Genomic DNA, 138,894 nt, shown 5'->3' with positions numbered 1-138,894 from the left:
CTTCAAGAGAGAAAATGCCACTTTTCATCGATACTTTTGAAAATGAGTATTGTATCCGGATACAACGTTTTAGTATCGATACTTTTTTGAGTATCGATACTTTTGACAACCCTACTAGAATAACCTTTGTTTGCTTACTCTTAGTAAACATATATTTAAATGTATTTACTTTAATTACCCACCTTATCTAAAACAGTATTTTGTGCAACTGACATCCAACTATCAAACCAGGCAATCTACTTATCCCTACTTTTCAGTGCCTCACAATAGGAAATCAATAGGTACAAAAGCATTTATGTTCAAAGGACCAAACAACTGGAACCATTTACCTGTTGGTATTAGATCATCACAATCACTAATCTGTTTGAATCAAGTCCTATCCTCCTATTTTGAATTATGCTTTCAATAAATATGTCACCATATTTCATCTAATATTTGTTTAAACTCTGGTTGCAATTTCGTCTAAGTGATTTTTGTATATGTCTGTCTTGTCTGTTTTTTATTTTATTTTATTTTATTGTCTGTATTGTATTGTCTTGTTTCCTTTCATTGTATTGTGCTGAGTTGTGTTATGTCTTGATGTTTTGTGTGTGGGACCCCCTCGCAAACGAGTTGTGACAACTCAAGGGGCTTATCCTACGAAAATAAACTTCAATATATACACTACTGGTCAAAAGTTTTAGAACACCCCAACTTTTCCAGAATTTTATTGAAAATGATGCAGTTTAATGTCTCAGTGTACTCTGAAATGAATGCATATAACAAATAAACAATTGAAGTTAAAAAATAAATCATAGAATCAATTTAGAAAGGAAAATGTATTCTAAACTTTTGACTCATGAAAGTAGAAGTTGCAGAAGTTCCCTTAAATGTGTAGCAACTTATAGGTTGAAAGTGATCAAGAAAAGTTGGGACACCTGTAGGAATTGGTAGCAACTTAGCAACTTTCAAGGCTTGATCAACTTCCATTGCTGCAGAACTGCTTTAAGTTTTTAACCCATTTCTTGTTCCCTGAAAAAGGCCTTTTTGTATAATTATGAAATGTACATTATTTTATAGTTTTGGTTAAGCTTACCTTTTTTTTTATTTACCTCTGGCAGTTCACCACTTACCCTTGTACCCTTTCAAGCTGTTCATTGGACTTGAACTGCTTGAATTTCAATTAAAAAATTGTGGTGTTCTAAAACTTTTGACCGGTAGTGTATATATAAAAACAAAAAATTTAATTTGACCCTTCTTTTCCTTTCCCCGTGTGCAGACAAGCCCATGCAGATGAATCAGGCTCTGTTCATGCTGAACGGACGGAGCGGCTACGTCCTGCAGCCGCCCATCATGAGGGACGACAGCTTCGATCCCTTCGACAGACACACGCTGAGAGGACTCGAACAAGTCACTCTACAGATAGAGGTATGATAAAGACAAGTCACTCTACAGATAGAGGTGTGATAGAGACAAGTCACTCTACAGATAGAGGTAGGATAAAGACAAGTCACTCTACAGATAGAGGTATGATAGAGACAAGTCACTCTACAGATAGAGGTATGATAGAGACAAGTCACTCTACAGATAGAGGTGTGATAGAGACAAGTCACTCTACAGATAGAGGTATGATAGAGACAAGTCACTCTACAGATAGAGGTGTGATAGAGACAAGTCACTCTACAGATAGAGGTACGATAAAGACAAGTCACTCTACAGATAGAGGTGTGATAGAGACAAGTCACTCTACAGATAGAGGTACGATAAAGACAAGTCACTCTACAGATAGAGGTAGGATAGAGACAAGTCACTCTACAGATAGAGGTATGATGAAGAGAGGACTGGGCTGTTTGTATGCACATGTGATGCCACTGTGCAGAGGTTTTCAGACGGTGAGGTGCTCCTCAGGAGCGTGGGTGAGTTGAAAAAAAAAGGGGACGTGAAGCAAAAATACTGCAGGAGGTGAAAGGGAAGGGTTCATACTGGTGTTCTAGAAACAACGCAAGGTAGTTATTGTAGCTTGGCTGCAACACTATCAGCTCCTGCAGCAGTGACACAAATCAGGGAGGTCCTTTAAAGCCCTAAGATCCTGATTGTCTCTATTAATGTCAAACTCTTCTTGATTATAACTCCGTTAAATGCGAATTTACCTGCGCCTTGCCTGAGAATCTTCACGTTTCTTCGGTATTTGTACCATTTTACCACAATGTAAATAACTGTAGGCTTAAAAAATGGGGCTCAACCGACTCCATGGCAAATTGATACCTTCTGACCTCCCCCAAAGCACGAAAAATATGGCAACCGTAGTTCCAAGTGTGAGTTTTGTTTCCCACAAATGAAAGTAAAAAAATATATAATTTAAGGAGCTGTTGGAGACGTGCATAGTTGTCTCAGTTGTGTTTGAAGGGTCACACTTCAACTGACTGTTGTATTCATGCGCTGAAACAGGTGAGAATATCTAAAGGACTAATCTTCATTTCCTCTCCTTCCTTCTGAAGGTTTTGGGCGCCCGGCACCTGCCCAAACATGGGCGTGGCATCGTTTGTCCTCTGATCGAGATCGAGGTGTGCGGAGCAGAATACGACAGTGCCAAGCAGAAAACTGACTCAGAAGGTGAGAACGCTGATATAACCAATGGGTGTGTCTGCCAGTAAAGTGATGCTCTGCCAGAACTGAAGGAATGACTAGTTACTGTTTACTGGATATGTTACCCCCAGTGTTATTTCCTGTCTGGTCCTAGAAAAACAGGAAGATGTACAAACAACTAAGTCATGTGTGGGAATAAAGGGAAAAACACTGGAAGTAGCTCTGACCCAGCTCTCATCAGGTTTTAGCCAATGAAGAAACATTACAATATAGTGATTTACTTTGCCACATAACTGTGATATTCCTGTATAAAATAATAATCACTGATTCATTTTACTTTCAAAATTTTTACTTAAGCTCTCCTTTGTTTCAAATGTACAGAAGCAATCAGAAATCTGAGAAAAAAGTCAGAATTCTGAGAATAAACTCAAAAAACTCTTAAGTTTAAAGTCAGAATTCTCCCTTTTTTTCTGAGTTTAAAGTCAGAATTCTGAGAATAATCTAATCGTCTTCTGTAGAAATGAGGTGATTTGTATCAATGTCTCTGTTTTAGCCTGAAATTGAAGCATTCTCACTATTATCCATAATGGGATGAGGTTCTTTCTGCTGCTATGGACGGCTGATTCTGAGCCTTTTCAAAGTGATATTTATATATGTTTAGCTTTTTTTAATAATAATAAATTGTATTTATAGAGCGCTTTTCAACGCTTTACAGTTAGAACAGTTAAAATGCAGTTAAAGATAAAACAAACAATTAAAATCAACAACAAAGTGTAGTTAAAAGCAGTACTAAACTGGTGAGTTTTTTTTTTTTAATAATTATTGTTTTTTCCGCTGCTGTTTATACTTTTATTTATGGTTATCTCTTCTGCACTCTGGTTCTTCCACCAGATGGAGAAATGAGCCAAGAATTTTTTTTTTTCCATAACAGACTATGGTTTTATTTCGTAGTGTAATCATGCTGACATTTCAGTTTGCTGAAACTTTTTTAACACTTCTTGAGGAATAGTGATGCAATTCCAATTACGATACTAGTGATGGATATGTATTTTATATTTTTCATCTCTCCTTTTCTCCTCTCCAGCTGACAACGGTCTGAACCCCACGTGGCCCCGGAAGCCGTTCGAGTTTGCAGTCGGTAACTCTGCCTTTGCCTTCCTGCGCTTTGTGGTTTATGAGATCGACATGTTCAATGACCAAAACTTCCTGGCTCAGGCCACATTCCCCATCCACAGCCTGAAGACAGGTACACACACCATCAATGTGCTCTCTGAGATCACCTTAAACCCTGTTCCTGTGACTCAGTGCTGTAATAAAAGTCTCTTGTGTGGCTGCAGGTTACCGGTCAGTCCCTCTGAAGAACAGCTACAACGAGGATCTGGAGCTCGCGTCTCTGTTGGTCCACATGGACATCATCAGTGGCAGGGTGAGCTACGCTTCTTTACTCTGCTTTATTAAACTTCCTCCATGATGTCTTTGCTCAACACAACAGGCAACAAAAGCATCAACTCAAGTTGACAACACTGCTGCATCTACCTGGAACATCTTACAACTTTCACTCAAATTCAACACAATTATAACCATTAAAACTATGATAACCAATAACTAAACTATGATAACCAATAACTCGACATCATTGTAAATGAGGGGTTGCCCTCAGTGATTCCTCTAGAAATAAATAAAGGATAAATATGTTACCATATTTCCTCAAATAGTAGCCGGGGCTTCTATTAATAAAAAATCATAATAATAGGGGCAGGCTATTATTTGAAGGAGGCTTTTATTAAAAAAAGAAAATCAGAGCAGCTCTGACCGGCACTTTTTAGAGTGTTTTACACAGCGCATTGTAGCCAGTTACCCGGATGTCGGCCATATTGGAAGTACTCGGATGTAAACAAACAATGAACAGCACGCTGAATGTTCATTTGAAGCAGGATTTTAAATGTCTAAACTACTAAAAAGCCCAGAAGAACGTGCGTAAACGGCTCGACTTTACAGAGAATGACTATGACAGCAGGAGAAACAACCATATTTACCTACAGTACTAACTCGTGTGGCCAAACTTCAAAATACAGGTGTTGTGTGGAAATCTGTTACCTGTCAAATGATGTTTCCTGAATGGTGTTCTCCGTAGCATCACCTCCACGGTTGGAGTTAGGATTTCAGTTTAATGTTAGGCCTTGTAGAGAGAACTGTTTGGGGTTAAGGTAAACTTGGGGTCATGTTAACAACTTAAAGGAGGACTGGTTGGGGTCAGGGGTCAGGTTGGTGCAGGTTAAGGTAAGGGGGACACATATCGACGGGGGAACAGACTTTGACATAACACCGGTAAGACACCCGGCTTATAAAAGAGGCCGGCTTTTATTTAATAAAAACTGTTTTTACACCAGGCTACAAAATGAGGCCGGTCATTAATAGGGACCCGGCTTTAAATTGAGGAAATACGGTAAATAAAAATGATCCCATGAACATTTTGAACAATAGAAGCCTGTGGAGTTGACACTTTGGTGACACATGAATCTTTTTTCTCCTGCTTGTTCCGTCAGGATGAAAACGGAGAGGTTCTGAGCCCGTTCCATGCCGTCGGGGCCACGCCGGTGTCAGCAGCGGCCCAAGCCGGGCGGGAGCGTTCGGGGGAGTCGGTGTCCTCGACGTCCTCCAACATGTCCCCCGTGCCCCAGTCCCCGGCCCAGGCCATGGCCTTCAGGATGAGGGAGGGCTCCTTTGAGTCCCGCTACCAGTCCCCTCTAGAAGACTTCAGGGTGTCCCAGGAGGCCCTGCTGGACCACATGGACCCCCAGAACAGACAGACAAGGTAAGTGTGTGGCGTTTTGGGGCTGTAGAACCTGATAATGTAATAACCCCGATAATGTAATAAAAATCTGCACTTGAGTCCATTGAAAATGTAATAAAACCTGATAATGTAATAACTTCCCGATAATGTAATAAAGTGCATTTCCCAATGATGTAATACACTTTTTGCCAATAATGTAATGAAGTATAACACCAAGCACCTTTAGATTTCAAGAAGCTGTTGAATGCATTCGTGTTGTCATGGATACCTCATTTGTGAAAAACGGATGAACGGGTCAAAAATTAATAAACATTCAACTTTGACCTGTTGGTGGCGCTAGAGCTCTTGAGCTAGAGTTTCCTACACAGTATCACCACTTGAACCCAAGTAATGGGTGGTCTGCTGTTAAATTAATACAATATTGGGGAATTATTACATTATCAGGACTTGCGAAATGAAGGCTAACCTGATAATGTAATAACCTTCCATTAATGTTATACTTTATTACATTATTGGTAAAAAAGTGTATTACATTATTGGGAAATGCACTTTATTACATTATCAGGAAGTTATTACATTATCAGGTTTAATTACATTTTCAATGGTTCAAGTGCAGATTTTTATTACATTATCGGCGTTATTACGTCATCGGGAAGTTATTACATTATCAGGTTTTATTACATTTTCAATGGACTCAAGGGCAGATTTTTATAACATTATCAGGGTTATTATTACATTATCGGGAATTTATTACATTATCAGGTTCTACAGAGGTTTTGAACATCTATGCGGTGTGTTTTGTTTTGTGTCGGTAGAAGATTCGAGACATCCTCCCGTCTTTTTTTTTCTCCTCAGGATGTTGCGGAGGACCAGAGTGGGCGGAGAGAACCGTGTCTAAGTCCAAGCCAATCAGGACGCATTTCTGTTGCACCCCCACCGCCCCCCCTCCCCCCCTCCGTACCCAGTCGCCTCTCCCCGTACTGATGATGTCACTGACTGCTGTGAACACTGTTTCCATGGAAACGCCCACCACCGCTTTGGCCTACATTTCAGGCAGCTCTCCCTCCCTCCATTCTCCAAACCTCCCTCCCCTCCAACCACCCTCCCTCTCTCCTTCTCTCCTTCTCTCCTCCTCCCTCCCTGACGAGAAGGAGGAAGGAGGGACTCGGGACACGAGAGGAGAGGGAGGGCCGCCGAGAGGAAGCCGACCGCCGCGGACAGGAAGAAGAAATGGACACTCACTCACAGGAGAACAAAACAAGGCTGGAAAAGTTTCAGCTCTGAACTGGTTGTTTGCGTGGGCGGGCTCGTTCCTCTCTTGTGTTTTTTAGGTGTGCACAACATCTGCTTAGTTCGGAGGGCAAGAGAGAGTCAGAAAAGGTATCAGTTTGAAACTGTTTCCCGGTTAAGTTTCTTCGCTCTTCTCTATTAGGCGTATATGAATATATGTATTTATTCCTGCTGTGCTGTTGGCCGGAGAACAGCAGCAGCTGACCTGCTCTCAAAGAGCTCCTGTCTCCATGTTTTTAATTATTATAATTATTTAAACCTTTAAACATTCATAATGTGACTTTTTTTTCTTTTTTTTTATGTATATGTGTAAAACACGAGGGCTCTCTACGGCTACTTTAATGTTCCTCTTCTCTGCTTTGTGGAGGAAATTCTGTGCATCCAGTCAAACTCGTACCCTAAAATCCTGGAGGTCATTTTTTTGTTTCTTTTTTTTTTTTTTTTTCGAAGGCGTCAGGAAGAAGTCATAGCCTGTCCGTTCGTGTTGGAAGCGGTGAGAGAGCAGCCAGCATTATATGTTATGTATGCATTAACAAACACACACAGGCTTTTTTTTATTTATTTCTAACTTACATTCCAAGTAACTGCATTCACATCATTCCATTTTCCTGCATTGCAGGCGCCTTTACAAGCCAGTCCGACACATTCAAACTCCTCTCTCCCTCGACCGTCTTTACTCCACATCCATCACGTCTGTAAAGTGTTTAACACCACTCTGTGTGCTAAAGCAGGACCAGGGATACATGTCGACCCAGGAGAGGTTGTCGTCTAAAGCGTGAATGATAATTGTGTCCATCATTTTCTGTCTGATTTGTTAATGGGCCGTTAAAATGCTGCTGAAATGGTGATTTTGATCGATAACTGCTGGATAATTTGAGAATAAGAAAGTGGTATGAGGAACACAACTATGTATGCCCATTTGAAACAAAATTATTCAAAGGGAACAATTTAAATGTTGAGAATGATGGGAATGGATCAGATGTTAACACCAACGCCATTATCAATTCTGCTTATCATTCAGATTCTTTTTCTTTTTTTTCCTGTATGGATTCCTGATCAGTTTTCCGTGTGGAAAAAAATGGACTCGAAGGCCATATTGAGTCAAAAGATGTTGTTTCCTAAAATATATGCCACTAGAAACAGAATTTGAATTATTTTATATTGGAATTTGAATTGCTTAACTTGAATAATTGCATTAAAAAACTGAATTTGAATCACATCATTTGAATTTGTATTGTTCAATTTGAATCATTGCATTGAAAATCTGAATTTTAATTTGAAATTGAATTTATTAGTTTGTAACTGAACATTCAGTTCTCACAATTCAAATTCAGTTTGCAAAATTCAATTTCAATTTTCTGTGATGAACATCCGGGTAGTTGAGGCAGAGCAATCGAGCGCAGATACACGGAGCGCCTCTTCGGCCAATCAGCACCTCCGTTTTTTGCGCTCGATTGCTCTGCCTTAAAAACCCAGATGTTCGTCGTAGAAAATTGAAATTGAATTTTGCAAACTGAATTTGAATTGTGAGAACTGAATGTTCAGTTCCAAACTAATGAATTCAATTTCAAATTACAATTCAGATTCAGTTTTTCGATGCAATTCAAGTTAAGCAATTCCAATTCAAATATAAATAATTAAAATTCAGTTTCTGGTGGCACATATTTCAGCCCATAGTTTCAACTCTTACTTGAAATGATTCTTTTCTAGACGTTATAAGCAGCACTGTTGTTATCTTCCTTTCTTCACTTCCTCTCTGTTATAACTCCTTGTTGCAAGTTTCCAGCAGCGTAATGCATAAAAACACGCCAGCGTTGACAGAAAAGCAATTTACTGAAAGCTCTAAGGTTTACGATTCTGACGGATCAAACCATTTTGAACCGGTTCCCAATTTGAACCTCTTCTCATCTCTGTGTTCCACATTTGTCCACATACCATACTTTCAATTCTTGCAAATTAAGATTGCAACACTATTACACATCTAACTTTGCAGCCTTTTGTTTCTGTGATTTATGATGCAGATGAGGTTATTTTAACTAAGTCTCGATATAAATTATTGCCGTTATTCTGTCTTTAATTAGTCCACTTAACTATTCCCATAAATTGTCACTGTTGTGTTTGAGGAAGTTCCAGCAGAAGTCTCTTAGAAGTGGTTTTGAGGTTCTAAGCAAAGGTGTTTTACTGCAACCAGCTTGTTTTCGATTTAAGTTGTCGACATTTGGGTACAAAGGGAGTTCCCCATGTTTGAGAGGAAATTCAGTATTGTTGACCAAGTGAGACGGCTTGCATTGCTGGAGTAAGGCTTAAAGAAAACACACCATTTACTCCTTGCTGGTACATTTTGCTGCACCACAAAAGACATTTTTGTGTTGGTGCTTCTGTGGGAGTTTAGTCACAGGTGGCACCAAGCTGCTTCCCAGAGACCTGTGAGGATTTTCAGTTACACTGCCATGATATACAGTTAAATTGCCCGTTCACTGCCGGTTAATTTATTCGTGATGAATGGTGTAGAATATGTGTAAAAAAAAAAAACTGGCTGAAAACGAATGTTTAAATGCTACACGTTGCAATTCCCAACTTCAGATTCTCATTCTGGCTTCTACTCATAAATGTTTGTCTAACTGGCTAATTAAGACTCCTCTTGAGGTGAATGTCGGTGCGCAGTAAAGCGCAGGGGGTTCTCATTTCCTGTGTTTGTGGTGTAGGAGGAGCAGAGTGAGCTGTAGCTGTGTTTCTGTGGCTGATGGAGGTGTTAGAGGCCCAGAATGAGCTCGTATATAACCGACGGTGTTACGTTTCCGGGATTGTATCAGAAGGACCAGGGATACATGTCGACCCAGGAGAGGTTGTCGTCTAAAGCGTGAATGATAATTGTGTCCATCATTTTCTGTCTGATTTGTTAATGGGCCGTTAAAATGCTGCTGAAATGGTGATTTTGATCGATAACTGCTGGATAATTTGAGAATAAGAAAGTGGTATGAGGAACACAACTATGTATGCCCATTTGAAACAAAATTATTCAAAGGGAACAATTTAAATGTTGAGAATGATGGGAATGGATCAGATGTTAACACCAACGCCATTATCAATTCTGCTTATCATTCAGATTCTTTTTCTTTTTTTTCCTGTATGGATTCCTGATCAGTTTTCCGTGTGGAAAAAAATGGACTCGAAGGCCATATTGAGTCAAAAGATGTTGTTTCCTAAAATATATGCCACTAGAAACAGAATTTGAATTATTTTATATTGGAATTTGAATTGCTTAACTTGAATAATTGCATTAAAAAACTGAATTTGAATCACATCATTTGAATTTGTATTGTTCAATTTGAATCATTGCATTGAAAATCTGAATTTTAATTTGAAATTGAATTTATTAGTTTGTAACTGAACATTCAGTTCTCACAATTCAAATTCAGTTTGCAAAATTCAATTTCAATTTTCTGTGATGAACATCCGGGTAGTTGAGGCAGAGCAATCGAGCGCAGATACACGGAGCGCCTCTTCGGCCAATCAGCACCTCCGTTTTTTGCGCTCGATTGCTCTGCCTTAAAAACCCAGATGTTCGTCGTAGAAAATTGAAATTGAATTTTGCAAACAGTGTTTTCTCTGCTTGTATGTGACGATTATATGATGTAAACTCAGTATTCTCACTCAGTGTTGGACCACTGAGACACACCTAAAGCCATATGGTATGAGTTAAGTTAAGGTAAAAGCAGGGACAGGAGTGAATACTTGAGGTCTCAACAGAATCTTTGTCTTTTGCACCCTAATATTAATCCCAAAGCTCTCCCATATTACACTTTTTTCCTCCTCCAGTGGTCGATGAATGGTCTTTGTGGAGAGCTCTCCCTCCAATGCTGCGTCGCTCTAACTGCTGACCGGTCCGCTAACGTCCGTGTGCCTCGTTCTGCGTCCACATCACATCAAAAGCCACATCATTCATCTCCCCGCTGGGCTTAAAGCACACGCACAGCCACGGTACACCCACACAGGTGCTGTGTGACTGACTGGGCCTCCTCTCAGCACTGTGTGAGCATGTATAGACTCTACTGTTGTGATAACTCCCATCGACGTGTACAGCGGTCTAGATCAACCAGGATAACTTAAGCATCTATGTGGGTGTGCAGGGCCCATTAGTGTCATTTGTTTTTTGTTTTTTTTCTCCAATCTTGTCTTTTTTTTGTTACCGACAGTCTCATTTACAATCGCCTTTCTGTAATGTGCCTAAACTATGGAGAGGAAAAGTATTCATTTTAATTTTGCCTTTCATATGAAACATATTCAAGCCTGAAAAGTAAATAAAATACTTACTACTTTATATGACTGTCTTGTTTTTATTGTGTTGAAATGTTAGCAGCTATACAGTCTTTTAACCAGTTAGGAAACAATCTCAATTTATTACTGATGGCTTATATGACCGACGTTAAATTGGCTTTTTTTATATATATACCGGTACACTACAGGCCAAAAGTTTGGAAGCAAGATCAGATTTGTACAAAAAAAGATCATCATTGCTATACTTTGCAACAAAATAACATGATTATTATATAAAGAGTCACATATTAGTAAGGTTATAATAGTTTGGGATTTTTCATTAGTTTTAGTTTTAATTTCGTTGTCAGTTTTTGTTTTCAAATTCCATTAGTTTTAATTTGTTTTTAGAGTGAGTTTGCTAGTTTTAATTAGTTTTTTGTTTGTTTTTTTGGAAAATGCTTAGCTTTAGTTGGGTTTTTATTAGTTTTAGTGTTTTTGTAATGGGGTATTTGTTGGGTGCCAGATTCAATAAGGTCCCAATAAATGTTTCCTTTATTTCCTTTGTCTGATCCATCTCAGCAACAATAAGTTTATTTAGTCATAAAACCAGATAGATGAAATAGATTTCATATCAACCAAAAAGGTTTACGTATGAAAAAAGTTGACAAAGACAAAATCTAAGGACATTTTCACTATAATTTTAGTTAGTTTTGTAACCACAGAATACAGTTTCAGCTATCGTTTTTTAAAATTTGTTTTTATTTTTATTTCAGTTAATGAAAATGTTTTTTCAATTCTAGTTTCCGTTATTTTGTTAGTTTTTGTTAACTATAATAACCCTGCTTATTAGAACACATTTCTACTATAATTATCAGGTCTTTGGGTCTTTATTGCTTAGACTTTGTGTATCCTTCTTTCCTTAATGTGTAAATCAGTACTCTTGTTTCTTTTGTCAGAGATATGAATACAGTTGAGATTTATTGTGATTTTTTTTATCCAAACTCTCAAAAGCCAAAGAGCTAAAGTGAATAATTCAAGCTGTGATTTGTTTTTTTACTTTTGCACTGAAGTTGTGAATTCTTCTCAACCCTAAAAACTAAGCGCTTCTTTTCTGTTAACATTTATTCACCAATGGTCTGGTTAACATGAATATGTACCTAAAGGTCAATTGAGGAAATTGGTTCAATTCAATAAAGGTAAAATCTGATCATGCAGTAAACACGTCCAAAAATCCAAAGAATCCATACTGGTTTTAAAGAAAAAGCCATTGTAAACAGAAAATGTAAGTTGCTTCCAAACTTTTGGCCTGAAGTATAGTTATTCTTGATGCCTGTCCCAGGGTGCAATTGTCTGGAAAATCAAATCAAATGATTAACAGCATGCAGACTGAAAGGTTTACATTTTTCCAGGCCAAGTTTGGCAGTCAGTAGTAAACCAATCAGTCATAACATTATAACCACTGACATGTAAAAGGGAATCACATTGATTATCTTGTTAAAATTGCACCCATCAGTGGGTGGGATAAATTAAACAGCAAGGGAATTTTTTTTTTTGTTGGAAGCAGGAAAAATGGGCAAGCTGTAAGGATCTGAGCAGCTTTGATGGGCCAAATTGTGATGGCAACTTGGTCAAAGCATCTCCAAAACTGCAGATCTTGTTGGGTGTCTGGCCTCTGCAGTGGTTAGTACCTCCCAAAAGTGTTTCCAGAAGGAACCATAGACTGTATATAACTAATGGACGTAGTCACCGTGACGTCACCCATATGTTTGTGGCCCGTTGGAAGCCTCGAGTTCAGCGTTATACTCCTCACCATCATGTGTCGCCATCTTGTTTCGGATAAGGGGAGCAGACCATATTTGGGCTGTGGAGGAGGAGAGGGATCTGATCACTGACTACAGCCTCTCTACACCTCAACCTGACTGAGAGAAGCTGCTGCTAATTCATGTTAGCATTAGCGTTAGCTTTAACTGGAATGTTAGTTTTGGCTAGCAAAAAAACAAAAACAAATGTACGTTACTGACCTCAGAAAACTGAGCAGCGACTCCTTGGAGTGTCTGTTAGTCCAACCAAACGCTGAACAAGACATTTTTACTGAACAAAACGTTCAAATAAACTGTCGTTAAGTGAAAATACAGTGAAAGGGTCAAAGTTTTGAGACCAAACCGCTAAACATCCTTTTTTCTATCTATATAATGTTATATATAACTTTATTGACACGTTGCCGTGGAGACGCATTGTTCTGCTTCTCTCCTGATGGCGGCTCGCCTTGTTAGTGACCTGTCAATCAAAGGTAGCCCCGCCCCAAATCATACGATTCTTTATCTTCTATTTTCTTCTACATGGGGAAATTGTCTTGAAGAAGATTTTTTACTAGAAAAAAATCTGAGGTAATAAATCAAGTGAGAAGTTTTCAAATTTTGCATTGAAATGAATGGACAGATTTTTTTGCAGCCAAACTTAGCGCCCCCTGCTGGAATTTTTGGTAGAATGCAGCTTAAGGCACTTCCTGGTTTGCCTCCCTGCTCAGACCCGGAGGTTGCCGCCTGGAAGGAACCAACAGGGTCATGAGCGCCCAAGACTCATTGATATGTGCGGTTTTGGCAGCAAAAGAGGGAACCACACAATATTAGGCTATCATAATGTTATGGCTGATCGTTGTATGTAAGCCACTTAAAAGGAAGCAGGAGATTTTATTTTTGTCACTAGAGCAGTGCCCGTAGGAAGTATGCTGCACTAAAACTACATTAACATGAACCTAATTAGCTGATATACTATATTGCATGTAAGTATCTCATATCAAATGATTATGGGCATTACGCTAAGCAACATGAATGTCATCCCTGAATACATAGTAATGCAATATAAGAAGAGAATAAAGCTAAATCTCCGCTTAGCTTTCTAATCGCTAATAACAGAATTTGCACATTACATGCAGACTACTACAACGTCTGCAACTCCATAAAACACTTACTTTTCATAAGGTACCACACCATCCAGCACATACACATTGAACATTGATATTAGCTGTATATTCGCTGGAAACTATTAGAATATTATTGGAAAATCAAACCTCGTAGCGCACTTTAAAACTCCTAAAGATAGGTAGGCTAAATAGACTTACAGATGAGATGAGTCAGGGTGGAAATCCAGAGTGAATTGTGTTACTGACCAGGTGTAAGTCTATCACACAATGGGGCGGAGCTCCACTAAAAGGGGGCGGAGCTCCCCTAAAAGGCATCCGATCGGAAACAGTACAATGCTGCAACACGTAAATACGTAAATAACGTAAATACGTAAATAATTATATTTTTAAAAAATGTAAAAAAAATTCAGAATCGAGGATGCACACCTTCGTGCCATGCGCAATCCACATACGAAATCTGAGGTCAGTCTGACTAATGGTCAGAGAGATATGAACTAGACACACACACACACTTCTTGCTTTTATAGATAGATAATTTGTGGTTATGGCTGATACTGGGGCAAAGAGAAGGATAAAAGAACCAAAAATAGCTAAAAGGGAATGTAACAGAGCATTTCAAAGGAGGCAAAGCGGATCCTTAATTGACACTCTTCCTCCTGGACAGGTATGTAATATGATTTTTTTTATATATGAAATATATGGGTATTAAAATAAGATGCATCTTTCTTTGAATCTAAAACAAATGCACACGATAGCCAGATCTAGATCTTTGGGACACAAAGCTCATGGAAACATTGTTGCTTTGCCGCCAAAATCGACACAAAATAAAGTTTCTTGTTGTTGCTTTAAAGTGATACTTTTTCTTTCTACTTTTAGTACATACTGCAACAAAGTCCATCCTGTTACATAGAGGACCACAATGGAAATAACCTTAAAAATGTGTTGTTTTTATCCACAGTGATTTCAAACATGCGTGATGACTGCAGTTCAATGTTGTTTAATTCTCATAAAAGTTTGCTACTTTGCATACTGCAAAATGCAACCTGATGTAGCAGGACATCCTGGTATTTTTGTCACTCTCACTGCATAAAAGGGATGTCTAAAAACAAGAAATTATTCTGCTGCATGGACAGATAATTTCACTTGACAAGATTTCTTAAATAAAGATTATTAAATCTAGAAATAAGCATGTTGAACACTTAAAATAAGAAATGAACTAAAGTTTTTTTAATCTTGGTAAGAAACAAATAACTTGCAGTGCACTCTGCTCGGGCCAGTTCATCGCTGCTTGCAGCTTTAATTTAACTCTTTTGTACATTTTTTGTCTTTTTTGGTCATTTTGTGACCAAAAGAAGATGTAAAAAGACACAAAATGACCAAAAAAAGACACAAAAACGTAAAATCACAAAAAATACATAAAAAGACAAAAAATTACCAAACAAAAAAGACAAAAAGTTTTTCTTATCCTGGTAAGAAACAAATAATCATCAGGTCACTCTGCTCGGGCCAGTTCATCGCTGCTTGCAGCTTTAATTTATCTTGTTTTAAGAGTTAATTTCTTATTTTAAGTGTTCAACATGCTTATTTCTAGATTGAAAAATCTTAATTTAAGAAATCTTGTCAAGTGAAATTATCTGTCCATGCAGCAAGATCATTTCCCTCAGATTTAGTGTTTTTATCTTGTTTTTAGACACACCTTTTTTGCAGTGCTGTATTGGGATGTACTAAATAATTTCCCAGCATGTTAAACAGGAAGGTCTTGTGTGGGAAAGCACCCTTGACTTCAGTTAAATGTTTACTGTAATTGAAACAAAGAATTGCTCTCATTGGTTTCAGATACCGCACCACAGGAAGAGAGGACTGAAAGTTTCGGTCTTAGATGTGTGAACGGCTGCCTGAGAGCAAGCTGACTACAATAATTCAGCACAGAGACCATTAGAAGAATAGCTGCAGTTGCATTTTAATAATTGGTGAAAAAATGCCAATTTAACTTACTTCAACCTTCTTAAGTATGAGGATTTCAGTATTTTCTGATGCTCTGGGGGTTATTGTCTAATGCATGGGTTTAACTGCCATAACTATTATTTATATCATTATTTGATATGTTTGGTTTATATATTAATTTAATCTATTATTCATGAATATTGAGTTGTGAATGTTAGAAGTAGGAACTAAAGTTCAGTTTGCGTTGCACTGGGACACTTTAATGTGCAACAGGTAATTAACAGGAGGCGACACATTTTTCCCTGATGTGATGAAAAGAAGTTTTCCCTGTGTCGAGAAGCAAATGTTTTTATTTTTTTTATATTTTGAACTGGATATTTTAAGTACTCATTTCCCTCTCGGTTATATGCGGCCAGCGAGGTATGTGTATTACTTTTTATTTCCTTAATATATTTGTCTTTACTTTGCACTGTTTATGTGAATGTATTTATGTTTAATACTGTCATACTATAGTTCGACGGTGGATTGTGATGACGACGAAGCAATAAAGCCATCAGTAATCAGAACCATGGTGTCGTTAATGTCCCGGAGGGAGTGATAGTCGAACTCGCACCTGCGGGAACGGCCCGAAGCTGCGCGTGCCCGGCCCGAAGCTGCGCGTGCCCGGACCGGACCGGACCTGCTCGTGCCCAACAACTCATCAAGATGGGATACAGATAAGCCCATGTTTGCCGTTAAGGATACTTGAGTTCATCAGTTTTCATGAAGATGTCAGTAAGCCAGACACTTAAGTTTGTGTTCTGAAAGGTGACAAGAAGCTTGAAGCTACAAGGGACTGTGTGTAACCTTAACAATAATAACTGGTTTAAATTGTATAAAGGGGCATTTATTGATATTGTCAATTGAAGAAAGTAAGTGATACCTGGAAAAAGGGAAAAATATTTGTGGAAAGTTAAGCAAGCCAATATTTTCAGTGTTTTGAAGCTCTTTTTGAAGTGTTTATTTTCCAAGCATGTTGATTTAAATGTGACCATAAGAATAAGTGTTATTGGCTATGTGATATCAAGCCTTTACAGTATTTGCTTTAATTGAGGGGTTGATCTAAAAGGACATTGACCTAATGTAGTTTGACTTTTCATTGCTGTATTGTGGAAATATCTGCTGGTAATTACACAGCTAATGTTAATTGTGTACAGGCAATCTGCAAATAATTTACAATGTCTCAAACAAGCGAAAAGGAACAAGCGTCAGAGAAGTCTGATATTGAACAACAAGCAGTACAACCGGCAGAGCTTCGTAGAAGTGAAAGAGCTCGAACATTAACAGAAAAGGGAAAGGAATTTCAGAAAGAAAAGGTGAAAGGATTACTACTTCGCTTTGAAAGTATTTATGAACGCTGGAAGGTTCTGACTAAGGTGGCTAAAAAATCTGTAATCAAACAAGATCCCAGTAGTATTCTACAAGAACATATTGAAAGTATTCAAAGGGAAGAATCTGAGCTGAACGGTGTTTATGATGAATACAGAGAGATTGACAGACCAGCTCATGACATGAGATGCAAGTTGGACAGATGTGCATCAGTCACCAGAAATGTAATAAGGAATGCACAGTCTCAAATTCAAGGAACGGAAGAGGAGCTTATTTGGCCTGATGCTAGCTCTGTTTTTGCATCTTCAGCCTCCAGTGTTTCATCTTGTGAACTCAAGGGTTCTAAGTCTCATTCTCTTCACTCTGCTGTATCCTCATCTAAAAGACAAGAAGCTGCCGCTGAGTATGCACATACACGAGCCGTATTGAAGATTATGGCTGAGCAAGAAGGTCACCAAGCAGAACTGCAGAGACTTGAAGCTGAGAACAAGTCGATAGTTGCAGACCAAGAAGCAGCAGCATCATCTCGCCGTCTTCAAAGAGAAAGGGAAGAAATTGAACGCAAGATAGAAAGAGAGAAACAAGAGGCTGCTCTGTTAAAGAGACAGCATGAAGAGAACGCTGCAAGAAACAGGTCAGTTGAATATCTGAAGAGAGAGCTTGAGCGTTTGGAAGAGCTAAAAAGGCTAAATGCAGCCAAAGCAAAGCTTCAAGTGTATGATGCAAATGAATTCTATTCAGCCCCAGACTTTGTACCACAGAACTGTGAGGCTGAGTTGCCTACAGTTGTGCACGCAATCGATCAGGGGAGTACTGATGATCAGCATCCACCACCACTCAGAGATGTGACTCCAAGAAGTGTGTCCCAAAATGACATGGGAGAGCTGGTAAAGATCTTAGCTGAAGCTATAACAGCAAACAGGCTACCCATTCCAGAGCCTTCAATCTTTAGTGGAGATCCACTCAAGTTTAATCATTGGAAATCATCCTTTCGGACACTTATTGAGAAAAAGAATATTCCAACCACAGAGAAAGTCTTCTTTCTTCAAAAATATGTCGGAGGAGCTGCTAAAGAAGCCCTAGAAGGTCATTTTTTGGTTGGTTCAGAAGACTCATACAACGCAGCATGGGACCTGCTAAATGAAAGATATGGCCAACCCTTTGTAATTGCCAAGGCGTTCCGAGACAAACTACATGCGTGGCCAAAAATTGCTTCAAAAGAGAGTACTGATTTGAGGAAATTTGTAGACTTTTTACGCAGTTGTGAAAGTGCTATGGCTAACAATGAGAGTCTTCACGTTCTTAATGATGGAATGGAGAATCAAAAACTTGCTGCCAAGCTACCTGACTGGTTAAGTACTGGATGGAATCGGAAAGCCACCCAGTATCAACTTGAATATGGTAGGTTCCCAAACTTCAGTTATTTTGTGACGTTTCTTTCAATGGAGGCTAGCATTGCTTGCAACCCCATTACGTCTTACCACGCATTACGGCAAGGTGAAACCGAACAAACAAAGAGCAAGAAACAGAACATGATGACCTTCAAGAACCAAACTGTTGGCGCCAAGATCTTCACAACAAGCACCTGTGAAAGGAAAATACTCACATGTGTGTTTTGTAAGAAACCAGGACACAGCTTAAACAAGTGCTACAAATTGAATGAGAAGCTAGTTGCTGACCGTGTCAGATTTATTCAAAGTGAAAAACTGTGCTTTGGCTGTTTGAGCCCTGGCCACCAATCTAAGAGCTGCAGTAATCGTATGGTCTGCGATGTGTGCTCAAAGAGGCACCCCACATGCCTGCACGAAGAACGTTCAAAAAGGGAACAAGAACTAAAGAAAGAACAATCTAAGGAAACAAGTCATGCTAAGGAACGAACCCAACCACAAGATTTCACAAAGGAAACAACATCAAACAGAGTTGTACATGATGGTAATAGTACACAGACGTCAGCAATAGTACCTGTCTATGTGTCAACGCCAAGTGATCCAGACAAGGAAGTTCTCGTCTACGCTCTGTTAGATTCACAGAGTGACTCGTCATTCATTCTTGATGAAGTTGCAGATGTTCTTGACACAAACACAGAACAAGTGAAGTTAAAACTATCTACGATGTCATCAAAGGGAACAATTGTACACTGTAAAAGACTCAATAGCCTACAAATAAGGGGCCTGTCCTCCACCAAGAAGATTACAGTGCCAACAGTTTACACACGTGAATTCATCCCTGCTAATCGCACACACATTCCAGTGCCTGAGACAGCAAGGGCGTGGCCTCATTTGGAGCATCTTGCAGAACACATTGCACCTCAAAAGGAATGTGAGATAGGACTGTTGATTGGGTACAATTGCCCACAAGCTCTAATGCCACGAGAAGTCATTTGTGGAGAGGAAAACCAGCCATTTGCTCAGAAGACCGATTTAGGTTGGAGCATAGTGAGTTATGGTGACCCAGGTGAATACTACGGCGATGCTATTGGAGTAAGTCACCGCATCATCGTCAGACAAGTCATGCCTGAAGTGAAAGCAATGGTGAAGCTGAAAGGAGAAGTTCACTATGTTTGCAATACCAAGATTGGTGAAATGGTCACTCCAGATGATGTAATTAAGGTGCTGGAATCTGATTTCAGTGAGAGAGTTGGAGAAGAGACAACCTTCTCTCAGGAAGATCTTCATTTTCTGGCTAAGCTGAAAAATGGAATCAGACAGAAGCAGGATGGTCATTTGGAAATGCCCTTACCTTTCAAACAAGACAGACCAAATCTACCAAATAATAAATCATGTGCTGTTCAACGCTTAATGTCCTTGGAACGAAAGCTCAAGAGAGACCAGCAATACTGCACTGATTACGTAAGCTTTATGAAGGACATCATTGCTCGTGGTGATGCAGAAAAGGTCCCTGAAGAAGAGCTTGACAAGCAACCAGTCTGGTATATTCCCCACCACGGCATATACCACCCTCAAAAGCCTGGGAAGATAAGAGTGGTCTTTGATTGCTCAGCAAGGTTCCAAGATACGTCGCTGAATGACCATCTTCTTACTGGTCCAGAGCTTACAAACACCTTGGTGGGAGTCCTTTGTAGGTTTCGCAAGGGCCCAATTGCAATCATGTGTGATGTGGAACGCATGTTCCACCAGTTCCACGTAAGGCCTGAACATCAAGATTACCTCAGGTTCCTATGGTGGGAGAACGGTGATCCAGCATCGCCGCCCTCAATTTTTCGGATGAAGGTCCACCTATTTGGAGCAGCCTCGTCACCTGGCTGTGCCAATTTTGGACTTAAACATCTAGCTGCTCAAGGTCAGGATAAGTTTAACCCTAGCACTGTTAAGTTCATCCAAAGGAATTTTTATGTTGACGATGGACTGGTTTGTGCGACGTCTGACGCTGAAGCAATTCAGCTAATCAAGGAAGCAACAGAGCTTTGCAGCACAGGCAAGCTTAGACTACACAAGTTCATCTCCAACAGCAAGGAGGTATTGAAATCGATACCGAAGGAGGAGTGTGCTGAAAGTGTCAAAGACATGGATATGGCTTTGGGAGAGCCACTCATTGAAAGAGCTCTTGGCATTCAATGGTGCGTATCCTCTGATGACTTCCAGTTCAGAGTGACCGTCAAGGAACACCCAACTACTCGAAGAGGAGTACTTTCCACGGTGGCTTCCATCTACGACCCATTAGGGTTCGTATCGCCTTTTATCCTCCGTGGAAAGCAGATCTTGCAACAACTGTGTCGAGACAAGCTTGCTTGGGATGAGCCACTCCCAGAAGAGCTAAGAGCACAGTGGGAATTTTGGCTACAAGATCTTCGAAACTTGTCTAACGTCAAGATAAGAAGGTGCTATATACCAGCTACCTTCACAGATGTCAAGCAGTATGAACTTCACCACTTCTCAGACGCCAGTGTCATTGGTTATGGGGAGTGTACTTACCTCAGAGCGGTCGACGTCAACGGAGGTGTTCATTGCTCGCTTGTCATGGGAAAGGCACGTGTTGCTCCTACAAAGGTAACAACAGTGCCACGGCTTGAACTATCGGCTGCAGTGGTAGCAGCAAGAACAAGTGTTATGCTCAGAAAGGAGCTTGAAATTGAGGGTCTTCAAGAACATTTTTGGACAGACTCAAAGGTCGTCATCGGCTATATAAACAATGATGCCAGACGGTTTCATGTGTTTGTAGCGAACAGAGTCCAAAGAATCAAGTCTACTACAGATCCCAAACAATGGCACTTTGTACAGTCTGAAGACAATCCCGCAGATCATGCTTCGAGAGGCCTGTCGGCAGATCAGCTTCTTACTTCAAATTGGTTCACTGGCCCAGATTTTCTATGGAAAAGAGAGCTACCCAGAGGAGATGTTATGGTGGGAGAAGTCACTGATGATGATCCAGAACTTCGAAAGGCCCAGGTGCTCAACACCAAGGTGAAGGAAGATAGGTCATTGTTAGACCGCCTAACAAAGTTCTCTGACTGGAAAAGAGCTGTCAAGGCTATTGCTCGTCTAAAGCACCATGCTAAGCAGATCAAGGGCATCAAGGCTAGAGTAAGTGACACCACAAGTATTGAGGAAAGACAGGAAGCAGAGCTGTTTATAATCAAATTGATTCAAGGGGAAGCATTCAGCAGTGAAATTAACGCTATAAGGCAAGGCAAGGGAGTGAAATCCAAAGACAAGGTCAACAAACTACACAAGCTAAGCCCATTTGTCGATGAGAATGGTGTGCTTAGGGTTGGAGGACGTTTGACAAGATCTGTTCTTCATCCACATGTCAAGCATCCTGCTATTGTGCCAAGGAAGAGTCATGTGTCATGGTTGCTTATTAAGCACTACCACGAAAAAGTGCATCATCAAGGAAGAGGTATAACTGCCAATGAATTGCGTTCCAATGGAATATGGGTCATGGGATCCAGCAGCGCAGTTGCCTCACAGATTTACAAGTGTACAACATGCAGAAAGTACAGAAGAAACACACAAGATCCAAAAATGGCAGATTTGCCAGAAGAAAGAATGGAAATGACAGCCCCTTTCACATATTGTGGCATAGATTGCTTCGGACCATTCTATGTGAAGGAAGCAAGAAAGGAACTGAAGAAGTATGGTCTTCTTTTCACCTGTATGTGTTCTAGAGCCATACATGTTGAAATGCTTGATGACCTTTCTACAGATGCATTTATCAACGCCTTGCGTGCATTCATTGCAATACGTGGACATGTAAGACAGTTGAGATGTGATCAAGGCACTAACTTTGTGGGCGCAAGAAGAGAGTTCATCAATGCAATGAAGGATTTGGATCACGAACAGTTGAAGGAACATGGATGTGAGTTCATAATGAACTTCCCATCATCGAGCCACATGGGAGGTGTATGGGAGAGACAGATAAGGACGATCAGAAGTGTTTTAACTGCAATCCTTGACCAGTCTGCTAAACGCCTCGACAGTTCCTCGCTCAGAACCTTTCTGTATGAAGTGATGGCTATTATAAATAGCAGACCTCTGACAACAGAGCATTTAAATGACCCAACAAGCCTTGAACCTCTTACGCCCAATCACATTCTCATGATGAAGTCTAACATAATATTCCCACCTCCTGGTGAGTTTGTGAGTCAGGATCTATATTTGCGCAAGAGATGGCGTCAAGTGCAGTTTTTGGCAAACGAATTTTGGACAAGGTGGAAGAAAGAGTATCTCCTTAATCTGCAACAAAGACAAATATGGCAAAAGGACAAGAGAGATACACAGGTGAACGACATTGTCATTCTACAGGAGGACAGTTCTCCACGTAACCAATGGAGACTGGCAAGAGTAACAGAGGTGTATCCGAGCACTGACGGAAAGGTTCGAAAGGTGAAACTGTTAATTAGTGACTCGACCTTAGACAGCCAGGGAAGACGCACTTCCAAGCCAGTCTACCTTGACAGGCCTGTGCAAAAGACGGTGTTACTGCTTGAAGCAGAATGAAGGTTGTGGTTGCAATTTCATGTACAGTATTTGGGTAACAGTAGGGTTCATAGTATACTGTGGGCTTGAAATTGAAATGTGAAAATGTTTAATTGTGAAGTGAAATGACGAATTGTCATTTGGTGGGAGTTTAACTGCCATAACTATTATTTATATCATTATTTGATATGTTTGGTTTATATATTAATTTAATCTATTATTCATGAATATTGAGTTGTGAATGTTAGAAGTAGGAACTAAAGTTCAGTTTGCGTTGCACTGGGACACTTTAATGTGCAACAGGTAATTAACAGGAGGCGACACATTTTTCCCTGATGTGATGAAAAGAAGTTTTCCCTGTGTCGAGAAGCAAATGTTTTTATTTTTTTTATATTTTGAACTGGATATTTTAAGTACTCATTTCCCTCTCGGTTATATGCGGCCAGCGAGGTATGTGTATTACTTTTTATTTCCTTAATATATTTGTCTTTACTTTGCACTGTTTATGTGAATGTATTTATGTTTAATACTGTCATACTATAGTTCGACGGTGGATTGTGATGACGACGAAGCAATAAAGCCATCAGTAATCAGAACCATGGTGTCGTTAATGTCCCGGAGGGAGTGATAATGGGTCTTAAACTCACGGCCCGCGGGCCAATTGCGTCCCTCGTGACGATATTTTGTGGCCCCCACCTTGATATGAAAGTTTGTGAGTTTTATATGAATGGCTGTGTGGAAGGTCCCTTTAATAACAATTTTTTTTTGCAATTTTTTGTCCTTTTTAATAATTTTGTGTCTTTTTTGGGTCATTTTGTGTCTTTTTTAAAATAATTTTGTGTCTTTTTTGGGTCATTTTGTGTCTTTTTTAAAATAATTTTGTGTCATTTTTGGTAATTATGTGTCTTTTTTTTTGTCATTTTGTGTCTTTTTTTGGTTATTTTGATACTGCCTCCAGTGGCCCCCAAGTAATTTGAGTTTGAGACCCCCGGTCTAATGTCATGGGGTCCTTTTTGACCCCGGAGGACCATGGGTGTATAGTCGACTTAATAAAAAGAGGCATTATCTTTGCTCCTGCATGACCGAAGCCATATATTTTTTTAATTTTTTTTTTTTTATATAATCGAGGTCAAGGCTAGTCAGAAGTATAATAATAATCATAATCCCATTATCATACACCATGAGTAAGACTCTTGAAGCCATACATTTATTACATTCTGTTTATTCTGCAAATACCATCTGTAAAAATTATACATCAAGCTAAGTATGGAACTTAATGGTAAAGTTCACAGTTCTTCTACAGTCAAATTTATCTCATAAGAAAGTTCCATAAAACTCAGACGTCAGTGACGTAAAGAAGCACTTGATGCTACAACACAAACCAGATGTCATATAGTCTACTATATTGTGTCGCTTTTGTGTTTAAAAACAGCAGGGTGCTTGCCCTCTTTGGATGACAGAATTCCAGATGTTTTCCCCCCCGAACTGGACTATTTAATGTCCTATTGAACCAAATATGTACAGATAAGAAAGGAGTACGAAGAGATGTCCAAAAACCAAACCGTGACGTGATCAAATGAACATCAGTGCTGTTTTTCACATAAGACACCATGAACCGCCGAGCTAGCACGTTTAAAGGAAGCTGCAAGCATGAATTCAAAGTGTATGAGTGCAAGTTGGTGGAAAAAATGGAGTTATGAAGATGACACGATGGAAAAAAGAAGGGTCATTCGATTTACTTTAAGGCCTTTAAGGCAAGCACCCTGGAGCAAAGAGCTGTGCAGTTTTTTCGTACCTCAAAACAACAGAAAACAGAGCTGTCAACACTCCGTTGAGCCTCATCGGAGGGTCGATTTAGTTGATAACTGTCCGATAAACAACTTCCCCCACCTTGTTCAACATCTGCTGAGGTCCCAACACACTTTAACCTCACCCCCCTCTTCTCTTCTCCCTCCAAATCTACCCTTCTTTCCTTCCTTTCTCCCATCACAGCAGGCAGGCGGAACAAACACGGCAGAAAAACGCTGTCGGCCCGGCCCCTCCCTCCTGCATTTCAGCCTCTACTGGAACTTCCTTCTGAAGGGAAAATGGCGGACGGGAGGATCCTGGAGAAGGTCTGTGTGGCGGAGGAGTACACACAGCACAGGGGCAGGGTGGATGGGTAAAGGAAAGGAGGGAGGGGGGGGGTTAGTAGCTTCAGCGTCCGTCTCACATAGTGGGGGAGGTCATGTCTACCTCTCAGGGTAACAGAGAGACGTGAGGATGGTTTCAAGGTCCGTTTCCATCCAGTGATCCTGTTACAGTCGCATCTGCCGTCTGCTCCTCAGACCACCGACACAAAGACCACCTGCGTTGTGACTCCACCCTCAGACAAAAGGCCTCTTCAATCAGTTCCTGTAGATATTTACAGAAAAAAAAGAACTTAAAATGACATCACCCTGATATCAAGTATGCATTTTCTTCATGAATATAACACAGAATACTGGCAGCAGACACCACATGTGACCAGCGCTGTGATAGCTGCAGGACCGGATGGCTGCTTCACTAAGCTGTCATAAGCCTGTTCATGTTCATGTTGTGAAGTGTATTGAGTATGTGCTTATAGGGCTGTTTCCACTACCGCCCAATACCCGGAATGAGGCGGGTCTCACTCGCCGAAACGCCCCTAATTTGAATACGAGCGGTCCAGAGCAGACTTTTGCCGTCCCTGTAGAAGAGCAGGGTCTTTTTTCTCCCCTGAAAAAAGCCTGGTTGCTGATTAGATAGAACGCTCAGCAGGATGCGATGTAGTACTCTACACGACAACAACACGCGTCATTTTTAAAAGCCGGCGAAGCAGTGTTGCAAACTTAGTGACTTTGTTGCTATATTTAGCGACTTTTCAGAACCCCTTAGCGACTATTTTTTTTTAAAAGCGACTGGAGACAAATCCAGCAACTTCTGGTGTTATTGGAGACTTTTGGAGACTCAAGAGTTAAAGCGGCACAGTCCTCCTGCAGCAGTCTCTCCCAGCTGCAGAGCCAGAGGGGATGTTAACCCCTTAGCGTCCAGTCTGCAAATTGCTAATAGGCTAACAGTTAGCTCTGTAGCAGTACAGTGTGTATGTGCTGCTGCTGCAGGAGGCGTTCACTTAGTGATCTCTGTTTGTTTACAACAAGCACCGGACACTCTGTGCACAGTTAGCGATGAAGTTAATTCACAATCACTATGTTTATGATCAGCGGAGACTCTGTGCATAATTAGCCATGCTGCTTTGTTTATGATCAGCTGCTGACGTTGTGCACAGTTAGCGACAGCGGCCACAGTTGCGTCTCTCGTGTTTAATCCGTCGCGACAATGGAAAACCATACGTCACCTCCGGAGTCATTAAATCCCTCTGGGGGGCTTTTTGTTGTCATGGAGACACACAGAGTGAGCGGACTTTTGAGAGGGCATGGCCTGAGACTTTCCCGATGGCCATTACCTTTTTAATATGTAATAGAATAATCAAGAATATTACTGGCAGATTATTCAAAAATAATTATTGGTCACAGTGTGTTATACCCTGTTTGCTCAATCTTAAAGCTACAGTTGCTAACAGCTGCCCTGATTTGTTAGTTCATATTTTTTATTGTTCCAAACCCCTTTAAAGACACCAATCTGTGTTTTATTAACATGAAGATTTTTTAAATATCACGGTTATTGTCAGTACCGTTAATCGCAACACCGCCTGGTTTGTTTAACTCTGAGGACGACTCCAGACTAGAACACTACCTTTAGTAGGATTCACAGTCTTGTCAGCGTTGGCTTCCTCCTCCTCTTCTGTTGCGACACCACACACCGACTGCTCCATGTTCTCCTCCGTCCCTCCTCCTGGCTGCGGCTCCGAAGGGGAGGATCCTGCCGTTTGTGGCTCAGCTGCTGCGTCTGGTGCAACTGGTCCTGGTCCCGTCTCCTGAGCAGCAGCAGCAGTTTGTTCCAGTCGGGGCAAAGACGCCTTGGTGGAGAACCAGTATCGCACCAAGTCTGCTGTTAAACCAGTCGCTTCTGCCAGTTCCTGCAACTGTACATAAAGAATAAACTCTGTTAGCACGCAGCTCAGGGTTAAAATTTCATGTTTCAAACTGTGGTATCTGTTGAATTTAGGGTTTATAGGATGTCAAGTCTATACTTAAACCTTGAAATTCCACATTAAATTAAAAAAAAACTCATTAAAGTGAGTCTTAGTAGCTTTTTCTAAAGTGCGGCCACAATCACCACATTATTACAGGATGAGGGTAAATGCTAAAAACCATAGTGTTACAATAGCAAAATTAGAGTGTGAAAAAACTACAAATGTTTGCTTCATAATCAAAAGGTGTGAGTGCTTCAAAAAAAATTCACACTCTACATTGAACGGATCTGGTTTACTATAAAAATTTAACTTACTACCAGTGTCTAGTTCTCCCCTTCTCTATTTCATATTTTCTCTATTTTTGCTTTGATTGTATTTGTCTATTTAATTTAATAGCTTTTTTGCATACAAATTACTGCAGTATATATATATATATATATATATACTGCAGTAATTTGTATGCAAAAAAGCCTTAAGCAATCTTTAATATGCTGTAAAGGGCTAAGATGGTTTGAATGAGCATATTTCTGCTGATGGTGTGTGCAAGACGTAATATGTTCTATTGTACGTGTGTTCAAATCCTTACTGAAGAATTGTTTATTGTAAAATTAGTGTGTCACATCAACTGACAATGCACACTAGATGATCACAAGCTAACTGATGGAGAGACAAAGTTGCACGATGTAGCAGAAATGTTTCTACTAACAGCGGGTGAAATCAGATGTGTTCATTTTCTGTTACATATTGTTTTTACAAAAAATGATTCAGATCACTGATTCAGATGTTCTACTTGTTTTATGTATTTTATATATATATATATATATATATATATATATATATATATATATATATATATATATATATATATGTACTGATAGTTTCATTTAATTTATTTAGGTATATGAAATTTAATTTTACTCTTTTTCATTTAATCAATTCATAATTAATTCTTATTAACGTCATCCACCCTGTTATTGTCTTGTGTATTTGTATAATTTCTAATTTTACTTCGATATGACAGCTGGGGGTGACTGTGACTGAGATCCCTTTTTCTTCTTCTCCCTTCTCTTTTATTGCTGCCTTTCTTACTTTTTTATTTATTCATTTATTTTTATTTTTTTTGGAGTGAGGTCAGTCGTGAGGTCCTTGAAGTCATTTTGGTCTGGATGGTGGTTTATTTTTCGATCTGTTGTGATATCTTTGTGAATATAGACAGCACTTATATGTTGTTTATTTTTTTGTTTTGATAAAAATCAATAAAATCTATTAAAAATGAAAATTAAAGGCAGCAAAACATAACATCCAAAACTGGTAAATTATAAAGTTGGAAAACAAATCCTCTATTAAAAATCAGTCACAAAAAGGATGCAAATGTATTCCCTGAGCTGAGTTATATAACACGCTGCAGCTACTGACACACACTTATATGCAATTAGGAAGTGAAAGTCTGTATCTGTCATTTATTTGCATGTGAGCCTAAAATAACTCCGCTGGTTTTGAAGCAGTTAATGTGCATCTCTCAAAATCTAAAAAAAATACAGTGTCAAAAAGAGAGACTTTCTGGGGCGACTTGGATAGGAGAATGTTTTCTCCTACAGAAAAAGATTCAAAATCATTTTTACAGCAGCAAAGATTTATCATCTGTTTCTCAGATGTAAGCTGCTCTGACCCTTTGATCTGCTCTAACAAACAAGTGTAAACACTACAAAAAATGATTAGACCATTGTTTTCTTCTAATTCTTGTTCATTTTAAGGCCTGGTACAACTAAAGGTTTTCTTGATAATAACCAAAATCATTCTGAAGAAAACCATGTTAAATGTCTAGATATCAGCTCTTAAATTAAACTCTTATCAGCTATTTTTGTTGTTATCATTATATTTGTCCAAACAAATGTACCTTTAGTTGGACTATAATGTTTCTTTAGAAATCAGACCTGAAATACAGCCTGAATTAATGTGTTTTGTTTTTTTATCCGGTTCAAAATCTTCAAAATCAGACTGGAATTTTTTCTATTGAATCTGATCTGATCTTTGAATATCCTTTCAAGAAAAGCCCCACGGTTTTAAACTATTCCAATATCATTTTTTTGTGTGCTAGATGATAAGAGTTTAATTTAACTCTATGAAGTCTAGGGCTATTTTGTCCATTTTTGAATCCTTTTCGTGTCTTTTTTAGTCATTTTGTGTCTTTCTTTTAGTCATTCTGTGTCTAAGTAGTTAGCTTAGCAAGCTACTTAGCTAAATACTTAGCCAAGAAGTTAGCTAAGAAGTTAGCTAAGTAGTTAGTTAAGTAGTTAGCTTAACAAGCTACTTAGCTAAAAAAAAAAATGGATATGGGTAATTTTTGACCCATGTTGTGTATTAGAAGAGTAGTGACACAAAAAGGGATTTTATAAAAAAAAAATGAATAAAGGAAAACATAAAATTAGGATGTATGATGATCAAAAACAAACTAATTGATGAAAACCTGGAATACTGAATGATGAAAATAATTTATTGCAACGATATAGAACATAAAAACTCTATTGGGTCACTTTAGACCCATGTTGTGCATCAAAGGGTTAACTTGAATAAGAAATTGAAGAAAACAAGCTTGGTCTAGTCATTGTCTCCATGCCTGTATATATTAGTGGTTACCTGTGACTCCTCCAGGCTGCTGTGGGCGTCGTGGTGGGCTTGCAGGATCTGAGCGCCCCCCTCCTGGAGGTCTTCCTCCAGAGCCATGTCCTGGAACGACTCCAGCCACTTCAGCTGGCCGCTCTTCTGCACGTAGCGGCAGTCCCCGAACCAGCGCACCACCTCGGGGCGGGACAGCCCGGTGGCTGAGATCAGCTCGTCGTACTGCTTGGCGCTGGGCCACTGGGTGCGGGAGTAGACCTGTTTGAGCATCTGCAGCTGCTCTGCTGTCTTTTTGCCCCGGATGGCGGTGGGTTTGGGGGACTGGGAGGGTTTGGGTGTCGGGGTGGAAGACTGGGGGGGTTTGGGGGTGGAGGACGGGGAGGAGGCAGGTGTGCTGTCCAGTCCTTCTCCTTCTGCTTTCCCGTTGGCCTCCGTCACCTTCAGCATCTTCAGGTTGATTTTAATGGGGTTGACTTTCAGTTCTCCCGAAGCGTCCTCCTTCTGTCTCTCCTCCCCGTCACCTTCCATCTCCTCCTCCTCCTCCCTCATCGCCCGCTCCACCTCCTCTTTCTTTTTCTCAGCTGCCACTCTCTTCCTCCTCTCGGCGAACCAGGCGTGGATCTCCCTTCTGGTCATCTTGGTCTCAGATCGCAGTCTGTCCACTTCCTCTCCTGCTGGTTCCGGGTCCTGGCAGAAACTGGCCTCGAGAGCCTTTACCTAAAAATAACAATAATAATAATAATAATAATAAGGATTAGACAAGGACAAAACATTACTTGATTATTGATTGGTTAATCAACAAGAAAATTTACCAGCAATAACTATCAAATATACAGATGCTAGTACAAGAGTGAGAACTGAATTAGGTAAGAAAGCTTTTAGTTACGCCCCTTCTTCATGGAACAATCTGCAAAAATAATCGATTCTAAAGGATGAAGAAATAATTTCCCTTGGTCTGTGTGACTGCTCCGTCTACTTGAGGCTATATATATATATTTAAACATTTTTGAGTTAAATCTTTCAATCAACTTCAGTCCTGATCAAAACCATCAGCCAAAAATTATTCATTATATGGAAAACCATGCAATCAAACTGGCATTTAAAGGGTTAAAATGCCAAAATGTTTAAACATTTGTTAGTTTTGAGCAGGGTGGAAGCTGTTTAAGAGGTTTATGCAGAAAAAAGTAGAAAAATATTAATCTTAATTTTCAGGCCTATAAAGAATAAACAGTTAATTGATTAAAGAGTACTGCATTCCCATGATGCTGGACTCACAATCACCACATTATTACAGGATGAGGGTAAATGCTTAAAACCATAGTGTTACAATAGCAAAATTAGAGTGTGAAAAAACTGAAGTGCAAATGTTTGCTTTCGTCAAAAGGTGTGAGTGCTTTTTTTTTTTTTTTTTTTTTTTTAAAGTCACACTCTACAATTAAAAAGGCAGCAAAACATAACTTCCAAACCTGATTTTTAATAAAGGATTTGTTTTCTAACTTTATCATTTTCCAGTCGCATAAAAAGGATGTAAATGTATTTCCTGAGCTGAATTATATAACCTGCTGCAGCTACTGACACACACTTATATGCAATTAGGAAGTGAAAGTCAGATATTATTTGATCTTTTTTTAAAAAGGTATCACTATACAAAACTTTAAAAAAAGAAGAAGAACCAAAACAAATCAATGTATAGACTCATATAAAAGTAACGCGTCTCAATCATCACTTATGACCCAAGACTAGGAAAAGACTGATGTGAAACAGAGCAGATTACTACCTTAAACTTAACCATGGAGATGACGGAGCGCCGTGACTCCAGTAAAACTCCTAGATTTACTAAAGACTTTCACTTTTTAGTCGGACTGGGGAAATCTTTTGGTGTAAGCCCAGCATAAGCAGAATCAGATTTTCAGCAGCTCCCTCTGGAGTTAAGACGGCTTTATATAGGTTTCTGTGCATATTGCATTAGAACACAGGCTTTGATGTGGAAAAAAGGGTGGAATTCAATTTTAAATGAGAAAAAAAAAACACAATATTTTCAGGTTTCATATAGCTTTTTAAGAGCAATTTTCAAGCACTGTAAAGGTAACTAAACAAAATATTTCCAGATTCAAAGTCTCACATCCAAGTTGTTATTGTGAATAAAATTGAGAAAAATAAAATTAACATAACTCCTTCAAGCCCACTGCATCAATTTATAATTGTCATTTTTAGTATTTTACCAGCTGTTCATGTTCACTTTGATTGTGTTTTGATAATTTAATGCTTGATATTCAACAGAGGACTAGTCTATGAATAATAATTTCATTTCAAATTAAAAAAAGTATGATTATGTAGATCAGTGGTCTCAAACTCGCGGCCCGCGGGCCAATTGCGGCCCTCAGGCCAATTGCGGCCCTCGTGACGATATTTTGTGGCCCCCACCTTGATATGAAAGTTTAATGTGAGTTTTATATGAATGGCACTTTACCGTGTTGTGTGTGGAAGGTCCCTTTAATTACTCTTTTTGGTAATTGTGTCTTTTTGAATAATTTTGTGTCTTTTTTGGTAATTTGGTGTCTTTTTTGGTAATTTGGTGTCTTTTTTAAATAATTTTGTGTCTTTAATAATTTTGTGTCTTTTTTGGTAATTTTGTGTCTTTTTTGGTCACTGTTTCTTTTTTAAGTAATTCATTTTTTTCTTATTTTTTTTTACATCTTCCCAAGATTGAAAAGAGCCATTAAAATTACTCAGTCACTTGAACGGAGTGATGACATAGAAAACATTTTGTCGACCTCAACAGCCTACTCAGCATTTACGCTCATAACTTCTTACTCTCACCTGATGAGGTTCTCTCTCCTTGTAGCGGATGGCTGTGAAATCCGGAGAGGGAGGTCTGGGGAGGCGTCGGGAGGGCGTGGTGGGGGAGGTGGGGGTCTGTGATGGAGTCGGGCTCAGCGGTGCCGAGCTGTGCTGTGGCGTTTTTACGCCCGAGTTGCTGCCGCTGCTGCTGTCAGACAGGTCCACGGGGTTGCCGCCGCTCCCCGGCGTGCTGGACCCGCTCCCCGCTCCGGACGCCGTGCCAGACTTACCCGGTCCACCCGTGCTGGAACGCGAGCCTTTCAGGTTGCGGAAGTGGTAGCGGCGGTCGCTGAACCACTTGCGGACTTCTCGTACCGTCAGCCCGGTCAGAGCGATGAGGCGGTCCACCTCCTCCTGGTCGGGGAACTGGCTGACCTGAAAACTGTCCTTCAGAGCGCTGAGCTGCTCCTGAGACTTCTTGCCCTTGTAGAAGCTCGGGTCCAGGAAGGCGTTGACGGGCGTCCGAGAGCCGGGCGCTGCAGCAGGAGACGGGGAAGACGAGGCGGGGGAGGATGCGTCCTCCATCTTGATGGGTGGAGAGTCACTGGGGGCGGGGTCGACATCGTCTGTGCTTGTTGTGCTGGTCGACTGATCTTTGCTGCTGCTACTGTTGGACTCTTTGCTCTTCTGTGCGTCTCTCTTGCTGCTGCTGCTGTTATTGGACACGCTGTCGGGGCTGTTTCTGCTCTCTGTGGTTACTTTGCTGTCGCTCTGCACCACTCTGCTGAAATCATTGTTCTTAGCAGCGTTCTTAGCGTTTGCATGGCTGGTGAGGTTACTATTGCTCTTGTTGTTGCAGTCTGCGTTAGCGCTGCTGTGTTTACTGTTAACACTGCTAGCCTTAGCATTGCTAAGACTGAGGTTGATCACACTAGCTTGACTGCTAGTAGTAATACTGCTAGTGCCTCCTCTCCCGCTCCTACTGCTGTTACTGCTGCTGATGATGGTGCTCCCCGTGCTGCTGCTGCCCACCGTGCCCACCACCATGCTGACCCCTTTGTCTGCCACCAGGGCGGCAGCAGGTCGGGCCTGCATCATGGGGCGGGCTGCAGCTTGGGGCTTCGGCGTGACGGCGAGGGCCACGGGGGCGCTGCTAACCTGGATACCGTTGGCCATGACGGGCTGCGTGACGATGACCCCGCCCTGGCTGACCAGGGAGCCCTGCAGGATGTGGGGGATCCCAGCGGCCCCCAGCGAGGCGGGCAGGACTGTGATGGTGTGCTGGGCCGGGCTGTGGTGGCTGTGGGTCTGGTTGTGCGAGCTGGAAGGAGCCGTCTGGATGATGGTGTTGAACATCTTCCTCCGGGCCTCCTCGATCTCCTCGGGGGACCAGCTGATGCCCTGTTTGAGTCTCTGAGCCGTGAACCAGATCTTGATCTGCTCTTCAGGGAACTTTGTGACCACCGTCAGGTAGCAGAGCTCCGCCTTGGTCGGGTACGGGAACTTACTGAAGGAGGTCTTCAAGAAGGAGGAGGAGTCCATGGAGGCACTGTAGGTAGGGATGCTGCTCAGAGGAATCATCACCTGGGAGGGAAAAACAGCAGCCGATTATTACTTATTACTAGATAAAGAAAGGAAGGAAGGAAGGAAGGAAGGAAATGTATGAATGCTTTATTTCGGTTAATAAAAAAAACAAATCAATAAAATAATGTTTCTACAAAAAAATCCATCAGACAGCAACCAAAAGACCCAAAGACAGAAAGCAAGCAAGCAAGCTTTATTTCGGTTAATAAAATTAAAAAAAATAATAATATCATGTTCTCCAAAAAAATCCATCAGACAGCAACCGAAAAAGGAATAGGCTGAAGCCCCAAGACTTATTTTTGCCTCTCCTGTACCATCTTACATTAACTGAATAATTCACATTGTTAAAAAACACATGATAGCTTAAACTGAAAAATCAAAACTTCAATCAAATTTCATTGTAACCCTTGATAATTGTAGACTTTAAAGTCTTCTTGAAAAGATAAATCCAAACAGTTACCTTGGGGAGATTTTTGGAGGTGGAATACGAAGTGGAAGAAATATTTGAGGAGACTGTGATTGGTGCAGACTGATGAAGGCTTCTGTTCTGAACCACCGAGACCACCTGTAGGAGAAAGAAATCTTAAGTTATTCATCTTAAACACAAACTAAAACTAAATGCAAACAGACTTTTCCTTTTTGGTCATTTTGTGTCTTTTTTAGTCATTTGTCTTTTTTTAGTCATTTTGTGTCTTTTTTGGTCATTTTGTGTCCTTTTTTATCATTGTCTGTCCTTTTTTAGTCATTTTGTGTCTTTTTTGGTCAATTTGTGTCTTTTTGTGGTTAATTTGAGTCCTTTTTTGCTTAATTTTATGTAATTTTTTGGTCATTTTGTGTCTTTTTTTGATCATTTTGTGTCATTTTGTGGTCAGTTTCATTCTTTTTTGGGTAATTTTGTGTCTTTTCTGACAAATCCAAAAGTAGCATGTTATTACTTTCCAAGCAGTCTCCACGCTTCCCAAAACAATATATTCTTGGCAGTGTTGCAGCAGGTTTGGAGAAATAGTGCGTCATGTTGCCCGCTCCTCATTTGGTTGAGGTTAATTCACAGCTACTTTATTTAAATAAGGAGGATCCAACACCAAACGCCTGATGATTCAGCAACTGTAGGACTTTCCAACCAAGCTGCCATGTTAATCCCTTTTAGTTCAGTTCAGCTTTTTTTTTTATTTCCAACATGTGCGAGTAACACAACAAAGTAAACTCAAAAACAAACAAATCCAATGAGAATAATCAAAACAAACATGGCAATTGTCCAAACAAAAGCTAGAATGTGAACGCAACATGTCCGAAAAGCAGGACGAAGCATCTGCTTATTTAACCTTCTGGGGTCTGAGCCTATTTGCCCTTTATATACCACTTACAAAATGTTTGATATCCATTTTTTCAGCACAACTTCACCAAGATCTGACTTTTTTCACTTTAACCTACCTAAAAAAATACAATAAATCTGAAATAAAGTTATTATTATTCATTACAATAAAAACCACAAATATGCTCAATGAACTGTTGTGGACCTATAAATGTAAACGTAGGTTGCAATTATGAACATATAAAGATGAAATTCAAATATAATATAACTATATACAATACATTTCCATAAAAAAACGTGTATTTGTAGGAATAGTGTTAGCTGATTTTGTAAAAACGCACTGCCTGCCTCGTCCCATCCTACTTTTACCCTTGAATAAATATTTTTGTACAATCAGATTTAAACTATCATATCTTTGGTTTTACACGACCGAGGAGCATCAAACAAAAAACTGGAGAAAGTTTAAAGTCTGTAATTTGGAGTGAGGTGACAACAGCGCTCCACGTGACCTCGTTTTTTTTTTTAAACGGCGCTTTGAAAACAATGCATGATCTGATCACGCCAGTGAATCACAGACCCCAGAGGGTTAAACCTACCCCTTATGTATGTATGTCTCCACTACTCATTTAACAATGAGTAGTGGGGACATACATACATATTTACATAATACATATTTACAAAAAGATAGAAAATAAATAGATTAAATAAACAAATACATGAATAATTTATCATTTATGACAACACCCGATTGTTAAAGCCCTTCTTCCTCCCTGTACCTTGTGAAAACCATGTGTTTGTACTACTTTTTAAACTGGATCATGCTTGGACATTACTTCAGTCTGTTCCACAGCTTCACTCCACAAACTGAAGGACAAAAACTTTAATGTTGTACGTAAAATCCTTTTAAAATCCTGGAGCACCCCAGAACTGAATGTTATTGACAAATATTTAATGGGTGCTTTACTGGCAGCTGGAAAAAAGGCCCCAACTAAAAGATGGATGTTGCAGACTGGACCTGTCGTAGAAAATCTTTAAAGAAAAACACTTGACGACCAGATGAATTCGAATCACAGCCTTGTGCGGGATTTAATTGGCAGATAGTAAAAACAGCTGGTACAACTCATCCAACGATCAGAACAACTCTGGCAGACAACGCCTCTGACCAGCTAATTTCACTTCAGTTCGTGCGTCATTGTTTCTTTGTAACTAAGGTTTTAATGTCCTGTACTTTCCTGTTATGACAAGTAATAATTGGATAGATGTGACAATAGATATTTATACATTTTCCCAAAAAATTTCGTTATTTAGTTAGTTTCCGTTAACTATAATAAACCTGCTGTGTGGACAGGTACTATGAGATACAGGATTAACTGCCTCCTACCTGTGTGATGGGGGTCTTGAGCATGGGCAGAGCTCCAGAACCGTTGACGATCTGGATCGCTGACGGCAAAGTGACTTTTGTCGTCCCATTGTGGACGATGGTGGGAACGTGTGTGACCGTCACTGCTGCAGCTTCTTTCCTCTCCGTCTCTCTGGAGGCAGAGCTGGAGTGCGGGTCCGAGGACGCCTCGTCAGAGACCGGGTGAGACACCACTATCCGTTTAGACTCCGATTTACCCTTCAGCATCCTCATAATGGGGGTTTTGGTGATGGAGATCTCGCTGTCCTTCCCCGTCTCCGCCCCCGTCACCAGATTCTGCTCCACCACGACTCTCCGGTCCCTCTTCCTCAGCGTCAGCGTGGTGTTCAGCGTGCTGGGGTGCACCCTGGCGTTGTGCAGGGCAAGACCTTCGAACTTGGGTGCTGAAATCCCGCAGCTCACGCAAAAGAAGCTGGGGTCCGCACGGAAGTCCGGGTGCCCGGAGTAGACGTGATCCAGGAACAAGTTAAGGTCGTGGGTTTCAAAGTTACAAGGCTTACAGGTGTAGGTGCCAGCACCGTCTCTGACAGCGTCCCCCGCCTCCGGTTTGGAAGACTCTCCAGGGTCCAGTGGACTGTGTCGGCCCCCTCCAGAAACCCTGGGCTGCCGGAGAGGAAGCGGAGAATCCGGGTCGACCTCGTCTGCCGGGCGTATGATCTTGCTCGGGATCATACACGGAGTGGTGGACTTCCTCTTGCTCGCCATGGTGTGAATGGTCAAATGGCTTCAAACAGGGTGTGAGTGGGACTACGGGTGGTTTCTGGTGGACTATAGACCAGGCATGGGGGGAGGAGGACAGCGGGACATGGCCATAGGTCCCCTCGGAGTTCTCACCACAGTGTTAAACCTGAAAATGAGAGAAGGAAACATGTTTTAGTTCATCGTGGTTTAGTTCAGCTGTTCTCAACTTTGGGGTCCCGACCCCGAGGTGATTTCTGGGGGTCGCCAAATCATTTTGGAAGTCAGCTCTGTCTCCACTGTGTTAAAGTGTTCATGTGTTAATGTGTTAGTCTTTTTGGTAAATTCATGGGGTTTTTTTGTGGTCATTTTGTGTCTTTTTTGGTCATTGTGTTTCCTCTTTTGGTCATTTTGTGTCTTTTTTTGGGTCATTTTGTGTCTTTTTTGGTCAATTTGTGTCTTTTTTTGGTCATTTTGTGTCATTTTGCATCACTATCTGTTTAGTTGATGGAATACATTGTAAAAATTTCAAGTACAAATTGTTTATTGTTTATTGAATGGATCCCCATTAGCTGACGCCTTGGCGACTGCTAGTCTTCCTGGGGTCCCTAAAAAGACATAGAACATGACATACAAACAACATAAACAAAAACAGTAAATACAAGAAAAACAATAACATACACGATTACTTATTACTAAAAAAAGTATCGATACTAAAACGTTGTATCCGGATACGATGCTCATTTTCAAAAGTATCGAGTACCTGAAGCTTGTTATCATAGTTGCAGTTTCTTTTTGCACAACTGTTTTTTTATTATAAATATTTAACCTGTGGTTCTGTTAATTTTTACATGTTGCATTTTTCTTAAGAGAAAAATCGAATATCGAATATTTTCCCGAGTATCGGTATCGAGTTGAAAATTTTAGTACAACAACGCTACGATTAATACATACATGCAATACTGTTAAAATTGTACATTCATATTTACCCGACAAATGTTATACTGTAAAATTCAGATGTCTATGGTGTCAATATCAGCTGTATACACTTATAATTTATCATTTCATTAGAGAACATTTAAAAAGGAAGGATCATCAGGCTACAGATGTAGCAGAGGAAAAGAAATAAAGTAAGAAAACTACTAGAAAAAATAAATCGCAACATATTAGTAATCAGTCATATGGTGGGCGGCATCAAGCGTGTCTTTAAGGGGAAGAGATGGAAGAGGAAAGACAGATTTTGCGAGGAGAGGAAATAAGATCTTACGCTACTCAGTGCAAGCCAGTTTCCTCTCAGCTGGAAGAGAATCATGCACGGCTGGATGTTTCCAGGTAAAATATGCAACAGCAGCACAGGTGATAATAAGATCTTCTGAAAAGATTCAGCTGAAGCCTTTAAAATCTGCTCTTGCTCTTCAATCTTACACTTTAAAAAAAGTCTTCTCCTCAACTTCCCTGTCACATGAAACTCAAGGGTATCTCTTTTATGAGGGCATTCAAACAAGCCCAGTCTGCCTCTTCACTGAAGGCTTTTTGGGAGAGCTCCTGTCCTACCCCCTTCTTTCCCCTCCCCCACACAACTCTGTCTCACTTCCCCTTGCTCAGACACACCCCCACAGAGAGAGAGCACATTCTGTATTTCTTTTTAATCCAGAGCCTCCGTAGCTTCACTGAACACCTTTATAAAGATTGACACAGAAATATTCGCTTATGAATGTGTTGCTTAAAACAGGGTCTACTACACTATTTTGCAGGTGGGGGCGTTTCAACAGATGTTCCTTAGAAAAAAGCCGTTCTCGCCACCAACACTTGCACAGACAGTAAAGAAAAGACAAAAACACACACATAACTGCATCAGAATGTCAATGTTCAGATGCTCACATCACCTCTGGGTCCTTTGTCTCCATACAAAATGGCGAAGCTTCCTGTGGAGGAGTTTTCCCCTCCCTCTGACCGACAAGTAGTGATGCAGCATTGGAGGACAGCTCTAGGGCAATTACTCTCCCAATCACTCTGCACCGACATGACAACTCACGCTCAGAGCGGCAAAAGCTCAAAAAAGTTCAAACAGCTAAAAGAAGTTCAACAGGAAAACCCTAAAACCTTTTAATGTCCAGCCCCTCCCTATGCAAAGATAATTCATGAACAAATCCAAACCAAATGCAGCTTTTCTGGTAGGCGGCCCACATCTAAAGTAACTTTGCCTTTCCTATGCAACAAAGCAGCACTCCCATGCAAATGTTAAACTTTTCTGCAACTAGTTTTAGATTAATCATAGCGGCTTTGTAGACTAATGGTGCTGCAGCAGCACATCCCGGCCCTCAGGTGAGCAGCATGAGCCAAGTCTGTGATACCATGCAATCAACCAAAGACCAATTAAATATAACTTGTTATTGAAAATTGGCATACATATGTACAAATGTTTTTGCAGGTGTTTTGTCTGTACTGCTTCGTGTTTTCTCTGTACTCTCGACATCATTGTAAATGAGGGGTTGCCCTCAGTGATTCCTCGAGAAAATAAATAAAGGATAGATGAAAAAAAATGAAACATGTCTCTACCATAAAACCGGATTTCAGTCATCTCAGATTGGACTATCAGAATACTTTCATTTCTTTGTACCTTTCCCTTTTTTGGGGGGGTGTTTTCCAATCCCCTTTTTGTACACTTTTACTTTTCCCATGATATTTTCTGTATTTGTCTATAGGTCTTCATGCTGATTGTTTGTTCATTTACATGTAAAATCAAAAACCAATAAAAGTAAATGACAAAAAAAAAAAAAAACTTCAATGCAAATGCATGCTTTCTCTTGTACACATACACACACACACAGCTTGCACACAGCCTTGCTTTGCAACATAAAGGTCATGGTACATTAGCTGAGTTAACCCTCACAGGAGCGGGATGTGACAGATGCCCTTTCACACACAAACTGAGCGAAGGTATAGAATTCACTTTCCTGCATTGAAAAGTCTGCAACCTCAGCTCCAGTTTGTGACAGACTTTTAGTAACTTAATGTGCAGTTAATCTCCAGTCTGCATCAACTTTTCCAATGTTTATGAAATTAATAATGGAATAATCTTCCTTTAAACATACGATCATTGACATCTTTTCATAGTTTTAAATATGCCCTTCTTCTTATTTTGAGTTAAACTGCACATGTTTCAGATAATGTTATGCCAATTGTTTTTTTTGGGGGGGGTTTCTGTAACACTGCAATTTCAATTTACAATAATATTATGTTACTTCTTTCAGTTTTACTAGGCTAATGTTATGGCCAACTTGTGGCCATTGAGAGGTTGTGTTCAGTCTTGTGTTCATTTTTTCTATGTTTGTGTTGATGCCTGTTGTCTTTGTTGTTGTTGTATGTCTGTAAATTGTTGAGTGTTTTGTTTTGTAATGTACTTTAGGACCCCCTCGAAAACGAGGGGATTCCTCTAAAGGGGTTTATCCTACTCAATAAAATTTCTGAAAAAATAATCAACCAATAATGACATAGTTAATCAAACCTGGGATGAAAACTTAATCAGAGTCACATCAAATCGGTAAAATCTTTGTGTGTTTTGTCACTGTGAGAGGATCCGAGTGAGGAGTTAACAGGCAGATGAAGTTTGCTACATTTTGACTTACTGGATCAACATTTTGAACGAAAAAAGCACACAAAAAATGACAAAAAAAAACACGTAAAAAAACAAAAACACACAAGAAACACATAAAAACACACAAAAAATGACACACAAAAAAAACTGAGGGAACGTGATGCCCCTCGTTCCCTAAGCTTTTTTTGTCATTTTTGGTGTGTTTTCTCATGCACCCCTTTGAGAGTGACTGGCCTTAGCTCAGGCTGTGGTGCACCCCTCCTACTCCCCTGCCATTCAGTTCTGCATCAGGGGGCACCGCTCTGCCAAGGCAGGCTGGTCACATGACCAACACAAAGGCTTATGGGTGGGCAGCCTCAGCCATCCATCACGTGGTTCTGTTGGGTGTGGGTGGGCAAGCGAGGAGAGGAGAAGAGAGGAGAGGAGAGGAGGAGAGGGAGAGCGAACGGGAGAGGAGGGTGGGGGATGGGCAGCCGGTTCGGGGTGAGGAGGTGAGGGAAGGAGGGGTGTTAACTGTCGTGGAGGAAGCACTGAGGTGTTTCAGTGAGGAATTTTCCTCCCTGATACCCCCCTCCGACCAGCCGACACCACCCCACCCTGCTCACCCCCGCTCCTCAACGCCCCCTTCTTGCTCCAAACTACAATCACACAGTCCTTCCCTCCTCCCTCCTCCTCCCTCCCTCCCTCCCTCTCTCCTCGCTGCACTGCAAAGCCTGGAATGTTCCAACCCGAGCTCTTCAGCCAGTGGACGCAACCTGAAGTTCAGCCTCACTGTCTGTACGTGCACACACAGTATGCAAAATAATTACTCAAACTAAAACCAATAGTGCAATAATGCAACCAAAGCATTAAATCCCATTTGCACATCCGGTGAGACAGTGCTGCAATGGCGACAAAGTTCCCATCAGACACTGATGGCATGTGAGAACAATCAAAAAACCACAACGATGCGAGCAGCACATCTGCAGACAAAAGTTGAGCCTCAGCGAGGCCAGTAACCAGCAGAGAGCCCACAGGCCTCACACACAGGTGAGGACGGAAACAATGCACAATGAGAGCCGAGCTATTATGGGCGAGTGGGAATGGGCAGCTCATGTCTCAGAAATGCCAGGCTCAGACGGGTCCGGTTGACTCACTGCTGTGAGCGCATCGGCCAGCAACTTTAATTTGAATGCTGCACATACGTCGAGTGACCATGTGGTGATGGTGGGTTTCTGTGTCTGTTATATGTGTGTCAGCATTTGCATGTGTGGGTTTCCTGTGAGATTGAGAGTAGAGAGAAGAGAGGTGGGGTGGGGTGGGCGGGGGAGCATGTGTGCTCGCGTTTGTGTGTGTGTATGTGGCGTGCGGGGGTGGCTGCTTGCATGCCTGTGTGTGTGTGTGTGTGTGTGTATGTGTGTGTGAGGCTTGTTTACTGAGGTAGAGAGGCTGCCATTTTTTCTGTGTGTAAGAGTCAAGAGATCTCCCGGTGACACAAATGTTTTGGTCCTCCTGGTTCATAACCTATATTATCAAACCGCCTCGTCAGTCAGTGACTCGGCGCTGCGTGATTTCCTTTCATCCCCGTGGCCTGACTCTTGTCTAGGCCCGGGCTGCTATATCCTCTGAGCACAGGCCAATAATAGCTCTCACACACTTTAGAAATCCTCCAGCTTGGCCGCATAGCGTAGCGGCATGCTAACTGAACTACTCCTCTTCACACCTAGCTGAGAATACAGGTGTAATGCTGATATCTGCACGAGTAACAAATGCTCTCTAGGTGTACAACACAGGCTGCTTTCCTTGTTTGCTCCATTTCTTGCTTCCACACTCTTTTTTTTCCCCTCCTTCTTCACCCTCATTCCCCCCCTCCTCCCTCCCTCCCTCTCAAACCGTCTCAGCACCCTCTGCCTCCCTCCCTCCCTTCTTCTCCTCCCTCTCAGAGCAAGTTTGGCCCAGGGAGACAGGTCGGCAGCGCCACTGGTGTGTTACTGTCCCCATGGCAACCACCTCCTACCCCCTCTCTCTCTCCCACCAGCTCATTTCTCTAAAGCACATGCGTGTGGGTAAACACACACACACATGGTTACTCACACGCACATCTCCTATGCCATCCAGTCCCTGGCTCTTGCTTGTTTGTTCCACACACCCCTGTGAGTGGTATTTGGAGAGTCCCTGCCCTGCTCCTATTTCAGTGCCTCCCTCAGGCGGTGTTGATGTCTCCCAGATAGGTGTGGTCGCCGTCACCAAGGCACGCTATCTGTCGGGGCTGATGGCGTCTCTTCCTGTTACTTTGGTCTTGTCTGGACACGGCTTGAGAACCAGAGGGTCGGCGGTTCAAGTCCAAGTAGTGCTGTAGCTTGTGGATTCCTGGGCACTGCCGGGGGTACTCTTAAGTAGAGATAGACGGATATATATAGGCCGATATTTGCGTTTTTTACTTGTATCGGCATCAGCCGATACGTGCGTGCGTTCTCCGATCAATGAGCCCAATTTCACTGAGCCAACAGCAGGCAAGGCTCGGTGCAACACCTCCATTCTCTGGTGAGCTGCTGCTGATACCGGAAAAAGAAAAACATCAAATATGTGGATCATCTGAGGCGCCACCACCTCCAGGCCTAGAACAACATACACATTGTTTGCTATCCAACTGTTAATATATTTTGTTTGTTTTGTTAATAAATTGTTTCTTTTTTTGTTTACATTGAGACTTGTGTAACATTTGTTATCATTGTGTCAATCTAATCATGTAAATGGAGGGAGAAAAAGCAATATCGGCTTCAAGAATCGGCCCCAAAAAAATCGGCAGCACATATCGGGGATCGGTTAAGACTGATGTCAAAATAATCGGTATCTGCATTAAAAAACCCAAATCGGTCGACCACTACTCTTAAGCAAGGCGCTGTCCTATGAGCAGCCCGTCATGCACAATGCACGTGCAAAAAGTCCTGTTATTTATGTGTGTATTTGGGGCTTTTTATGTGTGAATAAACAGTATATAATAGAGTGAAAACATTTAATCTCAGTGCCCGAGTCTCCGTCCAGACATCTGCCTGGGCTCCGGCCCCTCACTCTCTGTGGCTCTTGTGTTCGGCCTGCAGCGTCCTGAGGCATGCAGGGCTCCTGCATTCACTGTAGGCATGGATACATAAACAGGGCTGGAAAATCTGGCAGATGCTATCACTTTCAGAGAAGCACTGAGGAACCACCTCTATCCCAAAGAGTGTTCAAGCTAATTACCAAGTCTGCACCAAAACCCTTCGCCATCTCTCCGCCTCGGCTCCAAAACACAAACCCTTTGCTTTTTTCCTCCTCTGTACCAAAACAGAAACACTCCGCCATGTTTTCTTCTGTTCCAAAACACAAACGTCTTGCCAGTGACTGAATTTACTCCCACCTTAAAACAGACACGGCTCCAACTAACCCAATCCTGTCGATCAACTCCGAGGTTTCACTCACTCACGCGTCTGCTGACAAACACGGCTCACGGCTCCAAATGCTTGCATGTTTTTGTGCGTCTGAACTTCTTTCCACTATCATTTCTGCCTTTATGCAACACTGGCAGCAACAAGGAAACCTCAATGACCGTGTTCCTACAGTGTCAGTCCATCTGCTCCGGAGTCCCACTTGGGCTGCTCTCAGGTCAGGGAGCGGATGGCTGCGTGGGTTGCAAACGGCTGCATTGCTGTGGCCGCTGCCAGTGCATGCGTTAAAACTGGGTTGCTGAGAGGGGAGGGAGAGAAAAATGGCGGAGCACCATGCTGTCTGTGTGCTGTCCAACCTAAAATGGCTGACATCACAAGCTGTTAACCAGCCAAGCAGAGCAAGAGGCTGCTACTGCTGCTGACCCAAACCTGCTCGCTGTTGCTGGACGTGTGAGTGGATCGCCCCCCCAAAGATTATAATAAGGGCTCTGGAGCATCATCAGCTGACTTTTTTTGTGGTCATACTTGGGAGATAAATTGTCATTACATGGGTCAACACAGAGAGGGAATAAAAACTCACTGATGAAAAGTCAGTAGGGAAGGATTCACAAACAATTACCAGGTTCTGTAAGTTTTCATTGGATAAAGGGAAAATAAAAAATCACAAAAAGGAAATGAAAAAAGTGCAAGGCTCAGTAAGCGTTGCACTGATAAATCCTTTCATAGAGAGCAGCTCAACCTGTATCAGCTGCAAACCTAAAAACTGATGGAAAGGAAAGGAGAAGGAGAAATAATAGAATAGAATAGAATAGAATAGCCTTTATTGTCATTGTACATAGCACAACTAAATTAGAGTGCAACTCCCATAGTGCAGCAATCAAATTAAGAACAACAACACACAAACACTTAAGGACAATAAGGTATAGAGGTATAAAAAAAATATAAAATATCACAGCAAGAAAAAATACTGAATATAGAATGATTAGCTATGTATGTAAAGGAGACAAATGAGGATGAGTGGTAGCATGTTTTAGATAATATGAATATAAATATATTGCACTATAATATTATTGCACCTATACAGTAAGAACAGGACGCAGCAGATATAGAAGACAGGTGAAGGTTGTGTGTGGATCTAATTTTTCTGAGTATTTATGGTGGTATAATACAAATAATAATACTAACAACAAACTTTTGCACTAAAAGACAAGTCCTACTTCCAAGAAAAACTCCCACACGGGCCTAGCAAAATGGACTCGTTTTTTAAAGTGAATATCATCAACAACAGTATATTGCAACAGTAGAAGGTTGCACCGCTGTGGTGTTAAACAGACAGGTGGGTTAAGCTGCTTGTCTATGCTTGGGACTCACGTGGACATCTGACACAAACTAGCTGTCTGGGAAAGCTTCGCTCTAATCTCTGGTGTCACACACTCATGACAACACTGACATGATAAATAACCGAGGCAACAGTTTGCAGACTCACCGGCTGTGAGGCAACATGGAATAAACCATGAACTTATAGTTGTTGTAGTTTATGAAAAGTGATTTATTGGCTGATTTTAAAAACACAAACATTTTATCCTCCTTCTGTGTTGTTGTGATGGCTGTTATGATAACTGTTTAAATGTTGTCTCTTTTTATGCTGCTTTCTTGGCCAGGACTATCTTGGAAAGAGAGTTTTTTAATCTCAACGAGAGAGTTTTACCTGGTTAAATAAAGGATATATATTTATCTGAATAAAAAAATTGTCCTTATAACATTATCTCACGGGTAAACATTGCATAATTTTCATGGAGTAACTCTGAAAAACATCATTAGCCATAACTGATATAGGTCTCTCTTGGAAAAGAGATTTTTTTATCTCAACGAGACATTTACCTGGTTAAAAGGTACAAAAGATAAAGGATATATATTTATATGAATAACAAATAGTCCTTATAACATTATAATCTCACGGGCAAAGCACAATTTTCATGAACTAACTCTGAAAAAACATCATTAGTCATAACTAATATAGGTCAAAGTGATTTCTAACTTCTTCATTCATAGCACAGATTGAAGAAATGAGGAAATTCTGATGAAAATCTTACAGATCTGACTTCATTATAAGGAGCCACTATCTAATTACTTTTAATCTAAATAAAGAAATGCTTCTAATATTCGGGCAAATAGCTGCATTTGTGTGAAATAGCGCAAAAACACAGTGTGGCAGGACTGGAACGTTTTAGTCCCCAGAGCGCAGCAGCGTCAAACATTTCAGAAAATGATGCGTGTTCATCTTCCGCTCAAGTTAGGCGGAGTGAGCCCCAACTTAATGGGCTCGTCTGCATTATAGCTTTAGAAACATTGTTACCAATTCAGAGTGAAGGGGGGAAAAAGGCAAAGCCCCCAGCCCTTAAAAAACTACTCTCTCTCTCTCTCTGTCGCCATTTTAAAGCAGGCGACATGCAGCTGGCCAGCATTGCTGAGCCAAAGCGCAGCCCGCAAAGGTAAGACATTCACAATAAGCTCGCAATAAGTTTGGGAAACACTTGCGTAAATGTATCATAAATACACACTCACCTCGCTTTGTCGGAGCTCAGTGTATGCAGCGCAGGGGTTGAAAAGTTTACAATGATTTGGGCTCAGTGGAGGCAGAAACTGACGGGAGGTTTGGGCTCCACTGATGGCAACTTATAGGTGTATAAGCCCCCCGTCTGTCTGTCTGCCTGTCTGTCTGTCTGTGGGTCCGCAGGCTGCTGGTAGACGGGACACTGGAGCCGGACCTGTCCCCACAACGGCAGCCCTTTTTTTTTGCGCTTGTTTATTTCGAGTGTCTCAGTGTTAAAGCAGCAGTGGAGGGAGGAAAATACGACGGACGTACCGAGGGAAGAGACAGCCACGTGACGCAGACGTCACTGACGGTGGAGTTGGCGTGAAGCTCGAGCTCCGCCGCGCGCGGTGCAGACATCCCGTCCTGACTTTGACCCACACATACATGATGGGGGGCAAGTTTTTTTCCCACTAGATTTGGATGCCGGTAAAAACGTGGTGTTACAGCACGCGCACACCTGTCCCTCTCCCAGGTGACCTCTCTTAAAGAGACAGCAGCACTGTGGCAGAAGTTGTCCTGCATTCACCCCTCAAACCTCAGCTAAAAACTACTGAAGAAGTGTTCAGATCTTTTATGATAATTCACAGAATTTACCCATCTTTTTTTTTTTTTACAACGATTTAAGAAAGACATAGACTTAAACTGCTCTTTCTGTGAAGGACACCCTGAAGATGTTTTTCATTTATTTTGGTCTTGCCCTTTCTCAACTAAATTATGGGAAGATATTTGTAACCTGGTTTCTTTTTTGATTAATCCTCATTTGTCCCTGTGCTTTGAACATATACTGTTTGGTTTCACTGACTTTCCTTTTGCAAAAGAAAAACAATACTATATCATCAATCTCATGATACAGTTAGCCAAATGACATATCCATAAATGTTGTTGCGTTAATCAAAAACCTCTCTTTCTTGTCTTTGTAAATGAAACCAAACAGTATATTAAGTCTATTAAGAAATCTTCCAACTTGAAAGCTGTAAAAACTTTGAATTTATGTAAACTTTACGGGTTTTTTGTATGAGGACTTGCCTATGTATTGTTGAGACCCCCTGACAGCGTTTTGTATTGTTGGTGTATTGTCTTGCATTGTGTTGCTTTAATAAAGTTTTTTTTAAAAAGAAGTGTTCAGATCCTTCACTACTGTTAAAATGCTGTTGTTTGTTCGTTGTTGTCTCATTGTGACTACATGGGTGTATGTGTACAATGTGTGTGTAAGTTAATAACAAGTTATGTATGTTAATAATGGTAATAATAAGTTTATATACTACATTACTATTTGCAGGGCCGGCTCTAGCCCATTTGGTGCTCTAGGCAAGATCCATTTGTGTTGAACAGCTCCGCTTGCTGTTTCATGGAGGGTGGAACCCCCGTTTTTGTTTGCCCATGCTGCCAACCAGGCTATATAATCAATTTCAACCTAGCTAGCAAGCTAAAACAAATGAAATGTCTTCACACAAAACAGAATTTAAAAAAAGATTGGGACTTCTTCTCCTCCTCCTCTTTTCTTCTCTTTCGATACTGCGCACCGGAGAGCTTTGACGGTCGTTTCATCTTGTGAGATTTATAAAAACATAACGTGTCTGTCACTTGACGTGACCTGACCTCTGTGATAGCGGTCTGACCGTCTAAAGGGGGGCAAGGCAACGACCACACGTCACGTGACTCAGCACCACAAGTGAGAAAAATGTCATTGTTTATCTGTTTCTTTATTTTGTTAATATTTATTATTTTCGAGACAAAACACGAAGAGAGGGCGACAATGGGCATCAATATATATATATATATATATATATATATATTTTTCTTCCTTGAGGGTGACTGGCGGCGCCCCTCCAGCAGATGGCGCTCTAGGCGAGTATGTGTTATACATACATATATATAAATATTATTGTTGTTATATAACTGAATATAATAAATTAACATAGGGAGACGAGGTGGGATTTAATAAGCTTTGGCTTCTTCCCACAAATAAGAACACAAATAAGTGTTGAGTCTTGTTTCATTTTGTGTTGTTGTCTTGTATTTATTGTTGTTCATTTGTTTTTAATTGTTCATCTTTTACTTTGTGTTCAAATAAATTCTCAATCAATCAAAACATATTTGTATTTATTTATTTATTTATTTATTTTCACCATAAGAAAAGACAATAACAAAAAACAGAAATGAAAAAAGAATAGTAGCCTATATGGGCTTATAAAAAGCACCTCTCCAAGAAATATAAACAAATTCAAAAATAAATCAACAACAACAATGAGAGAAAGTAACAACAAATTACAACAAAAAAGAAAATAATACAAGTGCCATTTTATAGCACACACACAAAAAAAGTCAGAAATAAAAACATGGATGTGTATAAACGTAAAATAATTGTGTATGAGTGTATGAGATATGAAAAATTTGGTAGAGGAAACCTGGTTAATATTGTTATCCCCAATAGTGATCTTAGCACTGGATTTAAAATATATATTTTTTTATTTTTTTCTGTTAATATATAAAATTATTATTATTATTTTTTTTACATTTAATGTTAACTTATTTATCTGGAACCATTCAGCCAATTTAATAATGCCAGAATTTGCTGGTATGCAAGTGACTGTGAGTCAAAATCAAATTAGTATCATCAGCAAAAAGTGTAGCATAATGGAAGAAACAGTTGCAAAGATCATTAATGTGTCACTGAGGGACACCATATGTTAAATAAAAGTCCTATGAAATATTCTATTTAATTAAAAGTGATCAAAATGGACTTAAAGCTTCAAAAGTAAAATTCCTCATAATGCACTGCAAAAACCAACTGACAAGAAATTAGGAATAAATAACTAGAATTAAGCAAATAAATGCTCGAAACAAGTAAAAATTAGCGAGAAATACTTGAAACGAGCATGTTTAGGTGGTAGAAAATGCTTTTGAAATAACATTCAAACTACATGCAACTAAAACTCTCAATTGGAACCAATATTTTAGGTAAAAACTCAACATATTCAGTTGAACAGCTTGAAAAGCATGAAAAAGCTCACAATGTCAATTGAGTTTGTTTTGTCCAAGCAACAGTCCAAACCACAACATTGTTACAATTATTACTTAACTATTAAAAGGGGAAGCAGCTAATCTTCCCATTTGTGAAGCTTGAAAATGACTTAAACCTTCAAAATAGTTTATAGTTATTATCTGTCAATCAATTGTTTTTATTGTTAGATGCAGTAGTTTATGTGTTTTTTTTCTCAAAAATCTTAATTTGTAATCTATCTATACAACCCAAATCAATGAGGCCTGCATAGTGAAATGATGATTTCGAGAGAAAAAAAACCCTCAATAAAAGTAATGTTAACATTTTAGAATCAACTATGGACCTCCTACAAAAAGATTTTATGGATGAAAACTCAAGAGCACGTGTGTTTACATTCCACTGCTTCTCATAGGAATTTTAATATCCCAGCAGATAAAGCTTTCCACTTAGGCACAGCATTGTCACTGTAACTCTAGCATCATGTAAGACTGTCATTGATTTCCCATTAAGTCGTGTTTAATATGCACGCATACAATTAGACTCAAATTAAAGATGATGACACATCCCCCACATCTTCCTGAATGACTCACTCAGGAAGAGGTTTACTGGGTCAATTTTAAGCCTCAAACTAGAACTAAAAGGGACTAAATGTGTCTCATATTTAGGGGGTTAATAATATATGTATATCCACACATAGCAGAATACATTCAGATACAAATGTAGAAATGTATTAAATATGATTTAATATGATTTCACTTCAGAATACATTCTGAAGTGAAAGAACACAGATGTTTTTTTTTCTGTTGCATAATAAGAATGTTTGTTTTAGTTTAATTTTTTCACATATGAGATTACATAAACCTGCTGTCGTGTATCAAAGCAGGTTCCTTTTCCCTTTTCTCTGTTATATTATATTTGTTTATTTTAGATAGATAGATAGATAGATAGATAGATAGATAGATAGATAGATAGACTTTCGGGTAATTTTGTGTCTTTTTAATAATTTTGTGTCTTTTTTTGGTCATTTTGTGTCTTTTCTGGTTCATTTTGATACTGCCTCCAGCGGCCCCCAGGTAATTTGAGTTTGAGACCCCTGCTGTAAATAATCACTGTGAAATCTACAGTTATTTACTGTATTATTCACTGTTCATCACTGTGTTTAATTTTTACAGTATAGTAAAGAAACCAGTACTGTAAATAAAAATACAGTAGTTCTACTGTAAATAATAATTGCAGTAAGTTAATTGTTAATTGCTGCCAATAAGTTACTGTAAAAATCACAATAAATTATTAACAGTGTAGATCGATAGACTTTATTAATCTCAGAGGGGAAATTGGCAATTTAGGACTGGGGCTGTGTGAGAATCAGCCATTATTTGTTTATTATTGGTCAAATTACTTAATTTACGCAGTTAGGTTAGGTCATATATTAGGTCATATAGCACTATGTTAAATCAGAGTGTCTCAGGGTCTTAGACAAAACCTAAACTAACTCGAGCAGGGGTCTCAAACTCGCGGCCCGCGGGTCAATTATGGCCCTCGTGACGATATTTTGTGGCCCCCACCTTGATATGAAAGTTTAATGTGAGTTTAATATGAATGGCACTTTACCGTGTTGTGTGTGGAAGGTCCCTTTAATTACTTTTTTTTGGTAATTTTGTATCTTTTTTTGGTAATTTTGTATCTTTTTTTGGTAATTTTGTGTCTTTTTTAATATTTTTGTGTCTTTTTAATAATGTTGTGTCTTTTATAGTCATTTTGTGTCTTTTTTGGTCATTTTGTGTCTTTTTTAAAGTAATTTAGTGTTTTTTCAGTCATTTTGTGTCTTTTTTTGTAATTTTGTGTTGTTTTTTTAAAAGTAATTTTGTGTCTTTTTCTGGTCATTTTGATACTGCCTCCAGCGGCCCCCAGGTAATTTGAGTTTGAGACCCCTGAACTAGAGTAAAGCTCACCTTTATAAAGGAAGCCCTCTGCTGGACAGAAAAGAGAATGACAGTAAATAAACACAGGCATCCATTTAGGGTCCATCATAAAAATGGCCATATCATTTAATATCATTGATTTATATATTTGTTCAGTCTTTTTTGTTGAAATAAAAACCTGTAGCTTTAATAGTTTATACCATAAAAAAATCAATGAACATTTTTTTTATCAACCTACTTATTGAAAGTGGTTTTACTTGAGGAAAACTGGATGTCATATGGCCTATATTTGTGATTTTCAGACATTTTTCAGACATAAATGCTCAATTTATGTGGTCCCAGCTTCTCAAATGTAAGTACTTTCTGTTTTTCTTTCTGTTTTTAAACTTGAACTTCTTTTAAAGTTACACACACACTTTAATTAGCTGGAAAATGCATCATCACATAACTTAAAACATGGCTGACATGATGAAAAGTTGACATTTTAGAGGTAACTGGTTCTCACAGGACAACAAAGCTACAAAGATCCAAACACTGCAGTAACTACATTTTTGGTCAAAATTGAATTATAACTAAATATGAACCCCTTGATGTCTGTTTTATCTTGTAACAAAGTTTAGATTTCAATTTTGCTTTATTTCAGAGGAATCATTTTTATAAAAAACACAAAATCCAACTCAAAACCAAAGCAGTAATTGCACTAACCACCGTTTGCTTTGGATATATATACTAATTTAAACATAAAAATAATAGATATTACAAGTTTATTTGAAAGGGAAATGATTATCTAGATAGTGATGAAGTAAAAAAGTGAGATAATATTATATTAAGACTAAAATATAACATAACTTTATGATATTAAGTCTAAAATACACAAATCTTTGAATAGAGCTGATAAACAGTTTTGAATACACTGATAACAAAATCAATTTGAAAATGTTAATTCACTGAAAACAAAATATAAAATCTGAAAGAAGACAACAACATTGTTGTTACTGCACTCTGTTTTTGCATTACTATTAGAACCTTTTACAGCAAAACCAGAGTGCAGTTACTACGTTTTTGGGGTCAAAGGTCAAATAAATCATCATGATTTTTGAGCGTTAATATTACATCATCAATACATGTAAAAATAAGTGTTATGTCACTTACCTACATATAACCCATTTGGCTGGACAGTTAAAAAACCTTAAACTATTTTAAAGCAGTTTTTCTCAGTTTTTGCCTAGTTACTGCAGTTACAGTATACAACTCATTTACATACCCTGTATATAAAGGAGTTACAATTAACACATTAAACATTTACAGCATAAAAACACAGCATAAACATTAAGACAGCAGTAAAAATTAATACAAAAACATCATATATTAATAAAAAACTGACATGGAATTTTTTACTGCAAACTTACTAATTTCATATTGTAGATTTTGCTGATAATTCTTGCATGTTTTTACTTTAGTTTTGAATGCAGGAATGACAGACTTTTGCTCGGCTTATTTCACAATGTTGTATTGACACTGTTAAGTCTTAATACTTCATTCACCATGGGATTCTACTATTTCTTAGGCAATACATGTATTTAAAGTAATAAATAAATAAATAAATAAATAAATAAAACATACAAAAAACATTTAATTTATTTTTCTCTAATTATCGAATCATTTCATGTTTGCTTGTACATAAAATATTTCATATTGTTTGTTTCGCTTTTTGCAGTGAGATTTCAGATTGTGTGTGTGTGCGCGCTTTTGTGCGAAACATTGTTTTGGTTTGATGAAGAGGTTTTCAATTTCTTGCAAATATAATAAAATAAATAATTAAATAAATAGGTGCTTTCATATTTACTTATTTTGTGCATTATTAAACCTATCATAGACTTTATATTTAGACCCTGCTTTCACAGTACTACACCAAATATCCTGTTTTTAAAAAAAGGGTAAAATAAATGCTACATTCACTCATTCATTCATTAAAAAAATGCTTTATTTTCTATCTTGTATAATGAGTTATTTATTGTACTTATTCTAAACTTTATATTTAGACCCTGCTCTGACAGTACAACACTAAATATCCTGTTTTTAAAAAAGATGAAATAAAATGCATAATGAATTACAGTTTTTCTCAGTCGCTTTGGAGCATTTCTCACATCACTATTAACATTTGCACAACCTAGTTGATAACCTGCAAAAGCGTGTAACTTGTTCAAAATGCTGACACCAGTGTTTCTGAACAAGATAGTTAAATGCCTCTGTCATGTTTTCATTATGACAGTTTACTCTGTAAATGTTTTCCAATGCAAAAAGTCAGATCTTGGTGACATTACCTGAAAATGCTCCAGACAGCACTATATACTGTTTGCAGCCATTTGAAAACTACAGTAAAGTTACATTTTATTGTATTTAGTGAGGTAACTGAGTACAACACACTGAACATGTATGTTTCATATATTTACTGCATATGCTCTTTGCAAATCTAATTTGTTAACAGCATTGTGCAAAAGGAAGAAAACACCCTTATTCACAACAAACATAAAGTCCCTTTGGGTAGAGCTGTAACAGTGTGACAGTGTTGTAGAAATGGTCCACTCTATGTCCTGCTGGGGTCATATATGTTGTAAAGTGTTTATGGGTTTATGGATTCAGCTCTGAGTGATTGTAGAGAAGTGGCTTATCATTGGTTCAACTAATGCTTCACACAGCCCTTCTCATCAGTGAAAGCTGAGGTTCACCTGAGAGAAATTGTTCAATTTCAGACACATTTTCAGTAAAAAAAAAAAAAAAAAGATAAAAAAAAGCATAAAATTTGCTTGGCAGAATTTGACAACTAGTTCAACATTTTTTGTATGTAATGACTCAAGCAATGAAATGAGGATTATTAGTTTTATGTGGAATGACTATTCAGCATTCACAAGTATGAGCAATAAGACAGTAATAAGCACATAATGACGTTATAAAACAGCAGAGAGTTGTATGAAAGCACTTGATGCATGTCCAAAAGTATTTGTAAGGAATGAGAAACTGCTACTATGATGAGCACAAATGACTAAATGTTGTGGAGGTTGAACTAACTGTTGTGCAATGTGTTAATAGTGATGTGAGAAATGCACCAAAGCGACTGAGAAAAACTGTAAATAAAGGAAATATATGCTTTCAGTTGTACTTAGTGCTTTATTGTGCTTATTATAGAGCCTGCTCTGACAGTACTACACTAAATATCCTGTTTTTAAAAAAGGTTAAATACAATGCATAATGAATTAAATAAAGGAAATATTTGCTTTCAGTTGTACTTAGTGCTTTATTGTGCTTATTATAGAGCCTGCTCTGACAGCCTGACAACCTGGTTGAAACCCTATTACAGCTGTTGACCGCTGGGTGTCGCTGTGGAATTTAAACACGTTTTTCTCACTAGCGGCGCAGAAACGTCGCACTCTCTGATTGGCTGCTGGTCGCCGGGGTCAAACACTATTGCGCATGCGCTGATGGCCTTTTTTCGGTTGGAGACTGAAATCTGTCTGATCAGCGGAGCGCACATTCCCTTAATACCATCTAATATCTCACAGGACTTTCTTCCCCTAGTCTGTGCTCGGAGCCTACATCTAGCTTCAAGTGTCGTCGGGTTTGGACTCTAACTTTTCGACGTCTGTGGCAGAAGGAAACGGCAAAGAATGACGAGCAATTCAAAGCGGAAAGAAGAAAGTCAGCAGCTGAATGGAGGAGTAAAGCAGCCCACATGGAGCAAAGCCTTCAACAGCACCGCAGTCTGGGAGGAGAAGGTCAGTCTAGTTGCCCTTTTAAAATGTATCCCTGTCGGTTTATTGTCCATGTTGGCTGCCTTAAAGTTCTCAATGCACCTAATTAGTTGTCAGGTGTTCATAGAGACGGCTACCCGGAGTAGCTGCCATGCTAAGGATTAATGTGCTTTAGCTGGTTAGCTGTCATATCCAAATAAATACCTTTTAATTGACTTGGTTCAAAAACAAACTTGGAAGTCGACGACATTAAATGATACAGAGAGCAAGTCAATAAAATGCCTTTTTAAATAGTCAATTATATTTTCTCACACCTAAACAGTTTGCTTTTAAGTTACCTACAACTGTTTTTACGGGAAAAAAAAAACAGCAACTGTGGTTGCCAGAACTTTACCGTAATAAATACAGTAGAACTTTTTTTTTTTTTTTTTTTTAAATATTACGGTAAAAAAAGATATTAGCACTGATTTCACGTTTTTTCCATCAAAAGAAACGCTGTTCTGCCATATAATTGACAAGAAAATACTAAAATACTTTATAAATGAAAACGCACAAATTAAAGATTATACCATTAAATATTATAGTTTATTTTTGTTAGAGATATGGTGTTAAGTACATTTAACAGTTAAAAAAGTATTTTTTTAAAAAGATAAATGCAAAAATTACAGCGATGGCTTGTGTTTGTGTATATATACACAATAGACACATAGATATATATACACAGTATATTTTTGTTACAAACACGATGCCAGTGTATTGTACAATGGAGTAATGTATTTAAAAAAAATAACTGTAAAAAAATGAGTTTTGGCTGATGTATACATTTACAGTGTTTCATTGTTACTGAAACTGAATTAACCCATTTATCATTTTACGGTCTTTTACTGTCATGGTTTAGCAGTTTTTCACCATAAAATCTACAGACTTTTTTTTTTTTTTACAGTGTAGGGCTGCAACTATTTTTAAAAAATTTAATTTAAGTTATTGTTTTTGAAGTTGACTGGAAACAAAGATTGGAAGGAGGATGTGTTTGTGCAAATCAAAAATATATAAAAAAGTATTTTTTGCTGCCAAGATGTATCAACCTACAAATTGTATTCTACAGACTTAATAAATAAATCTTAATTTGGTACAGATAACAATAATGATGAAAAAAAGATCATATCATAATGGCACTATCAATCAAAAGAATCACATTGGATTTTCTTTTTTCAAAGTGTGCAACCCTAATCTAAACAAAGCTATAACCAACACTGCGTTGGTCACTACCATATGTAAAACCTGATAAACAGACGTTGATACAAGACTGGTGATACTCAGTCAAAACATTATACTATGTATTTCTGTTATGAACAGTTGCTGTTATGACCTGCATCAGGGCAAGATGTAGACATACTAGGGCTGGGCGATATGGACCAAAAGTCATATCCCGATATATTTAGGCTGAATATTGATATATATCCTGATATTTTTATCACAAAGTGAGAGCAAATGTTCAGTCAAAGTCAAATATGACATGTCACAAGCATTTTTATTGAAACCTTTTATTTAAGTGAACATAAATTCTGTATAACAACACGAGTACCTTTTATAAAAAAAAAAAAATAAAAAAAAATCAAAGCTCCATAAAGTGCACATTTAATTAAAAAATATCTTAAATAAAAATAGCCTATGAAATAAAATAGGCCAATCTTTTTTCTGAAATAAATATGTTTACAGTTGCAAGAAAAAGCATGTGAACCCTCTGGAATTACATGGTTTTCTGCATTAATTTGTCATAAAATGTGATCTGATCTGCATCACTTTGAATGTTTAATGGATGTGTTCAATAAAGACATGAAATATGATAATTGTTTGTGTGATATTAGGCAAGGCAAGTTTATTTGTATAGCACAACAACACAAGGTAATTCAAAGTGCTTTACATACACATTAAAAACAGCAAGGCACAATTGAAAACAGTAACAGTCAATTAAAACAGGGAAATAGAAATAAAAATAAAAATACATTAGGTTAAGCACGTTGTGTTTGTCTATACTTGCGACTTAGATGCAAATAAGATCACGTTTTATGACAAATGAATGCAGAAAACTAGGTAATATCAAAGGGTTCAAATACTTTTTTCTTGCAACTGTATATGAGAAAAGAATAACGAACATTACAAAATAACTAAATATGACAAACCCTAGTAAGGGCAGCATTTATGTAAAAAGAAAGAAAAAAATTTAACTATATAGATATATGCGCAATATGGTCTAATTCCATATCACATTAAAAAATATATTGATATGTCGCCCAGCCGTAAGACATACCATTTTACATCACACACACACAAACATGCACAGACTGTATAATACATTTCTTACTTAGGAAACTTCAGAAAAATAATATGAAATGATCAGGATGTTAAAGCCCCATACAGGCTTTACCTCCTTTCACTGAAAATATCTTTTCTTTAAGTCAAACTTCTGTATTTTCTTTTCCAGGACGAGTTTTTAGATGTGATTTACTGGCTTCGGCAAATAATTGCAGTAATCCTCGGTGTGATTTGGGGCGTTGCACCGTTGAAAGGATTCCTGGGAATAGCCATGTAAGTATTCTTTAGTCTGTCTCAACCTGACATCTTTTAACTGACCCTCTCTTCATTTACAACTTTGCCAAAGAAAAGACTGAAAAGTTACCATGTTGGTGTGTTTCCCTTCTTTAGATTCTGCATCATCAACGCTGGCGTCCTGTACGTGTACTTCAGCAGCTTTCAGCAGATCGATGAGGAAGAGTACGGTGGCACGTGGGAACTCACCAAAGAAGGCTTCATGACGTCTTTTGCTCTGTTTCTGGTAGGGATAATAATATTTATTGAATTAAATACTTTTAATAAAAATACTACTTTTGCCCAGTATGACATATTCAGTTATTTAAAAATAGAGGTTCACAATTGTTTCTCTGTGCTCTGAGTGGATGTTACAAATGAGTAATAGTTAATTCATCAGAATTTATCAGATACCGCTATGAAATTACTCCATCTACTAGTATGTATGTATTCGTATAGTGCAAGATTGTATTTTGCAGGTAATGCTAATGCCTCTTGCTAGTGTAACCTTAAATAACACAGAAACACTATCTTTCCGTCCGTATTATACTTAGCTGTCAGTTAATAAAGTTTTGTTTTTACTGTTTTTAATGGATCAAACTGATGCAGAAGAAAGGGCTTAAATCTCTGCTTAGCATGCTAATCGTGAGCTAGCACATTACGCAGTATGCTCCACTAAAAGTACATTAACGTCAACCTAATTAGCTGATATACTATACTGCATGTAAGTATCTCATATCACATGATTATGGGCATTACGCTAAGCAACATGAATGTCCTCCCTGAATTACATAGTAATGCAACATAAGAAGTGAATAAAGCTAAATCTCCGCTTAGCATGCTAATCGCGCTACAACAACGTCTGCAACTGCATAAAACACTTACTTTTCATAAGGTACCACACCATCCAGCACATACACATTGAACATTGATATTTGCTGGAAATTATTCGAATATTGTTGGAAAATCGAACCTTGTAGCGCACTTTAAAACTCCTAAAGATAGGTAGGCTAAATAGACTTCCAGATGAGATGAGTCAGGGTGTAAATCCAGAGTGAATTGTGTTACTGACCAGGTGTAGGCCTATCACACAATGGGGCGGAGCTCCACTAAAAGGCGTCCGATCTGAAACAGTACAATGCCGCAACACGTCCTACATAAATAATGATATAAAGCTTGATAAAATGGTGATTTAGTGTCTAATCTGTTGGTTTCTTTCCTCCTCACCAGGTGGTGTGGATAATCTTTTACACAGCTCTACATTTTGACTGAGAGGAATCCACAGGACACTAAATACGAACATTTCTGTTGAAGTAAATTGTCAAGACGGAGGGAGGAACTCCACGGCTCGAGGGGTGTCAACGCTCCTACATACAGTATGACTTTTCAGTGTGCAGTGCATCATGGGAGTTGTAGTTCGATTAACAAGATCCTGCAAGACCACCATGATGATCAAATAATGTACATCTGTCTGATTTGGGGGGAGGGGTTTCCTTTTTAAGGCACACTCCATTACACTTCCCACCTGTTTATAATACCTTCCTCACTTCATCATCATCATCATCATCATCATCATCATCATCTCTGATAAAACACTAACCAAAATGTTCAGCTGAGATTGGCTGCAGTTCTATTCGCGATTGGAAAAGTAGCTCGATGTAAAACTGAATAGGGATTCATTTAGTAGTTGTTGGTTTTCTCCAGGGCCTTTCTTCTGTTTTAGAAGAGTGACATCAATGCAGATTTTAGACTGTTAAGATAACAACCAGTTGTGTTTTCATCCTAGTTTACTGCTCACTTAAGTAACAGTGTTGTCATCTAGTTATTAGGGTTCAATCAGTCCGTATGTGTGAAGTGTAAAGTGTCCTTTTTTATTTAGGGACAAAACGCACCATATTGGATGTACAACACTACCAGTAAAGGATTGTTCATGTGGCTTCACTGTTAACTCACACCTTTTAAATTTCACTCCAAAATGATATGTTCACATATAACACTTTTTAGGAAAACAACTTGGTCTGACAAATTGTTATAATTAGCAAAAGAGTTGGTTAGAAAGCGGCATCACAGTAAATAGGTTGTCATTAACCCTTTGATGCACAACATATGGACACAACATGGGTCAAAAATGAATTCCCTATGTTATTTCAGTCTGGTTGTGTGTTTCTTTGCTCTATCTTTTGAAATCAATTTATTTTATGATTGAATAGTCCTTTGAATACCTTGTTTTTGATTACAGCAGATGATTATGTGAAAAAATGTTGATTTGTGCTAAACAAAAACAAGATATGTACTGAATACTTGGACTAATAAATGATAAAATACATTTATTCCAAAGATGTATAATAGAAACACTCAGCCACACATGAAATAACATTGAAAATGGATAAAAAGTGTAATTTTTGACCCATGTTGTGCATTAGAAGAGTAGTTTTATTCGAAAAAGTAAGAAATGAAAACAAAAAAATAGGATGTATGATGATCAAAAACAAGTTGATTGAGGAAAACCTGGAATACTGAATGATGAAATTAATTTATTGTGGAGATATAGAACATAAAAACTCAGTCGGGTCACTTTAGACCCATGTTGTGCATCAAAGGGTTAAAGATATGTGTCAGTGGTTTTAAGGGTGATGTCATCTGTTTTTGAGAAATATTGAGAGAGGACTTGGAGCTTCCATGTTTTTTTTTCGTGTGTGTGTTTTTTTTGCTCACTGGATACAAACATTGCAATTTGAATAAAGTTTGTCATTTGTTGTTTCTTCTAAAAAAGGATCTGGTGCCCAACAAATGTTAAAGGTTGCAGCCAACACAGCTGAAATCTCACTTGTGCTAATTTTAACATCAAAAACAAAATGCTGGCTGGCTGGTTGGTAAGATACACATATCAGCTGATATCCAATCCCGATGACAGTATCTGCCAGTAGTATCAATGCGCTGTTACTTCAGTCAGGAACTAATCACCATCTAATTTATCTGTCCATCCAAATGTCCTCAGAGCAAAGGGAGGAAACGTGCATGCCGTTTTCAGATGCAAATGTTCACAGATTTAACCTAAAAACGTGTCTGTGCACTGCCATGACTCGCTGTTCGTATATTTAGATGTCATTTATTAATGGCATTAGTTTTTGGAGGATAGAACTAATTTAAATTTATTATTTTCTTCTCACATGTAGCTTCCAGATCAAAGTCTTACCTGTTTTTGTTTTGAAATTAATTTAAACTTGTGTGTAAATTCTGTAAAATGTCCCTTTTTTTGTCAAATCCGCATTGTATTACACAGATTTATTTGTACTTATGTTATGTCTTGTTTGATGTAACATATTTCTCAGTATTTTATAGTGAAGAACTTTTGAAAACAGTTCTTACAAAGTTATTGTAATGATACTGTTATATTAGATACACAGCTGGTGTTTGAAAGGATTGTATTTTCTGATCAAATCTTTTGGGAATCATTAAACATGGGCTTTATTTGGCCTCCATTTTCAAAGAGATGGTATCTGTTTTTTATTGAAGTGTAGAAGTTTTGTGCATTTAATTATGCAGAAATTCAAAAGCATGTACTTCAAGTATCAAAAGTATTTGTACTGATTGGCCAGTTGGTCTTGAGTCGGTACTCTGTAAAAAATATTGGTAGAAATTACAGTAAAACACTGTCAAATTGCATCAGAAATAGGGCGTTAAATAAAGAATTGAATCTCACCATAGTAGACGCTTTTAATTACCGCAAAACAAGGAATAGTACAAAACTTAAAAACTGTAGGAAATTTTTTTTTCACCCTAAAAATAAAGGGACTAATTTAAACCGATCTTTTTTTGCAGTGTAGTTTCTGTTGTGTTGACATGAATATAATCCCTATTAACTAGCTCAACTTGAGATCACGTGCTGGCTTCTTTTTGTTGTTGAACTGGACAAAAGGGGCCAATGTTCAATATATTGGGGGTAGATATGAGTTCAGCGTGTGCAGGATGGTGATGCGTACACCAGAACAGACTGGGCAGAAATAAATTAGAAGAGCAGTCAGTTTTGTTGAATTGGCAATAAAAAAAAACATTACTAAAGAAATTTTGAGTGTGCTTGCCTCTGGACAGTGATTCTCACCCATAAATTATTAGGTTACAATTTGATCTGTTTTCAAAATGGAAAAGAGGAGGAAGTTATGAAAGATAATAAAGGAGTTGTTGGTGTGTGTGTTTGTCTGTGTGTGTGTGTGAGATAACAAGGAAAAAGTTGAAGCCACAAAAAAGAAGTCAAAATGAGAAAAAACTGCCGAAGTCACGAGAAAAAAGTCAAATTAACGAGAAAATAGTAGTCACGAGAATGAAAAGAGGAGGAAGTCATGTAAGATAATAAAGCAAGTGTTAGTGTGTCTGTGTGTGTGTTTGTGAGATAACGAGAAAAAAGTCAAAATCTAAAAAAAAAGCCGAAGCCACGAAAAAAGTCAAAATAATGAGAAAATAGTCAAAATAATGAAAAAAAGTCGAAGTCACGAGAATGAAATGAGGAAGTCAAGTAAGATAATAAAGCAAGTGTGTGTGTGTGTGTGTGTGTGTGTGTGTGTGTGTGTGTGTGAATGAGAGGCAAGAAGCCCCCTAAACTAAAACAATCTAAAACCCCAACTCATTCATGTGACTAGATTAACACGCTGTGCAGTGTTTGATTCACTTTTAGTTCCTTACAGATGGCGTGTTGGTGCAGGGGATGATGGCTGATCCTCTTTTGAAAAAATACAGGTATGTGATTATAATTAAGGTACTATATTGGAAGTTTTCACAGCAAATATTTTGACATTTCAAGAAAAATAGTGTTACTAATGAAAGTCCAAATATGGATCAGTTCAGCAGCAGATACCATTATTGGGTGTATATATATATTACTTAGTATTATCACTGTATTTAGACTTTAATGACATTCACATCAGCTGGTTGAGGTGCTACTTGAACTTGCAGCTGACGCACTGACATCATTCACAAATTTCACCAAAGGAAGCTCTGGTCGTGACGTCATCCTCGCGGAGAGGGAAAAAAAAGAAGCATGTGACGTAAAAACCAAGATGGCGGCTCCCCTTCCCACGATGAAATTTTGGAAGCCGGGTAAGTACGGAAAAGGGCATAAATGAGGCATTAAATGTTATTTTTCCGGGTTAATATTAATGGCGGTACATTGCCAGTAAAGTTGAGAGAGTCTCGGTTTAGCTTTAGCTTCGTTCACTGCAGCTGCGTGATCTCTGCAGCCCGGTACCGACAGCTCTGCGGAATCAAAGTAAGCTGCCAAAATAAAAGGCACAGCTCTGAGGCAGAAAGTACCACAGCTACTTGGATACATGCGGTGAAAATGACACGAGTAATAAAGGGGTTTTATCGCGCAATAAGTCCTTTAATTTGAAGTCGTAAGCATTGCACTAAACCCTGGCTGCCATCCTCGCAAATCCTCCTTCTGCTGACATGTAAATAAAACATCTTATCTTCACCTTCACCATCTGCTCCGCCTCAGGGTCGGAGGCTCCGGGGATCTCCGAGGAGCGGGAGCTCAACACGGAGACCACCGGCTCCCCCATCATCTTCAACCCGCACACAGCCCTCTCCATAGAGAAACAGCGGCAGAAACTGCCCGTCTTCAAGGTTTCACATCATGCGTGGATGTGTTATTACTGTGTGGAGTGGGTTAGACGTGTTGCAAGTGTGCCTGATTAGTAATGAACTGTTTTATTTGTGTCCCATTCAGCACAGAAACAACATTTTATACTTGGTGGAGAGCTTCCAGACTGTCATCATAGTTGGAGAGACGGGATGTGGGAAAACAACGCAGATACCTCAGGTTATTATTATTTATTTATTTATGTATTGGCTCAAATGGAAGTACACAAAACAGACGTGGTGACATGGGAGTGGGTGGAAACAGGAATAGGGACGAAATAAGAAAGAAAAACCAAAGAAAAACGGATATAACAATATTGTGTGTATCAATCAATCAATCAATCAATCAATCAATCAATCAATCAATCAATCAGGGGATCAGACGTAGTAATGTGCTGCCCACTGCTCCTTGCATGGTGTGTTCACTTGTGTTAAAAAAGGATAGGTTAAATGCAGAGGTTGAATTTCCCCATTGTGGGATTGATAAAGTAATTAATCTTAATCTTATTTTAAAGCATAGAAACAAGCAAAAACCCTCCATCCATCATCCCATTAAAAACAATAACAGACTGAGGAAGCTCCATCTCAACGTGGAGCAGTGAGGAAACACTGGAGGCAGGTTAGAAATTAATTAGATAAGATAAATAAAAATAAATCGAGGTAAAATAAAATAAGAAACAAAAGTACATAATGGGGCCGCCGTGGCTCAGTTGGTTGAGCGGTCACATACCTATTGGAAGGTCGGAGGTTCGATCCCTGACCATGGCAGCCTACATGTTGAAGTATCCTTGACAAAGCTACTGAACCCCAAATTGCTCCTGATGCTGCGTTCATCAGTGTGTGAATGAATTCCCGATGGTGGCAGGTGGCACCAGTGTGCCCTGGTAGCCTCTAACATCAGTATGAATGTGTGTGTGAACGGGTGAATGAGCGTAGTGTGTAGTGTAAAGCGCTTTGGATAAAAGCGCTATATAAGTGCACTCCATTTACCATTTACCATATAATAATAACAATACAAAGTTAAAAAGCTAGATGAAAAACATGAAACAATAAATAGATAATTAAAAAGTAGAGCATGATAATATATATATATATATATATATATATATATATATATATATATATATATATATATATATATATATATATATATATATATATAAGAGAGAGAGAGAGAGATGGGTAAAGAAAGAAGAGACTGAGCAAATAAGAAAATACTCACATAAATACATATAATAGTAAATATTGTATTAATTAGGAAAAAAACCTACAACAAACAAAAGGTTAGGAAAGTAATCCATTTAACATTTTGGTGCTACTTTAAAAAACTGTAAAATAAGTGTGAACTGCTTACAGAACCCACACAGTCTCTAACTCAGAGGTCTCAAACTTTTTTTCTTCACCAAAAAAAGACACAAAATTACTAAAAAAAAGGCACAAAATCACAGAAAAAAACTAAATTACTTAAAAAAAGACACTAAATTACTAAAAAAAGACGCAAAATTACAAAAAAAGACACAGAATTACCAAAAAAGACAAAAAACTACATTACATAACATTTTCACTTCTTCCAGTAACAACAACACGGCAGATAATAAACGCTTCGGTAGCAGCTGTAAATAAAGTGCCATTCATATAAAACTCACATTAAACTTTCATATCAAGGTGGGGGCCACAAGATATCGTCACCAGGGCCGAAATTGGCCCGCGGGCCGCGTGTTTGAGAACCCATGCTATAACTGTAACAGCCGGAGGCTCATTATTGCCGCAGTGGGCCGATCCCCTTCATGTGGCTGAAATCCCACAATGCTTCTCTATGACCTTGTCTAAATGCTTAGTAGCCTCTTTATTTTTTCCAGCGAGGTTTGACCACAGCTTATTTATGCAAAGTCTGCTTTTCTGCGACATCAGTGTCTCTGTCTCATGCTCCTTTGTTTGATCTGCCTCCTCTTCTCTTTGACTCCTCCAGTACCTGCTGGAGGCGGGCTGGGCGACGGAGGGGAAGGTGATCGGAGTGACACAGCCTCGACGCGTGGCTGCTATCTCTGTAAGACCTCTACTCACTGTCCTCCGCAATGTCATTTCCCTGCAAGGAATGTAGTTCACACTGAAGGACACGTGCCAGATTCTTCATTTTCCCTCCTTTTTCCCTCTTCGTAGGTAGCGAACCGTTTAGCAGAGGAGCGGGGAGCTTTGGTGGGGCACGAGGTGGGCTACACCATCCGGTTTGATGACTGCTCTGATCCCCACGCCACGAGGATTAAGGTACTTTCTGGCAGATCTTTTAACCCATTTAGACCTAAAACGCCTGGAAAAAATGCCTATGTGCGATTTTTAAAAATAAGCCCCTAAAACCTGAAGTTTTTAGTCGCCTTCCACCATGATTTCAATTCTGGAAAAGTCCCATGTTGCATTGCAACACTCCCACGTGTATTCTCATTTTGTGTCTATTCATGTCTGTTTTGGTCATTTTGTGTCTTTTTTTTTTTGTCATTTTGTGTCTTTTTTTGTCTTTTTTTTTAGTCATTTTGTGTCTTTTTTTTTGGTAATTTTGTGTCTTTGTATCTTTTTTTTAGTAATTTTGTGTCTTTTTTTAGTAATTTTGTGTCTTTTTTTTGTAATTTTGTGTCTTTTTTGGTCATTTTTTGTCTTTTTTTGGTCATTTTGTGTCTTTTTTTTGTAATTTTGTGTCTTTTTTTGGGTGATGATTTCAAAGTTCTGGAAAAGTCCCATGTTGCATTGCGACACTCCCACATGTATTCTGATGCATTTCATTGGGCAATAGACCGAAAATAGGAATACAAATTCAAATACTACAAAACGACGTATCAGCTTTCCCGGCTTGAATGGGTTAAAGTCTTCATCTCAAGCTGTGCTCTGTTTGGTTCCTTTCAGTTATTAATTTTTGCCTTCACGCTTCAGTTCCTTACAGATGGCATGCTGGTGCGGGAGATGATGGCTGATCCTCTTTTGAAAAAATACAGGTATGTGATTATAATTAATGTACTGGTAACACTTTATATTAGGGACATATTCAACATTGAGCTACACGGTGGTGTAGTGATTAGCGCTCTTGCGTCACAGCAAGAGGGTTGCCGGTTAACCTCCCGCCTGCAGCTCTTCTGTGTGGAGTTTGCATGTTCTCCCCGTGTCAGGGTGGGTTCTCTCTGGGTTCTCCGGCTTCCTCCTACAGTCCAAAAACATGCACTTAGGTTTAAATGGTGACTCTAAATTGACAATAGTTACAAATGTAGTGATATGAAACATAACTTCATTCAAGGTTATAAACTAGATCAAATGTTTCTGAAAAAAACATTTATTTACTTTAACATCAGCGTAAAGCGATGACCACAATTAATTGTGTTTTAGCATCTTGTCAATTAAATAAGAAACAACCATCTGATGCTCACAGTCTGCTCTGGTTCCTGATATTTGCACCTGTTCTTTTCTGTGACATTTCAAAATGTCATCTGTGAAAAAGGCCAACTGTTATTTGGACATGGAAACGTGTTTGTGTTGTCTAAACTGGATTGGATTTTCTCTTTGTAACTCTTTTTTTCTCTCCATTGTGCTGATCTCCTCAGTGTGTTGATACTAGATGAAGCACATGAGAGAACCCTGTATACAGACATAGCCATCGGTCTACTGAAGAAGGTAATTCTGCCAGTAGAACAAATTAAACTATTTCTATTCAACTTGAGTTTATGCTTTGCCATGAAAGTAGGGGTGCGCCAATTTCCTTAATTTTGCGGGATCGGCGGATTCCTTTATGTCAAACCGATCTTATGTACCTTGATTATACCAATTTTGTTGCTAAATTTTGCAACTTTTCAGACCCCCTTATCAACTATTTTTCAAGAAAGCGACTGGCGACAAATCCAGAGACTTTTTCTGGTGTTATTGGAGACTCCTTCTGGGTCGAATCTGCAGGAGGCCGGCTCGTTACGAAGAGCCGCCGCTAGCAGCAGTTAGCTCTTCCAGATATGATGAACTAATCGATTTTTTTATGATTTAATGACTATTCGAATATTCTAAAATCGATGCCCTCCCTAGTTGTATGTATGTTGTACTATAACAAAACCAAAAACTCAGGACACTTAATTTATGGTTGCAGTTCTTTTGTTAGTTTGTCCTGTAAATTGTTGCTATTTATTTTAAGTTCAATATTTTATTAACTACCTCAGACATTGTGATTTCCTTTATTTGTTAAAGAAAAATACTGCTGTGTTATTGTTTTTCAATAAAATAAGATTCAAACATTGAAGGTGTATGCTGTGAGTTATAAAAAAAATCGGTATCAGTCAAAATCGGAATCGGCAGGTCAGGCTTTTTAAAAATCGGTGATCGGCCAGAAAATTGCAATCGGTGCACCCCTACATGAAAGTAATCCTAGAAGGTGGTGACTTCTTTCCCATTTCCACCCTGACTCTGCTGCTTTTCTGTTGCTGTTTTCTGTCCTCCTGATTCTTCTCCAGATTCAGAAAAAGCGGCGAGACCTCAGGCTGATTGTGGCCTCTGCCACCCTGGATGCCAAGGTGACTGCATCATTAAGATGAACAGATATGCTTGATTAGCGAGAACAAAGGAGGAGTTGATGTCGGGTCAGATCACATCGTACTGACATCTGCGATGCACTGATGAAAGAAAGACACAATCAGGCCAACACTGAGCTCAGCATTAAACAACTCGGCTAAAAATGCCATATCAGACATCTACTTTACTTTCTGTTTAAAAGAGTTTTTATCTAACACATGCAAATTGTTTGGTTATACTGCAGTGGTAAGTTGCATACTTTTTTTAAGATGTCAGATTGAGGGCAGTGAAAGTACTTCACTGCTTTGTTGCTGCAAAACCTTGTGCAAATACCAAGTAATAAAAAGATATGTGCCACCAGAAACTGAATTTGATACATTTATATTTGAATTTGCATTTCTTGACTTGAATAATTGCATTAAAAAACTTAAATTGAATCACATAATTTGAATTTGTATTGTTCTATTTGAATCATTGCATTGAAAAACTGAATCTGAATCAGTTCTCACAATTCAAATTCAGTTTGCAAAATTCAATTTAAATTTTCTGCAACGAACATCCGGGTAGTTGAGGCAGAGCAATCGAGCACAGAAAACTGATGGCAACCAGGTGGCAACAAATGTTCCAAAAAAAAAAGGGAGGTGCTGATTGGCCGAAGAGGCGCTATGGCAACCGGGTGGCAATAAATGTTACAAAAGAAAAACGGAGGTGCTGATTGGCCGAAGAGGCGCTCTGTGTATCTGTGCTCGATTGCTCTGCCTCAACTACCTGGATGTTTGTCACAGAAAATTGAAATTGAAATTTGCAAACTGAATTTGAATTGTGAGAACTGAATGTTCAGTTCCAAACTAATAAATTCAATCTCAAAATTACAATTCAGATTTAGTTTTTCAATGCAATGATTCAAATTGAACAATACAAATTAAAATTATGTGATTCAAATTCAGTTTTTTAATGCAATTATTCAAATTAAGCAATTCAAATTCAAGTATAAATAATTCAAATTCAGTTTCTGGTGGCACATATCTCAGCCCATAAAAAGAAAATTAAATTCCACTTTAAATTTAATGATGCTTTCTGTATCTAGAAATGCTTCATTAATGCATCCTTTGCTAAATGTAACGTCTCCTTCTAAAGAAATTCCACGACTTCTTCAACCTGAACGAGTCCGGCGATCCGGGCAAGGACACGTGTGGAATTCTGACAGTGGAGGGACGCACCTTTCCAGTGGACGTCTTCTACACTGTCAGGTAGAGAAGAGGCAGAAAGGAAATTGTGTATTATTTGCATAATTTGTGAAACACTGAAGTGTCTTTTGTTTGTCCTCAGTCCTGTCCCAGACTATGTGAAGGCCACAGTGGAGACGGTGCTAAAGATCCACGAGACGGAGGACGACGGAGATGTCCTGGCTTTTCTAACTGGGCAGGTCAGTGGCCATTAGGGCTAAAATATGAAACCACAATTAACAGAGGATTGTTAAAGTTATTTCAACTTCATGGGTGCAACTGTGTAATATTATTAGCATCCTGTTTGTTATATTGCAGCATGTTGAGCCTTTTTTTCTGATTCTTAGTTGTTTCATCACTGTCCCTTGTTTTGTCCCCTCAGGAAGAGGTGGAGAAAGTGGTGTCCCTCCTGCAGGAGCAGGCCAGGTCTCTGTCCCGATACGGCATGAAGAAACACCTGAGAATTCTGCCCATGTACTCTGGCCTTCCTTACGCTGAGCAGATGAAGGTCTTTGAGAGGGCGCCCTCCTCTGTTCGCAAGGTAAATGTGCTGCTTTAGTTTTTGTGCCTCTTATAAGACGTGTTTCCTTTAGGGGGAAAAGTGGCCACCGGGAAAGTCTCAGGCCACATCCTCTCAAATCTCACTCTGCGTGTCTCCGTTACAAAAAGGCCCCCAGAGGGATTTAGAGACTCTGGAGGTGACGTATGGTTTTCGATCGTTGCGTAATCGCTTAGCAACAGTTTCGACCATGATCACATACGTGATGGATTAAACACGGGAGACTCAACTGTGGCCGCCGTCGCTAACTGTGCACAACGTCAGCAGCCGATCATAAAGAAAGCAGCTTGGCTAATTATGCGCAGCATCTCTGCTGATCATAAACATAGTGATCGTGAATTAACCGGCATCGCTAACTGTGCACAGAGTGTCCGGTGCTTGTTGTAAACAAACAGAGATCGTTAAGTGAACACCTCCTGCAGCAGCAGCACATACACACTGTACTGCTACAGAGCTAACTGTTAGCCTATTAGCAATTTGCAGACTGGACGCTAAGGGGTTAACATCCCCTCCGGCTCTGCAGCTGGGAGAGACTGCTGCAGGAGGACTGTGCCGCTTCAACTCGTTGTTACTCTTCTTAACGAGCCGCCGGGGCCAGAGGCTCGTTAAGAAGAGTAAGAACGAGTCTCCAATAACACCAGAAAAAGTCGATGGATTTGTCTTCAGTCACTTTCTTTAAAAATAGTCGCTAAGGGGGTCTGAAAAGTCATTAAAAATAGCAACAAAGTCGCTAAGACATACTAAATGTTTAATGTTCTTCAATTTAATTCTTGGGATTATATTTAATGCATGGAAGAAAATGAGTTGTCATGTTTAGTAATTTATCACAGCCTGCATTTGTTGCATTTTACAATATTTTTACATTATTCTAAACTTTATATATTTGGCTGCAATGCTTTTTAACACATTAAGGCCTAAAACGCCTAGAAAAAAATGGCTGTAAAACCTCTGGGCGATTTTAAAATAACCCCCTAAAACCTGAAGTTTTTCTGGAAATTCAACAGAAGCGTCAACGCTTCCTACTAAATAATAGATTTTTCAGCCTCTGTCTTCCACCATGATTTCAGTTCTGGAAAAGTCCCATGTTGCATTGCGACACTCCCACATTCTGATGCATTTCATTGGCCAAGAGACCGAAAATAGGTGGAAAAAACTACAAATACTACAAAACCACGTATCCGCTTTCCCGGCTTTAATAGCAGAATAACACAACAGCGCCCCCTGGTTTTAATGGTAGAAATGTAGTAATGCTTTCCCGGCTTAAATGGGTTAATAGCACACTAAATTATGTAAAATCATGGCTTAAAAATGTAGCCGCTATGGCAGGTAAGTCAACCATATGTGAAGTGAAGACACCGTTCTTTTTGTCTGACAGTGCAGGTATCAACATAAGAGACAACATCTGGTAATATTTAGTAATTTCCAAAACTTTTAACTGGTTCCTGTCGTGTGTTTTCTGCAGGTTGTGGTGGCCACTAACATCGCTGAGACCTCCATCACTATAAATGGAGTCGTATTCGTCATCGACTGTGCTTTTGTGAAGCTGCGGGCGTATAACCCTCGCACCGCCATCGAGTCGCTGGTGGTTACTCCCATCTCCAAGGCTTCAGCCAGCCAGAGGGCCGGGAGAGCCGGACGGAACCGCCCCGGGAAATGCTTTAGACTTTACACAGGTACGTGTGAGTCTGCAGTAGGGTTGTCAAAAGTATCGATACTCAAAAAAGTATTGATACTAAAACGTTGTATCCGGATACGATACTCATTTATATCTCATAAGTATCGAGTGTCTGAAGCTTGTTATCATAGTTGCAGTTTCTTTTTGCACAACTGTTTTTTATTATAAATATTTAACCTGTGGTTCTGTTGATTTTTTTTAATTTTTTTTAATTATTAATAAAAAAAAAAAACACAACATAAGTCACCAAAGGACAAACACAGTAAAAAAGAAAAAAAGAAAGAAAAATAACTTCAACAACAAAATCACAAAACCAACCTAAATAAATAAATAAATAAAACAATAATAAATAAGAACTTTAACACATTAAATAACATTAAAACTAAAACTAGACACAAACAAACATCAAACATAAATACCATATAAAACATACAGTATATCAGTAAACTTAATAACCTAAGATAAAATATTCTGTTCTGTTAATTTTTACATGTTGCATTTTTCTTGTTAATAAAAATAGTTCAGTTAAATTTTGGGGTCTTTGTTTTTATCCTTGTGGTATCGAAAATGTTATCAAGTATCGAATATTTTCCTGAGTATCGGTATCGAGTTGAAAATTTTAGTATGGTGACAACCCTAGTTTGCAGCAATAAAATAATAATAAGTGTTGTAGTGCATTGTCTGTGAGAGGTTTTGTGCATTATTAGAGGCAAAGTGTTGTGGTTTTATCCTCTTCTCTCCACCCTCTCTGCTTGTTTTTCTGTCACTTTCCCTCGCTGTGTTTCTTATTACCTCTGTTCCTTCCTTCAGAGGAGGACTTTGAGAAACTGCCTGCCTCCACTGTGCCAGAGATGCAGCGCACCAATTTAGCCCCTGTCATCCTGCAGCTCAAAGCATTAGGCATTGACAACGTGCTGCGGTTCAGCTTCCTGTCTGTGAGTAGCTCCTCTGCCATGTGTTCACCCACTGTGAAAGGAATTGTACTTTACATTTTAATTAGCCAGAATGGCCCCTGGCCTGCGGGGGAGAAAATGCACAGAAACCATAAAATGAAGTCATTGTGTGTTTGTGCTTTAAAAGATGTAACGACAAGGCTTCATTTAATTCAGTCATTCAGGGTAAATATTTATATTCTTAAAACAATAGGTTTATTGACATTTTCTTACATTACAAAACCACATTACAAATGGACTAGACACATCATAAACATACACTTCTCAGCCACATAACACTTGTAAATAATCATTAATGACTTCATACAATTGCGGGTATTAAACTATTGATTAATTCTGTTATAAGGTTTATGTAGCAGACTACTTATTCCTCTTCATTGTCAGTTGTCAGATCAATACCATTAACCCTTTATCGGGCGAAGAACTATATATTTAGTAACTTCAGTGGATATCAAACTGGGTCCCCATGTCTCTCTGTTTGGTCGTAGAACCACATGGATTTCTTCCAGCTAATCAGCAAAGATCAGGCTACGTCACAGACAGTGACACCATGACATCTGACCAATCAGTATGATAATAATATGATAATATTAACTTTATTGACCTTCACCTCCAATGTAAAAATAAAAAATTGAGAAAAAAAATCTGCAAGAAACAGTCGTACAAACAGAGTTATTCTTCAGTGACTTTGGCAAATCTGCGCGAAAAAAGTTGCAGATTTATGAGAAAAAAGTGGAGAAAAAACAACTTTTTCCTCGCAGATTCACCATTTTAAATCTAATAAATCTGCATTTTTTTCTCCTAGATTTGCCAGTTTAATCCCGTAAACTTTTTTCTCAAAATATTACCCCCCTCCCCCAGGTCTGTATGTTTTTTTACACATTCTGGCTGTATGTAATATCCTCCAATATTCTCTAGGGTTGAAATTTGGAATTTGCAAGTATTTCAATGAGTGTCCTATTAAGGGTTATCAAACACATTAAACTGTTCCCATATCTGTTCAAACACATCCTGCCGTCCTTTCTGTATATATGTCACTTTCTCCAAAGGAAAAGTTGTGAGCACTTGCCTCAAACAATACGTAAATTATTACGTAATTATTACTATTAATATTCGTCCATTTTTGTTAAATTTGTGACCTTTTGGGTAAAGTCCTAAGACAAAAAATGCAGAATCCATTGGAATGCTTTTTGAAATGAGCTTTCTTCAGCTTTAAGATCTGTTACTTCAACATGTAATCTGAATAAAAATGACCCTGTGAAAAGTATAGAAATGGTATTAACATTTATTTGTTTACATTTTTATTTGTTTAAGTTCATTTCTATGAAACACGCCTTAAGTATTTAGGTTGAAAAGTTTAGAATATAAATAATTCCTACGGCATCTAGGAGTACAAATGTCAGTAAACATGTTTAATCGGCATGAGAATTATAAGGGGGTCCTTGGAAAATGTTCTCCCCTGTAAGGGGTCCTTGGCCCCAAAAAGTTTACTCTAAAGATATATCTGTGCCTAGATCTTCCTTCCACACTTATTGTTTATGATGTAAATATTTTTATAATTGGAATTAACATGCATCTTCATTTTTTAAAATCATTTTCCAGCCTCCTCCAGCTCAGACGATGGTTCAGGCTCTAGAGCTGCTGTACGCTCTGGGAGGTAAGAAACAAGGCTGTCAGCAGGGCGCTGGAGTACAAAAGGAGACTTTCATCTTTCTACTGCAAGACGAGTGTTCAAAATTCTGTGTCTGCAAGCATCTACAAGCTCCGGTGTCCTTGCACATGATGCAGAAACTCAAAGCAGCTGTGTGTCTTTTGGCAGGTCTGGACCATTACGGACGTTTGACTGATCCCATGGGTGTCCGCATGGCCGAGTTTCCTCTCAGCCCCATGTTTGCCAAGATGCTCCTGGAGTCAGGAAACTTTGGCTGCTCCAAAGAAATCGTCACCATTGCGGCAATGATGCAGATTCAGAATATATTTGTCGTCCCGCCCAATCAGAAGAAAGCTGCTGTAAGTGGGAAACGGCTTTCAGAAGGAGCATGTTGTATATTTGGCAGAAAATGCTTTGTCAGCATAACAATTATCCCATTTTTGCTATCTCACCCTGCAGGCCCGAGAGCACAGAAAATTTGCAGTTGCTGAGGGAGACCATCTCACCATGCTGAATGTGTACGAAGCATTCATTAAGGTATAAAGTGTGTGATTATATGTTCAGTGTGGAGCTCAGTCGATGACGGTGATCACGACACTTGCAGACTCAGCAAAAGTCGGGGGGAAAAAGTTGTCTCTGATCAAGACTGAAACCTTTTTTTCCTCTTTCCTGCAGCACCAGAAGAGCTCCCAGTGGTGTCAGGAGCACTTCCTCAACTATAAGGGTCTGCTGCGAGCTGTGACGGTACGAGAGCAGCTCCGGCGCCTCATGAACAAGTTTAAGGTGCCGCGGACTTCAAGTGAAGGTTCGTAGCTGTCATGTTTATTTTATGTGACGTGGGATTGTATCAGCAGAGTAGAAAGAGGCTTATTCTGATGAGTTAGAGACAGTAGATGGTGTTTTTTAACCTCTTAACCCCAACCCTTTTTGTTTTGTTTTCTTCGAGGGTTGGATGACAGGAAGTTCAGGGGGAGATAAATGTCTAACAGTAGATGCCACATAATAATGGTATACAAAGGGAAATTACCTGGGGGCCGCTGGAGGCAGTTTCAAAATGACTAAAAAAAAGACACAAAATTACTTTAAAAAAAAGACAAAAAATGACAGAAAGAAAAACTAAATTGCTTATAAGACACAAAATGACCAAAAAAAGACAAAATTACCAAAAAAGACACAATTTTACTAAAAGACACAAAATTATTTTAAAAAGACACAGAATTACAAAAAAGAGACAAGTATAAAAAAGACACACAATTATAAAAAAAGACGCAAAATTACCAAAAAAAAGACACAAAATTACAAAAAAAGACACAGAATTACAAAAAAAGACACAGAATTACCAAAAAAGACTGCAGACTACCACTACAGACTGATAAAACATCCGCAGCATCTTACTACACATATCCAGAGATCTGAGCTTCAAGAAGAAAAAGAGGAGACTCCACCCCTTTTTGTCCCTGTGTTTAGGGACCAGTCCAACTTATTATCCAGGTATACACCTAGATACTTAGAACTTGGCACCACCTTGATGTCCACCCAGCAGGTATTCACTGGCTGAAGAGGGGCTTGAACCTGTAGAAATCTATGATCATTTCCTTAGTCTTTGAGGTGATCAGTAGGAGATAGTCCCTGTGACCAGTCACTGAAGGCTTTTATCAGATCCCTCTATTCCGACTCCTGTCCATTTTCTGATACACGCCACAATAGCAGTGTCGTCCGAGTACTTCTTCCTGAATGCTCCTTTTGCATCACTCTCCTAACTAGTAAAACTGTAACTTGACACATATATTTCTAATTTCTTTTGCACAGGTGACCCTGATGTGATCTTGAAGTGTATTGTATATGGGTTTTTCGCTAATGCAGCCCGCATTCACCATTCTGGTTCCTACCGGTGAGAGTCCTCCAGCTCTTTATCACTTCTCTATTAGATGTCTAACTTTTCCCCAGGAAAGGAATTATTTCTGTTTTCATCCACATTTAAGACGCATGTGACTCACTCTTGTATTCATTCTGTCTCCCAGGACTTTACGAGACGACCGTGAGCTTCACATCCACCCAAACTCTGTGCTGTTTGGAGAGAAACCTCCAAAATGGTCAGTGCCTTTTCCTCTGCAGCAGGGCTGCTGTATTGTGAAGCTGTTACAGGAAACTCATTTGTCACTGAGGTTACAGCAATTGTTGCTCAGTTGTAATCATTATTGACTGATTTCTTTATTAAAACAAGGTGACTTTGTTGGGTTGCACTATAAACAGATTCACTAGCAGCTAGTACACCAGTGGTTCTTTTTATTTAGTCCCTGTTCTCTTCATTCTCCGTGTGGAGGCAGGCAAAGCGATCCTAAAATTCTTAAAAACCTTTGCTCTTTTAGCATTTAGATGGAAATGAAGGCCTGATGTTCCCTCAAAACAAGCTAAAATCTTAACTATCTGGTCAGAAATGTCTTGAATGATTATTATTCTTAAAAACAGCTTGACTTATGGCACAAAAGCTGAGTTGTAGTAAAATAAGTTGGAGTAAAATTGCTATATTGGTAGAGATCTGAGATAAACGTGTATTGCCATACAGCAGGTCCCATCCCAGCTCCCTTATGTACGTATGCTCTCTGACCTGAAAGTGTTTTCACTAACCTTAAACTATGTGACATTGTTTCCACTCCAGGGTTGTTTTCAATGAAGTGGTGCAGACGGCAAAATACTACATGCGTGATGTGACGGCTGTGGAGTCGTCCTGGCTGGTCGAGCTAGCTCCTCACTTTTACAAGCAGGCCAAGGTAGGTCACAGATGATACTCCATGCTCCAGCTGCTTATTAGTTGTGATTCAATGTTTTGTAAAGGTCAGCTCACTGCGGCTGGCGTCCCAGATAGATTGTTCAGGGTTGGTACGGGTGCTTGAAATCCTTAAAATGCTTGAATTTAAATGTTGTATTTTCAAGGTTTAAAAAGTGCTTTGATTTTGGATAAAGTGCTTGTAAATGCTTGAAATTCTTACTGTATTTCTCTTGCAAGCTGAATATATCCATCTATAGCAGGGGTCTCAAACTCAAATTACCTTGGGGCCGCTGGAGGCAGTATCAAAATGACCAAAAAAAGACACAAAATTACAAAAAAAAAGACACAAAATGACCAAAAAATGACAAAATTACAAAAAAGTCTGAAAAAACACTAAATTACTTAAAAAAGACACAAAATGATTTAAAAAAGACAAAATGATTTAAAAGACACAAAATTACCAAAAAAAAGACACAGAATTACCAAAAAACACACAAAATAATTAAAAAATACACACAATTATTTAAAAAGACACAAAATTATTAAGAAAGACACAAAATTACCCCAAAAAATTTTTTAAAGGGACCTTCCACACACAACACGGTAAAGTGCCATTCATATAAAACTCACATTAAACTTTCATATCAAGGTGGGGGCCACAAAATATCGTCACAAGGGCCACAATTGGCCTGCGGGCCACGAGTTTGAGACCCATGAATTATAGACTATAGATATACCCATGTTCAATGTAAAAAATAATGAGTAGCCTATCTGAAATGAAGACCGTTCCTCCTAAAAGTGTAACACCATCACTGTTGGTATGGTTCAGTGAAATCTCCCCTTTTAGTATGTAAGTACTCATCTAAAACATGCAACTTACAGCAGGTGTAAGATACTGGAAAAGCTTGAAAATTTACCGTGAAAAATGCTTGAATTTGACCACTGAAAAGGTGTACAAACCCTGATTGTTGTTGTTGTTATTGTGAAATAAACTGTTGTCTGTCCCCTTTGTCTTCCAGCATGGTTCCCTGGCCAGCAAGAGGTCCCGGGTCCTCTGAACCTCACCGTCCCTTCATCATTTTAAGACCAGAAGACTCATTGAATTAAAAGGAGAAACGCCCTCTCTAATTGCCACTGTGCCCCTTTTCATTCCACTGTATATAAAGATGTAAAATATATATTTATTGTCCACCTGCACAACCCCTCCACACTATGTGGCCATGCTAGAATGGGACTGAGTGGATACTTTTTTTAGCGTCGACATTAAAAACAAGTGACTTCATTTATAAAAGCATTTCTCCTGCTTCGGGCAGTGTTAGTTTCTATGTGATCCGTGAGAGTAAATGTGATGAATGAGAGATGAGGCACTGTGTCCATTCAAGTGTGGTCATGTGGTTCACTTCCATTCATACTTGTACATAGTCAGAGCAGGCTCAGGTCCAGGTAACGGCTTGTGTCCACACCTGGTTCTCGGCTTCATTATTTTTTTAATTGCTGTATTTTCCTGCTGCATGGTAAATAATTGAAAAGACAATGGTATGTGAGGAGGATTCCCTTTTGAGAGACTTAAGTTTTTTGGGTTCATTTGCTCACCTCCATAGCCTGGGTGCCTTTATGTTTTTAACTGGTTCACTTTTATCTCCAATTTATTTTTGATTTCTTAACTTTCTCTACTTTCATACAGAATGTAGTCGTATATAAATATATTTTCAGGAATTTGCTGTAGAAGGAAATTTATTTATTTATCTTTTTCATCTAACAATGATACTGTGAAAAGACCACTTTGCTTTTTTTTTTTTGATTTTCCACTCTGCATCGCCACTTAACTAAAGCCTAGCGCCGACATAGTGGCCTTGTCACCACTCTGTGCCAATTTTTTCTTTATCAGCCTATTTCACATTTCATTTTTTTTAATTGGAATGTGTCCAATGAGCATTGTAAATGAAAAGCTGTGAAATCAAAACTAAAAATGAAGTGCCATTTGTTCCTGTGATGACATAAAGTGCATTCAGACATGCGTCCAGAACCTCAAAAAAAAAAAAAAAAAGTAGCATTTATCTGGTTTCAGCCTTCATAATTGCCTTTCGTGTTATGGTTTGTCTCATTTTTGAGCAAGACCTTATTGTACTTTTACTCCCCCTGTTACTGTCAAAATCATCTTCCAGGTGTTCAGTAAAATGGCCATTAATTTGTGATTTCAATACCACATTAACTGAGTTTTTATCTGTACTTTATGGTTTTTCCTTCAGAGGTATTTGACCCTGAAAGTGTCAGCGAGCAGGATATTAAGGGTTTGCCATTTGCTTTCAAACCAGTAAGGTCACTGTCACTAAAATGTTCACTTCTGCCTGCATGGTTTTTCTTAAATCTCGTCCTTGAAGGTTAATATTGTAGGTAGATTCAGTGAAACTGTAATCAAACCACAGAACAACACAACACGCCATACCGTAGATAGGTAAACCACCACAAATTAGATGGATATACACATGAAGTACCTTTGCATGTTAAATGGTACTCTGATGTAGACTATACACTTAAGATCACCTCGTAGGACTTTAATGCAAATGAAAACGTATTGACTTGTTTATCCTCGTTTGTGCTGATACCTATGAGTATGTACACAGCCGAAGCACTAATCTGTAGACCTGTGTAATTGCTCAACACTGAGATAAAAACTGTCACCTGATATTTCTTCCTCACATCCTCAAATAAAGCCTTATTCTCATGCACTGAGTGGTAGCTTTTCATTTATTTGTCTTCACTGAAAAACTATTAACCCTCTGGAGTCTCCAAAAGCTCCAAATCCAGACTTCTTCATCACATCCAGACTAGAAAACAAAGCAGCGTGGAGCCCTACTGTAAATTTACCTCTAAAGTTCTGGCTGTAAACTCCATGAGGCCAGTTTCAGTTTGATGATGATATACCAAGTAAAACTGGAGACAAGGTTAAATATATTTTTTGTATAAAATGATAGAACTGGGTGTAACACTCTTATATGTTAGATTTGGAACCTTTGTTCACATTTGCAACATTTAAAATTCTTTATTTTTTTCCCCCACATGAAGCACTCACATGACAAACCTCAGAAAAGGGGAAAAAATACAAATCACAGCACGCAGACAAGGAATACACCAAAAGAAATAAAAAAATAGGAAAATAAAATAAAATGAAAAACAGTAAGTTACCACTGTGTTACCTATACATCTTTCATTTACTGTCAGTCATTCAGTCATTTGTACAGATATATAAGGTCGTACAGTTTATATGGTGAAAAAGAAATAGGAAAAAATAAAAAAAATAAAAATTCTTTATTGAGCATAATATTGTTTTGAAAGTGAAAAAAAGATTCAAAATCACATTTTATGTTGGACTAAAGGACTAAAAAAGACACAAAATGACCAAAAAAAAAATACACAAAATAACTAAAAAAGACACAACAGACACAAAATGACCAAAAAAGACACAAATGACCAAAAAAAAAGACACAAAATAACCAAAAAAGACAGAAAATAACTAAAAAAAGACACAACAGACACAAAATGACTTACAAAGACACTAAAAGACATAAAAAGGATTAAAAAATGGACAAAATAGCCCTCTATGACTCCATACAGTTAAGTATACTTTATATGCAGTGTACAAGTTTACCAGGAGGTGTCACTGTTGTATCAATAACTGACACACACTTGAACTGAGTCGAGATCATCAGTAAGTCTATATTACTATGAATTGTGTAAGCTTGTCCTTGTGATACGTGTGTAACTGCAAAAATATTTTTTTGCTGTAGGTTTATGAGCCATTAATCTACTTAGAGATGCAGTATGGTGAACATGTATCTAACTGCACTAATGTTATTATAAGAATATTAATATTAAGAATAGTTTTGTACAACTAAAAGTTAATCAAGATCCACAGTTTTCCCTCCTTGTATTAGTGATGTGTTCCTGTCAGATGCAGGCTCCAGGTATATGCTTTGTGTGACTTTTCTTTGGGAATATGGAATACCCAAGCACAATATTAACCAACATTATGAGTGTTAGTCTTTATTACCGTAGACCAGGGGTCGTCAACCTTTACTACCAAAAGAGCCCTTGTTGGCCAGAAAAACCGAAAAAATGTCAGAATGGAGCCACAGACCTTCTTTTGGGCTTTACAATGAAGATAAAACAGCCTACTAAGTCTAAATTAGCCTATCAATAGGTCATAATGAGCATTTACTAACATGATTTTGTCAGTTGCCTATATGACCTGATTATTATTTTCATTTTGACTAACTGGATCAACATTTTGAACACACAAAAAACACATAAAAACACTCAAAAAACACACAAAAAAATAACAAAACAAATATAAAAAACACAAAAAATGAAAAAACACAAATAAAAACATATAAAAACACAACAAAATTACAAAAAACGAAATAATTACAAAAACACATAAAAACACACAAATAACACAAAAAACACATAAAAACACACAAATAACACAAAGAAATATATAATATAATAATATATATATAATATAAAAAAACACAAAAAACACAATTTTTTTTACAAAAACACACATAAAAACACAAAAAACCACACACCAAAAACACATACCAAAAACACACAAAGAAATTACAAAAAACACACAAAAAACAGTAAACACAAAAGATTGCATTGAAAATGCTGAATGCACACAGCAAACTTCTTTTATTAATTTAATTAATTTATGTAGATGTAACATCTCTGCAACATGTTACATGCTACACTTGAATGTGTGTGTTTTTTTTTTAAACTTTGCTGAAAAATGGTTGATGCATTAAATGGGAAATGGAAACTTTAGAGAGAAGCTGACAGCCGGGCCCCATGCTGCTTCGTTTTCGAATCGAAAGGGAAACACAAAACAAGACATGAAGTTGGGAAAATTTAGAGGTTAAGGGAGCAGGCTGTAGACTTTTGGACACTATGATGCACATTTTAGTTGTTGAAACTGTTTTTTAATGCTGTATATAAGCTACACATTTTTACAATTGAAAAATACAAAATGCTTTGGGTCTACACCAAATGTAGGGAATCAATTAGTTTCATTTTTTAATTACTTTCATTTCATATAATTTCTTTGTCACAGCCAAAGGGACACTTGTTTTATGACTCTCAATGATTCTGTTTCATGCTCTAAAGTTGCATCTTTCTAAATAAATATGTTTATCAAAGAACAAATCTGGTGCCAGGGAGGATTCTAGCGTTAAAGACTACGTTACAGTTAATTGTTATGATCCATTTTGATAGTCTTGAGTCTAACAAAGGGGCCCTGTATAAAAATATCTAGTTTTGATACTTTTAATACGTGTTAATGTATAAATGGTTTTATGCTTTATGGATGCATATGCCCACCAGAGGGCAGGCGAAGCTCTCAACAGCAGATCTGGATAATACAGCCTCTCTGGCCTCAGTTGCTGCTGAATCTCACTTATCCAACACTGCCAACTAAACATTTAACTACTCACTGAAATGTACACACTCTCACATAGCCGTACATTTATACTGCAGCTCATACTGTACATACTCATCTACAGAGTACTCATGTTTAAGCTTTACCTGCCTTTTTTAGGGGACTTTACCTCTCCATGTGTTCATATTTAAAACGTGCTTCAGCTAGTAACAACATGTGTAAAGTGTGTGTTTCACCAAAGTTAATGACTTACGAATAAAAATGTGCTGTTGGAAGTTCGTCAGGTGTGTATACTAACATACTGCGTTTATTTAGCAGTTAGCTTTTGAGAGCGCACGCCAACCATGGCAAATAATTGTAAAGTTGTTGGTGTCCCTGTTGGTGGTAGAGTTAAAAACAATTAGAAAATTTCCTCTGGAGAAATTCTGAAAGGGCCACGGGGGCTACTGCCGGTGTGTGTACACTATGATGAGATTCTTCAGAGATTTCAAACAATTAATACTAGTAATGTTATAATACTATATAATATACAAGGATCACACCTACGACAAGCATTCCTGTTCAAGTATTTATTTATACAGCAACCTATGCCCTTTAACCTCAAAATGTGTGTGTGTGTGTGTGTGTGTGGGTGTGTGAAACATATGTATCTGGAGGAGTGTGTGCGCTTACGTGTGTATATGTGTGTGTATCTGTAACTGTAATCACATGAAGTTACCTGTGTGTGTGTGTGTCTGTCTGTCTGTCTGTCTGTCTGTGTGTGTGTGTGTGTGTGTGTGTGTGTGTGTGTGTGAAACATGTGTATCTGGAGGAGTGTGTGCGCTTATGTGCGCATGTGTGTGTGTGTGTTTGTATCTGTAACTGTAATCACATGAAGTTACCTGTGTGTGTGTGAGTGTGGGTCTCTCTTTCTGTGAGAGATGGATGAAAGGATGAAAGACTTTGGGGTCGACCAATCAACGGAATTAACTGCCGCTGTAGAATGTTCCAACACAGTGACAGCAGCCAGAGGTGGACAGACTGGAATTTCTGGCCTCGAACAAAAAGCATTTTTGGCAAAACCATAATACCTATCATTAATCCGACTTCATTTTGAGCGTCCTGAGTTCTTCATGAACATCTACATATGTTTTTTATGAAGAAAAATTAAGAAATAGCTTTGTATGAGCGATCTGAAAAACTGTTAAATATGCTTTTCTACAGAAATCTTACTGCATTTTTAATATGGGAGTCAATGGGGCTGTTGGTGCATATTGGTGGATCATCTGTGCGTCCTACGCCCAAACTATAGGCCTAACTCTGACAGCTTTACCAGAGGATTGTGAGTGAGAAGACAAATTTTCCTACGTTTCTATGTCTAAATTATTTCTGTAGAGTGGAATCTGTGGCCTGAAGATAGACAGTAAACATTCCCAGCTACATGTCACGTGTACACATCTACACATATCCTTCCCCCCCACCAGTCCAAAGCAAACGCTTTTATAGTTCCCTTAATCAGCAGGAGTCACCCTGCAGCCGGCTGAACTATTTTCACAGGGGTAATTCACAGAAAATGCATCAAACACAAAAAATTTACAATGAGGATCATACCTTGAATTCTGACTACCCCACCCAAACACATGCCTTCATCCCATATCAACAATATAGCTACAATTATCATGGTAGCACTTTGTAAAATTACTTCTTTTAAATCGGCCTCCCCTCATTCCTTAGTCTGCTCCAGTGACATCACCGATGATGTCACCCAGGGTACAACAGGCGCCTCCTTCCTTTATCCTGAGCACCAGTTGAGTATGGTGAATGTGAGGGGAATAAATTGAATCAAACTTTAAACAAGTAAGTGTGTCAATTCAACAACAAAAAATCCTCCCTGCTAACAGAAACAAACCCAGGATAAAATATGGTTAAATAATAACAAAACAAGCAATTAAATTAATATGAAATGCTGCCATGACAAAATAGTGACAAATGGTGTATACTCACCCACTTTGTCACATGGACCTGCCATTTCTTTAGACTTACTTGTAGCTTGTACTTTTTTATTAGGGCCACAGGGCAATTGCACCGAGTGGGTAAGTCGTGAAAAACTGCGCAAAATTTTGCATTGAAGTGAATGGGATAGCCGAAAAAAATGAGTGAAAAAGAACAATAATTGGAGATTTTTAAACGTCTACTTCTCCGTCATAATTTAATCTAGAGACTCCATTTAAGCTTTAAACAGTAGACACAAGTCTTGTGTATCAGTGTATTAATCCACGTTTTGATAGGTCATATAGTTTTTTATCAATCCCTGTTCAATGACCATGATTTTTGGAGAAATTCTGAGATTATAATGGGTGTGTATTGCATGGAATGTTCATGTCACAGTGTGTGACATCATCGCCAGAGTGTAGAGGGAGGGAAAAAATTGTCAAAAAATGTATTTGAAAACTGTGCTCCACGCCGCAAATTCCACTCTACAAAAATAATTTATACATAGAAACGTAGGAAAATTAGTCTTCTCACTCACAATCCTCTGGTAAAGCTGTCAGAGTTATAGTTTGGGCGTAGGACGCACAGATGATCCACCAACACGCACCAACAGCCTCATTGGCTCCCATATTAAAAACGCAGGGAGATTTCTGTAGAAAAGCATATTTAACAGTTTTTCAGATTGCTCTTACAAAGCTATTTCTTCATTTTTCTTCACAAAAAACATATGTAGCTGTTCAGGAAGAACTCAGGATGCTCAAAGTAAAGTCGGATCAATGACAGGTATTATGGTTTTGCCAAAAATGCTTTCTGTCAGACAGAGAGATGGACGGATGCCCCTGTGGCCCTTTCAGAATTTCCCCAGAGGAAATTTTTATTGTGATTATTTTTGTGTATTTTTTAGGTTTAGGCTGCTTCATTTCAGATACCTGAATGCATTAGTAAGCTTTTTAAGAAAGCAGTCAAGTTGAATGATCTAGTAAAGGATAGAAAAGCAGGGCATCAGAAGCAATACAATATAATCAATACATTGTTGTTTATTTTCATATACTGTGTTGGCTATATATGGTAGCTCACTGTCATTGGTGTGTGTGAATGGTGGATGCGAGACCATTTCCAAAGAGCTTTGGATAAAAGTGCTCTATAAATGCAGCCATTTACCATTTGAGATAAGTGGGCATTTCAGGAGATGTGTATCTCTGCTCTCCGGCTTACGGTAACTCGCATCTATCCCCCGGCTTTGGTGTCAGTGGTACGGCTTCTTACCCCACTGACCTACACATTTAACATAAACAGACTTAAAAAAGAAGGTATGGGGATGACTGCTCCCACAGAGAGAAAATTACAGAGTTGCATTTTTTCTGTCTGGCCAGTGGCACAAGAAGATACTTGTAAACAGTGACAAATAACAAGTATGGCTGCACTAATGAATCAGTTTGGGACCTCTCGGAATGTTTCCTGCAGTTGTTTTCCTTTGCAAAGTGAACACATTCCCACAGTCTATAAGTAGAAATCACAATTATAGGTTTTTGATGTTAAGAGCTGATTCCCGACTTCAGTATTCTCCAGGGAAACAAGAGACAATCACACAGTGTAGGAAAAGATAAGTGGTGCTTATCATCAGTCAAGTGAATGTTGGTATCTCTATAGGTAAATAAATAACTAGAATTAAGCAAATACATGCTTGAAACAAGTACAATTATCTGGCAGTGCAGTAAGTCATTTTTCCTTTGTAAGAATTCTTTAAATAAGTAAAAATATCTAGGCACTGGAAAAGGCTATGATAGCTTGAAATAAATCCAAATATACTTATTTTGAGCAATTGTGGCTTGAACAGCCCAACTGTAGTAACATTAAAATAAGCCAGTAATACTTGAAACAAGCACGTTTTGGTGGTAGAAAATGATTTTAATATAGCATTCAAACTACATGCAACTAAAACTCTCAATTGGAGCCAATATTTTAGGTAAAAACTCACCATATTCAACAGTTGAACAGCTTGAAAAGCATGAAAAAGCTCACAATGTCGATCCTAAAAATAAACCTTTAAACAATAAGATAATTACATTAGCACATAATAATACCACTAATAATTAAATAATCACATAAAGCTATAGTCAGTATATAACTTATACTGAAAACAATATAATTACAAGATACTATAGCCAGATATAAGAAGAAAATACTTGGTAAGCTCCATTTATTTTTCAGTGCAGACATGGAGAGTAACCACTCAGTGGAAATTAAGATATGGTTCTTAAGGGGATGGTTAAGTGTTTTTCAAACTGAACTCTATTTTCTTTCTATTGTCTTTGTGTCTTAATAATTATAAATGGATAAAAAGTTGGTCCAGTATGGAGCGAGAGCTTTGCAGTCTGCACCTGAGAAATGGGCTGTGATGTAATTCTTTGTTACAGTTGCCAACTTTTCAGTGTAGGTTCACTAAAAGCATTTGTTTTTGCCACTGAAGGGCTCCGATTGTTGTAGTGTTGTGTCTCAAAACACTATGGGAAGGAACCTACTGAGAAATAAGACATTTTTCTTTACCTTTAGCTTGATTTGGCCTTTTTTTGTCGTTGCTTTTAACCAAGTCGTGGTCAGGGAAAAGTATTGCAAGGTGGCTTGTTGCCAGAAGACAATGGTGGAAATTTGAGTGGAGAGTTTTAGAGAGGTATGCCCAGAAAAGTTTGTTGTGTTTGGATTACATCATAGCTTTATCTTCCCTATAATATTCAAAAACGCTTTTAATAATATCTGAGCATGTCAGTACACTGAAAAGAAATATTTTTTGGCCCTGTAATATTTCAATCATCTATATAAATTCTACAAAGAAATATAAATTCAGTGCTTTTACTTTAAAATAGCAGTTTTTCATGTAGTGCATTACTTGATTGTTTATTATGTGTCCTCAGTTTTGTATGTAAATTGAATCATTCGTTCCAAGTAATATTCACTAAACCAGTTTATTGGCTTAATTAGTTGATATTTCCAAGTAAAATGTAATTGAGGGACATCAGTGAATCTGCAATTTACTTGTGTATTTTAATTTAAAAAAAAAAGTGGTTCTATTAAATAAATATTACTTAGAAACAGCCTGAATAAAGATTACAAACACTTTCTGAGTGGGAAAAATTGCAGTAAATGTCACTCCAATTTTTTTCAGTGTAGCAAAAACAAGCACTTTTAGTACATTGGTGGTGCACCAAAGGATTGCATTGCAAAATTGTTGTACCCAATAGTCACTCACAAATGTGATAAAATAGGGTTCAGGATGGAAATAACAAAGTTTCCCTTTGACAGTTATTTGACCCCATTAGTTTGACGACATAACAAACTACAAAGCTGCAGTTAATGTGTGGTGATTTAATTTGAATTCATTTTGAATGCCTGCAACACAGGATCGCTTACCCTTTACTATCAACAGAGTACAACAATCTGCAGACAAATTGGAAATAATGGTTTGCCGCTAGAGTCAATTAGTCGGTAATTGTTATTAGTTACTACCCAATTAAACCCTGTCAATAGGGATGGACTGTATCAATTAAAAACAATGCAAAGTGTAGCCCACAAATTAGTCAATCATGACTGAATATTCCACGTATGTAATTATCGTGGGCAAAATAAGGATCTTTCAATACACCATTTTTCTCTCAGGGCTTATAGTTGCCTCAGGTAATCAGGTTCTGGGTTACTGTCGGTTGTGGTTAAGTCGTGTTGCCAATGTTGGCAGAAACTTTTCCTGCGTTTTATTCGTCCTCTCCTTTTTTTTTAAAACAGTATAGCTCACACATGTGGCTCTCCAGGCCATCTGCAAAAAGAAGCATACATATTTACATTTTAATTTTCATTTACCATTGGTGTAGGCCCAAAGCAATTAGTATTCTTCAATTGTAAAAATGTGAAGCTTATATACGGCAATAAAGCATTATTTTTAAACATACTAGTCAACTAAAATGTGCATCATAGCTTACGAAAATCTTAAAAAGCCTTAACCTATACATTTTGCCAACTTCAAGTCTAGTTTTGAGTTTCCCTAGCTAGGCTAACTTTTGATTCCAAACTCCAAAATCATATTATTAAATGCTCCTTTTGACCAATTAATCATGTTTGTAGACTAATTTAGACTTAGTAGGCCATTTTATTTTCATTCATGGAAGTTTTGCTGAAGTTCAGCAGCTTCAGAAAGCATGCTATTTGTAGGTTATTTGGTGAGGCTTATGTGTTTATAAGAGAAATAAGAGAAAAATCGTCAGAATTGAATTGATGTCATGTTATATATGTATATATCCTTTATTTAACCAGGTAAAAAAAGTCTAGTTGAGATTTTAAAAAACTTTTACAAGAGAGACCTGGCCAAGAAGGCAGCATAAAAGTGACAAGTTACAACATTTAAAACACATTTAACATAAACAATTAAATTCAAATACAGCCATCACAACATCAATGAAAGAGCTTATGATGATGATTGCATGTATAAGTCCACTTAAATCCACTGTAGGTGGATAAAGTATTTAATACTCATCATTCTTTTGTGGTTAAACCATTTGGCATCTTGCCAACCCTTATTTGTCACTGACCCATATATGGGATTTGTCTTATTTGTCTGTTTTCTGTGTATTTTAGGTGCCGTGGAATGTCAGTGACTGAAACATTGCTGCAGCTGTTCCTGTGGATGTTCCTCACCTGATGTCTTCAAAGGGACAAAAACAAGTAAGAGAAGAAAAGCCAGATTTCTTCATGTGTTTTCCAGTTCCACTCAGTTGCCCATTAGTGTTGTGTAACCAGACACATGAGAGGTGACAGCAGGAGGAATCAGTGATTAATCGCGTGCGTGTGACTCGGACGAGCGAGCAGCTTGAACAGGCTGTACGTACGTGGTTGAGTGTTCCTCGCCATATTTCAGCGCTGTCAAAAAATCATTGACATGTTCTATCCAATTCAAAGAATGTTTAACTGTTTTAAAGGGTTTTATGGGAAAGCGAGTCATGTGTGACTTGTAATTACCCCCTGTTCAAAGTTTCTACATGTTTTGAAAGAAAACAGCATGGTTAATATTTCTCCCCTCAATGAACAACCAGTAATCAGTTCTTTGCTCCCCACTTTCCCCCCGTGGTCAGTGTATCTTAAGGTGAATTCACGTGCTCATCTGATGGTCCTACTTCCTGAGTTGCTGAGACGTTCTTGTGATCTTGGTGTATTTATGCTTTAATTGTAATTTGGAAATGAATGTGGTGAAAACCAAAGAACTAATTGTATAAACTAAACCAAGGGTTGTCAGTAACATGGACCCTATTGTACTTAACAACCTGCCTGTTGAAGTAGTGGAGCATTTTAAGTACCTGGGCACGATTTTAGATCAAACTCTAAGTTTTCATGAAAATTCGGTGAGTATTTTTAAGAGAGCCAACCAGTGACTGTTTTTAATCAGGAAGCTGAGAAGCTTTGGTGTAAGCCAACAAATTCTTGAGATGGCTTACAAGGGACTGGTTGGAAGTATTCTACAGGTTGATATAACTGCTTGGTTTGTTAATTTGAGTGTAAAGGACAAGAAGCTTTCCACAATTTTTAGGTGGAAAGATGGTTGGCAAGTCACAAAGAGACCTTGATGACATCTTTAACCCTTTGATGCACAACATATTGACGCCCCTTCTAATGCACAACATGGGTAAAAAATTACCCTCATTCATTCCCCATATTATTTAATGCTTGCTGTGTGTTTCTGTTCTCTTTTGATATCATCTTATTTTATGATTGAATATTCCAAGTATTCTTTAAATATCTTGTTTTTGATAACAACAGATCATTATTTCCATTTTGCCTCTCATACTTTATGAAGAAAAAACGTTTCTGTATTATTACTTAGCTAACGACTTAGCCAAAAAGTTAGCTTAGTAGCTAGCTTAACAAGCTACTTAACTAAAAAAATGGATACGGGTCATTTTTGACCCATGTTGTGCATTAAAAGTAGTGACACAAAAAGGAATTTTTATTCAAAAATTAATAAAGGAAAACAAAAATTAGGATGTATGATGATCAAAAACAAACTAATTGAGGAAAACCTGGAATACTGAATGTTGAAAATAATTTATTGCAAAGATATAGAACATAATCACTCTAAACACATCCCTAATTCTGTTGAATGATGACTGAATACATAAGCTTAAGCAACAAAAATATTGTTAATTTCTGTTCAAGTCCAACAGACCAGTGCAATTTTTGCCATTAAGTGTAGCATTAGCATATTTATAAATATAGTACATTTCATAAATCCAGGTAGCCTATAGGTAGGTAGACCTTCTGTAAACTAGAATACTTTGGTTTTTTAAGTAAAACACAATCCACGCTAGCTAGCACACTAGCCGCTAGCTGCTATATGTTTAGCATTGAGGTGATACTTGAGGCTGGATGTGTTGCGGTGATATGTGAATTCCTTGTTGCATAGCAACACAACCATGCTCTTATGGACGCTTCCATCCGTTGGTTTTTAGTAACTAAATGTCCCATCATCCACGGGGCCAACCAAAGGTCTCATCAGCTTCTTCCTTCATGTTCACTGTGGTTTGTTGTTGTCTCAACTCATCAATGCTGGTTGGTGCTCCAGTATAATCGGTCTGCCTGAAACTCATCCAGTGAGAAACGTTCCGCGGTGCAAAAATAAGTGCGATTAAAATGCGTCAATTTTTTTTCAACGCGTTAATTTTTGTGTAATTAATTAATCGGTAATGCTTTATAATAAGGTCCTTAATAACCATTAATTAACAAGTAATAAGGCATTGTTCTCGCTTTAGATCCAGTAGTTGCAAAAAGCATAGTTAACTTATAGTTAACTTATAATAGATGAGCAATAAAGTATATTTTAATAGCAATAAGCAAGCAAAATAAGATTAATAAAGGCATGGCAAAGACATAATGGGTGGGTCATGGGTGTTTGTAATGCCATTATTAACACTTATATAAGCTTATAAACACACAATAATGTCAATAAGCATCTTTTAAGGACTTACAAGGGCCTTATTACTTGTTAATTAATGGTTATTACAAGGACCTTAATATAAAGCGTTACCAATTAATCTTAATTAACGCGTTAAAGTCCCGGCCCTTAAAATAACATCACCTTCTGTTTGTAGTGTTTGGAATCTTTTCTATAGCAGGAAGGAGAGGCTCTATTTCCAAGTGGCTGTATGCATGGAAAAAAAAAATCTAAGAGATTTCAAGCATGGGAGGAATTTTTACATTTGGAAGGGAGGATGCAATCAGTAGCATGGGACTCGCAGAGGCCTCCTCGGGTGACAAATTGAAAGTGTCTCGGTCTAGTTTATAGCCCTGATCAGGTCAAACGAAAAATATTGGAGGTCTGGGTGAGGAGACAGGCCCGCCTGGTGCAGATAAATGGACTGATCATTTCTTATTGAGAAACAATTCCTAAAAGGTAGTTTACTGTGTGACTGGGGAAGCGGCGAGCGGAGAGAGAACACGCACCCACTGCTCCCTCCCTGACCCTTCCTCCACCGCCGGGATTAAATGGATAGAGAGAACGCGTGTTTCTGATGGCACTCCTCCGCCAGAGAGACACTCCATTTGTTATGAAGTAGGGGTTCTGATGAAGTGTAGGGAGCTCCTCTTTCTTTTTCCCCCCTTTTTTTCATCCTTCCTTTCTCAGGCACTACAAGGCCGGCCTTCAGTCTGCTTCACATGAAATGGATGGAAGGAGCCGATTGAATTTTACACTCCCCTGGTCATGATTAATGTGTTTGGTGTGGGGCGTCTTGGCAGTGAAACTCCACTATACCACTAGCTGGTGCTCAAGCACTCCCATGACTGGAGCCTGATAGCGGTGCAGGGGGTGGGTGGGGGGGTTGGCTGTTAAAGCGGGGCAGTTTTGCTCAAGAAACTGGTCCTTTCATAGCCCACAACCCCTTCAACTCCTCTCCCCTTGTGTTAATAGAAAATCTCTGCTCTTGCCCACTCGCTCGTTATTACTTCACGGTCAGTTTCTCAGTGTGCTCTGTACCCAGTGTTACTTGGCAGGCTGTGCTGTAAATGTCAATTTATCACTTAACCCATTGTTAAAGGGTGAGAGGGCTAATAAAAGATGCCAGGTCGTGTTATCGGATTCCTTAACAGATGCTCACGGTGTCAGTTTACTTATTCAGACTTCATGCACGCACCTGAAATCACACCACATTTCTAAGAGTGGACTGTTTTTGTTCGAAAACAGTTTTTTTTCTCTTTATTAATCTCTTACGGGAGGTTAAAAAATGTTAACTGCAAACTTGTGAGCTATGTGTTAAAGTAAAAAAAACAACAAAGAGAATAGCAATAACTTGTGTTCCTATAACACAGGGGTGGGCAACTGGAGGCCCGGGGGCCGCATACGGCCCACACCCTCACTTGAAGTGGCCCTCAGTACAACTACATGCATTTGAGCCCTATGGATTGAAAAATGAACTCACTATCATTACCTGGACCCGTCCAGCCACAGCTGATCCAGACATCTTCAGAGTATCTGGTGGTAAAGGAGCCATATTTAATGGCATTAATGGCAGTAGGGCTGGGAAGAACAAACTGAATTTACAGAAGTGCCTTAGATGAGAGATCAATTAAGAGGTAACTGAGTGGATGAGCCAGACTAAGCAGGAATAGGAGCAGGTTTAATTTTGCATAAATAATGTAGAGTCTGAGAAGAGAAGTGGAGATAGCGGCAGTGCAGCAGATACCACGTCGATCCTTCTTTCCTCTAATCTGTTTTCTCCAATATTCAGGCACAGTTTATTCCCTTTTATCTCAAATGTCCACAACATAATTTTTGCCCATTTTGTTTCAAGTCATAATCTTGTTTCCTCATCTATCTCCACATCCACTGTACACATATCACATGTGTTTATACAGTTATAGCCCAATAGAAGGCCTTTAAGTGGATTGTATGTTGCCCTGCTGGAACTCCCAGTGCACCTCCTCCGTAGTCCAAACCGTGCTTTGATCATCAGGACTTCAGCAGATGATGGATGGAGCTGTCTGCCTCCAGGTTGTCATAGCATCTGTTGCATGGTGCTCACTGTATGCTGCTCTGTCGATGCTTGCATGCACACAGATAGTCCTCCACCACTGTTTGTGTGCGGCCCGTTTGGTGGGTAATGATGGAAAGTGAGAAAAACAAACATGCATTTCAGCACAAACCTCCTGAGGTTTAAATGTATGTCCGTCTTACTTGCTAAAAACAAGGTACACTTGTAATCATTATTCCAGTCATCTATATAAATTATACAAAGAAAAACAAATTCAGTGCTTTAACTTTAAAATAGCAGTTTTTTTCATGTCGTGCATTACTTCGTGATTGTTTGTTATTTTGTGTCCTCAGTTTTGTATGTAAATTGAATCATTCGTTCCAAATTAAACCAGTTCATTGGCTTAATTAGTTGATATTTCCAAGTAAAATGTAGTTGAGGGACATCAGTGAATCTGCAATTTACTTGTGTATTTTCATCAAAAAAACAAGTGGTTCTATTCAATAAATATTACTTAGAAACAGCCTGAGTAAAGATTACAATTACAATTAAAAGAGGGGATCCAGGCTCCCTTTTTGCCTGACCTAAGCTGACTCTTAACAGAATGGGCGTCTCTGGCTGAAATAGTTTAGAGGTGTTATTTTGTGTCTTTTTTGGTCATTTTGTGTCTTCTGTTTTTTTTTTGCCCATTCTGTCTTCTCATTTTGTGTCTTTTTTTTTAGTCATTTGTGTCTTTTTTGGTCATTTTGTGTCTTTTTTTGGTAATTTTTGACTTTTTTGGTCATTTTGTGTCTGTCTTTTTGCATAATTTTGTGTCTTTTTATGGTCATTTTGTGTCTGTTGTCTTTTTTAGTTATTTTGTGTCTTTTTTTGGTCATTTTGTGTCTTTTTTTGGTCATTTTGTGTCTTCTGTGTTTTTTTTGGCCATTCGGTCTTCTCATTTTGTGTCTTTTTTGGTCATTTTTTTTACTTTTTTGCTTATTTTGTGTCTTTTTTTGGTCATTTTGTGTCTTCTGTGTTTTTTGGGCCATTCTGTCTTCTCATTTTGTGTCTTTTTTTAGTCCTTTAGTCCAAATAATAGGCTCAGACCCCAGAGGGTTAAGTAGCTCTCATTTAAAAGAGGGGATCCAGGCTCCCTTTTGCCTGACCTAAGCTGACTCTTAACAGAATGGGTGTCTGTGGCTGAAATAGTTTAAAGGTGGCTGGCAGGTCCATCCTCTACTTAAGCTGGTTGGGGGTGAAGGTACAGAGGGAGGAGAGAGGAGATAACTGGAGATAAAAACAATGGGAGAGTGACGAAGGGAGGGATGGCTGAATGAGGGAGAAATCAATAGGAAATCAGTGTTTGGGGAGGGCCTGTCGTTTATCAGGTGACACGGTTAAACAGCGTTAAGGCACTAAAAGTGAGAAAAATATGGGCCATCCCCATGCTGGTATTGATCACAGCGGAATGGGGCGGCAGAAGGCCGAAGCCACTAATAAAATAAGACATATCTGAGTGGGAATCAGCCAGGGATCGATGGGCACGGTGATCAAGGCCAAAAACATCTTCACTGGGATTTAAGCTTGTTCTGCTGTCCTTATACACCTCAGTATGATCAAGGGGCTGGCGTGGTGTAAGTGGAGGGGTCACTAAGAGGCCCCTTGGGCTGGACTTACCTGTACCATTAATAATTTGTGGAAGAGAGAGTTGGGGTAAAAGCATGAATTGGATGAGGGAACTTGAGGGATGTGATGAGATGGAGAAACTTTGCTCTTTATCTCCCACATGCTTTGATTTATATCAAATCTAAGTCCTTTTCCCCCAATCTATACTGTGAGTTTTATCGGTCTGGCACGGTGACGAAATATCTCATTTACACGAGCATTTAGATCCTTTATTCACTACTTTGTAGAAACTACACCCTCAGGTCTTATATATATATACCAGTTCCACCATTACACACCTGTTTTTATGGAGTTTTTCTGCTTTATTTTCCACACTTGAAATTTCTCTCACAAAATGACAAAAAAAAAAGACACAAAATGACCAAAAAAAGACACATTACTAAAAAAAGACACAAAATGACAAAAAAAAGACACAATTATTTTTTAAAAAAGACACAAAATTAACAAAAAAGACACAAAATTACTTAAAAAAGACAAAATGACCAAAAAAAGACACAAAATTACTAAAAAAAAGACACAAAATGATCAAAAAGGACACAAAATTACACAAAAAAGACACAAAATTACACAAAAAAAGATACAAAATGACCAAAAAAATACACAAAATTACAAAAAAGACCCAAAATTACAAAAAAAACACACACAAAATGACCAAAAAATACACAATTACCAAAAAAGAAACACAATTATTTAAAAAAGACACAAAATAACCCAAACGAGACACAGAATTACCAAAAAATTGCCAAAAGTGCCATTCATATAAAACTCACATTAAACTTTCATATCAAGGTGGGGGCCACAAAATATCGTCACGAGGGCCACAATTGGCCCGCGGGCCGCGAGTTTGAGACCCATGATGTAAAAAATGCCACAAGCAGCACAACCACCACAAAAAGGGCGCTGGGTGTCGGTGTGTATGGGGGGAGGGGCCTTTAAATCACAATGTTGGACTCAGTGGTCACTGACTGTCAACCATCAGGGATGGATGATTGCATCGTCACGCTTTGTGCTCTGACATCCTCTGTTAACTCTGCAGCTTTATATTGCCAGATGTGTGACTTTCTAAATTATACCCTCTTAGTTTAATTTCCCACAAGTGTACTCCAATCTCCAGAGTGATCAAACAGGATGCACCACCTCTCAGTCTGCTGGGTATGACTTCATATGCACAGTCAAGTATTTCTGTTTTTATTTGTTTCACATGAGGAAGCAACCAAATCCATGTGTTGAAAATAATCTAAATCCGGAGTCTCAACTCAAATTACTTAGGGAAGTATCAAAATGACCAAAAAAGACACAAAATTACTAAAAGAAGACACAAAATGACAGATAAAAAAAGCTAAATTTCTTAAAAAAGACACAAAAAGACCAAAAAAAAAGGACACAAAATTAATAAAAGACACAAAAGGACCAAAAAAAATACGAAAAATGACTGACAAAACACTAAATGACCAAAAAAAGACACAAAATGACCAAAAATGACACAAAATGACCCCCAAAATACACCAACTTATTAAAAGAAGACACAAAATTACAGAAAAAAACTAAATTACTTAAAAAAGACACAAAATGACCCTAATAATACACAAAATTACTAAAAAAGACATAAAATTATTAGAAAAAGACACAAATTTACCAAAAAGACACAAAATAACTGAAAAAACACAAAATTACTTAAAAAAGACACAAAATGACCCTAAAAATACACAAAATTACTAAAAAAGACACAAAATTATTAGAAAAAGACACAAATTTACCAAAAAAAAACACTAAATTACCAAAAAAAGACACAAAATTACATTACATAACATTTTCACTTCTTCCGGTAACAACAACACGGCAGTTAATAAACGCTCCGGTAGCAGCTGCCTTTCTTTTTGTTAACGTCGTCATAGAAACAAGTGAAACAAAGCTCCAGCTGGAGCAATAAAGGGACCTTCCACACACAACACGGTAAAGAGACATTCATATAAAACTCACATTAAACTTTCATATCAAGGTGGGGGCCACAAAATATCGTCACGAGGGCCGCAATTGACCCGCGGGCCACGAGTTTGAGACCCCTGATCTAAATAGTTAAAACATGCTTTTTTAAATCTGACATTATGGACTATTGCGTGAACAGCAAAACTGTTTAAATATGAAACAACAAAAATGGAAAAAGTGAAGACGTGTTAAGTTTTAGAAGTTTTTAGGTTTGCCTCATCAACTGTTAATGGTTCTCTGCTGTCAATAACAATAAGAATCCTGCCACATCTCTCATTCTCCTTCCCTCTTTATCTTCATACGCCCTCATTTAAAAGCTGCTGTGTGGGTGTCATCATGCCAGAGGTTTTGTCTCAAAATGGGCCATAACAAAGGAAAAAAACGGGCAAATCAGTTGTTGCGGCTGATTAACATCTGGCAGTCGGCATTTAACGAGTGCATCAAGGCATAGAAAAGGAGGGTTTTAGTATTTTTCCAGCTTCTTACTTGTGTTTTTAGTATTGGAGCAGTGGTGTAAATAGACAGGATATCTCTACAGACCACAGTTTTCTAGCTCTTTAACAATTCCTCTCCCGTTTGTCTGCTCATTTATTGCACACCAGATGGTGCAAGAAGGACTCTCTATCTGGAGCAGATATGATAGTAGAGGTGCTAACAGAGAAGTGGAGGCCTGTGGTCCAAAGGGACTTTCATTCCAGTAATTTTGAAAATCTCCTCCGTTGTTTTTGTATGCATTTCGGTCTTCATAAACAGATGTCAGCGGGCTAACTGTCCCAGAGTGTGAATGAGGACATGGATGTTCTTTGTGTTTGAACCCCCTGTAGACCGTGTATGCTTTCTGTACTCACTATATCTTTCAACATCACATACATAACGCTGCAAAAACATTCAATTCTGTTCTAGCCACTTGCCAGCTGCTGGAGTTCCTGGAAAGTTCTGGTCGCTGCTGGATGTTCAATCTTTCAGCACTTCAATGTGTGAGCAGCTATGCTCTTCACAGGATTTGGAAAGACGTTTCCTGTGTTGAGCACAAATGCCAACTGGCTAGTGTCGTTCAGGAGTAATGTCACTGGATAGCAGAGGGAATGATGAAAAAAATCCAGATAGTAATAAAAAGAGTTTTTGTCCAGGACAGGGAGGTTACATGCAAGGTTATTATAGTTGTCGTGGCAATTTTTGACAACTGCACTAAGTTAATGGGTGAGCTGGCCAAACACAAAGCACTCAATACTCTGTTCAGCAAGTTTTATTAGCACATTCGTATTCCATACACCGCACAATCCCGAATGGCTCTTTCACAGTACAACAAAGTCCCATACACCGCTCGACTTATATCTGTTGTATTTCCCAGCATTGATTCTTCAGCAAGTCTCAATGTGATCCTATCTTCCTGCCCTATACATCACATCAGGACAGAGCCCACTGAACCACATGTTCCCTTAAATCATGCTGTTATCACAGTTAAGTTCACAGTTCGAGTTCCCACAAGGCCTAGCGTCTTGAATATCAAGTAGGTCGCCGCCTACTTCATGTCCCACCTTGCAGGAAACACCAAATTTCCTTCACATAGTTAAAGAAAACTAACGAAAACTAATAGTGAAAAAACATTTTTGTTTACTCAGTGTGTGTGTGTGTGTGTGTGTGTTCTTGTACTTCCTACATAGTGAGGACCGGGAACATGTTTTTAACCAACAGAGTGAGGACATTTTTGCAAAGTGAGGCCATTTCGGCCGGTCCTCACTTCTTTAAAGGCTTTTTTGAGATTTCAGACTTTGTTTTAAGGGTTAAAGGTTACATGATAATGATAATTAACTGAAACTGTATTGTGTGGTTACAAAACTAACTAAAATTATAGTGAAAATGTCGTCGTTTTCGTCTTTGTCAACTTTTTTCATACATAATGAAGATGGATAAGGCAAAGGAAATAAAGGCAAAATTTACTGAGACCTCTTTTAATCTCCAACCCAACAAATACCCCATTACAAAAAACTAAAACTATAACATTTCAAAAAAAATAAAAACTAAACTAAAACTAGCAAACTCACTGTAAAAACTAATTAAAACTAACTGGAACTGGAAAAATAATGAAAAATTCGAAAGTATTATAACCTTAGCAAGGGAATTCACTATTCCAATGAGGGTCCTCAAAAAGATAGAAGTACAAGAGTGTGTGTGTGTGTGTGTGTTCTTGTACTTCCTACATAGTGAGGACCAGAACATGTTTTTAACCAACAAAGTGAGGACATTTTTGCAAAGTGAGGACATTTCGGCCGGTCCTCACTTCTTTAAAGGCTTTTTTTAGATTTCAGACTTTGTTTTAAGGGTTAAAGCTTACAATTAGGTTTATGTTATGGTAACCATGTATTAGGGTAAGGGGCTAGGGAACAAGGTTATTATAGTTAACGGAAACGAAATAACGAAAAGTAGAATTGAAAAAACATTTTCGTTTACTGAAATAAAAATAAAAATGAGAGTTTTTGAAAAAACGATAACTGAAACTGTATTTTGTGGTTACAAAACTAACTAAAATTAGAGTGAAAATGTCCTTCGTTTTCGTCTTTGTCAATTTTTTTCATACGTAAACCTTTTTGGTTAATATGAAATCTATTTCATCTATCTGGTTTTATGACTTAATAAACTTATTGGGGCTGAGATGGCTCAGACAAAGGAAAAAAAGGAAACATTTATTGACCTTATTGAATCTCGCACCCAACAAATACCCCATTACAAAAAAAACGAAGGGCGTTTTCACACCTGAAAGTCCGAACCAAGGTCTGTGTTCTGTTCCATTGTCTACATTTGGTCTGGTTGGTTTTGGTTTCACACTGCAAAAGGAATAACTGACTTTACAAGACAATTCTACTGGACACATCATCTCCCTGTGGACTTCCGCGTCTCGTTTTGTTTTGGTTACACTGCGTTGTTAGGCCCGCCGGCATCTGACTTCAGTGTTACTTCCTTAACGTGTTTACACAAAATGAATCCAGCGAGCCACCTTTTACCTGTGGTAATACTTTTGCTGGTCTTTTGCTACCAGCAGCACCAGCGTAATGAGCAATACATGAGAGTGCTTGGTATTCACAAGATAAGACCTCCTCATCATGAAAAACTGTATCGCCATCGACAGGAGAGGAGGAGAAAACTGCTCGCAATCCTGCCAGCTATGGCAAAAAACTTCCTGTCATTGATACGAAGGTCCAAACTATAAAAAAAGTTGTTTTCACACTGCAAAAGGTTCGGACCTTGGTTCGTTTGGTCTGGACCGAGACCACCTCTTTTGGTCCAAACTTTGGTCCTTTGGTGCGGCACCTTTCACACCTGGAATTTAGGTTCGGATCAAACTGAAAAGTCCTAAAGTCCGGACCAAATGAGATGTGTGAAAGAGCCCTAAAACTAACACTAAAACTAATAAAAACTAAACTAAAACTAAGCATTTTCTCAAAAATAAAAAACTAATTAAAACTAGCAAACTCACTCTAAAAAATCATTAAAACTAACTGGATTTGAAAACAAAAATTCACAACAAAATTAAAACTAAAATTAATGAACAATTCAAAACTATTATAATTTACATGACGTGTGAAAGAGTCAGGAGAAGAGACGGCCAGAATCAGCGACAGTAAGGGACAAGTGTTTTTTCTTTTATCTCCACGTTTTGCTGCGCCTCGTACTGCAGTATGTTTAACAAGTGCTACAAGTGAGAGGCGACTGAGGAGAGAGCAGAAGTGTGACAAATAGCAGCAGATCATGCAGAAAATGTGCAATGCTAAACATCAGTTACTGCACATGGGAGAAATGGTGTGTTTGTGCAGTGTTTGCTGTCCAAGGAGTTCTGGTGGGGGGAAGTTTGTGAAAAAAATAAAATAAAAAATAATAACAGGGTCGCTCTCACAGCTGGGGACTTGGAATTGAATACATGGCTTCCTTTTCACAGTTTAAAAAAATTATGTTGAGGAGGGCAGAAAATCTTGCTGGGGTTTTGAGTTTCTTTTGATGTGTCGTGATGACGATTATGAAATCCAATAAAAACTAATTAGGAAATTAGGAGGCAGATCAATAAAGTTTGCTCTGGTGGAGCATGCTGTTTGTGTGTGTGTGTGTGTGTGTGTGTGTGTGTGTGTGTGTGTGGTGGTCAGTTTCTTGTCAACCCCCTTCTGCCCAGGGAGTGTGTTGCAGCTCTGACCCGGCCAAAGCAATTGTTACTGATACTCCTCTGTGGATTCAGTCTGCTCTAGCCTCATATGGCTGTAATTTATATTTTGTTGACTGCCGGTTTCTTCGTCTATGTGTAATCTGATTCCATGGGTTCTCATTTTTGCTAATTCCACCTTCTAATGTTACACCTAATGTACCCTGAAACCTCTTTATTGGCCTTTATTGCTTCAGCGTTGCTTTACTTACTTAATTTATTTATTTAGAGTCGGTTTGACCACCACAAAAACAAGTGACGTAGTGGTGTTGCACTGACAGCAGTGTGATGGAGAGTTGTATGAGGTTTCTGTCTCGCCCTTGTCTTGAAAGATGAGTGTTCGGATTCTGTATTGAAAACCATACTATCTTGGATTTTACACTTTCAGCACTTTGACAAAAGTGAGCGAAAAATGTTTGATATTCATGAAATTGATCGTTGTTTGTGATAGCCCTCCAAACTTAGCTACACTGTGTGTCGTAGACCTTTTCATTTCCGACTGTAGTATGAGGAAGAAGAGGAACTATGACCAGTCTGGACATGAATACAATCAGGGTCCTGCTGGGGATTGGGCTGAGGGGTTGGAGTAGGGGACCAGAAAAAGACACAAAATTATCCAAAAAATACACTAACTTATTAAAAAAAGACACAAAATTTCCAAAAAAGACACAAAATGACCAAAAAGACACAAAATTACTAAAAAAAGACACAAAATTACCCAAAAAATACACTAACTTATTAAAAAAAGACACAAAATTACCAAAAAAGACACAAAATTACCAAAAAGACACAAAATTACTAAAAAAAGACACAAAATTACCCAAAAAATACACTAACTTATTAAAAAAAGACACAAAAATGACCAAAAGACACAAAATTACTAAAAGAAGACACAAAATGACTAAAAAAAGACACAAAATTACCCCCAAAATATTCTAATTTATTAAAAAAAAGACACAAAATGACCAAAAAAGGACACAAAATTACTAAAAAAGACACAAAATGAAAGAAAACAACTAAATTACTTTAAGGAGACCAAAAAAGACACAAAATTACCCCAAAAATACACTAACTTATTAAAAAAAGACAAAATGACCAAAAAAAGGACATAAAATTACTAAAAAAAGACACAAAATGACAGAAAAAACTAAATTACTTAAAAAAGACACAAAATTACTTTAAAAAGACCAAAAAAACACACAAAATTATTTTTTTGTTTAGTTTGGGTGAGAGGTGGGTTCAAGCCCTCGGCCTGCAGGATAATAAATGAGTTGCCCGGCCAGGTAAAGAGGATGGCAGGGTGTATTGGACAGTTCGGACCCCTCTGCTCCCCTCTGCTCCCCTCTGCTCCTCTCTGCTCCTCTCTGCTCCTCTCTCCCACACCCAGGTCCTCTCCTCGGCCCTTCTTGCCGCCCACCAGTCGGTATGGAAACGGGGCCTTATTTAGCGGCCGGACTCGTCGGTGTCCGCGGCCGGCGATTTGTCCTTGTCTAATTACGGCTGCTGGCTGCTGCCCGCGTGCACATGACTAATGGAGGGGCCGGGGACGGGGAGGGGCGAGGCTGGGTGCAGGGGGGAGGCGGCGGGGGAGGGGGAGGCAGTGGACGAGCAGACCGGCCGCTGGTGATTTGTGGAGCAGGCACTCTGTCATTGCCCTGGACCCATTTGTCTTCAAGAGGAGTCGGAAAGAAGAGGGGTGGAGATGGAGGGGATGGAGGTGGTGGGGGCTCCGGGGCAGAAAATGGTTTACAATGACTCCCATTTTCCAGCACTTTCATCCTTGGCCACAACAGCGAGCATGGTTTGCCAGCGGTGGGATGGAATGGGCGGCTGACGTGATGTAGGATATGACAGAAACCTTGACAGCTCGCTGCTGCTATTTCTTTTTAGGGGGTTGGCTTGATGGCCACCCTCCCTCCCCCTGAGAGCGAGCCTGATCTGTTTTCTCCCTGTCAGAGAGACCCTGTACATTCAATGCTCCACTGTCTGGACTCCAAGTTGAAGACGAATTATATCTTGTATGTCTCAGACCATGCAATTACTTAAAAAAGACACAAAATTACTCAAAAAATACACTAACTTATTAAAAAAAGGCACAAAATGACGGAAAAAAACTAAATTACTTAAAGAAGACACAAAATTACAAAAAGAAGACACAAAATGACAGAAAAAAGACACAAAATGACAGAAAAAACTAAATTACTTAAAAAAGACACAAAATGACCAAAAAAAGACACAAACTTAATAAAAAAGGACCAAAAAAGATGCATAATGACAGAAAAAAACTAAATTACTAAAAAAAGACACACAATGACAGAAAAAACACTAAATTACTTAAAGAAAACACAAAATTAATAAAAGACACAAAATCTATAAAAAAGACACAAAAGGACCAAAAAAGACACAAAATGACAGAAAAAAAACTAAATTACTTAAAAAAGACACAAAATGACCAAAACAAAAATACAAAATTAATTTAAAAAAGACACCAAATTACTAAAAAAGACACAAAATGACAGAAAAAAAGACACAAAAGGACCAAAAAGCACACAAAACGACTACATTTTACATGCATTTTGTATTCTGCATTCTTCTCTCCTGTCCTGTTCTCCTTTCCGAAGCCACCTGCGTCCCTTTTCCACCTGGGGTCCTTATTAAACCCAAGCTTAGGATTCTTCAGCTGCACAGACAGGAAAGAGCAGCAGCAGGGCAGGAACTACTAACTCTGTATTGATTTTACACAGTTTTTATCTGGCCCCCCTTTGCTCTTTCTCCAGGTCTTTTTAAGTAAATAAACACCAGATTTGTCATGTTTGTCCAGGGAGAGGAGGGGTGGATGGAGGGGTAGGGGTGCTAGAGAGAGGCCAGGCCCAGGACCAGGCTGCCTGGGTCAGCCATGATTCATTCTGCCATCTCATGGATGGAGGGACTGGGCTAGGATTGTTGAAGGGTGCCTGTGGAGCCTCTCTCTGACCTCCCTCGCTCCCGTCCCTCCCCTAACGCTCCTGGGCAGCCCCGGTGCTAAATCACCGGCTGTCAGCCTGTTGGCAGAACAATGGTGCAGGGTCTTCTGGTCCATCTCAGGCTCCAGCCGACTGGACATGGTTTCCTCCATCGTTAGTGTGAGCTCGTAGCCTTTCTGGTTCTTCCTGGCCCCCGAAGCCCCACAGGGCCCCGAGGAGGCTCGGGGTGAGGCTTTAGGTCTGTTGGTTTGGGGGGCAGGGTGTGAAGGATGCTGCCTTGTGGATATTGTATCTTGTCTCTTTGCTTTTGCTATGCAGATTGTTTATTCTGCTCAAGAAATGTGACTGAGGTTGTGAAACACACAGAGAATAAAACACTGTACATATCTTAAACCATGGGTCTCAAACTCGTGACCCGTGGGCCAATTGCGGCCCTCGTGATGATATTTTGTGGCCCCCACCTTGATATGAAAGTTTAATGTGTTTTATATGAATGGCACTTTACAGTGTTATGTGTGGAAGGTCCCTTTAATTACTTTTTGGGGGTAATTTTGTCTTCTTTTGGGGTAATTTTGTCTTCTTTTAAAAATAATTTTGTGTGTTTTTTAAAATAATTTTGTCTTTTTTAATAAGTTTGTCTTTTTTTGATAATTTTGTGTCTTTTTTAATAATTTTGTCTTTTTTTAATAAGTTTGTCTTTTTTTCGTAATTTTGTGTCTTTTTTCGTAATTTTGTGTCTTTTTTTGGTCATTTTGTTTCTTCTTTAAGTAATTTAGTGTTTTTTCAGTCATTTTGTGTCTTTTTTTGTAATTTTGCCCTTTTTTGTAATTTTGTGTTTTTGGTCATTTTGTGTCTTTTTTTTAGTAATTTTGTGTCTTTTTTGGTCATTTTGTGTCTTTTTTTTGGTTATTCTGTTTCTTTAAGTAATTTAGTGTTTTTTCACTCATTTTGTCTTTTTTTTTTGTCATTTTGTCTTTTTTCGGTCATTTTGTGTCTTTTTTTTTTTTTGTAATTTTGTCTTGTGTCTTTTTTTGGTGATTTTGATACTGCCTCCAGCGGCCCCCAGATAATTTGAATTTGAGACCCCTGTCTTAAAGGGTGAGGAAAAATCTTGCTTGATTAATTGTAAAATTAATTGCCTGTTTAATCAATGATGAGATGAAAAATAAACTTAATTCACTGGATGCCTACCTCAGTCATTATCTCTCTTTTACCGCTTTAACTAGATTGTTTTCTCTGACTTCCCGATACTCCTTTTTGCTGTTTAAAGTCAAGAGTCCGAGGTCAATCTATCAAATCTCCTAACTGAGGGTCGATCAATATGTCAGCAGCCCAACACTCCCTCAGCAGTTATGATGATGTTCGTGGTGCTGCGCCTGCCTCGGCGCCTGTTACTGCCGCTACAGCGCGCTGAGCAGGGATCGAACCCGGCCTGTCAGGGGGCCTGACGGAGAGCATGAATCACTATTACTGGAGCGCCTGTTTGCTCCCCGGTGCTCTGCAGACATGTGCAAACTCTGATACACCGTCAGTAGCGTATCAGCCTGGACCACACACACATAAACACACACACACACTCACACACCTAGGGTTATTTATAAAAAAAACAACTTCTTCATATACTGGAATGCAAAGGTGAATTAAATCTAATGTGTTAAATATAGATGAGTCAGCATTTAATTCATTAGTGGGACAAAAACAACTAAATAAGGGCTACATTAAATGTTTATTCATTTATTTAAATAGAAAAATCACTATAGAAAAGTAAGGGCTATATCGCGAGAGTAAGGACATGTGTAACATCCCTCCTGCAGTATACACAGGTAACCTCACTTAGCGGTAACCTCACTTAGCGGTAACCTCACCTAGCGGTTACCTCACCTAGCGGTAACCTCACCTAGGGGTAACCTCGCCTAGCGGTTACCTCGCCTAGCGGTAACCTCACCTCGTGGTAACTTCACTTAGCAGTAACCTCACCTAACAACAGAAACACAGAGCTAATGGAAAAATGGCGAAGCGTCAGGGAGACGAAACTGCTGAATATCTCAAAAAGAAAAAGAGAGGGTACCATGAAAGTTACATTGAGTTCGGCTTTATAGAAGCAATGGACAATGGGAGGGTTGCCAAAGTTTACAATGGTAAAATTGTGGGTCCCTCAAGAAAAAGGTTGGGAACCACTGGTCTCGACTTTTTACCTGGTTAAATAAAGGATATATATATATATGTAATATTTGCAACCAGTGTTCATATTTGCAATATTTCAAATTCTGTGTATTGAAATATCATTTTCAAGATCAGAATGTATTATTATTATTAATTATTAATAATTAATATTATTTGTTTTCCTTTGTTTCTTTTGAGTTCAACATTTTTTGTCAAGTAAGTCAAAGTTAAACATTAATTATCAGGACATATAGGTGAGGTCCATCCATCCATTCTCGTCCGCTTATCCGGGGCCGGGTCGCGGGGGCAGCAGGTGATGCTGAAAGAACTGATACCAACATGGCATGGTGAAGATTTTTTAAAGTTTTTTTAAAGGACATAATAGCCCAATATTTCAGAAGGTTAACCACACACAAATAGACACAAAGTCATCCATCCACTCACCCACACACACACACAGACACACACCTAAATGTGCACACTTTATCACTCAATTAAGTGTCAGTTGGTATTTGACCCATTAGCTCCTGGAACCTGATCCAGCCTGCCCACCACCTCTGGACTTGTTATCCCGCTGTGAGCTCAGTTCAGTGGGCCTGGAAGGGCTCCGGTTACCCCTCTAATCTCATTGGAGCGCTTTAGCTGCGGCTAGCGGATGCCTGCATGTCCGACAAACAGCCCACACGCTAATAGCACCGTGCTTTGTGTTTACGGTTTATGTATGTATGTGTGTGTTCATGCACATGTACAAAACAATACTTTTATGGATCTGTTACTGAATAGTGAGCACAGGGGTGTCTTTTTTGGTAATTTTGTTTCCTTTTTTTGGTCATTTTGTGTCTTTTTAAGTCATTTTGTGTCATTTTGTTTCTTTTTTGATCATTTTGTTTCTTTTTTAGGCCATTTTGTGTCTTATTTTGGTCAATTTGTGTCTTTTTGTGTTCATTTTTTGGCATTTTTGGGTCAATTTTATGTAATTTTTTGGTAATTTTGTGGTCAATTTGAGTCCTTTTTTGCTTCATTTTATGTCTTTTATGACAAATCCCCAAATAGCAAGTTATTACTTTCCAAGGAGTCTCTGGCTTGAAGCTGACTGTTACACACTCAGGAGGTCAGAATGGACCTTTAAACTCATAGCAAATGACTTTTATTAAAAGTAACAATAAAATATTAAAAATATATATAAATGCACAGACAGAAATATTTTAGTTGTCTGCTTCATTATTTGTCCAAAATTAGTCGTATCAACTGAGTTTGTATGATCTGAACTGTGAGCTCAGTTCAGTGGGCCTGGAAGGGCTCCGGTTACCCCTCTAATCTCATTGGAGCGCTTTAGCCGCGGCTAGCGGATGCCTGCATGTCCGACAAACAGCCCACACGCTAATAGCACCGTGCTTTGTGTTCATGGTTTGTGTATGTATGTGTGTGTTCATGCACATGCACAAAACAATACTTTTATGGATCTGTTACTGAACAGTGAACACAGGGGTAGGGAATATGATGTTGAAAAATGGTTTGTGTGCGTGTGTGCGCAAGCAAGTGTGTTTGTGTGTAGAAATAATATTCTAGTTTACAGGATGCAATTTCCCCTTAATATGCCCATCCTAATGTAATTTGGCGTCTATGGAGTGTCTGTGCGCTGGGCCGGGCTGGTGTGTGTTTCTGCTGACTGCTCCTGTTTTGTGTTTATATGGATGAGTGGCTCTCTGGGAGAGCATTATGCATCCTTTTCAGCATTTAAAGATTATGTGCACGGTGGCGGCAGAAGCATTAGACAAACAAGGAAATATGTCTTTGATTAAAATATCTTTTATCTCTTTATTGATTAAAAGGCTTAGTTTGGTAATAGAATGTCTCTGCCCCTCCCCTCTGGGCCTTTCTTTGCTTTCTTGTGCTTTCTATTTTTTCACTTCCCCGTCTATAGATAAGGATAAAAGGAAGTGGATGTTTTACTGAAAGTATTTCAACTGGACGGGTAAAGTGATGTAACCGGTCAGTGTAAGCAGCTGTAGCAATGGGAAATTTCAAACAATAACATGCACTGTAACAATTTAGATATTGTATTTTAATTATTTGTAAAGTTAAAGCAACTGCTTCAGCGCATTGTGTCATAAAGATCTGGCTAGTGCATGCATTACAAATTATTTTAAACACAATTTTTCTTTTTAAAAAATGACTGACACATTTCTACATTGTTATGCATCCTCCAATTTGTGGGTATGTAACATTAATAAACTGTAATATGACAGCAGAGAAACAGAGTAAACTTTTTTTAGCCACCAGCATAAATTAACATATTGAATTAAAACCACATCCTGCAATGTATTTCATGAATAAAATATGCATATTACAGACCGCTCTTGAAGGAAAAGGGCCAGGATCAGTTTTGAATATTTTCAAATCTTGTAATTCTTTCAATCTGTTGAATCAATGACAGAGGTTGACTTGTGTTTTCGCCTGTTTCCTCTTGGCTAACTGGCTAACGTACTGCTCACTGTGAAACTTTGCCTGGGAAAATGTGGTTCTTAGTTTCATACTGTAAAAAAAAACAGACAGAGTAAGCAGTTTTGGCAGAATTGTGCATTCTGGTAATGTGATGGACATTTGTGATTATTTTTTGACATTTTATTGAATTTTTTTCATTTGACCTATTTTTTTAAATTTTTTATTAACGAATAAACAAAAAAGAACAGTGTATTACTTATTAGGAGCCACAATATGAAAACAAGACACTAAAACACATTTCTAGACAACAAAGACTCAGAAACACATTTTCAAATTAGACATAATGTAAACACAAATAACATACATTGAACTAGAAAAATTTCCTCTGGGGAAATTCTGAAAGGGCCACGGGGCTACTGCCAGTGTGTGTACACTATGATGAGATTCTTCAGAGATTTCAAACTATGCCCTTTAACCTCAAAATATGTGTGTGTGTGTGTGTGTGTGAAACATGTGTATCTGGAGGAGTGTGTGTGTCTGGAGGCAATTGTGTGTGTGTGTGTTTGTGTGTGTGTAGCGAAAATCGCATAAAGTTACCTGTGTGTGTGTTTGAAGCATGTGTAACTTGAGGAGTATGCCTGCTTACACGTGTGTGTGTATCTGTAACTGTAATCACATCAAAGATCAAAGGCAATCAGATCAGAGCAATCAACAGAATTAACTGACACCAACTGCCAATGTTCCGTAACAGAGGTGGACAGACTGGAATTTCTGTCCACGAACAGAAAGCATTTTTGGCAAAACCATAATACCTATCATTGATCAGACTTCACTTTGAGCGTACTGAGTTCTTCCTGAATGTCTACATATGTTTGTTTTTTTTAAGAAAAATGAAAAAATAGCTTTGTTAGAGTGATCTAAAAAAACTGTTACATCTCCTTTTTTCAGAAATCTTCCTGCGTTTTTAATATGGGAGCCAATGAGGCTGTTTGTACGTGTTGGTGGCGCATCTATGCGTCCACACACCCATTATAATCTCAGAATTTCTCCAGTAATGATCATGGTCATTGAACAGGGATTGATAAAAAAAACTATATGACCTATCGAGACGTGGATTAATACACCGATACACAAGACTTGTGTCTACTGTTTAAAGTTTAAATGGAGTCTCTAGGTGAAATTATGCCGGAGAAGTAGACGTTTAAAAATCTCCAATTATTGTTCTTTTTTGCTCATTTTTTTTCGGCCGTCCCATTCACTTCAATGCTAAATTTTGGGCAGTATTCGTATAAAAGTAATAGCACACCGATCCCGATCAAACCTCACGTTTTGATATATAATTTGTCCTGCAACTCTTCAAGTTGTAGGACTAGTAGCGGGACAAAATTGCGTCCGGAAGAGGAAGAAGAAAAAAATCCACAGTATAACAATGATGCTCGGGCCTTTGCCCCGTAGCCCTAATAACAATATCAGATGTCTGGACTTGTACTGTTACACTACATTTCCCACTACTTGTGGTTCTAAAACAATAGTATATTAATTATTCACTAAATAATTGAGTTGCTTTCCTCTTTCCGCTAGCATGTGCACCTTGTAAGTGGAAAAAGTTGCTCCAGAACTTTCTGAACCTTGACTCCCCTGAAGGGTGACATGTGACAGCAGGCTGACAGACGCACCGACACAAACACGGTGAACGTCCCGCCTACAACGGCTTTATATTCTCTTGTGGCTTCTCTTGTAGACATGAGGGTCAAGCCCCGTCTGTACCTCATTAGTCAGGTCACGAGACAAGCAGGGTGAGAGGCCAGATCATGTCCTTAAGTCACAGCGTGTTTATCTGAACACCTGACTGTCAGGTCTTTTTGCCTTTGCACTGATGACAAAGAGGGAAGAGCAAGACTGGTTCTGTGTGTGTGTGTGTGTGTGTGTGTCTTGTGTGTCTTGATGGGGAGACACTGAGCTGAGGCTGAATGAGAACAGATGGAGATGTGCTCTTTAATTAACCCTGCAGAATCACAGGGCTGAAAACAGGCCTCGGTCCGTGAATAACATCCAGCACATCCAGGGTGTGTGTAAGGTGCAATGTTAGTGTATATGACTTGTGTGTGTGTGTGTGTGTGTGTGTGTGGAGTCTAGTGTGGAGTAGCCGGAGCATCGACCCATTCCCCCATCCCCCTTCCCTAGAGCGGGGCGTTTTATTTCTCATTAGCGGGCAGCAAACTGCTGGGGGATGAAATTTGCTAACAGGAATTAAAAGTGCATTAACACATCTGAGAGATTCATTTCTGCTAATAGTTTTATTAGTGCTCTGACCTTTCAGTTCATTAGAGGACTGTGAGAGGAGGGAGGGGTGCAGAGAGGGGAGAAAAGGCTGGATAAGAGGGTCTTTGGGCTCTCTCTACTTGGGTAGACCTTTGGAAGTAGATGCATTCACAAAACTGACATAATGGCGGTAAATGACTTCATTCGTGAAGCATTCGTTAATTTGATGACAGTAATTGTCTATTCAAAGACCTACATACAGTCATTTACATCCTTATCCTGGAGATAACAGCCCAACTGGGGTCGCGAGAGGATTTCTGGGGGTCGCCAAATCGTTTTGGAAGTCAGTTCTGTCTCCACTGTGTGAAAGTGTTAATGTGTTTTAGTCTTTTTGATAATTTAATGTCTTTGTTGAGACATTTTGTGTTTTAAAAAAAAATAATTTTGTGTCTTTTTTTTGGTCATTTTGTGTCTTTTTTGGTCATTTTGTGTCCTTTTTTTGTTCATTTTGTGTCTTTATTGGTAATTTTGTGTCTTTGTGGTCAATTTGTGTCTTTTTTGTTCATTTTTTTTAACCTTTTTTGGTAATTTTGTGTCTTTTTTAGTCATTTTGTGTCTTTTTTGGTCATTTTGTGTCTTTTTTTTGGTCATTTTGTGTCTTTTTTGGTCATTTTGTTTCTTTTTTGGGACATTTTGTGTCTTTTTTTTTAGTCATTTTGTGCTTTTTTTGTTATTTTCTTTCTTTTTTGGGGCATTTTGTGTCTTTTTGTGGTCAATTTAAGTCCTTTTTTTGCTTAATTTTACGTATTTTCTGACAAATCCCAAAGTAGCAAGTTATTACTTTCCAAGGAGTCTCTGGCTTGAAGCTGACTGTTACACACTCAGGAGGTCAGAATGGACCGTTAAACTTATAGCAAAGGACTTTGATTAAAAGTAACAATAAAATATAAAAAAATATATAAATGCACAGACAGAGAGATGTTTTAGTTGTCGTCTGCTTCATTATTTGTCCAAAACATGCATGTTAAACTGGGGGTCGCGACTCAAAAAGGTTGAGAACTACTGCTTTAGAAAGTGTGACCTCTCACGTCTTTCATGAGATGATATTGATGCGAAACGGCAACCATCCAATCTGCCAGCAACTGCTGAAAGACGGCGCCTACTCACTTTCAGTGGCCTGATGCTCACCTCCCTCCACTCAATTACCAGAATTTATAACACAATGTTTTTCAGGTCTGTTAGCGCTTGAGTGTATCACTTATCCAGCCGGTTAATTGTTTATGAACTGTGCCCTCCCCCTCTCTCAAATGAAGTGAGAGAACCAAAGAAAAAGAGCAGCGAGTGTGACCAGAATGGCATTTGGTGGAGGGGAATGGGTCAGAATAGTCAACAGTGTTTTTAATAGGAAGTCGGCCAATCAAGTCTGGCAGTCGCTAACAGTGTCCGCGCTAGATAGCGTACATAGACACTGAGATAGTGTTTGAATTCACCTTACCAAGGAGGGCAGCTAAAAGGGGATTAATGTTGTTTTCATTCTGTTTTATTGGAAAGCAAGTGAGACAAGTTACAGTGCAATTTGCTTTCCCCTGTTCCCTATAATTAGCACCTTACAGAAATGAAATAACATTGACGAGAAGGTCAATAATCCTGATCTATAGTGAAATTAATCCTGCTATCGACACAACAAGCAAACAATACAATTAAGAGCAGAGGGAGGAGAGAGTGGAAAAAAGAGAATAGAAGGAAAGGAGCAGGTCTGAGGAATAGGATGTCTTTTATCTCCTGGGTTCACTGTGCAGAAATCCTATTGAGGTTTCTAATTAATTCATCCATTGTTAATGAAGGCAAAGCGAGGAACCAGGGATTATACATGGAGAGGAAGCAACACAATTAGAGATACGAGCCCAATGATTGCTTTTTTAACTTGCTGTTGTTTCTCCCTTGTACTTAGTTGACTTGCTGGAGAACATTTATTGGCCATTTTAAAATGAGCTTGAAGCTCTTCTACGTGCCACCACACTGATAGACCCCGAGAAGGCTGGTTAAGTTACTTTTAAGTCACTTTTATCAAGAAAAATCAGCCTTTATCAGTCTTAATCTCTATATAAATATACATTACAGCTGCAAACAGAGTATGTTCTTACAGCATATAGTATAGGTTTCAAATATTAATACAATGACACATTTTTGAGATGTGGAGACAGAAGTGCAAGAAGAGCTACCGAGGAATCTTGTTTGTCTACACTACAAAAAAGGTGTGTCTAAAGACAAGACAGAAACACTAAATCTGAGGGAAATGATCTTGCTGCATGGACAGATAATTTCACTTGACAAAATTTCTTAAATTAAGATTATGAAATCAAGAAATAAGCATGTTGAACGCTTAAAATGAGAAATTAACTCTTAAAACAAGATAAGTTAAAGCTGTTAGCAGCGATGTATCGGTATCGAGTTGAAAATCTTAGTATCTTGACAAACCTAGCCAAAAACGTCTCTTTTGTTAGTAAAGGTTGCCTACCCCTGACCTAAGAGTGCACTGCAAAAAAAGAAAAGTTGGGTGAACTCAAAATTTCAAGGCAACAAACTTCGATAAAATTTTAAGTTGGACAATTAAACTAAATATTTTAAGTTTTGTTTTTGAGTTTGCTCAACTCAACAATTTCTCTGGCACGATTGTAACGCCGCTATGAAATGTCAGCTAATGTTGTGACCACAATTTTCAGTTAGCATTGATAGGCTAATGGCTACTCTTATAGCTGTAACAAGCAGCGCCGCTAGCATCAGTTAGCCGCTAGCATCAGCTAGCTGCTAGCGTCAGTTAGCCGCTAGCTTTCGCTAATGACTGAATTTCACAACGAAGAAATAAGAGTTAGCAGAACTATTGTCCCTTGTTTTGAACCCCAACTTAAAGATATAAGTAACAACAACTCACCAACTTGTTTTTGAGCAGACAACTGGCTTCCTTTGATGTGCTAACTTACATTATTGCCCTGAATGTCAGTAATTTATATTTCCAAGTTTTAAATTAAATCACTGTTTCAGGCCAAAAAATACAAGTTGGCTTTTTTGCAGTGTAAACCTGGCTCTCCGTAGCATTACTCACACATCTACAAAATCTGAAAGAGGATGCTGTGTCCTGTCAGCCCGTGGCAGATTATCCAATGCCAGTGACAGAAGGGGCATGATGCCGTTTCCAGCTGAGTAGTTTTAACTGGCGTTTGGACCGGCCTGGGGATCCAGAGGGGAGCAGAGGCCGAGCGCGGTGGGCTGCCGGAAGGATGGTGCATCTGAGCGTCGCGGGGTGAAGAAGGATTGCCTTTCAAGAATTACGAGCCATTAAATCAGAGCCTGGAAATCTCAAGGTTCCCCAAGACTGCTGCACAAGGAATCTGGGCTGGAGAAATATTGTTTATGGTTTAAAAAGCCTGGCGATGGATTTATAAAAGAAACATTCATCATTGCAGGAAAACGGAACAAAACATTCCGGAAATAAATACTCACTCTATAGGTATACTTGTCACCCAGACAGCACAATAACAAGTGAATTGGGAGGGAGATCCTTCATTTGCTGGCAGCTGGCCCCCAAACATGCTCTGTGTGTGTCTGTGTGTGTGTGTGGGCACACAGTTGTTTGTGACAGTGTCTGGAAGAATGTCTTATTGTTTAATGGAGCAGATTAGTGTTTTAGATCTAAAGGTTCCCATGTGTTTAGTTTGCATATTGCAGAATATTATGAAAGTATATTTATATATATATTTTTTTTATCCAGACTTTCTTTATTGTTTTTTCTTTCTTTTTTTTTTTTTTACAGTCAGATTCTCAGTTCTTACAAAAGACAATGGTTCCAGAACAGGTTAAGGATCCAGTTCCTATGTACACATATCAGCCCAGGGAAACAGAAAGTAAAGAGACATAATACTAAGGAAAGATACAGATACATAGCAATTAATAAAAATAAAATAAAATAAAATAAAGAAATAAAAATGAAAATAAAATAAAAATGAATGAATGAATAAATAAAAATAAAATAAAAATGAATGAATGAATAAATTAAAATGATAATAAAAAAATTAAATTAAGAATAAAAACTTAAAAAATAATAAAATATATAAAATAATATAATATAAAATAATATATATATATATATATATACACACACACACACATTCATTGAAAGTATATTTTAATAAATTGATTTTTGACACAACAAATTCTTAACCTGAATGGTTAGAACCATTAATTTTTCCATTATTTCCCATCGGCGTATCAATATAAGTGAGTCCTCCAGTAAACGTAATTAACGGTATTGATTATCTCCGGCTGACCCGACCCTGGAATGAAGAAATATGGCTTTAGTGAAGTAGCATTTTACAGGAAGGTGATGGGTTTTGGTCAGCGATGCGACCTTGAGACAGTGTGAAAAATCTATGATGTGGTCTTAGCTCTGTCTGGTACAAGAGGAGCACTGAACCATGTAAATACACTGGTGTTATCCCCACTATTCCACCAGTAATTTGATATAGTGTTGACACTGGTGTTGGTTTTCTGCAACAGTCTGTATGATCTTGTTGCATTATACATCATACAGTATTTTGGTTATCCACTCTGCCCAGTCCTCAGTCTTGTAGGCCCTTCCCCATTAGGATTATTTTCATTATCCATTAATATGCTGATTATTTTCTTGATTATTCTTCTGTCTTTGAAATGTCAGAAAACATGCTACCAGCTGTGTGAGGCTTCCCTTAGACACAACAGTAGCTTGAGCAAAATGTACTAAGGCTAATAATGTGCACACACTGTAAAAAAAACCCTGTTTTTATGGTAAAAAAGCAGCTGTGGTTGCCAGAACTTTACCGTAATAAATACGGTGTAACTTTTTCTAATATTACGGTAAAAGGATATCAGCACTGTTGATTTCACGTTTAAGATTGCCATTTTATTCAATTTTTTACCGTATAAATAAAAAGTTTTTCCATCAAAAGAAATGCTGTTTTGCCATATAATTGACAAGAAAATACTTTATAAATGCTGCATAAATTAAAGATTTTACCATTAAATATTAGTTTATTTTTTGTTAGAGATATGGTGTTTAGTACATTTAACAGTGAGAAAAAGTATTTTTACAAAAAATAAATGCAAAAATTACACTGGCTTGTATACAGTATGTAAAGCCCCGTAAAAGCCCTTTGAGGCAAAACTGTGAATTGTTATTTTGGACAATATAAATAAAATGGACTTGGCAACCCTGTCATACCATTGTGTGCTGGATATTCTCTGCTTATTTGCAGTTTGCAGATATCTCCTCAAACATTTTGGGTGTATCTTGCCACAAGATGAACATCTCCCAGAACTGCTGTCAGTTTAGATAAAAAAAAGTGCTTCTTATTTTGAAGCTTTGGGTTAGGGTTAGATGTTACATGTTTAATTGAAAGATTTGCATAGTTGAAATGTAATGCCTAACGTCATTGTCTTTGCTAGTCACATATTCAATATAAAGGTTTTTCCTCTTTGATCTGTTTTTTTTTTTTACACACTTCTCCTCTTTACTATATTGGTGTGCTCACAGATGTTCCCCTGAGGAACAGCATGGGCTGTGGCCAGGCATTCATGGAAGTATTGATTGATGAATCTATAAGATTATGCATATTGACTGATATTGATGAGTGAGTATTTGATCAATGTGACGCTCTTATACACACTCGTCCTCACGGGGATTTGTGACTGGAGGAAAGTGTCCGTAGAATGAAAATGAGAGTACGGAAACAAATAGGGCGAAAGGACAGATGACAATGATGGAGTGGTGCGACAGGAAAAAAGAAGCGTGGGAGAATTCACCATTTGAACTACACATGTAAGTGTGTGTTGTCAGGGCAGCATATGTGGGCGTAGAGATAAGTGTGTGAGGGCTCATGCAAACGTGGAGCAGCATGTAAATACCAGGCAGCAACCTCCAGGTCTGAGCACAGAGGCAAACCAGGAAGTGGCTTAAGCTGCATTCTACTGAAAATTCCAGTAGGGGGCGCTAAGTTTGGCTGCAAAAAAAATCTGTCCATTAATTTCAGTGCAAAATGAGAAAACTTCTCACTTGATTTATTACCTCAGAATTTTTTTTTTAGGACAACACTATGGTCTCAATCACTAGTAAAAAATCTTCAAGACAATTTGATGGTAATAGTTCAAATAATGGCCCCATTTAGAAGAAAATAGAAGATAAAGAATCATATGATGTCTTGTTCAGCGTTTGGTTGGACTAACAGACACTCCAAGGAGTCGCTGCTCAGTTTTCTGATGTCAGTAACGTACCGTATTTCCTCAATTTAAAGCCGGGCCCCTATTAATGACCGGCCTCATTTAGTAACCGGGTGTAAAAACAATTTTTAGTAAATAAAAGCCGGCCTCTTTTATAAGCCGGGTGTCTTATAAAGTCTGTTCCCCGTCGATATGTGTTCCTCTTACCTTAACCTGCACCAACCTGACCCAACCAGTCCTCCTTTAAGTTGTTAACATGAGCCCAAGTTTATCTTAACCCCAAACAGTTCTCTCTACAAGGCCTAACCTTAAACTGAAATCCTAACTCCAACCGTGGAGGTGATGCTACGGAGAACACCATTCAGGAAACATCATTTGACGGGTAACAGATTTCCACAACACCTGTATTTTGAAGTTTGGCCACACAAGTTAGTACTGTAGGTAAATATGGTTGTTTCTCCCGCTGTCCTAGTCATTCTCTGTAAAGTCGAGCCGTTTACGCACGTTCTCCTGGACTTTTTAGTAGTTTAGACATTTTAAATCCTGCTTAAAATGAACATTCAGCGTGCTGTTCATTGTTTGTTTACATCCCAGTACTTCCAATATGGCCGACATCCGGGTAACTGGCTACAATGCGCTGTGTAAAACACTCTAAAAAGTGCCGGTCAGAGCTGCTCTGATTTTCTTTTTTTAATAAAAGCCTCCTTCAAATAATAGCCTGCCCCTATTATTAGCCGGGTCCCAAACTGTTTTTTCATTAATAGAAGCCCCGGCTACTACTTGAGGAAATACGGTACATTTTGTTTTTGTTTCTTGCTAGCCAAAACTAACATCCCAGTTAATGCTAACGTTAATGCTAACATGAATTAGCAGCAGCTTCTCTCAGTCAGGTTGAGGTGTAGAGAGGCTGTAGTCAGTGATCAGATCCCTCTCCTCCTCCACAGTCCAAATATGGTCTGCTCCCCGTATCCGAAACAAGATGGCGACGAGTGTAACGATGAACTCGATGCTTCCAATGGGTGACGTCACGGTGACTATGTCCATTATTCATATACAGTCTATGGTACGTACGTATGTGTCTCAATGTCCAGGAAGGCAAGGTGCTGACTGTCAGCGGGCAGATGTGTGTGTATATGTGAGCCCGAGTGTGTCTGTGTGTGTTGATGGATGGGCTGGCAGGGCAAGGCCGCGGATAAGAGTGCAAACAAACTGGGTAATAAATGAGAGCGACAGAGCAGCAGTGATGGGGCCCTCTCCCAGGCTCCTGATGCATGCCGACCAGCACCGGCGGCCATTTGTATTAGAGAAATGAGGAAGCTGTCACTGGGATGAAGAGACAATGTTCATCCTGAAGAGAAGAAAGGTCTCTCTTTCTCTTCCACCTTCTCTGTCTCTCTTCCTGGCTCCCTCGGCCTCACACACACACACACACACACACACACAAAACACACTTGCACTGTGGATTTGAGCTCAGCGGGGGACTAATCAGGGCGAGGTAGGGTGCTAATGTAGGCCATAATGAGTGGAGCTCTCAGTGACACATCACACACCACTAGCTCTGTTTGGGGAACGCACAGTGGTAGAGCTGCTTCTTGTACCACACACACACATAAAGATGAAAACACAGGTGTAACTCTCAGCCTGGTGTCACCTGGGGACAGCAACTTTATAATAAAACTGATGAGGAGGAAACTAAGAGAGGAGGAGAGGGTAAAAGTTTAGGTGGATGAAGTTAAAGTGAGCAGAAGTGGAGAATTTTACTTGTAGGTTTCATAGTTATACCATACTTTTACTCAATTACAATGATAAACTGCTGTAGTTGCTACTTTCTTTTCACAATAATATTTGAATATGAAGTGTGATAAAATAGTGAAACACAGTTCTGAAGATCTTTGGTCCTTAAAGAGGAGTTTAAGTGCTGTCCGTGATTCTGGAGTTTGTTGATACTTCAACTCTCAACACTCAGAACTCTCAACACCCACACAGGATAAATTAATTAAAAAGTGCAATAAAACAGACATGTGCCATACAATTGATATGTGCAAAACATACAATCTACCTCATTTATAAATGATAGCATTTTCAGTTGCCATTTATTTATCTTTATACTTATTTATTACATCACATGGCCTTGTTCTTGTTTTTGTCCTTGTTTAGCTCGGTATTTTTAAATGTTTTTACTCATGTTGTTTTGTGTTATGATTGTCTTACTATGCACCTTATGCTGTGGCACTTTCAATTTTGTTGTATAGTTGCATTATTAATGACAATAAAGGCTATTTGATTTGATTTGAAACACCCAAACAAATGCGCCCCCCTGCCTTTCTCTTCTCTTTCTCCCTTTCTTAAAATCCTTAGCCTTTTCCTGGTCTATGCACGAGCATGAATAAAATAGTATTGTGTGGCTCCGTCCAAGACACGTATTGTTTACTATTTACAGAGCCAGCTGGGCTGTGTATGAACGCCAAATGTTCTTAAGCACAGAAACAGAATGAACATCAAGTGCACCACAAGGAGATATTCACAGAATTTGTCAAAAAAGTGTACTGGTTTAAAAACTGCTGACTGGACCTTTTAATTAAATATTTAAATGCAGGACTTTCATTTGTTATAGAGTATTCTTCCATTGTGGTATGACTACTAAAGTAAAGGACTTATTGGTGTGGGCAGAAGAAAAGAAAGAGCTGAAGTGAAAGCAGGGAAACCAGTGCTGCATGAGAGGACACTCCAGGACAAGCTCTGTTTGCGTGCATGTATTTGTGTTTGCTACTGGTTTGTTATATGCGTTTGTGCTAAATCTGGCTGTACAATCCTTCACTGCCGTGACGACCAGTGTTCTGTGCGCCACCCAGACACTATAAGTACAGCCTGGCAAGGCAATGGGGGCAGGCTGCATGTGCTTGCTTTATTTATTTATTTGTGTGTATGTGCATCTGTGTGTCTCACAGCAATGGTACAGCTGGGGGAAAGAGAAATTTGGGCTTGCACCTGCGCGGGGATAATTAATGTGGACGGAGTGGTACCTAAATAAATCAGTGCCTCTCGCAGCCTCAACAGGACTTTTCTGTTTAGGGTCAAAATCTTCCCACTCTGTACTGGATTAATCATGCCTGCAAGCAGAGGCGAGGTACAGGCAGCAGGGACGCAAGCTGTACTTGTGTGTGTGTACGTGTTTGTGAGTTTATTTTGTGTGTCCACGCCTTCGTGTTGCCCCCTCACAGAGAAGCTGCGAGGCTATTTTTTTCCCCCTTCTACACCTCCTCAGCATTGTAATCTCTTAGAGGACAAACAAAACAACAGAAAGTCATAATTTTCACAGTTGTATAATTAGCCCCGCCCTCTTTGCTACAGTGATGAATAGGTGAACCTTTTGTTTGCATTTGTCATGCTGCGGTGGCATTGTCACAGATGTGAGAACGAGTGATGCAGAGGTCAATGCATGCACGGATGGGAGTGGATGCAGGTTTATGATGAGATGTTTCTGTGTGTGTTTTGGGGCCTCTAGCACTTTCCTATCCTACTCATTTTTCTCTGTGCATATATTTTGCAGCGTGGCCTCTGTGGCGGAGCTGTCCCCAGTCTGTAGAGTGCTTATCTCCACCTCTGACAGCAGGTCTGCTGCTCTAGTCCAGTGCAGATCTACGTCCTACTCTGTCCACTCCTATCTCCCAGACTGATAGCCTCTGATTGATCTCATCACATCCCTCATCTATTATTCATGCTACCTTTCGTGTCCTGATGGAGGAAGGGCAAAAAGTGAAAAAGGAGACACTACCTGTTTGCTGGGACCTCTGTTAGGCTTGTAAGCATACTGTATATAAATAATGGACGTAGTCACCGTGACGTCACCCGTTGGTTTGTGGACTGCCACGTTGGAGTGTTTTAAGTCTCGTCTTAAGACCCATTTTTATTCCCTGGCTTTTTAACTTTGCGTGAGTTTTGTGGTCCTCTGTGTCTTTTATTTCTTTTATTTCTTTTACTACTTTTAACTACGTCTTATTTATTTTACTATGTTTATCTGTTTTATTGTATTGTTTTATTTATAGCATCATTTTAGATTTATACACTTATAATTTATTGCTGATTGTTATATGGAAATGTTTTTTTATTGTTGATTCTATGTACAGCACTTTGGAGACGTTTTTGTTGTTTAAACGTGCTATACGAATAAAGTGGATTTGATTGGATTGCCCGTTGGAAGCATCAAGTTCAACGTTACACTTGACGCCATCTTGCGTCGCCATCTTGTTTCCGATACGGGAAGCAGACCATATTTTGACTGTGGAGGAGGAGAGGGATCTGATCACTGACTACAGCCTCTCTACACCTCAACCTGACTGAGAGAAGTTGCTGCTAATTCATGCTAGCATTAACTGGAGCATTAACTGGGATGTTAGTTTTGGCTAGCAAAAAAACAAAAACAAAATGTATCTTTCTTACCTCAGAAAACTGAGCAGCGACTCCTTGGAGCGTCTGTTAATCCAACCAAATGCTGAACAAGACATTTTTACTGAACAAAACGTTCAAATAAACTGTCATTAAGTGAAAATACAGTGAAAGGGTCAAAGTTATGTGACCAAACCGCTAAACGTCCTCTTTTCTATCTATGTAACGTTATATATAACTTTATTGACACGTTACCGTGGATACGCATTGTTCTGCTTCTCTCCTGATGACGGCTCGCCTTGTTAGTGACCTGTCAATCAAAGGTAGCCCCGCCCCAAATCATACGATTCTTTATCTTCTATTTTCTTCTAAATGGGGCCATTATTAGAACTATTGACATCAAATTGTCTTGAAGAAGATTTTTTACTAGCGATTGAGACCATAGTGTTGTCCTGAAAATTTTTTCTGAGGTAATAAATCAAGTGAGAAGTTTTCAAATTTTGCACTGAAATGAATGGGCAGATTTTTTTTGCAGCCAAACTTAGCACCCCCTGCTGGAATTTTTGGTAGAATGCAGCTTAAGGCCTCCATGCTCAGACCCGGAGGTTGCCGCCTGCTTGTAAGCAGGCAAACAAGCCAACTCACAATTAGGAAGTTTTGTTTTTTTTGCCTTCTGACTCATACGGCTTCCAAACATGTGTTCATAGATCTCCCCAACCTGATTGATCTGTATAATGGAATGAAATAGCTTTGGAATTGCCGCCCCATGGGGGTACACAGAGATGGGCACAGGGACAGAGAGACATGTACTTACGGCTGTTTGGGGAGGAAATTAATGGTGCATTTTTTGTTTTTATAATGTGATTTAATGATGCAATTCGTCTAATAAAAAGAACATTTTTTAACATTTACACGTTCATTTACACATTCCCTCCTTCACAGAGGGAAACCCAGTGGGCCAATACAAACATCTCACTCCTCTCACCCACTCAGAGCGCTGCAGGCCTTTTTATTGCATTGTGATGGATGATTTCAGTTTGGCATTTTTCACCACCGCGCAACATCCAAATACACCCCCCCTCCCTATTTGAGTGCATAAGGAGGCCATCCTATATTCACAAAGCCGACATCTAATGCATATTGAGTGTGTTTTGTAAAGGATCATTTGATTGTCTTGTAAATGAAGCTTTGCCTCTCAGCTGCTAATTTAGCCACATTCCATCTCATTAGAGAGGAGAAGGAGAACAAACGACAAAGGAAATGAACCCTCGTTTGATTTCAAGCAGCCATCGCTGCAGTTTGTTTGAATAATCTGAGATTATAGGTATAGAAAAATGCACTTCCCTACCTTTCTTTTACTCCTTTTCCCCCTTCATCCTGATGTTTCCTCCACCCCGTCCCTCTATCTCTTTAGAGGATGTGCAAGTGTATCTGGTTTCCTGAAGCGTTTAGCACCTTAGCCACAAAACCCGGACAGGAAGCCCACTCTATTTGCAATGTATCAATTGCTCTGAACAACACTCCCCTTACCTCTACCTCCGTTCAATCGGCAGCTGGCTCAGCACACACTTCTCACATACCTTCACATGCAAGCACTCAATCAAATCCGCAAAAAGCATGGAAGGGTTTTTTTCTGTAACGCTTAGCACCGTGAATATACTGTAACCAAGCATGCAGTCCTCATCAGCAAGGTTATTATAGTTAACGGAAACTAACGAAAACTAGAATTGACAACACATTTTCGTTAACTGAAATAAAAATAAAAACAAGAGATTTTAAAAAACGATAACTAACTGAAACTGTATTTTGTGGTTAAAAAACTAACTAAAACTAACTAAAATTATAGTGAAAATGTCCTTAGTTTTCGTCTTTGTCAACTTTTTTCATACGTAAACCTTTTTGGTTGATATGAAATCTATTTCATCTATCAGGTTTTATGACTTAATAAACTTATTGGGGCAGAGATGGATCAGACAAAGGAAATAAAGGAAACATTTATTGTGACCTTTTTGAATCTGGCACCCAACAAATACCCCATTACAAAAAAAACTATAACTAATAAAAACTAAACTAAAACTAAGCATTTTCCCCAAAAATAAAACTAACCAAAACTAGCAAACTCACTCTAAAAACTCATTAAAACTAACTGAATTTGAAAACAAAAATTGACAACGAAATTTAAACTAAAACTAATGAAAAATCCCAAACTATTATAACCTTGGTTACATGACGTGTGAAAGAGTCAGGAGAAGAGACGGCCAGAATCAGTGACAGTAAGGGACAAGTGTTTTTTCTTTTATCTCCACGTTTGCTGCGCCTCGTACTGCAGTATGTTTCACAAGTGCTACAAGTGAGAGGCGACACAAAATTAATTAAAAAAGACAAAAAAAAAAGACACAAAATTACCCCAAAAATACACTAACTTATTAAAAAAAGACACAAAATTACCAAAAAAAGACACAAAATGACCAAAAAAGACACAAAATGACCAAAAAAATACACTTACTTATTAAAAAAGACACAAATGACCAAAAAAAGACACAAAATTACCCCAAAAAATACACTAACTTATTAAAAAAAGGCACAAAATTACCAAAAAAGACACAAAATTACCAAAAAAAATGACACAAAATTACCAAAAAAGACACAAAATTACCAAAAAAGGACACAAAATTACTAAAAAAAGACCTTGCTCATCAACACTAACACCTCAAACTAAATGGACAATTGTACACACAACCTCTCTCTCTCTCTCTCTCTCTCTCTCACACACACACACACACACACTCACACACACTCGGGGAATCTGACCTTGGCTCCGGTTAGTCCCGGGGTTCATCCTTCGGCCAAGCTGGCAAGTCAAATGTGTCCGGCAGCCAAGACAGCGGCCCAGCCACTGCAAGGCTGCTGTCATCTGTTACACAGAAAGACACACACAGGGACACGAGCAAACACAGTGTAGAGAACAAGAGAAATAAGGCTTTAGATTATGACAATACAGAGAAGTAATGGAGACAGGAGTGTCCGCTTTGTTTGTTTTGGGAACACTTTACAATAACCATCATTTATAAATGGTAAACAGAGAGTTTATTAATGTTTAATCAACATTTATAAACCATATATAGAATGGTAAATACATATTTATTAATCCTTACGGTGTGTTCAGACCGGATGCGTAGCGAATTTTCGCGTTGCGCGAGTAGTTGAATAAACGCGAAACAAACAGATAAATATGCCGGCCGGCGAAGGCTGCTAATGCTAATGCTAACTTTGTAGAGAAGTAGCTACAACAGATAGCTGAAATCACATTGTCACAACTTACCAGGCCGACCGGTGACCTCACTCACCCTCCTCCAGGCAAGATCTTTATGGTTCCGGTTGCGGTAGGAGGGTGATGATGTGTCAAAAAGCCCACAGACCGCAACAATAAGTTTCTCCTCCATTTTTCCGGAATAGGCGGGTTCCCGGGATGCATGACGTCACTGTCGTCCAGAATCTCAACGCTGATAGGCTGTCCCGACACAGCGTCACGCGAATATTTCGCCAAAGTTGAATTTATTGAACTCACGCGAATTCGCGTTGTTTCATTCGCGCTGCGACATTCGCGTCGCGTGAAACCAGCGATTCGCGCCGCCGGCAAAAATTTGCGTCTATTCGTGTGTTTGCATTGACTTTCTATGTAATCTTGTCGCGCGAAATATTCGCTACGCGTCCGGTCTGAACACACCGTTAGAAGTCTAAGCATTCACATTACTTAACCCTTTGGAGTTTGGGGCTATTTTGGAATCTGGTCTCACAGGAATCCATGAAATAGCCACGGATTCGCTGAACTCAAAATCCGTGGAATAGCCACGGAATCACTCAAATTTCCGTGAGACTGACACGGATTTCACTACAATGCAAGTTAACGACAGTCATATCCCGTGGCTATTCCATGGATATTTTTTCCTATTGGTTTGTTCCAAGTCACTTGACTTTTAAGGTCCCGGTGGTCAGAACAAAAAACATGGCAGACAGTTCTCTCATTTTTAGTGAAAAAATCAATATTTTGACTTAGTTTCTGCATAAAAATAGATTTTGATCACATTTCTAGCGAGAAATATATGTTTTATTTTCTAAATATTCACTCAGTGAATGTACATACTCACTTTGTATGTTGGAATAGCCACGGGATATGACTGTCATTAACTTGCATTGTAACGAAATCTGTGTCAGTTTCACGGAAATTTGATGGGAGGTTATTACATTATCAGGTTAGCCTTCATTTCGCAAGTCCTGATAATGTAATAATTACCCAATATTGTAATAATTTAACAGCAGACCACCCATTACTTGGGTTCAAGTGGTGATACTGCGAAGGCAACTCTAGCTCAAGAGCTCTAGCGCCACCAACAGGTCAAAGTTGAATGTTTATTAACTTTTGACCCGTTCATCCGTTTTTCACAAACGATGTGTCACTGGAACCCTTGGGCCAATCCGAGCTCAATGCATCCTCAATGGTGGTTTTCGGCCATATTGGATTTTCCGCCATCCTTGATTTGATCAAAAACCTTCCATGAATGTTATACTTTATTACATTATTGGTAAAAAGTGTATTACATTATTGGGAAATGCACTTTATTACATTATCGGGAAGTTATTACATTATCAGGTTTTATTACATTTTCAATGTACTCGAGTGCAGATTTTTAATACATTATCTGGGTTATTACATTATCGGGAATTTATTACATTATCAGGTTCTACAAAGTGTTACCTTTGTTTTTATTTGTTATGTGTGAGACTGAATGCAGGTGTGTGGGCATCCTGCATTTTTTGCAAGTTAGCACAAATGTATGCATCAGTGTGTGCTTACAAGTGTGTATATGACGTTACACACATGTACACATCTAAATAGTGTGTGTGCGTGTGTGTGTGTGTGTGTGTGTGTGTGTTTGTGTGTGACAGAGCAGGAACAAGCGCCTGAGGTGATGCCTTTTGAAAGGCACTTTAGAAATTAAAGCAATGCCACTGTTCTGTAATGGGGCTTAAATGATCCAGAAAACACAAGATATATTGAGCATTTAATGAAACACACAGCACACTCCTTAATTCTGCTCTCAGCTTCACCAAAGTGTCTGCCAAACCTGTTTTATGGAACACACACATACACACAAATGCATACAGTTTTCACATTTGTACAAATATTTCTTTACTTTTGTGTTATTCAATGTACACTGTAAAAAAAACCCTGCTTAATTTAAAGTAAAATACCGGCAGTTTTAGTTGCCAGAACTTCACCATAAAATATACAGTGAGAGGGTTTTCTACTGTGAATTTAAATGTAAATATCAGAAAAAAAAATGTAATTTAGACTGAGTTGTCCCTTTATTTTTTAGGTTAATTGTGTCCTTGTGACATCATGGTACTTCTCCATTATTTTTACACGAAAAAACTGTGTTTTCTACATCACCACGACCAAGTGTAACATGATTTAACTTTTTTTTAAAGAGAATTTTCTTTTTTTGCAGTGTGCGTTTCAACATTTTTAATGCAATCTTTTGAGTTCACTGTTTTTATCTGTGTTTTTTGACATTTCTTTGTGTTTTTGTGTGTGAGTTTTTTGTAATTATTCTTATCCTTTTGGTCTGTTTGTGTGTTTTGAGTGAGTTTTTTTTTGTAATTTTGTGTGGGTTTTTCTGTAACTATGTTTTTATTAGGAAATTTCACAACAATTAGACAAGTACAAATGGATTTACAGTTGTTAGTATCAAAATTGTACAGAGCCAAGGGTTTTTTATCAATAGCTTCTTGTTCCAAATGTTCATTGTCCATTCCCTTTTAATAATATGGATATGTAAAGAAAAAGAAAAAAACAAAGACTTTTTTCTAATTTGTGTGTTTTTTGTATTTTTATTATGTTTTTGGTGTTTTTTTTTTTTTGTATTTTTATTATGTTTTTGGTGTGTTTTGAGTGAGTTTGTATGTGTTTTTTGTAATTTTGTGTAAGTTTTTGTCTTCAAAATGTTGATCCAGTAAGTCAAAAATGAAAACAATAATAATCAGGTCATATAGGTGAAGTTGTGCTGAAAACAATGATACCAACACATCATGGTAAAGATTTTTAAGTAGTTTATGTACAGGCAGAATGAAAAGGAGTCAAAAACCGACAAAATAGCCTCAAACTCCACAGGGTTAACAGTTGTAACAGACATTTTGGGTACATTTTTATTTTTCACTAAATTGCTGTGTATGGCGGTGGTCTTGTGTGGTCAGTCTGAGTCCACACCACCACATAGATTAATCCAGAAACCTCCTCTATATGTTTCACTGTAGAGAGCAGAAAAGCAGTCACTCTCTTCCTCATTGTCTGTGAATGTCCTTTGTGGTTTGGCCATACATTAATAATGTAAAGGTAATGATCTCTAGACTAAAGGCCCTGTCCTGTCTTGTCTCCCCCCCCTCGTCTGTCTGTCTGTAGACCGCGTCGTGCTGAAAAGAGGATGATTGCTGGCCGAAGAAGAGGGTGAGTCAAAGAAACAGAGGAATTCCTCTCTGTGCTGTAGAAACAAACGCTTTGCCTCATTGATTAGTTGAGGAAAAGGGAAAAAGGAAGCAAAGAATCATTCTGAGAAAACATCTCTTCTCTGCTTTTTTCCCTTCTCCCTTTCCTTTGCTTCTGAAGTTTGGTCTCACACAATGATGGATGAGGAACTTGCACTGTGGCCTCCGATGTCCTCTCCTCTTCCTCTCTCCTTATCCTCCTCCTCTTCCTCCTCCTGACACACACACACACACACACACACACACACACACACACACACACACACACACACACTGAGGCGCACAGTGTTAGCGAGTGATGGATGGGGAGCTGGCAGTGTGGCAGTAATAGCAGACACCCAGAACTACACCGCCACTTATTCATTTGTCTCCGTATTCACATCTTTATTTATATGTCTGTCCCCATACCAACATCTAAATATAGACATACATAATGAAAAACAAGCTTTTCTTACAAAAAAGTGTGAAACTCAAAGCTTAAAGTGTAAACTGGCCTTTTTTCTAGCACAAAAAACACAAAAACAAAAGTGTTTTCATTGTTTAGTTTCAAAGATGCTATGTATACTTATTAGAAGTTCATATTATATGATTTAAATGTTAGATCAGGTTTGTGTCTTTAGTTTGTGCCAGTTATTAATTTGTGTCCGTATTCACATCTTTATTTATATGTCTGTCCCCATACCAACATCTAAATATAGAAATACATAATGAAAAACAAGCTTTTCTTACAAAAAAGTGTGAAACTCAAAGCTTAAAGTGTGAATGGGCCTTTTTTCTAGCACAATAAGCACAAAAACAAGTGTTTTTTTTTTATTGTTTAGCCTTTCAGAGATGCTGTGTATAATTGTTAGAAGTTCACATTATATGGTTTAAATGTTACCAGATTTAATTTTGATCAGGTTTGTGTCTTTAGTTTGTGCCACTTATTCATTTGTCTCCGTATTCACATCTTAATTAACATGTCTGTCCCCATACCAACATCTAAATATAGATATACATAATGAAAAACAAGCTTTTTCTTAAGAAAAAGTGTGGAACTCAAAGCTTAAAGTGTAAATGGACCTTGTCTAGCACAATAAACACAAAAACAAAAGTGTTTTCATTGTTTAGCCTTTCAGAGATGCTGTATATACTTATTAGAAGTTCATATTTTATGATTGAAATTTCACCAGATTTAATTTAGAGACGTTTGTGTCCTTACTTTTCCACATTACCTGAATAAACTCATTGTTTTTTGAGCTCACATCTCTGTCCTGTCTCTGTTCCGTTTTTTTGAAAAATGTCACACATGCAGGAATGATGGACAGCAGGCCGCTTACACAACATTACACATTATTAATCATGTTCACATTGTCTGAAAAGGGGGGAGAAGGGGAGCAACAGCACCAAGATGAGACGGAGCAGAGGATGAAGAAAAAGGAGGAAGAGGGGGGAGCGGAGGCAAAAGAGGAGGGTTAGAAAGCCACAAATAACTACCATCAATCATCAGGCAGTCAACGTTTTCACATGTTAGGATGGCCTGTTATTGGCAGCAGCCTGGGATCTGTACGTGTGTGTGTTTTATGTGTGTGTGTGTGTGTGTGTGTGTGTTTGCTGTGTCCTGCCCAGCCCGGACTTCTCTCCCTTCCTCACTGTCTTCGCCTCTCCTTAAACTGACGGCACAAACAACAACAGTTGAGAAATCACCCTCGTCAGCAGGATGCTGGCAGGTGTGTTAACTCCCCCAGTACCAAATTAGGATGTGCAAGATTGCAGAAACGCCTCGGCTCTCGTATCTCCCTTTTTAATCACAAACATTTACATGAGCCTGGATGGAAACACACATTAGGCTTTAGCCAAAGGTTTGCTTTGGACGCCGGGCCGGGCAAGACTTCAGTTTAAACTCAGCCGTCCAAAATCTGAGTGGGATCTTTGCCTGCTAGCCGGAGAGAAAAAGCCCAGGTCAGCCGGCGTCTGGGGTGCTGTAAGCTACTGATTTATAGAAATGTTATTTCCAAAAAAATCATCCAAATCTAATCTCCCAGGATTGAACAGAGGAAAAATTCAAGTTATGGCCTTTGGGAAGTTGCATAAAAAGCACAAACTTCTCTTGCCGCTTATAATAATTTGTTGCTTAGTTGGAACAAAAATGTTGAAGTCATGACCCAAAAAGAAAACATGAAATGATCTTCAGCTGCAACGTTCAGGTTTAGATTAGTCGATTGACAGAAAGAAAAATAATTAGAGACATTTTTAATGCAAAAATGACAGAACATTGTGTTTGACATAGGGACCACAATGGAAATAAGCCTTAGGGCTTTATTGTGTCATCCCTGACTATTTTTATTTATTTATATAACGTATGGCACAGGTTGCTGTTTCATATTTTTATATCAAGAATGGTCAAATAAAATCAATCAATCAATCAAGACATAGCCTGTCACATATGGAGATATCCATCTTTTCCTGCTGTATATCATAATAAACTGTGTGTAAAAGAAGAATTTAATGTATCACCTTGGACTTTGAAAAACTGAGATGGACATTTTTATCTAGCCTTAATGATTAACCCTGAAAGTGCAATCATAGGAGCTTTCACAGTGTGCCATTTATGTTTCTAGACCTTTTTTAAAATGTGAATTTTCTTTCTACAATGAAAACTATTGCTATTTTTAATTTACATGCAAATAGACTGTTTTGTAGTTTTATTATTTATTATTTTTTTTCTGCCGTAAAGGTACATTTCCATAGACACCTGTGTCTTTTGTTTGTATTTTGGGTTCCTGGCAGCTTTATACTTTGTTAAATTAAAATAAAATGAAAAATCTGACTGATAGCCAAGTTTGTGTGGAGAAAAAGGAGCCATGCATGTGATGTAAGGACAGACTGAAAGATGCTGAACAGAGACAGAAACGAATGCATAGGAAGTTGAGAAATTTGAGCCAAAATCTCCTGGACTTCAGAGGTTTATTCTAGAAAACAATTAGAAGATTAATCGATAATGAAAATAATCGTAAGTTGCAGCCCCCCAGTTTTCTCTTTTAAAGGAGGTTGGGTAACACTTTACAGTAACCATCATTTATAAATGGTAAACAGATTAGAGTTTATTAATGTTTATTCATCATTTATAAACCATTTATAGGCCATTTAGAATGGTAAATACATAATTTATTAATGTTTAACTAACTATAATTTATATAAAATAATTTATAAATGACAAATAGATGGTATATTAATGTAAGAGTATAGTTACTTTACCATTAACAAACAATTAAATTAGAATTAATTGTTTCTTAATAGTGTTAGTTGCACTCATTATAACATTTTTAACACCATATTAAGTATGTTTATGATTTTGAAATGATTCATAAACCTTTAAGAAATGGGTTGACAACATTTAAAGATTGAATATGTATAGCACTTTGCAAATGGTTAATAATTGGTCTATAAACCATCTATAAACATCAGTTAGTTGGTTATTGTAAAGTGTTACCGGAGGTTGTATTCTTATAAAAATAAGAAAATTGTCCTTATGTATGATCTGCAGCCTTTTGATGCATATGTCATTGCCAAAACCACTTTTTCTGATCATTGCAGCCATGTGGATTATATAAAACCAACACTAGGGGGTGCTCTAGGTTTGTCCAGCCAACTGTTGAGGTTGCATGCTGTTTGCAGCTCCAGGTGTGTGTGTGTGTAAGTGTGTGTGTGTGTGTGTGTGTGTGGACGCAGATGTGAAAGTGTTGTGCACTTGCTGTCGAGAGAGCGATCCAGTTTGAAGCCAAGAGTCTAACAGAGTCTTCCTTTCCTCCTGTTCCAATCACACCACTTCCTGCCACGAGACCTCTTTATCATTAACTCCGTGTCTCCGGTCTGTGTCACTGAACGGTCAAGAGGTTAAGTTTCTTAGTTACAAAGTGTCGTGTGATGATCGAGTTAATAGATTAGGGCTTTTTTTTTTTTCAGGAGTCGGGTCCACAACTTCATATTTAGTTACTTAATGCCATCGAATATGAACAAACTGCTGAGTGGACACAAGTGAAAGCACTAATTGGATGTTTGAGAGATATCATTTTAGTCTTGCTTAGGCACTTTCAGAATTAGCAAGATGCACTAATTCTGTCTTTATTGATGCACTTTTTGCCCTTAACCACACACTAATTCAGGAGGTTTGAGATGCATACTCTCAGTTTCCACATTTTTTTAAAATAACACACAAAAAAGGAAGAAAATCTTGCTTCCAGACCTTTTAAATCTCTGTGTCGGCCGTTTCATTACCAAGATTAGGTTACAGACAGTCATTCAATCATGCAGCTTTTAGCAGAAAAGTGATTTAGTTGTCCTCATAGATGCACTACATTCATGTGGAAGTTCATGTGCACATTCCTCCAGTTCACATTCACTGTTTCTTGTCGTGGAATTTTCCGTCCTTCGGGCTTCGTCTGATGCTTTTATTTATATTGACACAGTACAAACCCTCTGGTTGACCTCCAGCTCTATTGTTGTGGGATTCACTTGCCCACGGCTGAAAAAATATCCTATTAGGATGACCGTAAACGAGATACATATTTTTTAAATAAAGCGCTACAAAACAGCAACATATTGAGATTGGCGTCTGCTGAGTTGTGAGGTCTTGGTGAACTGCAGTTGCATGCTTGTGTGTGTGTGTTTGTGGCCAGACTGGTGGCTGGGAGAAACAGCGCCCAGGGCTCTGTGGGGGGAAAAGGACAGTGGCATGGTGTTTCCACTCCTTCACCACTCAGAATATTTGTGTCACACTCTCAAGTTTGTGGTATTTTAAGCAACAATATATTTAGCTTTTTATTTGTTCGCCATGGAATATTTGCCCTATATTAATAAGGACAAATTCCTCCATAAATTTTCACTCCAATATAAATCATGTGTTGTTTTCTACATTTTAAGTTCTGCGATGAAACATTGGAAATAGTCCCATAACCAGAATTCAAAAAAAAAAAAAAAGGAAAATAAGACATTTTATGTGTCTTTCTTGTTTATATTTTACATGCAAATGAATTTATTTGCTTTTCTATAGACTTTTAACAATAGAAATTGGAGAAAGGAGATTATCTGGTCATGCAAGCTTTTTTCTTTTTTTCTGAACAAACCTTTATTCTTGTGAAATTCTGATAAAATCAAAAAATTTTTGTAAACATTTTCAGTAAAAATTATTGTTGCTGTTGAACCTGCATCCTCTCGTATTTTAAGCAAAAATGTATTTAGCTTGTATTTTTTTTGCCATGGAATATTTGCCCTATATTATTAAGGACAAATTCCTCCATAAATTTTATTCAACCATAAATCATGTGTTGTTTTCTACATTTTAAGTACATGCACTGGTTCCTTTTCATTTATAAAGTCTTTATAGGTAACATGCCACCAAACCTCAGCACTTTATTAAACTGGTCACATAGTAATAATCCAACTCTCTAGTGATTAATGCTCAATGTTTCCTGGACAAATACTGAATTTGGAAAACTGCAGTTTTTCTGCTGGAACATCTTACAACAATCACTCAAACTCAACACAATTATAACTATGGGCCACTTTAAAACTATGATAACCAATAACTAAACTATGATAACCAATAACTCTGCCTTTCACTGCTGTTTTTAATGTGTTTTGTCTGTGCTGTTTTGTGTTTTCTCTGTACTCTCCACATCATAAAAAGTAAATAAGGGGTTGCCCTCAATGATTCCTCGAGAAATAAATAAAAGACACATGAAAAATTAAAAAAAGTTCTGTGACGAAACATTGGAAATAGTCCCATAACCAGAATTTAAAAAAAAAGGAAAATAAGACATTTTATGTGTCTTTGTTGTTTATATTTTACATGCAAATGAATTACTTAGCTTTTCTATAGATTTTTAACAACAGAAATTGGAGAAAAGGAGAACATCTGATCATGCAAGCTTTTTTCTTTTTCTCTTTTTATTTCCTTTTTTACAATACACGATGATAGAAACATGAATACAATGCTGTGTGTTTCTTTCCATTTTCCTCAGACTTGGACTTGCCTCTCACTGTCGATTGAGAAATTGTTTAATCATTGAACAAGTCGTCCCAGCCCTCCAGATGTGTCGCTAGCAGAGACGGCTCTGATGTTCAGGCTCCAGATGAAACAGACAAGCAATCCTAAACATGGATGTGTAGTAGAAATGCATGCATCTGTTCATTGTCAACCTGTAGGGATGTTGACTGATGATGCACCTCACTCCTCCTCCTCCTCCTCCTCCTCCTCCTCATCCTCCACAGTCACTTTCAGACCCCCCCTCCACAGAACATGGGGGGGAAAGCCACGGAAACACACAGCCAGATTATTCACCGCGCTCCGTTATTGAATATGTGACTAACACACTGAGAATCGCTCTGGGAAATCAGATTAAAAAATGAATTATTTATAAGGACATGGAATGCCGGTCCGATAGGGCGGAGAGAGTGGAAGAATACACCTACAATATACCCCAAACAACATTACAAGTTTGATCATGACACTTCCCACTGTAGTTATTCATTTTTATAATGCTCACAAATGTTCCCCTTTATATTCTGAAATTGAAATATGACTCATGGTAAAATTACATGGTAAAAGTGTTTTATTATTTTTGTTTAAATGATATTACCTACGTTTTCTCTGCTTGTTTCCCCCCCGCACAGACTAAAAGACAGTTTGATATATTTCCATGGAAGCTATAAAGCCTGATATCAAATCAGTTACACCACTTTTGTTGCTATTTCAGTGTAAACTCTCTCCGGTGCATGAGTCCCACTTGAATGAAATTGAAATACAATATATGAAATGTAGATTAAAAATGATACAAAACTAAAAACATTCCTTATCATAAAATGGTTAACATATGAGGTACAAACTAAAAAGTATCAATTCTTCTAGCTTAGGATTTAACTTAACAGATCTAATTAGAAAGGAATTAAATTTACAAGATAGGGTTTTCTTTTGAAATAATTGAATTAAATCATTAAAAAAAATCTGTATGCTGCAATGATAAGAAGGATGACAACCTCCTCTTGCTCTCTGCTCTCCATTATAGTAATAGAAAAGCATTTCAAAAAAACAAAAACCTTACGAGCAATATAATTTATCTCTCAGCATCAACGCTGTTCTGGCATTTACTGTTTAACTTCTCAAATACGTAGGCCAAGAAGTGCACCGTCAGTCTTTGTGTGAGTAGTTTTACACACACACACACACACACACACTGCTTTTCTCTTTCAAAACCGCTCGTCTCCCTCTCTTTTTCTTAAATATTTCACCTGTATTCTTCTCATTTTTAACTGATGTAAAAGTCTGGCCTTTTTGAAATTTCCCCTCACAAACATACATTTACTTATGCAAGTGTCTTCCGGTTGTTTCAGCTTATTTAGTGAAGTGTCACTCACCTGTTTCACCGTCTTCTGTTGGAGACGTAGCATGTTGCAGCTCCGTCACCCTCTTCCTCTGCCTGTCTTTTTTTGTTTCTACGCAGATGTAGATTCCCTTCTAACTGCTTGGTCTTTCTGTCTCAGTCTCTCTCTTTCTGTTCTTTGACAAGCAGCCAATGTGCTGACACGGGGAAGCGTTTAGGCGTGCGGAGATGTGCCAGAGTCGTCCCTGCCTAAGTGATCACTCTTTTATCTGATCCTTTGCTCCAACGCTACGGTCAAACGTTTCTCCATTCATTTGCCTCTCTCTTTCCCATTCTCTCTCTCTGTCGTTTTACATCCTTGTAGAACCTGATAATGTAATAAATTCCAGATAATGTAATAACTCCCCGATAATGTAATAGAAAAATCTGCACTTGAGTCCATTGAAAATGTAATAAAACGTGATAATGTAATAACTCCAATAATGTAATAAAAATCTGCACTTGAGTCCATTGAAAATGTAATAAAACCTGATAATGTAATAACTTCCCGATAATGTAATAACCCCGATAATGTAATAAGAATCTGCACTTGAGTCCATTGAAAATGTAATAAAACCTGATAATGTAATAAAACATGATAATGTAATAACTTCCCGATAATGTAATAACCCAGATAATGTAATAAAAATCTGCACTTGAGTCCATTGAAAATGTAATAAAACCTGATAATGTAATAACTTCCCGATAATGTAATAAAGTGCACTTCCCCATAATGTAATACATTTTTTTCCCCAATAATGTAATAAAGTATAGCCAACCAAGCACCTTTAGATTTCAAGAAGCTGTTGAATGCATTCGGTTGTCATGGATTCCTCGTTTATGAAAAACGGATGAACGGGTCAAAAGTTAATAAACATTCAACTTTGACCTGTTGGTGGCGCTAGAGCTCTTGAGCTAGAGTTGCCTACACAGTATCACCACTTGAACTCAAGTAATGGGTGGTCTGCTGTTTAATTATTACAATATTGGGGAATTATTACATTATCAGGACTTGCGAAATGAAGGCTAACCTGATAATGTAATAACCTCCCATTAAAGTAATACTTTATTACATTATTGGTAAAAAAAAAAGTGTATTACATTATTGGGAAATGCACTTTATTACATTATCGGGAAGTTATTACATTATCAGGTTTTATTACATTTTCAATGGACTCGAGTGCAGATTTTTATTTCATTATCGGGAAGTTATTACATGATCAGGTTTTATTACATTTTCAATGGACTCAAGTGCAGATTTTTATTACATTATCGGGAAGTTATTAAAACATTATTAAAAACCTAGGCAAGAATCCTTGGCTTTCTTTTACTTTTTTTTACCCTTTTATTTTATTTTCTATCTGTTTTTGGATTCAGTTTTTATTACTATTTTATTGTTTTACTGTTTTTTTGTATTTTATTGTGTTTATTGTTTTTATTTATAACTATTTGTGTATGATTTTATTCTATTTTAATAACTGTACAGCACTTTGGTCAACTGAGGTTGTTTTTAAATGTGCTCTATAAATAAACTTTGACTTGACTTGACTTTGACCTATTACATTATCAGGAATTTATTACATTATCAGGTTCTACACTCCTCCTCCTTTTTTACTCTGTTGCACAAATTTTTTGTTCGCCTCAAATTCACACATTTCCACACATGCTTAAGCTTGTGACCTCCAGTGACAGGTGTGGTGTTTGAGTCATGCAGGTGGATGTGATGTCACTAGGGTTAAACCCCTCTACCCTCTCTCTCAGGGGCCAAACCACACACTTGGCATCCCTCAGGGGAATGCCTGGGAGTTTCCAGCATGAACACAGAGAGGTGAGCTATAGAAATAATCCACATCTGGAAATAACCTTCTGCTCTTTTGCTTCACCAGTCTTCTGCTTCCTCTTTGCCTTTTTGTCTTTCTCAAGAGGCTATTTTAGGTGATATCGTGTTTGCAGTTAAGAATGAACAAGTCCCTGAAACTAGGGTTGTCAAAAGTATCGATACTTTGTTATTTATTTTTTCCTGCTGTTTTTGTGTGTATAAATGGTTAAAAAAAAGGTACATTTCCATAGAAACCTGTGTCTTTTGTTTGTATTTTGGGTTCCTGGCAGCTTTGTTCTTTGTTAATTAAATTAAAATAGAATGAAAAATTTGACTGATAGCCAAGTTTGTGTGGAGAAAAAGGAGCCATGCATGTGATGTAAGGACGGACTGAAAGATGCTAAACAGAGACAGAAATTAATGCATAGGAAGTTGACAAATTTGAACCAAAATCTCCTGGACTTCAGAGCTTTAATTATAACTTTATTGATTCTTTTCATCGAGCTGCACTCTTGTGCATCATTTATGTGTTATTACTTTGAACCAGTGGACAAGCCGGATGCAGTGTGTTTGAAATGAAACAGACTTGTGGGTGCATGTTTGCCTTGTGGACATTTTCCCCACAGGGGGCATCAGGAGCACGCTGTGCAGTCCTTTTTTTCGATAGAACGTCTGCATCAGAGCTCAGGGCTCGTTTTCAGCCGTGCTCCCCGTAACCATAGGTGTGTGATGGGAGTGGGAGTAAGAGGGGAGAGATGGGAAGGATGAAGGAGTAGTCGCATCAGCAGAAAGTTGTTTTTCTGTGGCCTGGAGATTCTATTTAAAGTGGGGTGGGAGGGGAAATTAGGAGGCAGACTTGGAGTGGTCCACAGCCTGGAGGAACGGAGGCAGGATGGAGGAGGGAGGGTTAGGATGCGCCGATTCCCTCTGTTTTTGCTTTTGATTGAGGTTGGAATGCATGTGTGTTTGCGTGCATTT

General features: G+C 38.5%; 5 protein-coding genes and 1 long non-coding RNA gene across 9 annotated transcripts in view; 5 read left to right on the top strand and 1 right to left on the bottom strand.

Moving 5' to 3' along the window:
• Window positions 1-7,712, top strand: part of plcg1 (phospholipase C, gamma 1) — a 57,327-nt gene extending 49,615 nt beyond the window's left edge. For both annotated transcript variants that reach the window (XM_059332945.1, XM_059332944.1), the window contains exons 28-33: window positions 1,259-1,407; window positions 2,478-2,592; window positions 3,650-3,811; window positions 3,903-3,991; window positions 5,112-5,380; window positions 6,215-7,712. In XM_059332945.1, coding sequence (XP_059188928.1) covers window positions 1,259-1,407; window positions 2,478-2,592; window positions 3,650-3,811; window positions 3,903-3,991; window positions 5,112-5,380; window positions 6,215-6,257 — 827 coding nt within the window. In that variant the 3' untranslated portion in view covers window positions 6,258-7,712. The remainder of the gene's footprint in view (window positions 1-1,258; window positions 1,408-2,477; window positions 2,593-3,649; window positions 3,812-3,902; window positions 3,992-5,111; window positions 5,381-6,214) is intronic.
• An 8,201-nt stretch (window positions 7,713-15,913) lies between these two features.
• LOC131972308 (uncharacterized) lies at window positions 15,914-16,339 on the top strand. The gene is made up of 2 exons (XR_009394454.1): window positions 15,914-16,193; window positions 16,287-16,339. It is a non-coding gene; the product is annotated as an uncharacterized LOC131972308 (long non-coding RNA).
• A 5,652-nt stretch (window positions 16,340-21,991) lies between these two features.
• On the top strand, window positions 21,992-23,673 carry LOC131972066 (uncharacterized). Its single transcript, XM_059333818.1, has 2 exons — window positions 21,992-23,527; window positions 23,621-23,673. The coding sequence occupies exon 1, from the start codon at window positions 22,040-22,042 to the stop codon at window positions 23,096-23,098; it is 1,059 nt and encodes a 352-aa protein (XP_059189801.1). The 5' UTR covers window positions 21,992-22,039; the 3' UTR covers window positions 23,099-23,527; window positions 23,621-23,673.
• A 610-nt stretch (window positions 23,674-24,283) lies between these two features.
• On the bottom strand, window positions 24,284-47,919 carry zhx3b (zinc fingers and homeoboxes 3b). 3 transcript variants are annotated; one of them, XM_059333582.1, is made up of 7 exons: window positions 47,433-47,919; window positions 36,848-37,733; window positions 34,615-34,719; window positions 32,610-34,154; window positions 29,808-30,506; window positions 26,831-27,119; window positions 24,284-25,471 (listed from the first exon to the last, which is right to left on the bottom strand). In XM_059333582.1, exons 2-7 carry the CDS (start codon window positions 37,589-37,591, stop codon window positions 25,461-25,463), a joined length of 3,393 nt encoding a protein of 1,130 aa, XP_059189565.1. In that variant the 5' UTR covers window positions 37,592-37,733; window positions 47,433-47,919; the 3' UTR covers window positions 24,284-25,460. The 3 variants fall into 3 exon arrangements, with proteins under 3 accessions (XP_059189565.1, XP_059189562.1, XP_059189564.1); XM_059333579.1 differs by lacking the exon at window positions 47,433-47,919 and adding an exon at window positions 47,132-47,409; XM_059333581.1 differs by lacking the exon at window positions 47,433-47,919 and adding an exon at window positions 39,451-41,243.
• Window positions 47,920-55,576: 7,657 nt separating this feature from the next.
• rab5if (RAB5 interacting factor) lies at window positions 55,577-61,920 on the top strand. The gene is made up of 4 exons (XM_059333976.1): window positions 55,577-55,861; window positions 58,323-58,426; window positions 58,544-58,673; window positions 59,657-61,920. The coding sequence occupies exons 1-4, from the start codon at window positions 55,754-55,756 to the stop codon at window positions 59,696-59,698; spliced, it is 384 nt and encodes a 127-aa protein (XP_059189959.1). The 5' UTR covers window positions 55,577-55,753; the 3' UTR covers window positions 59,699-61,920.
• Window positions 61,921-63,396: 1,476 nt separating this feature from the next.
• dhx35 (DEAH-box helicase 35) lies at window positions 63,397-78,733 on the top strand. Its single transcript, XM_059333723.1, has 21 exons — window positions 63,397-63,520; window positions 63,921-64,048; window positions 64,152-64,244; window positions 66,033-66,110; window positions 66,224-66,328; window positions 66,986-67,047; window positions 67,648-67,717; window positions 68,539-68,598; window positions 69,734-69,846; window positions 69,926-70,022; window positions 70,205-70,363; window positions 71,844-72,054; window positions 72,867-72,991; window positions 74,612-74,666; window positions 74,829-75,019; window positions 75,120-75,197; window positions 75,336-75,465; window positions 76,470-76,551; window positions 76,682-76,753; window positions 77,320-77,431; window positions 78,450-78,733. The coding sequence occupies exons 1-21, from the start codon at window positions 63,481-63,483 to the stop codon at window positions 78,486-78,488; spliced, it is 2,100 nt and encodes a 699-aa protein (XP_059189706.1). The 5' UTR covers window positions 63,397-63,480; the 3' UTR covers window positions 78,489-78,733.
• Window positions 78,734-138,894: the final 60,161 nt, after the last annotated feature.

Source organism: Centropristis striata, chromosome 5 (assembly GCF_030273125.1).
Source record: "Centropristis striata isolate RG_2023a ecotype Rhode Island chromosome 5, C.striata_1.0, whole genome shotgun sequence".
Lineage (NCBI taxonomy): Eukaryota > Metazoa > Chordata > Actinopteri > Perciformes > Serranidae > Centropristis > Centropristis striata.
Note: the sequence above shows the minus strand (reverse complement) of the source record. Positions and strands in the feature narration are given on the sequence as shown.

What these genes read in the sequence shown, in the direction of transcription:
- LOC131972066 (XM_059333818.1), top strand. Translation starts at nt 22,040, where the DNA reads ATGGGATCCAGCAGCGCAGTTGCCTCACAGATTTACAAGTGTACAACA.
- zhx3b (XM_059333582.1), bottom strand. Translation starts at nt 37,591, where the DNA reads ATGGCGAGCAAGAGGAAGTCCACCACTCCGTGTATGATCCCGAGCAAG. An exon ending in CCTCCAAAAATCTCCCCAAG is followed by an intron (nt 34,155 to 34,614) that starts GTAACTGTTTGG and finishes TTTCCCTCCCAG; the next exon opens with GTGATGATTCCTCTGAGCAG. An exon ending in GCAGCCTGGAGGAGTCACAG is followed by an intron (nt 27,120 to 29,807) that starts GTAACCACTAAT and finishes CTTTATGTACAG; the next exon opens with TTGCAGGAACTGGCAGAAGC.
- rab5if (XM_059333976.1), top strand. Translation starts at nt 55,754, where the DNA reads ATGACGAGCAATTCAAAGCGGAAAGAAGAAAGTCAGCAGCTGAATGGA. An exon ending in GGATTCCTGGGAATAGCCAT is followed by an intron (nt 58,427 to 58,543) that starts GTAAGTATTCTT and finishes TCCCTTCTTTAG; the next exon opens with ATTCTGCATCATCAACGCTG. An exon ending in CGTCTTTTGCTCTGTTTCTG is followed by an intron (nt 58,674 to 59,656) that starts GTAGGGATAATA and finishes CCTCCTCACCAG; the next exon opens with GTGGTGTGGATAATCTTTTA.
- dhx35 (XM_059333723.1), top strand. Translation starts at nt 63,481, where the DNA reads ATGGCGGCTCCCCTTCCCACGATGAAATTTTGGAAGCCGG. An exon ending in CACCATTCTGGTTCCTACCG is followed by an intron (nt 76,552 to 76,681) that starts GTGAGAGTCCTC and finishes TCTGTCTCCCAG; the next exon opens with GACTTTACGAGACGACCGTG. An exon ending in GGAGAGAAACCTCCAAAATG is followed by an intron (nt 76,754 to 77,319) that starts GTCAGTGCCTTT and finishes TTTCCACTCCAG; the next exon opens with GGTTGTTTTCAATGAAGTGG.